At 38.1% G+C, this 144,179-nt stretch overlaps 1 protein-coding gene across 5 annotated transcripts; it reads right to left on the minus strand.

Moving 5' to 3' along the window:
* Positions 1-30,993: 30,993 nt before the first annotated feature.
* SPOPL (speckle type BTB/POZ protein like) lies at positions 30,994-93,497 on the minus strand. 5 transcript variants are annotated; one of them, XM_060016867.1, is made up of 13 exons: positions 93,346-93,497; positions 65,878-65,969; positions 52,468-52,604; positions 52,161-52,282; positions 51,625-51,776; positions 49,592-49,719; positions 47,809-47,904; positions 44,258-44,435; positions 44,122-44,177; positions 42,627-42,749; positions 39,219-39,361; positions 39,076-39,129; positions 30,994-35,326 (listed from the first exon to the last, which is right to left on the minus strand). In XM_060016867.1, the coding sequence occupies exons 3-13, from the start codon at positions 52,543-52,545 to the stop codon at positions 35,182-35,184; spliced, it is 1,275 nt and encodes a 424-aa protein (XP_059872850.1). In that variant the 5' UTR covers positions 52,546-52,604; positions 65,878-65,969; positions 93,346-93,497; the 3' UTR covers positions 30,994-35,181. The 5 variants fall into 5 exon arrangements, with proteins under 5 accessions (XP_059872850.1, XP_059872851.1, XP_059872849.1 ...); XM_060016868.1 differs by lacking the exon at positions 65,878-65,969 and having other exon boundaries at positions 52,468-52,599; XM_060016866.1 differs by lacking the exon at positions 65,878-65,969.
* Positions 93,498-144,179: the final 50,682 nt, after the last annotated feature.

Genomic DNA, 144,179 nt, shown 5'->3' on the forward strand with positions numbered 1-144,179 from the left:
TCTTGTTCATTTCAAAGCAAATTATAGGAGGTGATTCAACTGTGCACCAGGAGAAAGAGTCCAGTGTTTCACCAGCAGGGCCACAAAATTAGACGTCTGCTTCCTGACAGGATGACAGATCAGAAGAATTGAACATTGATGAATCTTAATGCTGTCATCTACCACAATGTTCTTCAATTATTTCTTTGTGAAAGAGTGACTAATGATAATTCCTACTAGAGGATCATTTGCATATTCAAGCTCAAGTGTTACACGGAAGAGAAGAGAATGTCGATTTGTTGAGAGGACAAACTCCTTCCCTCCAGAGTAAAACGATTCTTTTCTACATTAGGCTTGCTACTGAAACCCAGGGAGACAGAAAATATAATTCAGGAGCTGAGTCCAAATCTATTTTCTCATTTCCAAGAACAAGAAAAAACAGTATCTTTTTCTCCCATTTTAGACTAGATTTTTTTTTTGTTTTTAATGTGCTCCCTAGTTGCCATTGTTCATAGGGGAAACATGATCTGGATACACTTGGCCTAATCAACTCTTAATTCGAGGGCCTAAGGGGATGATTACACCTAGTGTTACCCACACAAGTAGCTGCTGACACCAGGGTCCTTTTGAAAGTGCTGCTCTTGACATCAATGCCAGGTAGGTGGCCCTGGAGACTTCAGACTCCAGGGCCCAGAGAAGCTGAGCCGTTGCATCTGGTAGAACCAATCACGGCAGCGCCAAAAGCCTGTTCTGTCCTCCAGATGAACAAGCATCAAGATATCTGTCCTTCCTAGACCGTGAGCAGATGCTGGCCAAGGTTGCCACCTTCCAAAAGGAGACAGTTGGAAGGAATGAACCCGGGCTATGCCAGTCTGATTTGTCAGACTGTTTGATCCCAGGAACAGATCAGGAGAACTTGCTGCTGCTGCGAGACTGCACATGGTTCTTCCTAATTACAGGAGGAAACGACGAGCCAATGCGAGGTAGAAGCAGCAGCAGCATCCTCTAGCGGGCTGCATTCTACTTTCAGCTCTCCCTTGGCCCGCATGAAGCCAGTCCTCTTCTAGACAGTCAACAAAGTCCACTTGGAAGCAGTGAGTGGAATGTGCAGGATGGGTAGGAAGTGTCCACGTGGATATAGAGGAGAGCGTGTTTCTGGTAGAAAGAGTCTCATGAGTCAGGCCCACGGGCTTGAAACACCACGATGCTCGTATCAGTTTCCTAGGGCGGTCATGACAAAGTACTGCGAGCTGGGTGGCTTAAAACAACAGAAATCTGTTGTCTTACATTTTGGGGGGCTAGAAGTCTGAAATCAAGATGTTCTCAGGACCGTGCTCCCTCTGAAGCTTGTAGGGAAGAATCCTTTCTGGCCTCTTCCAGCTTCTGGTGCTTGCTGGTATCCCCTGGCTTCTGTCCGCATCACTCCAATCTATGCCTCCACCGTCATGTGGCGCTCCTCACGTGTCACTCATGGCCTTCTAATAAGGACACCAGTCACCAGATTAGGGCCCACTCTAACTCAATAGACCTCATCTTCCCTTGAGTACATCCACAATGACCTTATTTCCAAGTAAAGTCACATTCACTCATTCCAGACCTCAACATTTCTTTTTTGGAAGACACAATTCAACCACAACACTGGCACATGAAGAACAAATAGGAAGCATCTAAGTGAACACAGAGGAGAAGATATTTCTTTCTTTTTAAAAAATATTTATTTATTTACTTGGTTGCCCAGGGTCTTAGTTGCGGCTGGTGGGCTCCTTAGTTGTGGCATGTGAACTCTTAGTTGCAGCATGCATGTGGGATCTAGTTCCCTGACCAGGGATTGAACCCAGGGCCCCTGCACTGGGAGTGTGGAATCTTACCCACTGCACCACCAGGGAAGTCCCAAGAAGATATTTCTGATAGAAAGACTATCATAAGTCAGGCCCAGAGGGACTTGTAACACCATGATGCTTGTACAGAAAAACAAGCAGTGCAGTAGTCTGGGTTCCCCTCCTTCCCTCTTCACTCTCATCAGCCCCTTTCTTCCCCTGTGCTAAGACCTATAACACTCATGATTACTCACCCAATGCATATATAGGGGTCAGTAATATAATCACAATAGACCAGCCCACCCTTAACATTTGCTGGGCTCAGGATAAGATGGCAAAGTGACCCACATGGCATGTGTCTAATTATTTAAAGTCATACTTCATGCTACAAATTGTCAAATAAGTTATATTCTCCTCTTTTGACAAACACACCTTCATTACTACAAACTTTACAAAGAAATTGGAAAGCTACGGTTTTGATTTAATTGAAAATCGGCAACATATCAAAGGTGATGTGCCTGGGTGTTCTGTAGAAGGGTTGGTGATATTAGGATGAGCAATAAAATAAAAACATATATAATTCATAAATTATCATATTTATTCCATAGAATTTCTTTTTATTGCCTTAATTTCAGAAAATGTACTAATTATGTTGTTGTTATCAAGCTTTTCACATAGTTTGTATTTTATTGACAGTATTGACAAATTAGACTAAATTCCTTGAGTGGTTATTGTTCTTAGGTAGTTTGTATGAATTTTAATCTCGAGAAACTTTGCTGAGGCATGAGCAACTGGAATAGTCAACAAAATGCTTAAAGCACTGCCTACATTCAGATATGAAACATTTTCTGTGTGGTAGGAATACTTAAGATTTACCCTCTTAGCAAATTTCAAGTGTTCAAGACAGTATTATTAACTATAATCAACATTTTATACATTAGATCCCCAGAACTTATTCATCTTTTAGTGAAAAGTTTGTACCCTTTAACCAACATCTCCTAATTTCCCCCACCCCAAGCCCCTGTCAACAACCATTCTATTGTCTGCTTCTATGAGTTCGAGTTTTTTAGACTCTCAAGGGTGTGGAGAAAAGAGAACCCTTGTCACTGTTGGTAGGAATGTAAATTGGTGCAGCCACTATGGAAAACAGTATGGAGGTTCCTCAAAATATTAAAAATAGAACTAACCTATGATACAGCAATCCCACTTCTGGATATATATCCAAAGGAAATGAAATCAGATCTTGAAGAGATATCTGTACTATCTTCACTGAAGCATTATTCACAATAGGCAAGATATGGAATCAACCCAACCCATTCATCAACGGATGAATGGATAAAGAAAATGTGATACACACACACACACACACACACACACACACACAATGGGATATTATTTAACCACCACAAAGAAGGAAATCCTGCCATTTGGGACAACATAGATAAAACTGGGGGACATTATGCTAAGTGAAATTAGCCAGACACAGAAAGACAGATACTGCATCATCTCACTTGTCTGTGTTTTATTTATCTTCAAACTACTTTCATATATCTCATTTCCTCCATGAAGTCATAGAGTTTTAAACATTAAAATAATCTTATAAAGTTTTATTGGATTTGGCTGTTTATGTAGCTAGAGCTTCCTCTCGGCTGGACTATAACCTCAAGAGTAGGGACGTTAAGCATTTTACTCATCACAGTCTGCCTTTAGTATTAGATATTTTTGAGGCAAATAGATAAAATAAAAGAGCCCAGTTCAAGTTTTTCTTTGTTAGGCTAGGAGCTCTGGGGACTAGGAGTCCTGCAGCAAAACTACTGACTAAAATAAAGTGCCAGTAATACCCATTAATCCAGAAATTCCACTTTCCATTTTCTACACGGAAAATACACGAAGAGGCAATATGTACGTGACATCCATTGTTTATAACATAGAAAAGTTCAAGAAATCAAATGTATATTTTACCATTCCTTTACTGACAAGCTGCAGTAGAGCCATATCATAGAATTCATCAAGGCAATTTAAAAAGGATGAAGCAGATATATGTACATTCACAATGAAAGATGTTCAATACATGCATTACATAAAATAAAAAGCAAATTGAAATACAACTGATTTTGATTTCAAAGTTGATGTTTGGCTTATTTTACAATTAAATTTTTTGTCTAGGGTATCTGTACTTCCTGTTCCTCTACCCCTTCCTGAACAGTTCAATTCTGAAGTCATTAAGTGGAAGGGAACAAGGTAGGTGCCCACACCAGAGAAAGGGGGAGCTGTAGTGGCCCAGAGTGGGATGTCAGGGTTCAAACCGGGTGAGGAGAATGCCCATGTGAACTTGGGGGGCGGAGACAGGAGGTCGAGTACACTCAAGAAAACCGATCACATAACTAAGTATATTAAAGATAATGGGAGATAGGTTTATCATTAGCTGGAAAAGGGTCTACAACTATGAAAGGGAGAACACTAAAATGAATCCTGTCGTTTACTACTGGATTTAGAAGTATCAATGTGACCTTGTGGTTTTCAAAATACACAGATGGACATATAATAAACATAGGAAAAAGGACGTAAATATATATGCATATGATATATGTACACATATACATGTACATGAACATGTACATGTACATATATTCCCTTGCTCTAGCCCTTAAAAGGATCTGAGAACAGGGATACTCCAGTAGCAATAAGCATGCCAAGTGCTCATATCCTGGCTTCTACATACCATTCTCCACTGAAAGCAACTGGGGTTACTTGGAAAAAACCTGATTCTAGGGCTGAGGCAGAAGTATATGTCTGAAACATCTTGCTATTTCAGGAAGCAAGGAAGTGCTTAAAGAATGTCGAGACATGACGAACACAGAACTCAGCTTGATGAAGCCCTCATTGGCCAAATCAGGGACAATTTGACCATTAAAAGAAATAATGATAGTAAAGGACTGTAACCCATTGAATAAATAGAAAATGATGTTCATACAGATATAAATAAATACATAACCAAATAAGTAAAAAAGTTTCATAAAGCTTGGAATACTTACTTACATGGTTTCAAAGTAACTCCTCACAAAAGGTTTATTAATTTCAAAAAGCTTAAAAAGTTACATTCTAGTGGAAAAGCCCGGCTGACAGAAACTTAATAATCAAGGTGAATATAATGGGACAAATGGGAGTCATGTGCCACCAGATATGCTACAATGAGAAGAACACAGATTTACTTCTGTGATATTCCTCCGAGTGTATTCCTGCAAGTAACCAGAATTTAATCATGAGGAAAAAAAAAAAAAATCCAAACCAACTCAAATTGAGGGACATTATACAAAATAACTGGCCAAGAATCTTCAAAACTGCAAAGGTCATGGAACTCAAGGAAAGACTGAGGGAGACTCAAGAGCCATTATTACAATTAAATGCAACATGCAAAGCTGAACGGGATCCTTTTGTCATAAAGAACATGACTGCAACAACTGGCAAAATGAGAATGCAGTACCAGTTTAGACAGGTTTAATGTACTGATGTTGATTACCTGATTTCAATGGTTCTATTTGGATAACATCCCTGATGTAGGAAATTCACACAAAAGTATTGAGAGTTACGGATTATCAGGTCAGTAACTTCCTCAAAATGATTCAGGAGAATAAATTCTTTGTTCTGTACTCGCAACTTCTAATTTTGCAATTGTTTCAAAAATATTTTCTTGAAGACAACTATACAAAATAATAGTACATAAAGTCTATTCCAAATATGAAAATAGAAAAAACTATGTATAACTTTACATACAGACCTATGGAAATATACAGAAAGAGCTTTAGATGAACAATGGTTATATTTGGGAAAGATGGTTGGTGGGGCAAGTTAGGAAGGATTCTTGTTTGTGATTCAAAATGTTTCTGTATTGTTTAAATTTTTATTCAGTGATAATAGATTCATATGTTGCTTGTATAAAATGAGGAGAAGATAAAACTATCATTATTTGCAGATGATATATATTTGCAAAACATATTTTTATATATTTTGTATATTTTTGTATATAAAATATTTTGTATATAAAATATATTTTATATATATATATTTTGTATATATATATTTATATATTTTATATATATATATTTTGTATATATATATTTTATATATATATATTTTGTATATAATATATTTTGTATATAAAATATATTTTATATATTTTATAAATATATAAAAAATTATATATTTGCAAAATAAAATTGACTTGAAAACTACTTCATGCACGCAGTAAGAAAATTCAATAAGGTAGCAGAGTAGAAAATTAATGTACACAAATCACTGGATTTCATATATACCAGAATCAAGTTACAAAATGTAGTAGAAGAAAAAAAATCCCATTTTAATTGCAACTAAAAAAGATATAATTTCCAGGGGGAAAAAATAACAAGATGTCAGTTCTCAACTACATTAATATAGAAATGTAATATAATCTCAAAAGTGCCAACAGGATACTTTTAAAAAAACTTTAAAAGGTGATTCTAAAGTTTATATGGAAAAATAAACAAGAAAATAATGTGTGAAGACAAGATGAGTTTTTCAATAGGTGATGCTGGAAAAACTAGATAATCGCCTAAAAAAAAAAGTTGGTTTAAATCTTACATTTTATGATAAATTCCATATGAATCAAATAATTCAATGTTAAAAAAAACATATAAAGTTACTAGAGGAAAACTTCAGGAAAATCCTTTGCAAACTTGCAGTGTCCTTTCTACCTGATTCAAAATCTAGAATCTATTAAAGAAAAGATGGATAAATGGGTACATTCATCTCCATAAAAATAAAAACTTCTACTCAGTGAAACACAAAAATATAAGCAATTGGGAGATTGGGATTGACATATATACACTAATATGCATAAAATGGATAACTAATAAGAACCTGCTATTTAAAAAAATCAATAAAATAAAATTCAAAAATTCAAAAAAATACAGGCAAAGTCAAAATATAAGTGATCAACTGGGAAAAGTATTTATTTACAATTTATATTGGAAGTATAGTGCTAATTTTCCTAATATATAAAGAGCGTCTATACAAATGATGAGATTAAGATCGACAACATCAAAGGGAAAAAGAGATAAATAGGCTAAATGGGCTCTCTATAGGAAAAAATGTTCCTTAAATGAAAAACATTCTCAGATTTATTCATGTATACGTAGAAATACAAAATAAGACCATACTAAAATATGACTTTCCTCATGGCAAAAATTCCAACCATTTAACAATGTATCATGCTGGTGAAGCTGTAGGCAAATAGCACTTTCACTCATTGGCAGGAGCACAAATTGCCCCTGTGGAGGTAACCTGGCAGTGAACTATCAGACGTGCAAATACATTTACCATTTGACTCAGGAACTTCATTTCTGAGAATGTGTCTTAACCATATATCTGCACACATAGGACACATGGCAGTGTTATCCATTGTAACATTGTTTATAATAGCAAAAGCTTTGCCTGGTCATATCACTAGTGATCTTAAAAATATCATCAACCTGAAAAATCCATCAATCGGGGCTGATAAGAGAAGTCATGTTACATTCTTACAGTAAGATACTTACATACTTGTTTTAAAAAAGGAGGGGCGAGGGGGATTTGAAGCTACTGACACTTAAAATATATTTTTTTTAAAAAGCAAGGCCTATAGTGAATATGGTATACTTTTTTTTTGCAAGAATAGAAAAAAAATACATATTTTTATTTGCTTATATTGATATAAAGATATTCTTGAAGGAGACACAAAAATCATTAAAAGGAGCATTCAGTTTGGATGGAGGTAGAAGTGAGAGCAATTTTTCCTTCTATTACTAATCTTAACCCCGCAAGGTATGGGTTTATCTCGTAAGAAATTGGTAATATTTAACTATTTTGACCTACAAAAATGGCAATTTCTAATAGTTACTGTTGCCATGTTAAAGATTTTGAATATATGTGAGAGTACAGAAGAACATGGGAGGTGCTAATATTATTGGAAAGTTGTAATCTTATCAATTGCATGAGGTCAAAATTCAGAAAGATGTCATCTGAGGAATGATTATGTTGTCTTCTATGGGATAATGTTAATTCACCAGCTTTTTCTTTGTGCCTTGACCAACTGCAATCTCAAAAATGTTTTGACATTTAATGGTTGTCATGTTTTCTCTTGCTTTTTTTCTTCTTAATTTTTGTGTATGATTTTGAAAAGTGAGGTTTTTTTTGTAAAAGGTATAGTATAAAAATAATTGTAGCTGGTAAAACTGGTGATCCTTCCTGTCTAGGGAAAATGGAAGACCTAAATAGTGGTGGGATATACCCTAATAAATTAAGCCTTGAGTTCACATAGTCACCTAAGAGGTACTGGAGATCACTGAGTATACTGTAATCAAAGAGTCAATAAACACAACATTTTTGCTGTCATTTGGAGCCCTGAAGATGTTACAGTGGTTGCAGGAAAAACAGGAAGATGTATCAGATAAGCTATTAAGGAGAAACCTGGGTGAGGAATTCCCTGGTGGTCCAGTGGTTAGGACTTGGCACTGCCGAGGGCCCTGGTTCAATCCCTGGTCAGGGAACTAAGATCCCACAAGACGCATAGCATGGCCAGAAAAAAAAAAGTACGGAATGTGAATTAAACCCAAATAAAAATGCAGGTTGGACCTCAGGTTCGGGGGCTGGAGAGACATATGATCTAATCCAGGTTTTTCAAGGTTTTCTGTACCATGAGTATTTTCTCAAAATGACCTCTTATGCAGGATGGGGGTGCTAGCTCTCCTAGAAGCAGAGAGATAAATCTTTTCACAATTCTGAGAAATATTTCCCTCTCTAAGCTGACCATCACTCACTGTGTATTGGAGTATTGTTCTGATTTCACCATTGGTTACAATTCAGTATAAGATCCAAGTGGTCTCTAGGCAGAAGCTGTCTTCTGCCTGATGTCGTCCGTAGTCACCTGGACAAGGTGACTAAGTCCCTTCACGTCCCAGCAGAGAGGATGAGAGCCAGTGAGTAATTTCTCACTCTCCCAGTCTTCCCTGAATGACAATGAAATCAAGGGGAAGGGGCCAGGGAGAGGAAAGGATGGAGGAATGGAGAGAAAAGGAGTAGGAGAGAGTCAGCTAAAAAAATATAGGTCTGAAGACTCTAAGCAGAAGGTCGCTTCACTTGAGACAATTTGGGGAAGAAATTCTCAGCTTCCTTTTCACAAAACAAACTCAAAACCCTAAGAGGTACAAACATTGACCAAGAAGATAGGAAATCACTAAACTTAAATGTAGATGCGAGAGATACATTTTATTACACCAAGAGCTACAAAAGGAATAAATATAGCTATCACTTAAAGGTCTTTCCACAAACCTGAAAATCAAGAAATATTTTGGAGGGCCTCCCTGGTGGCACAGTGGTTGAGAGTCCGTCTGCCGATGCAGGGGACATGGGTTCGTGCCCCGGTCCGGGAGGATCCCACGTGCCGCGGAGCGGCTGGGCCTGTGAGCCATGGCCGCTGAGCCTGTGCGTCCGGAGCCTGTGCTCTGCAACAGGAGAGGCCACAACAGTGAGAGGCCTGCGTACCGCAAAAAAAAAAAAAAAGAAAAAGAAAAAAGAAGAAACATTTTGGAGAGGAAGGGAAGGGATGAAATGCTGCCCAACTGGAAAACACAAATAAGCAGATGTCTGATCCAGGAGGAAGGAATATGACCACTGGAGGAACGCTGAATTTACGGATTAACAAAACACTCAGCTTCATCTGTTTGCTCTGCTGGCTTTTCGTTCCTATGGCTTCTAGCTCAGGAAGTTGGTTCATCATGCTTTCTGAGAGTTAAGAAACCAAAGCGTAGGTCTTATTTTAAAAATCCATTGGTTCAGCCTCGATAAAGATAAAAGTCAAGTTTAAAATAAGCAGATCTTGGGACTTCCCTGGTGGTCCAGTGGTTAAGAATCGGTCTTGGGCTTCCCTGGTGGCGCAGTGGTTGAGAGTCCGCCTGCAGATGCTAGGGGACATGGGTTCGTGCCCTGGTCCGGGAAGATCCCACATGCCGCAGAGCGGCTGGGCCCGTGAGCCATGGCTGCTGAGCCTACGCGTCCGGAGCCTGTTGCTCCGCAGCGGGAGAGGCCACAACAGTGAGAGGCCCGCGTACCACCAAAAAAAAAAAAAAAAAAAAAAAGAATCGGTCTTGCAATGCAGCAGACACTGGTTAGATCCCTGGTCAGGGAACTAAGATCCCACATGCCGTGGGGCAACTAAGCCCGTGTGCCACAGCTACTGAGCCCCTGCACCACAACTAGAGAGTCCTAAGTGCCGCAACTCCAGAGCCCATGTGCTCTGGAGCCCTCGCACCACAACTACTGAGCCCCTGTGCTCTGCAGCCCGTGAGCCACAACTAGAGAGAAGCCTGCACCACAACTAGAGAGGAGCCCGCACCACAACTAGAGAGGAGCCCGTGCACCACAGCGAACAGCCCACGTGCCACAAGAAAGATCCCGCATGCCACAACTAAGACCCGAGGCAGCCAAAATAAATAAATAAAATAAAATAAGCAGATATTCCCTAAATTGATCTGATCCTCTCCATCTCCTTTTTCTATACTATCTATGGTATTGGAAGTCATTTTTCTCCTAGGGAAATGCCAAGGGATTTGCTCCTAGGATATCAGAGATTATAACTGCAAAACTGTGAACAAAGGAGAAGATTACAGAAAACTACACAAGGTAGGATGACAACTGTCCCTTAAGTGAGAACTGATCCTACTATAAATCAGTCTATTGGGCTGTCTTGCTCTTTACAATTCTACGAGAAAAAAAGATCACAGTGGAAACCGTTTGCTTCCTACTTTCAATTTTCAATGTGTAATTAACGACAAGGTCTATAGAAGTTTACAGAGACATTTGAAGGTTAGTAACACAGAGTGAGTTGAACAAATTCTTAATAGCGGTTTGCATTTGAATTACATTGTGAATATCCTCCATATCAATATTTCATTGGTAATCACTGCAACAAAGAGCGCCTGGTTTTAACTCAGAAACAATGCAAGCCCAATTTGGGGTCTAAAACATAAAGAGCATTTCCTAGGTTTGCACTCCATTGAAAAAAAAAAGGAAGAGAGAAATTAGGATAAATTCTTTACTTACAGTACTAACAAAGAGAACATCACAACTTTTCTTTTGGTATCTCAAGGTCCTGTGTCCTGGATGCCCCATGTTGCTGGGAGGAAAACAAGAAAGTTTGAGAGGTCTCATGCTAATTCGAAAGACAAAGTCGTTAAGCACAAGGGTACCCGAAGGTTTTGGCCAACATCTGCTCTAGGATGCAGCTGATCCATTATGGAGAATTAAGAGTCCGTAGCAAGGTACTAAAAGAAAAGTCAATTTCTGAGAATAGTCCAGTCTGTGGAATCACTCATTTGAGTTGAGTGATTAACTGGAAACTCTCAGTGGTGTCAAGAGTGAACTAATGTCCTTTTCTAGAAAAACTATTCTATCCTGTACTATCTAACTCGTCCAGGGTGGTGTCAGGTTTTGTGAGGCTGAAGTTTATACCACTTTTGGGGGTGCTCTTTAAGAAAAAAAACCTAAATTATTGCAAAATTTGTTAGAAAAGTGAATATTTATTTTGAATAAGAAAAGAAATCACAATAAATTACACACTTTTAAAAGCTGATAAATACAGAATCACAAAATCAATATAACAATGTTTCTATTAATTAATGGTCTGACATACACTATACTTCTCTTTTTCCCTAAAATTTGCATAACCTTTGAACACTTCTTCATATTGACAATTTTGTAATATATTATCTCTAAAGAAGTAACAGAAACATAAATCAGCCTGAAACATGGCGGATGAAATCTGTGTTATAATACTGATAGTTTTTTAAAAAAGGTTCAGTTTCACAACTTGCTGTTGGTAATGAGATGCTGTATGTTGGGATGCATAAAACATGACTTGACACTCAGTTGTACTGCGTCTATAATACTGCTACCGGTTTTGTGCCCTACACACATAGAAATTTTGATAAATTTTACACAAATTCCATCAAGAAATAAAAAATGTGCTTTGATAATTATAGATGGTGCATTATAAGGTACTATATTCTCACAGGACACAACTTCCATCTTTCCTAGGTATTAATGAGAACTGAATTCACCTCTTGCAAATTCGTACATCTGAGGGTTGGAAGACTTTTCCACAGACCACATGGCTCTATACATTTCAAATACTGTTTCTCCTTTATTACCCATATACATAATGCCAGGTGCAGTAGGACACGTTTATATCATGATATAACATCTGGTCCTGAACCTTTTTTTACATTGTTTCAGGAAGTTGGCATGGTAGGCAGAAGGATTATTCCTGGAAGTCATTCCTTCACCAGAACAGCTAGCAATAATTAACTGTACGTGGATGCTGTGATCCACCTCCATAGATCCCACAAAACTCAAACTAAATGTGTTCCCAAACTCAATCTTTCCCTGGTCGTAGCCTCAAAATGCCTAGGGCCACTCCAATACAATACCACACCACCCAGTACAAGAGGAAGAGTGTCAGAGAGAAAGTTGAAGTGAAAAGAGGCAACAGCCTTAGCCAATTGCAGTCCAAACATCTTATTTTGCAAATTTTATGAAAACACAAGAATATGCAATCACATTACCAGAATCTGTCCCAGAGCCTTGGAAGGAGCCCATGTGAGGGGCTCTGAAGCAGAAGCTTTATTCATTTCGTGGGAAACTCACATTCATACACTGGCCACGTAAGCACAGTTTGGAAATGTTGGGTCTTCCCCTACGTTCATGCTCATGGCCATCAATCCCAGTTAAGACCTCGGCATCTTTGTTCTGCAATTGCTCTCATGCTCTTCTTTCGGTCTCCAACCCCCATCTTTCACTTTTCCTAACTTTCCAGATTACTCTCATCTTTCTCCATTTTGTTTTCCCACTTCCCACATCAGAATCTTAAACTAATTGCCAATTGCCTCATTGAAACGTGAAAACTCTTGATCCTCTAAAAAGTAAGTTTCCTCAAATTTAGAAGAGTTAGTGTTCAGTTTAGCTACTGATTGATCCTGCAGTGGTGATGAGAGCTTCTTTCTCCTGTAGCCAAGTATGTGCTTGTATGTATGTCAGTGTGACAGTTGCATTCACATCCACTCTTGTCATTCAATCCTCACAACATTCCTATAAGGTACCAAAGCCGTTAACATTTTTAAAAATGGAGCATTAAGCTCAGCGTTTAAGTCATTTGCCCAAGAACATACAGCTGGTAAGCCGTGGAGGATTCCATTGCAGTGATACTGACTCCCAGCGGCTTAGTTAAATCTGTGTGTACTGAGGGCAGGAAACCACAGCTGGTTGGTGGACCCAAGTTCTAACCATTCAGCTTAGATTGAGTGTCCCTTCAATGTCTATGCAGCTTTCTCCAGTCCCTATTATCAGGTTTACTAAATCTTTTCTCTAGGTCCAGAGCACATCTATCTGGCTCTTTAAGACAGGAAGTTACACACAGGAGACTTTGGGCTATACCCCCATTCGATTTTCAGCTTCCCTAGCCTCTTGACAATATACTTTCCAAAGCATAGTAGTTAAGAAATTACAGGGATGACATGGACATTTATAATTTTTCTTCAGATGCTAACAGCCCTCAAATATTCATAAATAAAGCTTATTTTGCATATTCAAAGAACAGAAAAAGAACATGTCTTCAAAGGACTACAAATGTCTTTCAGGGGAGTAAACCTGAGAACAAGCGGATGAAAAATTATGAAAGGAAATACATATAAAATAAACTAAGAAGTAAAGTATCAGGCTATAAGGATGAACATGACAACAAAAATACACCCCCAAAATTAATGGAAAATTTTAAAATGACTAACAAAATCCCCTCGTCTTCATCACTGCTAGGCCTCAGGGAAAAGCAGCTGAGACTTCAAAGAAGCTTTTTTTTTTTTTTTTTTTGCATTACGCGGGCCTCTCACTCTTGCAGCCTCTCCCGTTGTGGAGCACAGGCTCCGGACGCGCAGGCTCAGCGGCCATGGCTTACGGGCCCAGCCGCTCCACGGCATGTGGGATCTTCCCGGACCGGGGCACGAACCCATGTCCCCTGCATCGGCAGGCGGACTCTCAACCACTGCACCACCAGGGAAGCCCCCAGCTGACACTTCATACTTCCATTTTACTCTCCTGCCAAGTTTTTATAGCAAATAGAACCAGGATGCCCTTCAGTTAGCCAAACACATAGATTTACCATCATCTGCTTTAATCCTATTTCCTCCCCTCTTGTTAACAGACCAGAACAATTGTCTTTTCTTCTATTTAAAGCCACTTATGTTAATGAACATCATCCCAATGTGTGTATTCAGAAATCCTACATAGTCCATTAGCCTGTTTCTTACATACTCATATCTTCCCTCTCACTGGGATATTCCCATTAGCTTAAGGATTGTTTTTGTTATCAGAGTAGTACAGGCACATAATACAAAAAGACAAACAGTAAAACTAAACCTGTTATGAGAGAGAGCAGCCCCTACTTTACTGCCACTCCTGCTTTTCCCAGAGGCAAACTCAGCCAACTCTCAACTCTTTCCTCTTTCCAAACTCCAAACTTGCTGTTATGGCTATTTACTGTTTCTTTCTTTTTCTTTTTTTTTTGGCCACGTCACAGCAAGTGGGATCTTAGTTCCCCAACCAGGGATCGAACCCATGCCCCCTGCAGTGGAAGCACAGAGCTCTGACCACTGGACTGCCAGGAAATTCCTCTATTATTTCTTATTTATTTAATTTTTTATTTTTACTTTGACATTATCTATCGATTTCCCACTAAGATAGATTAAGAGCATAGAATCCCAGTTTGTGGTTACGGCAATACTCAGTGTTTACATTATTGTGCTAGTATAAAAACACTGTTCCGGGCTTCCCTGGTGGCGCAGTGGTTGAGAGTCCGCCTGCCGATGCAGGGGACACGGGTTCGTGCCCCGGTCCGGGAAGATCCCACATGCCGCGGAGCGGCTAGGCCCGTGAGCCATGGCCTCTGAGCCTGCGCGTCCGGGGCCTGTGCTCCGCAACGGGAGAGGCCACAACAGTGAGAGGCCCGAGTACCGCAAAAAAAAAAAACAAACAAACAAAAAAAAACACTGTTCCCAGTTGAGCCCAATAGTATGACCTGACTGCATTTCCTCTCTGTAGGACTATTTTAGTTCCCTGGAGTTAACAAATGTTTTTGTCTGTATATGTGCTTAGTTTTCTAGTTATCAATCATTAACTTAATTCACAAACTCTCTCCAGAATTCTCTAAATAAGTGCAAAAACAACAGATGAAAATTCAGATCTACATGAATAAGTAAAGAACACTGAAATACTAAATATGTGGGTAAATAGAAAATATTTTCTTTCTTTTAATTTCTTTATGAGATATTGGCTGTTTAGAGCGATAACTATAACATGATAACTGTATGTAGAAGTAAAGCACATGACAAGAGTGGTACAAGAGATGGAGGAGGCAATAAATGAAATTAAATAGTTGTACTTTTTTATAACTTACATGAAATGATGCAACATTAAGTATAAGTAGACTGTGATAAGTTAAGGATATACATTATAAGTCTAACACTACTAAAAATGCAAAAACGTATAGCTTAAAAAGTAAACAGAGGAAATGAAATAGGATTAAAGACATTAAAAAACACACAAGAAGAGCAGGAAAGGAGCAACAGAGGAACAACAACAACAACAAAAAGGAAGAAAAATACAGAAAAGAAATACGAAGATAGTAGATGTAAATTCCAACATATCAGTAATTACATAATGTAATTTATGTAATTTTTTTAAATTGACAAACACCAATTAAAAGGCAGAACTTATTAGACTAAATTAAAAATAAGACAAAACTATATATTGTCTATAAAAGACTCACTTTAGATATAAAAACACAAATAGGATGAAAGTGATGGGGGGAAATATATGTACCATGTTAATATAAGCTTTAAAAAACTGGTGTAGCTATATTAAGATTACTAAAGTAGAGTTCAAGACAAAGTATTATCAGAGATAAAGAGGACTTTTATTATGATAAAAAGATTATCATTAGAAAAACATAAAAATCCTAAGTGTGTGTGTATCTAATAAAAAGAAACTTCAAATACAGTAAGTAAACATCAACAGGACTGAAAGGAGAAATAAACAAATATACAATTATAGTTGGCGAGATTGAGATGAACACCCCTCTCTCAGGATCTTTACCTATTGATAAAAAAGAATGCAAAAAACTAGTAAAGGTATAGAACATTTGAATAGCATTTTCAACCAGTTTGATCTAACAGACATTTATATAGACTGCTACACAACTGAAGAATACATATTCTTTCCCATGCAGGTGAAACATTTACCAAGACAGATTACATGCTGAGTGATAACACAAGTATCAATAAATATCAAAGGCCAGAGCGTATCATCTGGCCACAACAGAACTGAATTAAATTTAAAAAATAAGATATCTAGAAAAATTCCTAACTATTTGGAAATCAAGATAAAACACTTCTAAATAACTCATTGGTCAAAGAAAAATATCACAGGGAAATTAGAAAATGGTCAAATGGAACAATAAAGAAACATAACAAAAAGCAATTTTTGGGCTTCCCTGGTGGCGCAGTGGTTGGGAGTCCGCCTGCCGATGCAGAGGACACGGGTTTGTGCCCCGGTCCAGGAGGATCCCACATGCCGTGGAGTGGCTGGGCCCGAGAGCCATGGCCGATGAGTCTGCACGTCCGGAGCCTGTGCTCCGCAACGGGAGAGGCCACAACAGTGAGAGGTCCGCGTACCGCAAAAAAAAAAAAAAAAAAAAAAAAAAGCAATTTTTAAGATCACTTTCAAGATTTTTTTAGAGGAAACGTTATGGCTTTAAATGCTTATGATAGGAAAGAAGAAAGGTGTAAAATCCATGATCTAAGATTCGATCTTAAAAAACTAGAAAAAGGGAGGGTCAAAATAGGGGCATGGGATTAAGAGACACAAACTACTATGTATAAAATAAATAGGCAACAAGGATATATTTTACAGCACAGGCAAATATAGCCATTGTTTTGTAATAACTTTAAATGGAGTATAATCTATAAAGACATTGAATCACAATGTTGTACACCTGAAACTAATATAATATTGTAAATCAACTATAATAAAAAATATATAAAATAAAAAAATAAAAAACTAGAAAAAGACGAGGAAATGTAACTTAGAGCAACTAAAAAGAAGGAGGGGCTTCCCTGGTGCTGCAGTGGTGGAGAGTCCGCCTGCCGATGCAGGGGACGCGGGTTCGTGCCCCCGTCTGGGAAGATCCCACATGCCGCAGAGTGGCTGGGCCCGTGAGCCATGGCCGCTGAGCCTGCACGTCCGGAGCCTGTGCTCCACAATGTGAGAGGCCACAACAGCAAGAGGCCCACGTACCGCAAAAAAAAATAAATAAATAAAATAAAAAGAAGGAAATAATTAGACAAGTTGGAAATCAATAAAATAGAAATAACCAACAATAAAAAAAGAAAATTCAAAAGATTAAAAAAAATCTGACCTTTAAAAAAGATTAATTAAAGCTGATAAACTCCTATGAAGCCCAATTAAGAAAATAAAGGAAAAAAAATACCAATATTAGGAATGAAAAATAGGTATCACTACAGATCCACAAACATCAAAAGGATAAAAAAGGGAAATAGTATGAGCAACTTAATTCATGCCAATTAAGTTTGACAACATATATAAGATGGTCATAAGTGGAAAAACATGACTTACCAAAATGTACATGAGAAGTACAAAATCTGAACAGCTTTACATTATTAAATAAATTGCAAAAAAAAGAAAATCCGTATAGAGAAAATTTCTGGTCTAGATAACTTCACTGGTGAATTATTTCGAACATTTAAGAAGGCAATAATGCCGTATTATACAATCTCTTTCAGAAAATAGAGGACAAAGAAACATTACCCAACCCATTTTAGAATAATTTATCAAGAATAATTGTAATACCAAAACATAATACAGCTACTACAAGAAAAAACGAAAGCACACACACACACACACACACACACACACACACACACACACAGACCAAAATCCTTCACAAACATATACACAAAAATTCCTTAAACATATATTAGCAAATTTAATCAGTAATATAGAAAAAGAGTAACTCACAGCCAATTTGGGCTTATTCCAGAAATTCAAGATTGTTTTAAAATTTTTTAATTACTCAATGTAATTCACCACATTAAAACAATAAAAGAGAAAAATATGTAACCATCTCCATAGATTAAAAAAAGTGTATTTGACTAAATTTAACACCTATTCATGAGAAAACTTGCAAAGCTGGGTTAGAAGGAAGCTTTCTCAGTCTGTTAAAGGCATCTGTGATAAACTGCAGGTAACACCATACTTAATGGAAAAGTAGTAAACTTTTCATGCTTACTTCAGCAACCTGGGAATGATGTTCATTCTCATCACTTCTATTCAACATTGCACTGGAGGTACTAGATAATGAAATAAGCCCCCTCCTCAAAACAAAACAAAACAGAAAGTATAAAGAATAAGAAGGAAGAAGTAAAACTTTCTTTTGTTCCAGAGGATAAAAATTTATGTAGAAAATCAGAAGGAATATATAAAAAACAAAACAATAATATACAAAAACCCCTAGTAGAGTTAATAAGTAAATGTAGAAGGCCATACAAGAAAATATAAAAATTGCATATTTATACCTTAGAAACAAATAATGGAAAATAAATTTTTAAAAATACTAGGATTTCTACTTCCAGTTAGTATTAAATGGTTGCAAGAGGTTATCACTTTCACCCTAACAACAAAAATAAACCGGACAAGGCTTAATTTTTCTAAACCCATCAGAGAACTGAGGATGCAAAAAACAAAGAAACAAAACAAAACAAAACAAAAAAAACAAAAACCTTAAGAGAACTCCAGAAAGTGACTAGTTCTTTATAAGGTGGAAGAAATCCATGGCTATTCTCATCTCTGGTGAAACAGCAGGGTAAAGCAGAACCTACCACAGATGTAAGGTGAAACTAACCAAAAAAAAATTTAAACCACTTAATGGCTGTCTGTGGACTGGCATGACAAATTATAATTCTGAAATTCTGAAAAGCCACAGTCACAGAGGAAGTCAGGCACTAACCTGCCAAATCTTTCCTATGGGACTCTACAGAGTGCTTTACAGAGGACTAGGCACAGTACACCACAATTGAGCGCAGAGTAGGGCAGGAAAGACACTCCTATGCCAGAGGAGCCTCTCCCAAATATAAGGCAACCACCCACTAAATTGGATGGGCAAAGGGAATGAGGGAAATCAATTCAAGGTACTCAGGACTTTTACCAGGGAAATATTGAGGGCCAAGCTAAAATGTAGAGAGCCTTTCTCCCCTTTCCCCACACTAGGTATTGCAGGCTCTCATCTTCCAAGGTATGGGGGTGAAGTTGGAGATACCTCTCCAAGGCAGAAAGAGATCTCCCAGGGAACTGAAAGCCTGGAACAAGACTGAAGAGCAAATGACACTTCTCAGCTGGCAGCTTGGCTATAAAACACAAAATACATCTGGAATATTGCCAGTGCTCAGAAGGAAAAATCTTCATTTTGTTTCAAAGTATATGAAGCCAGTGGTAAAATGCATTAATACAAAGTTGTGACAAAACCCAGAACAGAATCACTACAGATATTGACTCAGCCTCACTTTAGTGGTGTGACAAAAAATAGCATGCACTTTTTGGGAAGTACATATTATTTACTTTAGTTTTTATTGCTTTTTTTTCACATGTGGCATAAAATCAAACATTACCAGCAAAATTAAGAAGAAAATGTGATTCATCGTCAAGAAAAGAAATAGTCAATAAAAGCAGATCCAGCTATAGCCCAGAAGTTGGAATTAACAGAGAGGGACTTGAAACTATACTAAAAATGCTAAAGGAAATGGAAAGCTAAACAATATACATGAAAAGAATAAGAAACTTCAGAAGAGACACTAAAACATTGAATCAAATGGAAAGTCTCTAAGTGAAAATTACATCATTAGGTGAGATTAGTACCAGAGTAGATTCCACTTAAGAATCTGTGCACTTGAAAATGGGTCAACAGATAGTACACAAACTCAAAAACAAGTAGGATACAGAATGAAAAAACAAGAAAACCAAAACAGAGCATCTGAAATATGTGAGGCAATATTAAATGATCTAACATACACAATTGGAGTCACAGAAAGAGGAGAGAGAGAATGGGAAAGGAGAAATATCTAAAGAAATAATGACTGAGAATTTTTCAAAATTGATGAACAACACCAACCTATATATCAAGAAGCTCAAGAAACCCAAAGAGAAGCAATTCAGAGAAAAACATACCTAGACACTTTACAGCAAACTGCTGGAAACCGAAAACAAAGAATGAATTTTAAAAGCAACCGGAGGGAGAGGCTTCCGGGACGATGGCGAAAGAGTAAGATGCAGAGATCACCTTCCTCCCCACAGATACACCAGAAATACATCTACACGTGGAACAACTCCTACAGAACACCTACTGAATGCAGGCAGAAGACCTCAGACCTCCCAAAAGGCAAGAAATCCCCCACGTACCTGGGTAGGGCAAAAGAAAAAAGAATAAACAGAGACAAAAGGATAGGGACGGGACCTGCACCAGTGGGAGGGAGCAGTGAAGGAGGAAAGGTTACCACACACTAGGAAGCCCCTTCGCGGGCGGAGACTGAGGGTGGCGGCGGGGGAAAGCTTCCGAGCCGCGGAGGACAGCGCAGCAACAGGGGTGCGGAGAGCAAAGCAGTGAGATTCCCGCACAGAGTATCAGGGCCGACCGGCACTCACCGGCCTGAGAGGCTTCTCTGCTCACCCGCCGGGGCGGGCGGGGCTGGGAGCTGAGGCTTGGGCTTCGGTCGGAGCGCTGGGAGAGGACTGGGGTTGGCGGCGTGAACACAGCCTGCAGGGGATTAGTGCGTCACGGCTAGCCGGGAGGGAGTCCGGGGAAAAGTCTGGAGCTGCCGAAGAGGCAAGAGACTTTTTCTTCCCTCTTTTGTTTCCCGGTGCGCGAGTAGAGGGGATTAAGAGCGCTGCTTAAAGGAGCTCCAGAGAGGGGCGTGAGCCGTGGCTAAAAGCGTGGACCCCAGAGACAGGCATGAGATGCTAAGGCTGCTGCTGCCGCCACCAAGAAGCCTGTGTGCGAGCACAGGTCACTAGCCACACCTCCCCTTCTGGGGAGCCTGTGCAGCCCGCCACTGCCAGGGTCCCGGGATCCAGGGTCAACTCCTCCGGGAGAACTCACGGTGCGCCTCAGGCTGGTGCAACGTCACGCTGGCTTCTGCCGCCACAGGCTCGCCCCGCACTCCGTGCCCCTCCCTCCCCCCGGCCTGAGTGAGCCAGAGCCCCCGAATCAGCGGCTCCTTTAACCCTGTCCTGTCTGAGCGAAGAACAGACGCCATACAGCGACCTACACGCAGAGGCGGGGCCAAATCCAAAGCTGAGCGCCTGGGAGCTGTGAGAACAAAGAAGAGAAAGGGAAATCTCTCCCAGCAGCCTCAGACAGTGGATTAAAGATCCACAATCAACTTGCTGTACCTGCATCTGTGGAATACCTGAATAGACAACGAATCATCCCAAATTGAGGAGGTGGACTTTGAGAGCAAGATTTATGATTTTTTCCCCTTTTCCTGTTTTTGAGAGTGTGTATGTGTATGCTTCTGTGTGAGATTTTGTCTGTATAGCTTTGCTTCCACCATTTGTCCTATGGTTCTATCCGTCTGTTTTTTTTGTTGTTTTTTTTAAATTTCTTTTCTCTTAATAATTACTTTTTTTATTTTAATAACTGTATTGTATTTTATCTTACTTTATTTTATTTTACTTTATCTACTTTCTTTTTTTCCTTCCTTCCCTCCTTCCTTCCTTCCTCCCTCCCTCCCTCCTTTCTTTCTTTCTTTCTCTCTTTCTACTTCTACTAATTCTTTCTTTCTACTTTTTCTCCCTTTTATTCTGAGCTGTGTGGATGAAAGGCTCTTGGTGCAGCAGCCAGGAGTCAGTGCTGTGCCTCTGAGGAGGGAGAGCCAACTTCAGGACACTGGTCCACAAGAGACGTCCCAGCTCCACATAATATCAAATGGCGAAAATCTCCCAGAGATCTCCATCTCAACACCAGCACCCAGCTTCACTCAACGACCAGCAAGCTACAGTGCTGGACATCCTATGCCAAACAACTAGCAAGACAGGAACATAACCCCACCCATTAGCAGAGAGGCTGCCTAAAATCATAACAAGTCCACAGACACCTCAAAAAACTCCACCAGACGTGGACCTGCCCACCAGAAAGACAAGATCCAGCCTCATCCACCAGAACACAGGCACTAGTCCCCTCCACCAGGAAGCCTACACAACCCACTGAACCAACCTTAGCCACTGGGGACAGACACCAAAAACAATGGGAACTACGAACCTGCAGCCTGCAAAAAGGAGACCCCAAACACAGTAAGATAAGCAAAATGAGAAGACAGAAAAACACACAGCAGATGAAGGAGCAAGATAAAAACCCACCAGACCTAACAAATGAAGAGGAAATAGGCAGTCTACCTGAAAAAGAATTCAGAATAATGATAGTAAAGATGATCCAAAATCCTGGAAATAGAATAGACAAAATGCAAGAAACATTTAACAAGGACCTAGAAGAACTAAAGATGAAATAAACAACAATGAACAACACAATATGTGAAATTAAAAATACTCTAGATGGGATCAATAGCAAAATAACTGAGGCAGAAGAATGGATAAGTGACCTGGAAGATAAAGTACTGGAAATAACTACTGCAGAGCAGAATAAAGAAAAAAGAATGAAAAGAACTGAGGACAGTCTCAGAGACCTCTGGGACAACATCAAACGCACCAACATTCGAATTATAGGGGTTCCAGAAGAAGAAGAGAAAAAGAAAGGGACTGAGAAAATATTTGAAGAGATTATAGTTGAAAACTTCCCTAATATGGGAAAGGAAATAGTTAATCAAGTCCAGGAAGCACAGAGACTCCCATACAGGATAAATCCAAGGAGAAATACGGCAAGACACATATTAATCAAACTGTCAACAATTAAATCCAAAGAAAACATATTAAAAGCAGCAAGGGAAACACAACAAATAACACACAAGGGAATCCCCATAAGGTTAACAGCTGATCTTTCAGCAGAAACTCTGCAAGCCAGAAGGGAGTGGCAGGACATATTGAAAGTGTTGAAGGAGAAAAACCTGCAACCAAGATTACTCTACCCAGCAAGGATCTCATTCAGATTTGATGGAGAAATTAAAACCTTTACAGACAAGCAAAAGCTGAGAGAGTTCAGCACCACCAAACCAGGTTTACAACAACTGCTAAAGGAACTTCTCTAGGCAAGAAACACAAGAGAAGGAAAAGACCTACAATAACGAACCCAAAACAATTAAGAAAATGGGAATAGGAACATACATATCGATAATTACCTTAAATGTAAATGGACTAAATGCTCCCACCAAAAGACACAGATTGGCTGAATGGATACAAAAACAAGACCCATATATTTGCTGTTTACAAGAGACCCACTTCAGACCTAGACACACATACAGACTGAAAGTGAGGGGATGGTAAAAGATATTTAATGCAAATGGAAACCAAAAGAAAGCTGGAGTAGCAATTCTCATATCAGACAAAATAGACTTTAAAATAAAGACTATTGGGCTTCCCTGGTGGCGCAGTGGTTGAGAGTCCGCCTGACGATGCAGGGGACACGGGTTCGTGCCCTGGTCGGGGAAGATCCCACATGCCGCGGAGTGGCTGGGCCCGTGAACCATGGCTGCTGAGTCTGCGCATCTGGAGCCTGTGCTCCGCAATGGGAGAGGCCACAACAGTGAAAGGCCCGCGTACCACAAAAACACAACAACAACAAAATATACAAAAAATTAACAGATAAGGGAGAAGCAGACCAATTCACTGATAAATTTGAAGATTTTAATACTCATTGTTCAGTAATTACTAGAAAAAAGTAGACAAAAACTAGTGAACATATAGATGTGAACAGCACTATCAATCAGCTTGACCTTACTGTCATATATAGCATACAGTACTCAACAATTGCAGAAAATACATTCTTTTCAAGTGCATACAGAAGTTTCAAGATAGATCATATTCTGTGCCATGAAACAAGTATCAATAAATATCAACTTATTGAAAATATATGGGGTCTATTCTCTGACCACTATAGATTTAAATTAGAAATCAGTAAAAATATAATACCTAGAAAAATCCTCCCAAATATAGGAAGTAAGCCCATGGACCAAAGAATAAATCACAAGGGATATTAGAAAATATTTTGAACTGGTGATAATGAACATACAACATACAAAAAATTGTAAGATGTAATTAAGGCAGTGCTTAGAGAAAAATCAGTAGTTTACATGATTAGAAAAGAAGAAATATGTAAAAATTAACAATCTGAGCTTCCATCTTAAGAAACCAAGAAACGATGAAGAAGTAATAAAGTGGGGACATCGATGAAGTAGGAAATGGACTAACAACAGAGAAAATTAAGTCAAAAGTTTGTTTTTTATATTCATATAGCAAGACCGATCATTAATTTTTTTATGGATATTTAAACAACTTTTGTTTTAAACTAATTTTAAACTTACAGATTTATAGATTGTTTTTAAAGGCCTGCTCTTAAATGGTCCTTCTATGATGCTGAGCATGGTGAAGTGGTAATATAAATGTGTGGTAGAAACACGAGGACTGAGCTCCCTGTTTGCTTCTTGCTTATCTTGTAAAACAACTTGCCCACATATATTTATATAGGCTTTACATATTTTAATTTAGAAAATTGCCACCATTTACTGATATACAGTGTACACTCTTTTTTTGTATGCTTCAAAATACGATGCCAGTCAGCTTAGTTGGTGGAGGGACCATGCCATACTCACAGTATTTAAATTAAGCCCTAAAACTATACAATTTTAGAACACACTCTGAATATTTACCGCTAAATTTTCCATTAAAACAACTGTTTATAAGGACGGATCATTATTGATCCATGACTGTTCCTCTACTAATCTGTGAGAAGGTGCATGAGAGTAAGGGGTCTGTCTTTGAATTTGTTTTGTTTTGCTTTACCATCACTGCAACTTGTATAGAATAAGGGCTCAACTGTATAATTGAGGAAATACTCCTCCATTCAGCCTCAAACCTGAAAGGTCCGAGATGAATGCATCAGATCAAGACTCCAATGTGCTAGATTCTCCTAAGTTTGAGTGTTACCAGTTCTCATTAAAACAAACAAAAACCAAACAGCATTTAATTATCATTCATTTTATGGAAAAAAAAAACCCAATCCTCATTTCATGGAAAATGTTATGTTTTGAAAATAAGAATTTACATTATTCTAGCAATTGCATGCCACTTTATTTCCATATGATTATTTAATGATGGTCTGCCTAAGAGTTAAGTACAAACTAGCAAAACAGCTTACATGACCATAATTATCTTCCCCAAGCAGAAGCTGTATCAGTAACTTCTGTTCTCAGTGTTACCAAATTTACCATTCTGGATAGCTTAAAAAAAAAATCAATTTATTGACTTTCCCAGAATGTACATTTTTTAATGTTTAATCTTTTTTCTCATTAGTAATATAAACATATATTTGTTTTATGGAAATTTTGGAAAATGCAGTCCATTGGAACAAATGATTCCCAGTACATAATCCAAAGACAAATGCTCTTATTATATCCTTATATTTCCCTCAAGTGTATTTTTATTAAATATTGGTATATAATAGTATGGTTTATCTAAGCAAGATAAAAAAACCAACAGGTTTTTTTTTTAATTAACTTCACAATTCATTTCTTTCCCTTTCTCATATAATAGGATAGGTTCATTTTGCCCATTGTAGTGCTGTTACATTTCAACCTAAGGTCATTCCTAGGCCTTTTCCATTTTATTTGCTGCTACTGTAATTGGGATCTTATTTCTCATAAATGGTTTCTGCCAGGATATATTATCTTGCAGATTATCTCTACATTTTCCTAGCCAGTTTACTATGAATTTGGGTCTTCTAGGAAAACAACTGTATATAACTTTCAAATATAGGCTTCCTTTCCCATACTTATATTGCTTATTTATTTCATATATATTTCACTAAAATTTCTAGAATAATTTTAAATAAACATATTATCAAACTACCTGTGTTTTGGCTGACTCTAATGGGTCGTCATTATGATGTTTTTGGCTAATGGTGTGAGGGTGGTAGTCTCAATGAATTATCTCCCATACTAGGTTTGTAAGGATATCTTGTGAAAAAAATAAATGTGCAATTTTGCTGAATTCCACTAGATGATCATGGCTTTTACTTTACCTTTTGATGTGGTACAAAACTGTTACCGTAATACTGAACCATCCTCAGAGTCCTAGGCCAACCTTAGGTGACTTGGTTTTTCTTTTTATTACTAAATTCTAGCTATTAGGATTTTATTTAGGATTCTATCACTCATATTTATAATAGAGATGGGTCTGTAAGCCTTCCTTTTTGGGTATTCTCTTAGGAAAATGGGGAAAGGGATTAGGAACCAGCATTTACTAGGCTACTGCTACCTCTAGGACAATGTATTAGTGTCTTACATATATTTCATTTATTTTTTGGCAATTTTCTAAGGTTATCTGGTTTCATACTAGTTTGATTAAAAGTATTGCTTAAATTTATTTTTCAGTATTTTCTTCAATGCACATATCATGGGAATTATCAGTTCCTAGAAAGTTTGAAGAAAGTCAACCTAGTTCCAAGACTTTTCTGGAGGTAATTATTTTATAATTGTTTCCATTTTTCCCGTGATTGTGAATTTGGGTAATAGCTTAAAAGGCCTTTCCTGACTTAGTCCTATGTACTCACATATTCAGAGTTCTCTCACTTGGATTCATTCTTACCCTCATCAAAAAAAAAAAAAAAAAAAAAAAAAGACCTGCACGCACAGAGGTACTACACATCAACAAAAAGCACTACTTTTCAGCTCTACTGAATTTCAGTAAAATCACCAACTCCTCTGACCCCTGAGCCTCCATACTTATTCCCTTATATAAACACTCTCCTCTATGCCTGGCTAGCAGTAATTTACTCTTGAGATGTGCTACACAATACCCTCTATTCCCCTTTCACAGGCTTATATTTTGTTACTGATTTTATTAAATTCCATCAGAACAGGGCATGTCTATTACATACCCACAAAAGAGATCATTACTGAAAAGGTTTTTCTGATAGAACACATGTTTGTCATACTAGTTCTGCTACATCTCTGTAATATTATCTTTGCCTTCTCCCTTTTTGGTATCCTAGTTGATTCTTTCCCCTGACTTTGCCACACACACAGTATTTTGTGCTTTGGAGGATATATAGTCTATTTTAAACTCTACCAGTGGATAGTTAGAGTCTCTTATTTTTTAAAAAATGCTTAAATGTTTATAATTCAAAGTTTAAAATCAGTGAGAAAACATTTTAAATTCTCATTTTATGGAAGAGGAAGAATTTTTGCACTTTTGATTTCCAATGCCAGTTCCCCCCTTCGTCTTGTCTAATTTCCTTTTTACTTACAATAGATGAACACTTTCACATTTTACATTTTACAGTTGTGAACCAGCCAGGGTTCATCAGTGAGGGAAGGGAAGGAGGACCTTCTTCCGGGAGGACGACAGCTATCTCTGAGTGTGATCCTGAGGTGGGAGGAGGGGCAAGCAGGTGGGAGTGTGGAAGGTTGGGGAGAGGGGTTGCATTCAAGTTTACAACGTTACAATTAGTCAGTCTTCCCTCTAACAGTTTAATACTTATTGCCAGTCCTTTTAAGCCTCAGCTTCCTATGCTTGGATTACTTTTGATCAATGTTCCCTATGCTTTGGGTACTATGTTAATATACTACCTCTATATAATTTGTGTTAACTTTAGAAATGAATCGCTAAACAGCTAAGAGTTTTGGGGTCAAATTTTTTTTCACTTAAAAGTATTGCCAGAGAAACATGACTTTAATTTTTTTTTTTTATTGCTTGGATACTCACACTACTTATCTTTCCAATTTACAAGTCACCCAGTATGTCTAGGTTTGGACATCTGTTCATGAATTCCACCTGGAGCACTATGAATTTTCTTATTTCTAAAACTCTTAATTTTTTTTAAGAAAAATGATTAGTATCTTTAATCACTGATTCTATTCCAATTATCATTATTATTATTTTTTTGCACCAATTATGCAAACACCGAGTCTCCTTAACTCATCCTCTGTAAAGTCATGGCCTCCAATTGCAACTGGGCCATCATGTTTTTTCTTCACGTCTGCTATTCCAAAACTCCTCTGCTCTTCTCAAATCTCTGAAATCAGCAAACTATGGCACCAAAGTTAAATCCTGCCTACTGCCAGCTTTTGTGAACAGTTCTAATGGAAACAGCCACCTCGTGAGCTTACATATTGTCTATGGCTGCTTTCACATTACAATGGCATAGCCGAGTGGGTAAAACGGTTACTACCTAGTCCTTTACAAAGTAAGTTTGCTGACCCCTGATCTAAACCCATCATCCACCCCCTTTACTCTGAATAGATGACTTCACAAGGAATAAAAGACATAAAATGAGTATACCAACTTTCAGGCCAAAAAAAAGAAAAGTATTAAATCTGACTCGACATCCTTTGCATTTCCCCTTCACATGCGTTAGGGGCAGTCTGTCTGGCATCTCATTGCACTCCTCTTCTCTTCAGACTAGGACATCAGTAATCCCTTTTGTATTCTATTTTTCTGACTCCTTATTATGACATCCTAATATACTGACATTTCTCCCACCATAAAGGAAAACAAATCAAAGTAAGAAACTGAACCTAAACCCCATCTTACAGCTACGGTTTCTGCCTTGCCATCTTCGCTGGACACCCCACGGTCTCTACTCAGAGAATACATTTCCTTACTCTAATCCTACTGCTTTCCCCACTCCAAAGACTCCTTTCATTTGCTCCCTCACAAATGGAATTTATATTTTAGTTGCCTATTTGACTGCTCGGTAGCACCTGACACTGTTAACCATTCCTTTTCTTGAAGCATTCTCTTCTCCAACTGCTAGGATGGACAGTCTTCTGGTTCTGACTTTGTGATCATGCATCTTCTTTTGCAAGCTGCTCTCTCTCTCCTCGTCCCTGTCTCTGCCCTGTGCTGCCTTCTCACCTCAGCCCGCATACACTGGTTACCATCTGTAGAATACTAAGGATTCCTGACTTTATAACTGAGATCCCCCTCATGTTTATGATTCACATATCCAACCAGAATGCCCTATAAGAACCTTAAGATCAACAGGCTCCAAATCAAAATAACCTTTTTTTTTTTTTTTTTCTCCACAAACTGCTGCTACTCTTGTGATTACTGTATCAGTGAATGTATCAGTACCATCCTCCACCCAGTTGCTCAAATATCAAACCTGGGAGTCACTCTTGACTCCGCCATCTTCCTTCTACCATATGAATTTCCAAGTCCTCTCAGAATTTCCTCTCCAATCTCTCCATCCCAGGTCTCCTAGCCTAGCACAAAGCACTAGTATTGCTCACCTCTTAAGAGGGTCTCCTTACCCTCTCTCCTCTAGCCCCCTCCAACCCACCTGAAGATTGACAGATTGTTGATGACATACTCAACACTCATAGTTATAAGTTCGACTCTTCTAATAAGATCTTTAAACAATCGTGATCTTTGCTAACTGGTTTACAACATGAGATTTCTCTTCCCTTTATACAATGGGATATAGCCACACCTGTTTTTACTCCCATAAATGTTCCATATGAACCTTGCCAACACACAATCGGTTGGATGATACCACCACTAAACTGCCTAACTCCCACTCAATTTGAGATGAGCATCACTTCCTCAGGAAGGTTTATCAAGTTTAATGCATCTAACTTCACTACTCTTTTTCAACTGCATGCCACTTTCACTTTTCCTCATTTTTGCCCAATTTTCATAATGACCTGCACATTTGGGGGGCATTTATAAAGTATACATTCTAAAAACCTTCTGCTGTGGCAGTTATATCAGAGTCCTCAGGACACTGGTTGCCTTTGTGTGTGTGCGTGCTGCAAATGTTATTCCTAAACCTCACAATTTTTCTTTCTTTGCACTTATCCTGGTTTGAATTTGGACGAAAGGCCTGGTTTGAATTTGGACAAAAGGGTAAGATTAGATACCATAGGAACTGTTTGGCTCTGATGTCACAGACTGAAGCAGGACTACACTTGAATCCTTTACAAAGGAATTAAGGGTGGAGGGCAAGAGATGAGGGAGAGGTGGAAAGGAAGCACTCCTAACGGGAATGACAAACTTTTTTGCCACTAATCATTGCAGACATCTGCATGCAAACCTCCCTGGTACAAAAAATAAGAAGGTAGCAATCATGTAAACATCTCTATCAATGTCTTCTATTTAAAAACAGTGATCAAAAAGCAAATGCCAGTCTTGGCCTTCTCTTAGAAACAAATGATTCTGAGGTGACAGAACAGAGGAAACACAACATTCCAATTTTCTAAAACAAAGTATGAAGGGTGCTGGCTGCTGCAGAGTAAGGGAAAAGGTTATATACAGTTCATTTAGAGTTTAGAATATGACCACTTGTCCTATCTTACTATAGTTGTATAGGTAATATTTTTTAAGTGTTTCAACCCTTCTTTTATTCTTTTAAGGGTAATTCAGTGTGTGTGGACATGTGTATGTGTGTGTTGAGAATATGGAAGGTTTTTCACTGTGCATTTCTGTGACTTTGGCCGTAATTTTTAAGCACTAATTATGTTGCTGTTACTAAGCTGGTGTAGGAATACACTGCCCCAAATTTGCTCTTTTTGAGAGCAGCAAATAATTAGCTGAAATTAAGAAGGGGTAGGAGGACCAGGGAAAGGTGACCTAAATTACATAGCATTAGCATAAGTCACGCAATATTGATGGTATGCATATGTTAAAGTACATATATATGTAACATCTCAGAGTCAAGGAATAAGTTTTTAGTAGGTTCCAAAAAAACACTAGTTTTCTTATGTAGAAAAGACAATTACTAAGCATAATTCTAAAAGTTACCATATCAAATACATGGCTCTTTTTGTAAAGCATCACAGTAATCGGATAAAGAACTATTCATAGTTTTCAAATAAACACAAAATAAACCAATTAATTCTGAATAAGTAGTATCAACTTTATTTTAACTCAATGTGCTGAAATGCAAAAAATATTTTCAGCAACAAGATACAAAAAGTATGTATCTCATCATTGACATCAGCTGATTAAAAATGAGGCTGAAAAGTTCAAAATGTCTTTATACATTTGAATCTTGAACATCAATTTGCCCCAGAACTGATTTTTAAATAATTTCAGCAGAATTTTATTTTCAAAAACGGGACTCACTTAAGTCATATCTTCATTCTAAAAAACTGAATGCAAAAATTAACTGGGTTACAGTATACAAGGATAAACCCTTAACAACAGAAAAAGATTTAAATATAAGAATTCTTTTTCAAACGTGAAGTCCACATACTGCAAACAGAAGACACAGTGTGGTGATTTCATTCCTAGTGAAGAAGTCTCGCATGGTAGGCACTCAATATTCGTTCAACTGGACCTAAAATTTACATCATTCCATTTAACACTTAAATAAACTAGAGCTCATAATCTGTATAAAAGAGGTTTGCAAAATACTCTTATGTGTGTTGAAAGTGCTGTCTTTATAATCTGAAAAACACTAAAACCCAACCACCCACGTTGTTTTGCAAGAAGACATTGAATATTTTCATTTTATCCATCAAAGAGCATGAACATCCAACTCAGAACAATTCACCTCTTCAAGGAGACTTGGCTTTGAGAAAAGCTTGAGTTGGATTTTAACAAAACAACTTACTGAAGTCCCTAGTGTTCTATTTTAGTAACACTGGGTAGCATCTATGATCCACAATTTTATAAACAATTCTGCTTAGGTTTTAAATTTATGCACAAAACAAATGGGTAAATAAATTAATAACTATACTTTTGGCATTTAAGCTCTAACTTAGGTCTCGTTTAAAAATAAACCAATAATGTTCATGACAACTTTTTAAGAGATCTTTGTTAATATTTTAAAACTTAATTTTAAAATTGATGTCCTTAAAAGGCACTGTTTTCACATTTCATCATGCAGTAAATTGGTCACATTTTTGAGAATTATAATTTCCTCTCAATTGTCCCCTCAAAGCACATTTAAATGGAATACACTTCAACTAACCTAAACTTTCAACATTTAACTGAGTTCTATTTTCAGAAATTCACTCTTTTGAACATACCACACACAAGTCCAAGCAAATACAAGTACATGTACACACACACGCGTGCACGCACGCACACACACATGCCCAAATGACCACGGAATACATGCAAGAATCTCCAATTACTATTTCAAGACAATGACACATGAGTATTCAAGGAGGTAACAATGGCAGGCCATAATGTTATGGCACCTTCATATTTGTGCTCCAAATACCGATACACATTAATATTAAAAAATGAAAAAGGCACAAATACAGTGTTTCTGTATCTCAATCTAAAGAACAGTTCTCCAATAGTTACTTTTATAATATGGAACATTTAAGACCAGTTACTACTTTTCTAAGAAAAAGCTCTGTTTAGGTGACAAAAGGGAAACAGGAGCAGGCTTTAGTTCAAAAGTCAACACTGCTCAGGACAAAATCTGTGCCTACCGAAAACAATGTCTGTAGTTTAAAAATGAAAAAAAAAAAAAAGCTATTACAGCACTCACGTCAGAATACATTAACAGTTTTGTATCATTGTCTCAAGAACCCACAATACCAAAAATATACATAATAAATAAAAAAAATAAATCAACTACCATATGATTCTGTTAGTATAATGGTAGGAATTATATTATCTGAAAAGTGGACATTTCTACAAATGTGGATATTCTTACAGCACAGTGTTGGACGTTTTTGGTACAAAATGTGCTACCAAACTAAAAAAAAAAAAACTTTATAATAAAACCCTTCAGATTTGCAACAAACACTAAAGTAAGTATGTAAGTAAGGGTAAGCTGAAATGTTCATTATAATAGGTGTTATTACTGAAGTCACTATGGTTAGAAATGTAGACCCAAGCAGTGAATTAATTCAGAATGCGCCTGTGTGCATCTGACATAAATGAATACACCAGTATTTTTTTAATATATGACAACAAAATTCTAGGGCCTGAGGGATGAACTTTTGTTTTCTTCTAAGACCCTGGCAAAATCTCAAATTCTTAAAGTGTATATGTATGTGTGTGTGGTTTCTTTTTTAAATTGCACATTTTAAATTTAAAGGGCTCAATCTTATGGTGAAGTTAAGGAAGTGAATTTCTGCTCCCTATAATACTCTTACATAGGATGGAATCCATTCATATGTAAGAATCTTTCTTCTATCCGAAGGGAGTCTTCCAATTTCAAATTTAGGTTAACACAACAAAGACTCAAGCTACACAGCAAGAAATGAAGATATCTGAAAATATGATCTTTTTGAACTCCAGTTTGATGTGGATAACAAATGATTATTTGACAGTGTTTGTTCAATGTAAATATGAATCACTCTTGGTATATTAGGATTGCTTCAGTAAATACCTAACTGACAGATAACAAAAATAAAATCTATTTTAAAACTTCACGCTTCATCTTTTTCTTTTTGTCCTAAATTCAAAAACTAAATAAACGAATTATACAAATTTTAATCTGGAGAATAAAGTTATATATGTAAATATATAGGTATATGCATTTTTTTTTCCAGTGAAAAAAATTTTTCCCTTGTGGTCAAATGTAAATCTTGCCTAAGAAGCATACTGCCACTGTCACAGGAAATCAGATGCAGTGACTTGACACCGATTGCTCCTGCTTCACCAGGACAATGCACCAGAACAGACTTCTGTTGTAAACAGAGCTATCGAAAACTGAAGATGTGTATGTGTTTAAAGCTAAAATTCATTTATAATAAAGAACTGGCCCGTGAAAAGCAGTTTATGAATAGTTTATCCTGTTCACATTATGCAGAATTTCACTATCATCCACAATGTTGGTACAGTAACTGAGACAGAAAGGAGAAAGCTAGGGAGGAAAAAAGGTTTCAGAGTGTAGCCTGACATATTTCTAAGGGTTCTCTCCTTTAGTCTGCAAATAATAGCAGTTCATTGCTTTTAGAAGGAGAGTAGGCTGTCCAGGATTCATTTACTGTCAGGTGCCTTCTCCAAAGCGTGATAAACAGGCGTGAATTCAATAATGAATATCTGGAAGTCAAACCAATTTAACTATAATCGAGAATATCTTCCTTATCTATTATCACAAACATCCCAGTTGGCTCCATCTGTCTTAAAAATTCTTTCAAAAGTTAAGACAATTAATTATACCTTATCAATTCTCTCAAAAGCAAAAAAAAAAAAAAAAGTACCATTCAGTATAAAAAAGTTACACATTAAAAGTGCATATATATCTTCTTAATTGGCCCACTCATTAAATTTACATTTGGTCATCCTTACTTTTAACATGTACAGAATTCTTCATATAAATGTAGGTCACTATAAATTAAAAAAAAATTAATTCAGCACAAAACATGCTTTCTTCTTATTGAAATCTTAACCTCAATCAGTTCTCAATCACTGTAAACTTGGATAAACTCACAAAGAAACACAAGCAAAGGTTTGTTATGCTTCTCTTAGTTTGTTGGACAGATAACATAAAAACACTACAAATTTCATTAAAAATTTGGGCCAACTCATTGCATATTTGCCCCCTGAAATGAAAAATAAATTAGAATTGAAGCAGTGTATTGCCATAACTTACCTTGAAGGTAAGCAGGTTCTCCTGTATTTATAGAACTTAGACTGGAGACGTTACCAGTAATCTCCAATAGAAGTGCTTTTTTAAGGAAAGCCTAGTTTTAAACTTTGAGATAGCATAGGACAAACCCTATAATATTCATTTGCCTTTCTCAAACTAATGGAAGATCCTTTTGAAACTTATTATCTTCAGTTATCAATATTACTGCATTATGGAGCTAGTGCAATCCTGCATAGCCTTGGTCACAATGACAAGGCACAATAAAAAAATTAAAGTATATATATGAACAAGAGAAGTCACTGAAGATAATTTAAGGCCTTGAAGTGAATTAGAGTATAATCAGTCTAATTTAAAGCTGAAGAATAAACCATAAATTATCCACCTGAAATTCAAGCAATATGCTTTCTCAGCTTCTGTTCTGTGGACAAGACAACAGAAACAACTCTTGCTTATGGTTTGTGTATTAGAATCCTTCTGGACCTGGAGGAGTAAAAGTCAGTTCCATTTTTCTACAGTTCATGGAAGATTTCAAGACTGTTTTAGCCGTTTTCGTGGAATACCAAACTGTGGACACTGTGCAGATGCTAGTGCTCGGAAGGCTTCTGCTACCAAATGTGGGTGAGACTGAATCATGGACTTCCACCCAGATGTTTCCATTATGTCTGCTGCTTGGCTGAAAAATAAAATTAAGAGATGTTTACTAAAGAATACTTTTCAAAATGCACTGTTGCACTGTCAATTTTTTTTTTTTTAATTTACAGATTTCAAAATGTCTGGAACATTCTGTTTGCCTCTCTATGTATTCTAACCATTTGAATTCATTAAAATATCATCTTTACCTTACTGGTATTTTCTTTTGTAAATGAAACTATTCAATTTTTCTGGAAATTCTACTCTTGGAAGTGTGTGACACTTGTCTGCATAGTTCTACTCCCACTGTTACCATTTCTATACCCGCTCTTTCAAGAGCTATTTTCCCTGGCTCTTACATGCAGGTTTTCTTTAGAGTTCTAAGTTTTGCCCTCGACTCTTCTCCCTTAACATTCTTTACTTATCTTATCTTATCCACTATTCACAATTTTAACTATCATATTCAGTGATGATAAATAATGATTTGCTAAGTCCTAGGCCTCCCCACAAAGGTTGTTCCCAACCACTTGTTCTCTTTACTTGGATGTGCCTGGAGACCCATAAATTTGGGACTGTCGGAAGGGAACTCAACACGTTTCTCCCAAGGCCCAAATTCTTCCTCTCTCATTTCCCATCAGCGAATGCTTCCACCATCACCCAGTGATTCAAGTCAGGAACCTGGAAGTCACCCTAGATGCCATCCTTTCCAATCAGTCATCAAAGCCCTATTTTAATTCCCAAAGGTATCCTGAATCCCTAGTTAAGGCCCACATCATCTCACATTTGAATTATTATGGGAGTCTCCTAATTTGTCTTCTACTCTCCTATCTTGCTCCTCTCAAACCAGCTTCCATGCTGCCTTAGTAACATAAACACTAACATGAACACATCCTCTTCTACTCTTCTCCATTGCCGGTACCCAAGTTCTTTAGAAAGAGAAAGTTTCCTAGTTCTTCCCCCTAGCCTTCTACCTCCCACTTCCATGCTCTGGCACTCTGTATAATAATACTGAACTGTTTACTGTACCTGATGTACAACATGCTCTGAGTAAACACAATTACCCAAGCAAAAAATCTAGTTATCCCTCCTTGTCTCCTGTCTTCTCTCCTTTGTAACTACCCTCCATCCAAATAATATCCAAGTATTATAGATTGTCCATTCAAAATATTATATCCTTTTATTTCCCTCTGGCCACACTGTCGCCAGTCAAGTCTAATTTTGCCCTCATCTTTTGCCTGAAACACTCCAATAACTTTCCAACTGGCCTACCTATATATAACCTTGCTCCTCAACTACCACCACCAACTCAACCTCCCCACAACCATGCATGTGGAGACATTGCTAAAAACACACACCTGATCACAGCCTACTCTAGGTTAAAACCATTTACTGTATGCCCATTCCTGTTCGAATAATGTCTAAAAGGCCTTCTGTGATCTGATCTTTGCTCTCTTCCTCCAGCTTCTCATGCCCCACCCTCCATACTGTTCTTTCTTATCACCAAAACTTTGCACACCTGAATGTCTTTTTCGGGATATACTTTCCCACCTCTTTGCTCTTCTTCATCAGGTCTTTATTTATACAACAATTCTTCAAAAGGGCTTTCTCTGACCCCTAGATTAGGTTCGGTCCCTTTGCTATATGCTCAGATGGGTATGCTCTACATTACCTATTATTACACTTAACTTCAACTACTTGTTTAATTCTTATACATCTCCTGCTAAAACATGAACTCCATGAAGGCAGGGAAAACATCTGTCATGTTCACCATTATATTCTTTGTACTAAGTAAGCACAGTGCCCTGGGAATTTGCTGGATAATAAACATAAATATCTATCAAACGATTGATCAACTACTGCTTCACGCGTCTATACTTTGATTCAAGCTATGCTGTCTGCAATGCTTATTTCCTTCCTAGTTTGCTAATTCCTATTCCTGTTTTAAGACAAGCCTCAGTCATCTTCAACCCTAAACCTCCAGCCTTAGTCAAGTGCCCTGCACATAACCTTCTTTAACACATTACTTACCATATTATAATAAAATGATATATTCATGGATGTGTTCCTGTCATTAGATCAATTTCTCAAGGACAGGATTTTTCCCCATAATTGTTTTTATATGCAGGACCCCAGCATGGTGCTTGAGACACAATAGATGCTACACAAATGTTTGCTTCACTAAATAGCAGCTAATAACAATTTAAAAAAAAATTTGCCTAACATCCAATTACCAGTGTGTCGTCATGTTTATAATTTCAACTCGTTTAGAATCACACAGATACTTCTTAATTTACCTGACATTTTCATTTATTTAATTCAACAAATAGCTATTGAAGGTCTCTATGTACAATACAGCTTCTACACGGGATATAAAATAAGCTTATATTTTTTGACATTGAAAAAGCTATACAAGGCAAAATATTTTCTTAACAGAATAAAACTAGAGCTTGAAAGTGGCAAAGTACAAAGAATCACAAAACAGTCATTTGATTTTTTTCTAGGATCACATGCCATGATAACGTATTATCACACACTGACCAATATATACAATAATCAATATCTTAAAAGTAGCCACTAATTTTTACTTTCATAAAACAGAATTCACAAACTGTTAAGAATTCAGTTAACCAACTTCAAATTCTATCAAAACAGACGAAAGCGAGGGGCCATAAATCAAATATTCATTTTCTTGTCTCTAATGCAATTTATCAAAAGTTGTATCAACTTTTGATAAATTGCAAAAATGTAGTTTAAGGGTTTACAGGCAAAAACTAACCAAAAGCATATGCAAATTCTTCAACCTCCTGACTCCTGATACTGAATAATTGCAAAGAGTAAAAATGTTACTCTAAAAATGAGTGAAGGGCTTCCCTGGTGGCACAGTGGTTAAGAATCCGCCTGCCAATGCAGGAGACACGGGTTCGAGCCCTTGTCCGGGAAGATCCCACATGCCGCGGAGCAACTAAGCCTGTGTGCCACAACTACTGAGCCTGCGCTCTAGAGACCACGAGCCACAACTACTGAAGCCTGCGCACCTAGAGCCCGTGCTCCTCAACAAGAGAGGCCACCGCAATGAGAAGCCCGCGCACCGCAACGAAGAGTAGCTCCCGCTCGCTGCAACTTGAGAAAGCCCGTGCACAGCAATAGCAACAAAGACCCAACTCAGCCATAAATAAATAAATAAAATGAGAGAAGAAGAAAAAAAAAGGGAATAATAAATTCTAATAGTTACATCATATTCCGAAGATCCAGGCTTAGAAAGATGTCACAACTACCCTGCTCATTATAATCTACCAGGGAAAGGAAAGATCAAATTGCTACTATTTCTGGAATGGTAGGCAGTTAGCCTAATATAACATGTGATGCAAGTTATCTGGCTACCTTAAGAAGCAGTGGGTTAGCATTCAAATGTCAAGAGTTTCTAGGCAAATATGGAGGGTACATTTCCTCATAGGATAAAATAAATATTTCCCACATTTTTAGAAATGCTTTCTGAAGGGGCAAGGGCAGGATCTCCAGCCACTGAAATACCTGGACTCAGCTATATACTACATGAACATACGTGCTTAAGACATTAGAGCGTCCATCCCAATTCACATTAGAAGCTGATCTACAACAGAACATAGCCTCAAGAATCCACTAAGTAGTCAAATTATTATTTTTTAAACTGGCAGTTTGCTTCATATAACTAATATCTGGATTCATACTTATTGGAGATGAACAAAAGGCTATGCAAACACTTAATTTCATGTATGCAGATCAACTTTAAGTCAGAAACTGATGTCATCTTACTTGCTGTTCCAGTTTTTCCCATCTTTACACCCAAGCTGTCGAAGTACACTGCACCTGCATTGAAGATTTAAACACACTTAAGAAAAAGGTCGGTGAAGAATTGTTGAAGGTGTCATGTCCACTGAAATACAAGCATAGCTTACCTATTAATAAAGTCTATGGCTTGTGCTTTCAACTGTTCCGCACTGTGCAAATCTGCAAGGACAAGGGTATCAGCAACATTTTCTACTGAGAGGTTACTACACAAAGCTTCTTCACACATGACCTTCAGCCGTTCCAGTGCATACTATCCAAAAGGAAAACATAACATTAAACATTTACTCAAACTAGCAAGTTTTTAAATACACGATATTTGTAACTTAGAAAATGAAGTTTAAGCCCATTACACATTGAACTGAGGGTACTTTAAAAGTCTTTAAATTACTTTAAATATAAAGAAAGTATGAATTAATGCATTCAAGAGAAAGACTAATTTTTCTTAAGAAATTTCTATTTGCATAAGTGCAAGATACAGGATATTTTTTAAATAAAGTTTTATTCTTTAAAAACCCCTTATTACTCAATACTCTTAATGAGTATATTTCTCTTTTCTACTATTTTAAACACCAGTCAGTACACTGCATGTTGTCACTACTTAATTCTGAAAAATAAATTATAAGGCTAAACAAATCATATTCATAACCATTAAAAACTTAGTGTATGTTATCAGAACATCCTTGGCAATTTATTGAGGTAAAATTGACATAAAATAAATAGCACATATTTAAAGTATATACTTTGATAAGTTTATACAGCCATATAACCATCATTAAATCAAGAGAGTGGACATATTCATTACTCCCCAAAGTTTCCTTCTATCTCTCTGTAACCCTTCTTCCTCACCCCACCCCAGGCAATACCTCTGATGTGTTTTCTACTGCTACAGTCTGCATTTTCTGAAGTCTTCTATAAATGGAATCATACAATTTGCATTTGTTTTTGTCTGGCTTCCACGCATTATAATTATTTTGAGATTCACGCATGCTGTTGTCTATGTATCAATAGTTCTATGCTTTTTATTGATCAATAGTATTCCACTGATCTACTGACAAACATTTGGGTGTTTCCAGTTTTTAGCCATTACAAATAAAGCTGCTATAAACATTCATATACAAGTCACTGTATGGGCATATGCTTTCTCTTCTGTTGAGCAGAAACCTATAAGTAAACTCGCTGAATAATATGGTATGTGTAAAACTTTAAAAAAATTGCCACACGGTCTTTCAAAGTGGTTGTATCATTTTACATTCCCATTAGCAGTATATGAGAGTCCTAATTTTTCCATATCCTTGACCATACTTCGTATGGTCTTTGTAATTTTAGTTATTATAATATAGTTACAGAAGTATCTCACAGTGGTTTTAATTTACACTACCCTAATGTGGTTGAGCATCTTTTGATATACTTGAATGACACTATTTTAGGAAGTGTCTGTTCAAATATTTTTATTTTTAGAAATAACTTTGTTTACTTATAATTGAGTTTTGAGAGGTCTTTATACAGTTTGAATACAAAAGTCCTTAATCATTTATATTCTGGACAAAAGTTGTTCATCATCAAAACAAAAAACAGGGGCTTCCTTGGTGGTGCAGTGGTTGAGAATCTGCCTGCCAATGCAGGGGACACGGGTTTGAGCCCTGGTCTGGGAAGGTCCCACATGCCGTGGAGCAACTAGGCCCGTGAGCCACACTACTGAGCCTGCGTGTCTGGAGCTTGTGCTCCGCAACAAGAGAGGCCGCAACAGTGAGAGGCCCGCGCACCGCGATGAAGAGTGGCCCCCACTCACTGCAACTAGAGAAAGCCCTTGCATAGAAACGAAGACCCAACACAGCCAAAAATAAATAAATAAATAAATATACAATTTGCTAAAAAATAAAACAAAACAAAAAACAGAAACAAACCCCAAAGTTGTTCATCAAATATATGCTTTGCAAATATGTTCTCCCAGTCTGCGGCTAGTCTTTATTTTCCTATGTCTTTTGAAGAAAAGAAGTTTTAAATTTCATTGAAGTCCAATTTATCATTTTTCCTTTTACGTATTATGTTTTTGGTGTCATAGCTAAGAAGTCTTTGCCTAATGTAAGATCACGAAGACTTTCTCCTATGTTTTCTTTTAGAAGTTTAAGATTTTTAGGTTTATAATCTATTTTGCGTTACTTTTTGTATATGATGTGAAGTTCGCATACAAAGTTTTTTCAAATGAGTTCAACCACAGTACATCTGTTTGGACACAGGCTATCCAACTCCTATAGCACCATTTATTGAAAAGACTATCCTTTCTCCACTAAACTATCTTTGCACTTTTATAAAAAATTAAGTAGTCATACATGTGAGTCTATTTCTGTACTCTATATTCTGCTTCAATGAGTTATTTGTCTCTCTTGTCACCAATACAATGCTGTCTTAAATACTGAACCTTTATGAGTCCTCCACTTTGATCTTCTTTTTCAAAGTTATCTGACTATTCTAGGTCCTTGCACTTGCATATAAAATTTTTAAATCAGCATGTCAATTTTTCCCCTGCAAAAAGCATGCTAGGATTTTGATAGTGACATGTTGGTTTTACTAATCAAAGGAGAATTGACATTTTAACAATGTTAAGATTTCTAGTCCATGAACAAGTTTTTTCTCTCCATTTATTGAGGTCTACCTTAATTTCTATTAGCAGTATAATTTTCAGCATACAGGTCTTGAACATATTTTGTCAGATTTATGTCTACGTAATTCAAATTTTTGACTCTATTATAATGGCATTTTTACATTTAAATCTTTATTGAGATAGTAATATACACTTGGCCCAGTTTCTCCCAATGGTACCATTTTTCAAAATGAGTATAATTATCACTATATATACATATACATACACACATACACACACACACTTACATACACACACAGACAGAAGTGCCATGGACATTAATACTTTTGGAGAAAGCTCCCAAAGTGCTTTAGTGCTTTGAGGATTGAGAACTACTGGCTTTGAGATTTCCTGAAATTTTTGTAGTTTCCCTACCTTCAGGAAATCACCATTATAAAAGAACATTATAAAATTAACATTGTTTTTTTCTCTATACTCTTATATTAGAAAAGAAATCTATGAATACAAGATTAAGTTAGAAAAAAATACCCAATATTTTTTTCCTTTTTTTAGACAAAGGTCATGCACTGTATCTTAACACTAAGAATATCTCAAAATTGCAATAGACTATATATGCTATTGTGTGTGTGTTCTCATAAAACAGGGTAATGATACACCCAAAACTACTGAGTCTACAGTTAATCTGCCATTTCTGTAAATTGGCTCAAGATACTTTTATGTCTTATTGATTTAAAAAAATTTCATTTCTATATTATCCCACTGTGTATTATTTCATAATACTCTCAAGAGCCATCCACAAACGGTATAAATTGGTTCAATATTTCAAGTTATTGGGGGTTCTCATTTGATGATAGTTTTCTAGATACATCAAGCTTGAGGACATTTTTCAGCTCTTTAAGACCGAATTACTTACTTTGTCTGCAGCTGCCAACAAGTTGTCAGCCATTTTGTCAAGATTTGGCGCTTTCCCTGTGTAAATGAATCTCATCATTTCTTTAAAAACCTCAGGGTCTACATCATTTATTTCCACTCGATTCTGGTATTGAAAACAACAACAAAAAAGTTATATTTCAAGAACACACACATACACAAATGAACCAAAGCAAAACTGACAGCAACTTAAAAGCCCCAAAGTGTATTTTAAAATTGAGGTAAGTAAATCTTCAGTAGGCTAAGTAAGTAGGCAAAGTGAGGCAGGCAGGTCTAAGAGAAGTACACCAAGTCAAGCACTACCATGGAGGAACATAAACCCCAACTTCTCAGTTAAAAAGAGTTCAAACAGAAACAAAAAAACCTGTAAGGCCAAACTAAATACATCTGAATTCAGTTTCTGACCTCTATCTTAGAAGAAGATGGTTATTAACTTTTTTTGTTGCTGAAAAGAATTAGGTGGTAATACAATGCCTAAGACTCAATAACCACTGGTTCTAGTCCCAGCTTTAAGCAAAGGTAAGGTCAGGTATTTGAGAACATACCAGAGCCCACTACCTCAGAAGTCTCCTACAAAAACGGCATGTAATATTATCTACGGGCACCTCACCTCTTTACTTGAGACATACTCAAGTCCAAAGAGGACCAGTTGCTTTTTTGCTCCTGTATCTTTGTATTTGGTCTCTCTCCTGAGATCAATGAAGCTAAATAGTTAACACTAAACAATACCAAACTTTTCTGACCCTTTGATGACAATAACATTTGACATCATTGATCAGAAGACTGATCATACTACCTGCCCAGACCAATAATCAAAGGAAAGAAAGAAGCTACTTCGTTGCAGCTTCTAGTTCTGCAGGGAGAATAAAGCTGAGACATATAAATAAACTCAGGAGTTGCCTAGTTGGAGCAATAAGGCTCACGTGTAATGCAACCCGCAAAAATCAACCTCTGGTCTTTAATCTGACTACATTTCAAGATGACAGGTGAAAGAGAAATATCTGAGAAAACCAAATAGGTTGTATCTTGATTACAATTCATGCATACTAATAATGACATAATTTATGTCCTTTATTAAATCTAATAAATATCCTCTTATTATAGTGGCAAAAAGAATGTAGGAATTGTCTTTGTTCTAGAAAACAAGTTCCAAAATCAACTCAAAGTCTAGAAAGAAGGAATATACATCTTAACTGGAGAACTCTCAAATAGTTATGGACCAGTACAGTCCTTTTGGACAGCTATCCTTTTGGATAACAACTACCCACTTATTTTGCTACCAGAAGGGTGCTGAAATAGCTGTTATGTGGAATATTCACCCACAGTAAGCTACATCTATTTTTCTATGATAGAACATATTTCCCCCCATCCTTCTATTTCTTTCTAAAATCATAATAAGAAAATGCACCTTTACTTTTAAAATATACATTCCACTATTCTACATTTGTACAAATATTAGCCCTTTAAACCATGTTTACCTTTTTGCTTTCTTCCATTTCATGTTCAAACATTGCATTAAAAACTGGGGATCGAGCTGTAACAAGATTAAGCATCATTATTTAATGTACAAATTTATGAAAGAAAGGTACTATATTACCCAAAAGTAGAAAGTACCTGCAAGTACAGATTTATGAGCTTTAAATTCTTGTCCTCTCACGAAAAAACTGCAATCTGTAAATCTTGTGTTTTCCCAGAGATTACCTAAATCATCTGCTAGTCGACATTCAGGCACCTTTAAAGTATTTGTATTAGTATGTCCTGATATATTTACTGAATCTTGGACCACACTCACCTAATAAAAAAGGGACAGCAAGAAAAAACACTTTTATAAATTAATATCAATAATAAGCTACTAAGTCTAAACTTAAACTTCTTATCATTAAAATCACGTAGAAAATTCAATGTACTCCTGATCAAAAATAGTAATACTTGGGAACTGAATTTAAGGACACAACTTAAAGGAGAGAAATAATGTAGAAAACAATTGAAACAAACTAGATCATTTTAAAGTGACATTTTATGTAAATAAATGGCTTAATGATTCCTTGGAATGCTCGGCTATTAATCACAAAAAGTATTTCTCAACAAGAAAAAGGTCATAATATGATTCCAAATTCAAACAAGGAGAAGGTATTTTTGTGAGGAGTAAGAAATTTCTTTAATTTTTATTTCCTCACACTACAGACCTATCAACATTTAAAGTTTATTATACATTCAATAAACACAGCATCACTCTTATGACTTTTTAGAGTATTTTAAAATGTTTTTTAAAACTACAGACTACAATATGCAATTTGGGAAGTATTTTAAGTGTTGTCCCTATATGTTTCAACTCTAAACAAATTGATTTAAATATCTAGTAATATTGATTTAAATTTTAAAGTATGAGAATTCTCACAAAACCAATGTAGTTATTAATGTTCAATGAAATTTTTTATTTAAAAAAATCAACAGTAAGAACAATATAAATATAATTTAATTCGATTTGCAGACCTTTTATTTACCTGTAAAATAATCAATAAATAAAACTTGGTATGACTGCAACATTGCTTTTATATGGAGTCCAATATATATGGATTAAATTATCTCTCAGATGACTACATACTGAATGAAGTCTTAAAACACTACTGACTAAGTTTGGCACACTAATTTTTTAGGAAAAGGAATATACTATTACTAGGAATTTCATATTACATTTAATAAATTGAAGAAAATACTACCTCAACTAGTAAATCAAATGTGTCAAGAGTAAATGAACCATCTTTCACAAAAAGTGCTATATTAGTTATCTACTATTTCAAGTTACTAAGTTTTATGGTTGTTTGTTATGCAGCGATAGATGACTTTTCATTTAAAAACATATTTCATAAGGCTTTTGTTAATTAAAAGTAAGTATAAGTAAGGACAAATACAGTAAACTATGTAGAAATTGTAAATTGGAAATGGATAAATTGGACCAAACTACTAACATGCTAAGAAAGTGTAATGGTCCAATATAAAATGTTTGAAGAATATTAAATCTCATTAGTCCTCACTCATCCAGATGTAATAACATCTATCTCATATGAATGAATAGACGGCTTCTAAAGAAAACTTCATTTTCTGAGGATATTTTTATTAACCATTTTGTTTGTCCGCTTTTATTAACCTTTTGGAATCGCACATTATAGAAATCATCTAATCCAATCACCTCATTTTTAAAAAAAAATTTGAAAAAGTGAGATCCAGAGAAGGTAACTAAAGTGTCCTAAATCCACTGCTAGTCAGTATCAGAGGAAGACTAGACCTACATCCCTTTTTATAGCATTCTTTGTACTAGACAGTATTTCTTTGGATTTTTAAAGAAATTAGTAGTACGTTAATGCAATTATGGTTCTGAAGGGATTTATCACAACAATCTTCTGAGATGTTCTTCTAAATATAGGAGCCAAGACATTGTGCACATAAATAAGTTCATGAATAAAGATTCTTCTATTAAGTTTTTAATTATTCAAATTGTTTCTAAAATTTTACAAACTACAAAACAGAAAAAAAAAAGCTTCACTAATCCTTACCTTATTGCTCTGTTACACCATACATTATAACTTAACGATACATAAATCAAAAATGTTGGTATTAATATTCAGGGTTTAGTTAGGATCACAAAGACAGTGTTTGCTTGTTCACATCAGCACTGCTCTTGAAATTTCTAGAGAGCAGAAACTGGATTAAACTGAACAGTTCAATTACTTGCATAAAGTATGCAGTGGAGTCATGAAAATGTGACCATATTATTTAAATTTAGGAAAAGATTTCTTAAATTCTACTTATTATCTAATTGTCTTAATTCAAAACAATATATTTAATGTAAAAATTTTACAAAAATCAGGTGATAGAAGGAAAAAAGGATCAAAAAATAAAGCCATTATTATCGGGCACAGATACTGATGATGATATATTTGTACTTTGTATATATAATCACAATTCAGAAGAATTTATATTATTGGCATACACATCTACATACTATTATCACAGCAACCACAAATTTTAAGTAAGACATAATTAAAATTTCATATTCTGAAGAGTATTCAAGGGACTACTTATAGAGCAGAAATTAATGATCTAATTAAAACTGATATGCAATGAATTCTGATGATTATTTTCTTTGATACCTATAATTAAGAAATTGGTAAAATTTTCATTTTTTCTAGTACATATTCAAATATAGGTAATGAACATTCTTACTGAATGGAAGCTAGAGTAAAAAATTCAGAAGAAAGGCTGAGATTCTTTCCTGAGGTTAAACTGTTGTTCTTTCAAAATAAAACAGCAAATGCACAATACTCAAAACTGACAACGTAAAACCTCAAACTCATTTGACAGCTCCTTTTCAAATTTGCTTTTGGATCAACTCTGAGAATATAATTTAGACTAAAGATGAACATGTGCAGGCTCTAATCAGCTGTGACTTCCCTGGAAATCTGGGACTACTGGTTCCTATTTTTAAAACTCTCAATTCTCTAAACTAATTCTGAAGGCTAGCTAGGAATATCCAAAGGTGCATAGTACTACAAATTCTGCCACTCTAATCAACTACCTAACCATCCCCTACACTGGCTCCAAAGTGATAAACTTTTAGTAGTCCAATTTCATATCATCTTCTAGAATACTGGGTCTTAGACTTTCTGGCTTTCATAGACAGGTATCCTTTTTTAGAATGCAGATGATAGAAATCAGGTTGTCAGTTTTCCATTTTGTCATTTTTAGAGAATAAAACCCAACTTCCATCCACTATCAAAAGTATTTTAAAACAGAAAGGTTAACTTAGCAACAGAAAAATAGGAGGGGAAAAAAAGTCCTTCTAAATGAATTAATTTAATTTTATGAACAATTCATTACATATATTCTACCTGTATATATAGTCTTCTGTATACCATAGAATAGCATGGGTCTTTGAACCATAAGATTATTTAAAATCTGCTGGATTCCAAAAGATAAAGCAATTTAACCAATTTTCTATTTTTCCTACTTATTCCTCAATTCCTGTTTTCTGCATCACTTTGGGAGAGAAGGGGCAGAACTGTTTACACTGCCAGAAATTTCTACCTCTGGCTATTTGACTCATAGTATGGAACTTGCAAGATTATTTACATCTTGCACCAAAGAGTAGCACCAGACTGCCTTACCTGTCTACAGCACCACTTGCAGGGGAGGGGAGGAGGCAGTTCTTTAGGTAGGCCAGTGCAATGCTTCCTCCTCTTCTGCAAGCAGTGCTGGAGATGCTGTAGAAGGAAGGGCATCAGTGAGAGGTACGGAATAAAGAGGGAAAGGGCACAAGGAATGTTTGTTCAAAGCACTTTTTGCCCACCTATGTTAAATACAGTGCCCAGGGTATAAAGGTCTACATCAGTAAAGGTATGTATTACAGCATCCAAAACTGAATTTGATCAATGTCAACTTAAAATACATGTCATGGTGGGTTCGATTTTTAGGAGGTCACTAGCTTGTATAATTTAGCATGTGAATAAAAAGTATACTTCGAAAACTTGTATCAGAAAAAGATCTTAATTTCAGCCTTCATTCTGAACTTTTTGGTTGTCTAGGTTCCAATAAAATATACTTAGGGAAATATACTTAGTAAACAATATTTCAATTCTAAAAAAAGAAATATTTTCTTAAAATGTTTATTCACAAAAAGACTTTTAGCTGCAGTAGTTTTTTTTCTTAACTGGATTACACAACCTTTAAGATCCTTTAAATTCTAAGATTATGTGATTAAAAAAAATTAACATGCTGAAATTTAAGATAACTGCTAAAATTATGAAAAGATTCTACGTTAAGAATGCTTAAATAAATAAATAAATAAAGAATGCTTAAATAACATAACCTACAATTATTTAAAATACTACTTAGAGCATCTTATCTATTGGCAACAAATGCTTTAGTATGTATTTTTATCAAATTATTTAATGATAAGCTCTGCTCAAGACACTTGCGGTATGTGCTTTATCAACCAAATAATTGTATTCATAACAAATTCATCATACAGTTCATTTAACTTGTCTAAGTGAAAATAAGATGCACTATATTTGCACTATGTAGTCTCTGGGGCCATATTTCAATTAGTTTGTAAATCTTGCCAAGAAATTTTACACATTTTCTATAAAAAGAGTAAAGCTACCTTAGTAGCAGTTAAGGAAGTTATTGTGCTTCCAAGACACTCATCTGTCTACAATAACCTACTGAAATATATTTAATGCTGAGGTTACCTGATCATCTCAACAATTCATATAGATAAAGCTACGTAATAACAATGACAGAACCAAGTTCAAGCCTCAAATTACGACAAATCATAAGTGTAAATTATTAGAAGGGGCAATGCTGGTAAGTTTCAAAAGATGACATTTCATGCATATAATTATATCTTATAAGTCTGTCAACAGACATAGGTATATCTTAAAAATTTTGAGATGCTTTTGCTTATAATGCTAACATCTATTTGAATAAATGAATCTAACTGCTTGAATGAACAAAAAGCTTCCCAGCCTTTTTTCAGGCACTTTCACTTCCGTTCAAGTATGGATTCAAACTGATACACTAGTAATAATGTTTAATATCATCAATCTGAATATGACAGAAAATACTGACCATCTATTTAGAATTATTCAGAATGAAGAAGATATTCAGAAATCTTGATATGAAGCTATATACATCCATAGTCTTCCTATGAGGAAGAAGTATTTAGTATGTGGTAGTATAACTGTATATACAATTTATAGCTTAAAGACATGACAGAATTTTTTCAGACTGGGCTACTACATTGATTTCTAAGAAAATCCAGTCAGCTTTTACATGGTTAAATATTTGCATATAAAATATTACCAATTACACCAGTTACTTAGTGTATATTTTTGCTTCATCACTAAATATAGCCAAACAGTGAGTTCCTTGAATAAAAAATGTACCCACCTCACAAAATAATGTAAGCTTGTCATCTGGTAAAAGACCATTAGCTTCATCAAGCAAAAAATCCCTTCGAATGAATTTTTTAAAACCCCAGTCTTTCCCTTGTACAAATCGATATGCTCTTTGGCTTTCTGGTGGAAAACAGAATAAAAGTTTAAATAAACAAGTATCCAAGAAACATTCTGTTAATGATAACACAGTTAAATGAATGTGAAAAATAGGACTGGGCCAATACATCCATCATAAAAATTACAGATATGTGTGTTCATAGGTAAAATGTCAAAAGAGTTACATTAGGTAGAACCAGATCATTTCACAGCCTACCAAAATTTCTGGCCATTATCAATGAGCTCACTTTCAGATTCCTAGATATCTAAGTAGAAGAAAAGCCAGATCAAATGTCAAGGAGAAGGAAGAGATCTTTCAAACAATCTAAGCCCTTTAACAATGAAGTAGGATTAAAATACATTGGCATAGGCATACTATTCATCATCTAATATCAGAACCAACTTAGAAACATACCTCTCATTTCTTGTTTCTCCCTTTAAAAATGGATGCTCTATATCACCAGGGCATCCTGTAAGCTTTCCTGGGATAAGCATCCCACTGATTTAAGTTGCATTAACTAGAGAAAAATCCATTAACTGGTAAAAAAGCTAAATAAAGTCCCCTATCATTTCTAGGTCTTCAGACATAGTCCCATTACCTCTAAAAACAATTTTCATAAAAGTCCAGAAGACGGTCTTAGTATGATTAGTAAAAGATTTAATAAATGTCTGAAGTAAATGTTTCAAATGCCTAACATACTGATTAACAGCTGTATACTATGAAATAAACAAGGTCCTTTACAGAAAGTATTCATTATCTGTTATACAAGCTGAAGGTAGAAAACCAGTAATAAATTTAACTGAGATACTCCATGTTAAGGACTGAATGTTTGTATCCTCTCAAAAGTTTCATGTTGAAACCCTATCCCCAAAGTGATGGTATTAAGAGGTCAGTGAGTGGGATTAGATGAGGTCATGAGCGTAGATACCCTCATGAATGTAAGGATTAGTGCTTCCTAGCCCTTTCCATCATGTGAAGACACAGTGAAACACTGGCAGTCTATAAGTAAAACAGTCGGACTAGAATCTGACTATGCTGGCACCCTGATCTTGGATTCAAAGTCTCCAGATTTGTGAGAAATAAACGTCTGTTGTTTATACGCCACCCAGTCTATGTTACTTTGTTATAGCAGCCTGAACTAAGACACTCGCCTGTCTTAAATGTTAGACAATGTGAAAACACATGTGAAACTATGTATTACCTTAGCAACAAAATATATTATTAAAGTGTGTATTTGGAGGGTTTTTTGTAGTGAGGTTAGTACTTGATTTTTGTTATTCACTTCCAGAAATCACTTCAAATTTAATGCAGCAGTTCATATTTTCCTACTATGCACACTGTACATTTCCTACAATGATCTTCTGTTATGAAGTGCCAGGCTACATGGTTTCAGCTGGCTATAATTCAGAAGCTTGAATTGAATTTAACAGGTCCTGAGACTAAGAAAAGCTGATTTCCTTTCAGTCAGTGTTCAGCCCACTGCTCAAAAAAATTCTAGTGACAAAATATCAGGACATTCAAACTCCTTTCACATTGTTCTTCAGATTTTATTATCTGGCAAAAATGGCAAGGAAGAAAAAGAAATGTTTCCTGAACACCTATTACATATGCCAGGCATTGAACCAGGCATCTTGCCCTGACAGTAGTTGTTTTTACAAGTGAAAAGTGAATGTCATTTTAGGGCATAAAAAATTTAAATTTTAATATGATTTAAAACTAATTTTACATGTCTTAGGAAGTCTAAGACTTAGTAAAACAACTGTAACTGTACACTGGTATTTAAAATTAACAGCCAAAATGAATGTTTTGGGTTAAGCAGATTTTAGGTTTTAGGGAAAAAAAATCCTAAGTTTTTCTAAGTAAAAGTGTGGAAGTCACAGTACATAGTTACACAGAGACTTCTTCAAGTCAGTTTGGAAATCACTTACCCATTGCTTTTGTTTCTTCCCTTTTAGCGTTCAGAAGGGAAAATTTGAATTTTGCTCGAACTTCACTTTTTGGACAGCTGACTAAAAGCAAATATAAGGACAAGTAGTCTTTACTTTCATCATCTAATCCCTTTGGATTTACCCTCAGGCACCTAAAATAAAACAATAGGCTCACAAGGAGGAAAATAATACTTTAAACATTCAAGAGAGAGGATACTGAAATCATTTGTTAAATCTTTTTTTTTTTAAGAGAACTGGTTTTAATTTAGAAGTGTCTTCAATTATCCACTAATATATATATATTTTTTTACAAAGTAAGTTTATCTTATTTCTTTTTTTTATGTTAAATCTTAATAATAGAACAGCACTCCTGTCAATATCCTCACAGTTCTTTACAATTCTCTATACTATTAGGAACTTATTATAAATCTAATATAAAATTAGACAAATATCCATTCAGAAACAGTAACAACAAAATTTTAAAGTAGCCGATGATCATATCAAAAACAAATACCCAAAACAAACAAACATCTTACCATTTCATTTTGTCACTGGGGCTCGATGAGAATGTTGAACTTTTTAACACTTCACCCATTTCCTCTCGACAAAAACTGAAGTTATTAATGGTCCACATGTAGGAAAATTTTACAACTTTAACCTAAAACATTCAGAAAAGCACTTTTACAATGATGACTTTTACACTCTTGACCCGTCACATGTTAAACATTCTTTGACCCACTCTTCTAACACTTCTGGTAACAATGCCAAAGTGCTTCACAATATTCTCAAAATACTACACAACTTGTAAGTGACATAAAGGAAGGCATTTTAAACAGCATGTACCTGTGTGTAACACCAGCTTTCTGCTATAGGACCAGTAGACATATCTCCAGAGAGAGGTGGGGTGGGTTCCCGAGACATTGCCACTTTATTGTAGTCTTCTAAGATTTATGCAATATCCCACACAGTTGAGTGCTTTACTACAAAGAAAAGAAGTTTAATTTACTAATCAAAAAGTTTAACTAACTGAATCAAGAGGAAAGAAGTATTTAAACAGTCATAAAACAATTACTTTCTCAAATTACATTATGAGGAAACATGAGGATTTCATTTAAATTGATGAAAATTAATTTTTTAGAAATAAAACCATAAAACTTTATGCCATATAATACTTGAAATCTGAATGAAGTTAATACTTACAGATTTTATTATACAAAGGCATGCTTTCTAAAACTGTCACAAATCAAAAAATAACATATAGCTTAATAGTAAGATCAAAAACATAAAATCAAAAAATAACGTGGAAACTTGTAACAATATTTGATTCACCTTCCTTCACCTTTCCGTTGACATATTTATGAAAATCAAAAGGGCTACGAAGTTAGAACAGCCCTGGAAACTACAAATATTACGTGTCTCTCAGACCCCCAAGTTCTGACCAACTAAAAACACAGAATGAGACACAACAGGCAATGCTGAAGAATTATATTCCACAGAAATCTACCTCTATCTCAGACACACAGGTTCTCAGATAAGACTTTGTCCCTATCAGAGTGTTCCCTACCAGATAATATGTACCGTCTCATAAAATTTCCTCCCAATTGGCTGTTCTTGAACTACATCTATTTGGACACATAATTAATCATCATAACCTGGCCAGGACATTAGTGACTAGATGGTGCTTTGCAACTTGGCAAAGTCTATAAAAGAAAAGAGGCAAAATCCAGAAGAGCTATGTAAGTATTGCACTTTGCAGGGGTATAGGCGGCGGTGTTGAGATTACATTCCAGTACAAGGAATCAAGTCTGGAGAACACTGTTTTCATTTAAGAATAATTAATGAGTGAAGAAAAGCACATGAGTCCTATAAAAAGAAACTACTAAGGGAAAAAAAAGGAAGGACTTCATTCAAAATGTAGAAGAAAATATCTGCTCTGTGTCTACAACCAATGAAACAATAGTATGAAATAAGAAAACAAAGACTGAAGAAAGCTACCTGAAAGATACATAAAAACAAAAAGAGGGCTTCCCTGGTGGCGCAGTGGTTGAGAGTCTGCCTGCTGATGCAGGGGACACGGGTTCGTGCCCCGGTCTGGGAGGATCCCACATGCCGCGGAGCGGCTGGGCCCATGAGCCATGGCCGCTGAGCCTGCGCGTCCAGAGCCTGTGCTCTGCAGCGGGAGAGGCCACAACAGTGAGAGGCCCACGTACCGCAAAAAAACCCCCAAAAAAAACCAAAAACAAAAATCAAAAAAGATATAAAATGTATAAAAAAATGCCAAACTACAAATGAAGACGCACATTCAAAATCTGTACTAGAAATAAACAATAAAAATAAGAAACCACCACCAAGGTTAAAAAAAAAATCACAAGTATCATGTTTGATTAAAGGAACAAAAATCAAGATGGCCCCATTTTTCTCCTCATTGTTAAATATATATAGAAAACAGGATTAATTACTACAGAGGTCTAAGGGGGAAAGGGCTGTAGCACAAAGATTCTGCACTATATCATGTTTCTACTCCTTTATGATTGGATTGTTTGAGTAATTCTCCCTTTCAATAATGGCATCTATACTAATATACTCACCCAAATGTATTTATGTAGGTTCCTCACATACAAGAGTTCCTGTCACATCATGTACTTGCAGCATGACACAACTAGGCAATCAGCAAAGTAGCCAGGCAAGAAAGTCAGGATGATAACATTGGGAACACTCTATGAGGAGCACTTAAAAGTCACAATCAGCATTAAAGGAGAGGTGAAGAAAAGTGGATGTCCCTTACTTAAGTAAGCTAGAGGAGGTAAATGGTTGAAGGAAGGAAGAGTGCCTCAAAGAAAAGTGAATACACAATTTAAGAGCATTGTACACTGTCACTTTAACAAGAATTATTCACTTCTACATAAAAATGAGGTACTGCTTGTAAGTACCTCCAGCTGTTATCTTCAGTTACTTTTATAAACCACAAATGGTTATTTACGTTTGAAAACAGAACAGCAAACAGGTAGTCACAACAGGGAGATCCAGAGCACCATCAAAGATGTTGGTTCCCCCTCCATATTTAACAGCTTTACTGAGGTATAATTTACATATCATGAAATTCACTCATTTTAAATGTACAGATCAATGATTTTTAGTGAATTTATACAGTTGTCCACTCATCAATACAGTATTAGAGTACTTCCAGCATCCCAAAAGGTCCTTCCCACCCCCAAATTTAGGGAACCACTCATGCTTTCCATAGTTTCACCTTATCTAGAAATTCCATGTAAACAGAATTGTACAACATGTAGTTTTATGTGTGGCTTCTGCTCTTTCCCCTGAATATGTATTACAGTTTCCTGTTTCTTTGCATATCTCATAATATTTGGCTGAAAGCTAGACTTGTTAGCCAATACACTGTAGCAACTCTGGATTCTCATTTGTTTTTCTATGGGTGGTTGTTTTCTTTTTAGTAACCTGCTAGGACTTAACTGCAGTATCCATCTCCACCATATTGTATAGCTGCTGATATCTGTTTGGCTTTTTATTCTTTTTTTTTTTTTTTTTTTTTTTGCTGTACGCCGGCCTCTCACTGTTGTGGCCTCTCCCGTTGTGGAGCACAGGCTCCGGGCGCGCAGGCTCAGCGGCCATGGCTCACGGGCCCAGCCGCTCCGCGGCATGTGGGATCCTCCCGGATCGGGGCACGAACCCGTGTTCCCCTGCATTAGCAGGCGGACTCTCAACCACTGCGCCACCAGGGAAGCCCCTGGCTTTTTATTCTTAACTTTTTTTGCCTGGTTAGCAAAGCTGCAGGCTGTCCCCTTTCTTTCAAACCAAGTTTGCTACTTTTACCTGACAAAGCCAAGTTCCTCCCACTCCCTCCTTGGCCCCAAATCAAGCCCCGAATCAAGTCCACCTGATCTGGCAGCAAAGCTGCTGGTCTTCCTGGCTAGCCCCAGACTAGTAAAATTACCACTGTTTTCTACTGGGTTGAAGGTGGAAATAGGAGCAGAAACACGAGTTGGATATTTCTCTTAAGCAAATTCACAATTAATAAATGTACCGAAAGGGCAACGATTATCAACTTACCCATTAGGAATATGTGAAAGAGCCTGTCCTAGTCAATACTTTTGCCACTGATTCTGAAGCAAGCTAATAAAATAAACCACAATAACCAACCTTGAAAACAACAAACCAAGAAAAGTATTTGCAATGCATATAGCACACAAAAGGATAATTTCCCTAATATATAAAGAATTCCTAAAAATCAGAAAGAAAAAGTAAAGAATACAAATAATTCATAGAAAAAGAACTTTACTCATAATTAGAGTAGTATAAATTGAAACTAAGTTAAGAAGCAGTTTTTTAACCCAGGACACTAGTGATAATCCAAAAACAGTGGTGAGAGTTTAAGGATAGGCATTCTCATACATTTCTTGTGGGAATGTATATAAATTGTAAAGTTGTTTTAATAACCTCCCTCATTTTTTTTTGCGGTACGCGGGCCTCTCACTGTTGTGGCCTCTCCCATTGCGGAGCACAGGCTCCGGACGCGCAGGCTCAGCGGCCATGGCTCACGGGCCCAGCTGCTCCGCGGCATGTGGGATCTTCCCGGACCAGGGCACGAACCCGCGTCCCCTGCATCGGCAGGCGGACTCTCAACCACTGCGCCACCAGGGAAGCCCCTTCCTCATTTTTTTAATGGTGAAATTTCTGGCAAAAGGGAAAGGAAATGATGCTAATAAATAAACTACTATTTTACAAGTATAAAAATGCTGATGCTTCTCATGGACATCAAATAACACTAATTATATGGTTTCTGTCAACTAAGAATGATTTCAAAAAGATTCAGAAAAAGTTAGTGAGATGAAGAAGCAATTTGCAGGAGAATAGCTAAAAAGGGGAGAGTGGAGTTTAACCTCCTTTATAATCTGTTATAAAAGAATCCATGGGGCTTCCGTGGTGGCGCCGTGGTTGAAAGTCTGCCTGCCGATGCAGGGGACGTGGGTTCGTGTCCCGGTCCGGGAAGATCCCACATGCCACGGAGCGGCTGGGCCCGTGAGCCATGGCCGCTGAGCCTGCATGTCTGGAGCCTGTGCTCTGCAACGGGAGAGGCCACAGCAGTGAGAGGCGCGCGTACTGGGAAAAAAAAAAAAAAAAAAAAGAATCCATACCATTTTTCACCTATAGTATTTATTTTCAAAGATTATTTTAAGCTGTCAATTCCTATATCCAGGAAAACTGCAGAGAAGCAGATATTACTTTACTGGCAAATCTTTTCTGTAGGACAATCTTACAATTAGTATCAAAAGAAATTTTTTTCTCAGATTCATCCTAGAAATTCATCTTGGGACAAATATCACAACTGTGGGAAAAGATAACTAAGTATAAGTGTAGTATGTTTTTGTGATATATTTATATACACAGAACTATGCAACCATTAAGAATGTACTTAATTTTCTTAATGACAGGTAAAGTATTCAACATATGTTTAAAGTAAAACATTAAACAGAGTATGCCTTAAAGGACCTCACTTTAAATAGCACATACAGGCATAGCTCAAGATACTGAGGGTTCGGTTCCAGACCACCACAGTAAAGCGACTATCACAAAGTGAGTCACATGAAATTTTTGGTTTCCCAATGCATATAAAAGTTATGTTGACACCATGCTGTAGTCTATTAAATGTTCAATAGCATTACGCCTAAAAAATGTACAGACCTTAATTAAAAGATACTTTATTGCTTAAAAATGTAACCATCACCTGAGCTTACAGAGAATCATAATCTTTTTGCAATAGTAACATCAAATATCACTGATCAGATCACCATAACAAATGAAAAGGTTGGAAATATTTTAAGAATTACCAAAATGTGACACAGAGACATGACATTAGTAAATGCTGTTGAAAAAATGGCACTAATAGACTTGTTTGATGCAGGGTTGCCATAAACCCTCAATTTGTAAAAAGTGCAGCATCTGTGAAGCGCAAAAAAGTAAAGCACAATAAAACGAAGTATGCTTGTAGAGTTATTACAAGTATGGGTGCATAAAGAAAAACAGACTGGCACATAGACACACTGAGTTGAACTTTGGCACTGATAATGCTGCTAAGATATATATCTAAGTATTAACAGAGGCTACCTCTGGGTGGTGAGATTTTTGCTTATTTTCATTTGTTTATATTTTCTAAGGATGTTATATTTTAATTAACAGAGATACAAGTCATTAGTTTTAAAAGAAGTAGAAAATCAGTTATTTGCATGCTTACATTAGCCCACAGAAAGTGTGTTTGTGTGTGTGTGTGTGTGACAGAGAGAGAGAGAGAGAGAGAGAGAGAGAGAGAGAGAGAGAGAGAGAGAGAGGAGACTTTTCAAGTAGTAGACATTGAGAGACATTAGGTCAAAGAAGATGGTAAGTCAAAGAAAACTTTAATCATAATCTTTAATACTTAACTTTCTATAAGAAGATGCTAATTTAATACTAATAAAATAAATAAAATGTAAGTTTAAAGAATCTAGAGTAAAAAACAAAAGTTCTTTAATGCCTCTACAAGAGTTTTTACCTTGCTCAAGTGTAACTCACAACATAATCCCCATATATATATATATATATATATGAACCAAGTAAAAGTTTACAAAGATTTTTGTCTTTTTTCCAACTACTTCAAATGATGTAGTTATGTAATGGGGGTATGAAGAATACTGGTGAGCAGACTGCATTTGTGCATACTTACAAGACATTATGTACCTTGTTTATTCCTCCACAACTCTATGAGATGGATGTTAATAACCCCACCTTAACCATGAGAAAATGACTAGACAAGTTAGAAAGCTTACTTTAGACTTTATTAACCAGAAAGTGGCTGAACACAAATTTGCCTGGCTCCAAAGTCTACACTCTTTCCATAGAATAATGCTGCTGCTCCTGATATAATAGAGCTGAAACAGCCCTTAACCTGTCTGGTCCAACTCTTACTTTACAGTTGAGGACCAAGATGAGAGAAATGGACTAGACTAGAAAAATAAACTGCCCACGTTTACATTGCTGGATAAATATCAGAAGAAGGACAAAGACAAAGATCTCCTAATGTCCATTTCAGTGTTATTGCCAGTATTCTATTTTCTTTTTCTTCTCTTCAAACGTTAAAAAAAAAAAAAAAAAAAGATAGTAGACCATCAGCTACATTCAAGACCTTCAGGACTTCCTATTCTTGTTCTTGCAGAAAGAGCCCAACTAATATAAAATCTAGAGAATAACTGTAGACAATCTACACAAATTAACAAATAAAGGTTTCATCCATATTCTAAATCTGTTTCTTTTAAAAATTTTAAGTGTGATGTTTTATAGCTTTATTTTAAAAAGCAAGACTTATTAGAATAAACACATATGTAATTTTCTACTTAAAAAAAAATGTTTGAGTGCCAGACTTAATGTTCTATTATAGCAGTCCCCAAGCTTTTTGGCACCAGAGACTGCTTTCATGGAAGACAATTTTCCCACGGACGGGGGTGGGGGGTGGTGACATGGCCCAGGCGTTAATGTGAGCAATGGGGAGCGGCAGATGAAGCTTTGCTCGCTTGCCTGCTGCTCACCTCCTGCTGTGTGGCCCAGTTCCTAACAGGCCATGGACCGGTACTGGTCCACGGCCCGGGGGTCGAGGACCCCTGTTCTATTAGGTATATGTAACAGACACACACTCAGCTACATAAATTCACCATAAAGAATGTCAAATATCCAGAATATATATAAAGAACCGTATGTCAAACAACCATCTTCCTACCACCAAACCTCTTCTTCCTATCAGAAGTTATCTGTATCTTAAAGTTCTAGCATAGCAAAGAATTTCTTCACATTCTTGTGTATCTGTGAATCCCTAAACTATATAGATAGAAATTTACAGATGTAGTAAAGTATATGCATATAGACCTCACTGAAAATGGCAAAGTGGGGTGTGCTTTGTGCAGGCTGGTAACCTTCCTGAAGGATCAGCTTAAGGGCTTGCCTTTGTCTCACCTGTCTTGGAGCTTCTGCAGGGTAGAAGCAGCATTCTGGGTGACAGCATTTGTCAAAACCATTTAAAAGCAAATGTATTACTGTACCTGTCTGGAACAGGGGTAAGTGTTGGGGCAATCATCAGCCAGATAGGAAAGCCTGAGGAGAAAGAAACTGAGAAAGATACTTGGGAGAAAAGGGCTTTTAAAAGCTCTCACACATACAGGGGAAGTTAGAAGGTCATGTGCATAACTGAGTCCAAACATATCCTTGGAAAAAATGTGAGACAACCCTAAGCTATCAACTCTGGCTGACCTTTAGGTGTCACACAAGCAGAAAGTGAAGACTAAGGCAGAGCTGTAAATGGTGAAGCTTTGAAGGAGTGCTCAAAAGAAAAAGCCAATTTCTACAAAACTAGAAAAGTATGTTTTTGGCTCCGTGTATTTATGGAAATCAAAAATAAGTTGAAAGTAAAAAGATGAAAAAAGATATTCCATGTGAAGAACCAAAAGAGAGCTGGGTAGCTATCGTAATAAGACAAATGGACTTTAGTCAAAAGTTATCACAGGGGACAAAGCAGTACAGTACATATTGATAAAAAGGTGACCATGACGAAGACATAACAACTATAAACATATATGCAAACAGAGCTCCAAACTATATCAAGAAAGAACTATTGAAATTGGAAACAGTCAATTGCTCAATAATAGTTGGAAATATCAATACGCAACTTTCAATAATACATAGAACACCCAGGAAGATGATCAATAAAGAAACTGAGGACTTGAACAACATCATAAAACAACTAAACCTAACAGACATTCACATGTCGACAACAGAATACAAATACACATTCTTTTCAAGTGCACATGGAATATTCTCCACTTAGACTGTATGCTATGCCACAAAACAAGTCTCTGACAAATTTTAAAATACTGAAAAAGTATCTTCTCTGATTGCGCTCCCTCTTACCCCCTGGGGCTCAGGTATCCATCTTACTGGGAAGAGCAGGATGTCAACACTTCCCATTCTATTGCTGAAGCTAAGTTCCCAAGTGAATGTGGCCAAGAGATGGCGGGGGTTGGGGGGCGGGGGGGGGGGAATGTAGGATCTACCTTGGGTGTGGTGCTGTTGTAGCACTGACTGCTACTGTTGCAGCCTGTAAGGTGGGAGTCCCATACTGGGAGGACCAAGCCAGGAAGACCCGAGGGTGCCATTCCCCTCCTCTACCCCCATTCCACCAAGTGCTTAGCTCCTAGAGCAGAGATATCACTGGGAGAGAAATACATCACTGTACTCACTCCAGACTCCAAAGACCTGACCTGGAGATACTGCCTGTGGGGCAACGAGGCCATAAAACTGAGAGCTTCAAATCTTTTCCTAGAGAAATAGTAATTCATTTGCAAGGGAATGAGCAAGGGTGCTCTGAAAAACAGGAGCGGTCCTGGTGAAAGGCAATTGAGAGGAGATTAGAGGAATCTTGGGACATAAAAGCTAAACTGTAGGCTGGTTTGTTTGCTAGGGAGCAATGGAAACAACTAGGAGGAGCCTTCCTGGGGTCAGAACATATCTCAAGCACTGATTTAGGAAACCTTTCCTCCAAAGGAACTCAAATTTGATTAGTACGTGAAGCAATTAATGCCTCAGGCCATTGCTAAAATTATAGTGCAATTAGCCTTAGATTAGTGGACCATAACAGTTCTAAGTTGTCAGGGAAAGGGACAGTCAAGAACTCTGCCAATATCATTGTCATTCCAGTGTTAACCACTGGAAAACGTAGGGCTATAACCCTAGAGAAGTAACATCAGAGGCTGTGTGTGTTCGCGCACGTGTGTGTGTGTGTGTGTGTGTGTGTGTGTGTGTGTGTGTGTGTACGTGTTGGGGGGTGTGGTGGGGGAGTGGGGTGGATGTAAGGAGAGGAAAACAAACTCCACTAAAATAATCCTGCAAGTCACTGAACAAATAAACAAGCAGGTAACAATAATATGCACTGGAAGGGAGAAACCAACTCCAAGAATTTATAACATTATATAAAATGTCCAGTTTCAAACATAAAATTATGCAGATTTTCTTTGCAAAAAACATGCAAAGAAACAAGAAAGCATGACCCATATAATGGGGAAAAAGTAGGTAATAGAAACTGTCTATGTAGGAGATGTTGTATACACATGTGAAGAACTAAAGGAAACCGTGATTAAATAAGTAAAGTATGTTGACAATGTCACAAAAAATAGAGCATATCAATGTAGAGGTAAAAATTATTATTAATTTTTTAAAGGAAACTCTGGACTTGAAAAGTACAATAATTGAAATGGAAGAATGACATAAGGGGCCATGTTCATATACAGCAGATATGAAGGTAGAAGAATTACTGAACCCGCTGAGAGATCAAGAGATTATGCAATCCACAGATGAAAGAATGAAGAAAAATAAACAGAGCCTAAGAGAAGTGTGGGACCCTATTAAGTACACTGACATACATATAATGGGAAAAAAAAAGACAAAATGGAGCAGAAAAAAAAAATATTCTAAGAAACGTTGAAAACTTCCCAAATTTATTGAAAAACAACAATATATACACATTTAGGGAGCTCAACTAACTCCATGTAGGATACACGCAAAGAGATCCATAGACACATCACAGTAAAAATGATGAAAGCCAAAGACAAGGAAAAAATAGTCACTAGGATGGTTATGCTACAATTAAAAAATGGAAAATTACCAGCATTGGTGAGAATGTGGAGGAATTAGAAACCTTGCATATTGCTGGTGGAAACAAAATGGTTCATTTCAGCTGCTGTGGTATATTTGGCAGTTCCTCAAAAAGTAATTCCATTCCTAATTATACATCCAAAATAACTGAAGACAGGTGTTCGAACAAAAACTTGTACATCGATGTTCACAGCAGCACTATTCACAATAGCCAAAAGTTTATTGGCTAATAATCCAAATCATCAACTGATGAACTGATAAACAAAATGTATAACCACGTGGGGCTTCCCTGGTGGCGCAGTGGTTGGGAGTCTGCCTGCCGATGCAGGGGACATGGGTTCATGCCCCGGTCTGGGAGGATCCCACATGCCGCGGAGCGGCTGGGCCCGTGGGCCATGGCCGCTGAGCCTGCGCTCCGCAGCGGGAGAGGCCACAACAGTGAGAGGCCCACGTAGCGCAAAAAAAAAAAATGTATATCCATGCAATGGAATATCACATAGCCAGACAAAGTAATGAAGTATGTGCTATAACATGGATGAACCTCAAAATATCATGCTAAATGAAAAAAGCCAAACACAAAAGGCCACATGAAATATCCAGAATATGATATGACATATGGACAGAAAGCAGATTAGTGGTTGCCAGGTGCTAGAGGGAGGGTGAGACATGGGGAGTGACTGCTCAGTGGGTATGGGGTTTCCTTCTGGAGTAATAAAAATGTTCTGGAACTAGATAGTGGTGCTGGTTACACAATACTGTGAATGTACTATAAACACCAATGAACTGTATACTTCAAAACTGTTAAGGGAATTCCCTGGTGGTCCAGTGGGTAAGAATCCGCATTCCCAAAGCAGGGGACCTGAGTTCAATCCCTAGTCGGGGAACTAGATCCCACGTGCATGCCACAACTAAGAAGTCTGCATGCTGCAACTAAGAGCCCACATGCTGCAATGAAGATCCTGTGTGCCACAAATAAGACCCAGCACAGCCATAAATAAATAAATAAATATTTTAGGACTTCCCTGGTGGCACAGTGGATAAGACTCCGCACTCCCAATGCAGGGGACCCGGGTTCGATCTCTGGTCAGGGAACTAGATCCCACATGCAGGCTACAACTAAGAGTTCACATGCTGCAACTAAAGAGCCTGTGTGCTGCAACTAAGGAGTTGGCAAGCCACACCTAAGGAGCCCACTTGCTGCAACTAAGGACCCCGCGAGCCACAGCTAAGACCTGGTGCAACCAAATAAATAAATATTAAAAAAAAAACAACTGTTAAAATGGTGAGTTTTATGTTATATGAATTTTACCTCATTTAAAAAATATATGCACATACATGTCCATATCTACATATATACACATATTTCTTTTGTCATTAAAAATAATGGAATTATAAAGTCTCTTCTGTAACTGTTGAGACTAAATTAGCTACTATTAGAGAATAAAGTACTAACGAGATTATTTTTAATAACTCCCAAGAGAGACATTTTCAATAGCTGTGTAGTATTCCTAGTGTGTTAGCTATCAAGCTTCCAGACTAATGGCATATATGAATTATCCAGCAAAGTTCAGGTTTTTTTTTTTTTAAAGCCATACTGTCTGAAGAATATTATCGAAATTCTATCCAGTTATAAAATGTGACTCGTGTATTTACGAGGTACCCCTTTTGTACCGTCATCTGTAATCAGCGCAAGTCTTCTAGGAGCTTTCTTAACCAAATGTGATGTTGGTCATAACATTTTTGTGTATTAATTCTTCAACTAACAAAATGTAAATCATGCTGCAACTGTGAAATACTACCATATTTATCCTAAAAGTTATAGAACTGCTTCATGAAGTTATAACTGAAAATACTGTCTGAGGTCAAGGCAATTTTATATATATCAACTATAATTACATAATGAAATAAGTTAGTATGTAACTTAATATATAATAATATATAACGTTCAACAGTTTTGTTAAGACTTATCAGGAAGAATAAAGATAAAATAATAACAATACATGTATCATAAGCTTCTTAAATCTCTTTAAATTAAGCATATGGGGACTTCCCTGGTTGCACAGTGGTAAAGAATCCACCTGTCAATGCAGGGGACATGGGTTCGAGCCCTGGTCCGGGAAGATCCCACATGCCGCGGAGCAACTAAGCCCATGAGCTACAACTACTAAGCCAGTGCATATACAAGTTATGTTTACACTATACTATAGTTTACTAAGTGTGCAGTAGTATTATGTCTAAAAAAATGTACATACATTAATTAAAAAATATTTTCTTGCTAAAAATGCTGACCATCATCTGACAACACAGAGTTGCCACAACCTTCAATTTGTAAAGACACATTATCTGTGAAGCACAATAAAGCAAAATGCAATAAACGTTGTGACTGTATAAGGGTAAAGAAAGGTTTAGGTTAAAAATAATGAGAATAAATATATAACTGACAAATCCTATCCAAAACAAAGCAGGTACAGCTACATTAGCTAAATTTAAAATTTAAAAGAAATTTTAAAGCAAGAAGTATTCAGAGACATAAAAAGGAAAAGAATAAAAGGAGAAAAAAGGTCAATCATAAAAACATAATACTAAATGTGTCTGTATGCAATAGGATGATTCCAAAAATCACACTGGGAGACTTTAATTCACTTCTCTCAGTAAGTGAAAGAACAATTGTAATGACATATATAGGTAAATATACATACACATATTCATATATATATATGAGGGGCCAGAGGGAGGGAGAGAGGCAGGAGTTGAGGGGAGAGATATGGCACCCAACAGCAAAAGAATGCAAATTATTTTCAATGGCACAGGAATCATTGGCCAAAACTGACCATATTACTGCAAGATAAAGAAAGCCTTACAAACAAATACTGGTCAATGAAATCAATCAAAGTATAAACCTTAATCACAGTGGGATTAAGTTAAAAATCAATAAGCAAAAAGATAACTAGAAAATACCTAATCTCCAAAAATTAAATAATAGCTTTCTAAATCTATGGGTGAAAAAAGAAATCACAATGAGAATTAGAAAACATTTTGAACTGAATATTAAAGATAAGAAATTTTCAAGCTTGTAAGATGTAGTTATATCAATGCTTAGGAAATTTATACCTTTCATGCATATATCAGATAAGGAAGGCTGAAAATCAATGACAAGCTTCTATCTAAGGAAGCTAGAAAAGAGTATGTCAAACCCAAAGAAAGGAGAGTAATAAAAGTATGAGCAGAAAGCAATGACTAGGAAAAAAAGTGTACGACAGACAACAGAAAAAAATGCTTTGTATTATTTTTGAAAAAAATAATAAAATCGATAGCTTTAGACTAATCAAGGGAAATGAGAGAGGACACAAATTTACAACACCTAAAATGATGCTCTGAAGGATAATGAGGCTATCATGAAAACGTTACACCAACTTAATTGATAATTGATAATTTAAGTAAAATGAGAAAATTACCTGAAAAAATCACTTTCCAAAACTGACATACAATATGAAAGAGAAAATTATAAAGTCCTATTTTTATTAAACGTTAATTATTAAAAACCCTCTCACAAGGAAAACTTACAGGAATGGCTTCACTGCACAAGCTCTTCCACAAAATGGAAAACAAACTTCACAGCTTGTCTGATGAAACCAGTGTAACTTTTATACCAAAACCTGTCAAGCACATTACAAGAAGGAAAAATATAGGAAAGTCTGTCTCGTGAACATACATATAAAAATCCTAAGCAAACTAATAGCAAGTCAAACCTAGGACTGCATGAAAAGTATATTTCATGACCAATGAAGTTTTATTTGAGTAATGCAAGGGTGATTAACATCAGAATCTATTAGTTTTTTCTATTAACCAAAAAAGGGGGAAAACAGATCACCCTGACAGATGCAGAAAAAGCATCTGATAAAATTTAATACCCATTTGGGATAAAAACTCTTTAAAAAACTGTGAATAAAAGAGAACTTCCAAAAAAAAAAGAACTTCTTTAATTTTACAAAAAGTGTCTTAAAACACATACCCACACCCCTACAGTAAGAGTTCCAGGTGAGATGAGACAAGAAAGACCACTATCAGCACTTTCACACAACACTGCACTTGAAGTCCCAGGCAGTACCTTAAAGCAGGAAAAGAATAAAGGCATAAGAATTGGAAAAGAAAAAAGAAAATCATCGTCATTCCCAGATAACGCACATGATTGTGTACAAAGTAACAGAATTAACAAGGAATTTTGTACAAGTTGCTGTATAACATATAAAAATCTATTGTATTTCTATATGTTAGCAACAATTAGAAAATAGAAAAATTTAAAGATACCATTTACAATATAATTAAAAAATCCACTTTTCCTAGAAGTAAATCTAATGAAAGATGCTCACAAACTCTATACTGAAAACTACAAAATGGTACTGAGAGAAAAGTAAAGTAAAAAGAAATATGCCACGGTTCATGAAATGTAAAATAAATCTTATAAAGAATTCTCCCCAGATTGACAAAAATTCAGTACAATCACTATCAAAATCCCAATTTTGCTTTTTGTGGAAATTGTCAGATGAATTCTAAAATTTATATGGATATGCAAAAGCATTCTTGAAGAACAACAAAGCTAAAGGACTATAAGTACGTCAAGTGTATGACATCAAGACTTAAGTATAAAAAATAAGTATAAAATTTCAAGACTTAAAATATAGCTACTGAAATTAAGACAGAGTGGTACTGGTGAAAAAATTGGAGAAACTGATCAATGGAAGAAAACAGAATCCGGAAACAGATGTACACATATTTAGCATATTTATGAAAAATAACGAAATGCAGTACAGAAATGATGGTCTTTATGGTCCTGGGTCAAATGGACGGTCATAGAGAAAAATAAAATCTTGACTCCTACCTCATGTCATATACAATGATCAATTCCAGATTTAGTTCAGATATAAATATGAAAGTAAAGCAATAAAACTTGGAGGGAGTGGGGAATGGGAGAATATCTTTACAACTCTGGGGTAGGCAAATATTTCTTAAGCAGGACACAGGGTAGAAAAAGATATTTGCAATACAGGGATCTGATACAGGGCTTATATCCAGAGTATACAGAGAATTCCTACAAATTATTATAAAAAGTGCAGGGAATTGAACAGAAAAATTGGCCAAAGACTTAAATACTTCATAGAAAGTGAAAAAAAAAAAAAAGATATCCAAAAGGTCAGTCAACATATGAAAAGGTGTTCAATTTCATTAGTCATCAGACAAATATATTAAGACAACAGTGTGATAACCACTACTCACACAACAGGATGGCTAAAATTAAAATTAAAAAAGATAATACATGTTGCCAGAGAGGGAGAAATGAATCTCTAAAATTACACTGATGGTAAAAGTATAAATTAGTCTAGCCACTTTGGAAAACTGTTTGCAATATCTATTAAAGCCAAACAATTGAATACCTTGAAACCCATCAATTCCACTCCTGGGTATACAGCCAGAAGCATACATTCATATGTTCTTCAAAATATGTGTACAAGATTGCTCATTGATGGGCTCTACATATAAATATAAAAACAAAGCAGTAAAGCTCTTGTGATTGTCAAAAACTGAAAACTACCCAATTATTCCTAAGTAATAGAATGGGTAAACTATGGTACATTCATATAGTGAAATATTATACAGCAATGAGAATGAAGTCAGAAGAGCAGAGGTATAAGTGACAAGGTTTTGAGGAATTATGGATATCAAGGTTTGTAGTTTAGAAAACAGACTTAAGTCAATGATAAAGGTGATTCATGTAAGAGACAATAAGAAGCTGCGTTTCTGGACAATTTAACAGTTTGGGGGTAGGAGAGGAAGTGGAATTATCATCACATTCAAGAAGACCATAAAAATATACATATTTATTATAACTTTACAGAAGTACACACACAGAAAAATGATACAATGAGATGAGTGTTATTTATTAGCTTCCTATGAGTCCAATCATGCAAAGAACCCTATTACTATTCCAGTAGGTGCTTACTAAGAGGGAACAAAAATCTCTAGCAGTTACTGCAAAGTATATTTGCTACTGATTCCAGCAAGTCACCAACAGACTTCATCCAAGGTTTTCAACTCATGGAATTGAGGAAGTTTTCTCTGCAAATGCATCTTCAGTACTACACAAAGAATCATTGTGAAAATTTATTTTATAATAATCAACTTCATAGCCAACTTGAGAGAAACTTATCTGTTCTATAAGGAAAGAGTTATCTAAAATGTGTAACTTTTTCCTGAATAGAAGCAATCTAACAATATCAAGAATAAATATTTTGTAAAGGCTTTCTATATGCCAGGCCTAAGTATTTGTCTAATTTGATTCCCAAAATAACTCTACGAGGAGAGTAATCACTGCTTCTGCCAATGTTATAGGGGAGTAAACTAGAGTGCAAAAAGGCTACATAATCTACCCAGGATTATAATGCTAAAATTTGGCAATGTCTGCCTGCCTGCCTGGATTCAGCCTAAGCTTATAATTCTTAAAGACAACCTTTCTAGCATGTTAGTAACAGAAAAAAACAACAAAAAACAAAACAAACAAACAAAGAGGTTTCATACTCTCTTCCAAACTCATGTGACAGATTATATGGCCTTCCATCAACTTTCTAATTTCTAGATGTCTGGATCAGATATTGTACCCAAGATGGAACTTTGAAAGCAGTAAACAGTTCAAGGCAGTCAAGTGAGCACATTTATCTGTCTTTTTTATTTCTCAACATACCAATGAGATGAAAACAAATTTTTGCAAAAGAATGTAGTCATAACTGGGCTGGAAAATACAAAAGGTTGATATTGGTGGATCAGAAATTTTGAGAAATTTAAGGCAGATAAATGGGAACAAATTAGCAGAGAAATCAATTAGATAGGAACAAATCAGCAGAGAAACTTAAAGGAGAAAATCACAACAGACAACTGGAAAAAGGTCCAAAACTGTAAAATAAAACAAAATAAAACAAAATAACCCTGGTAGAAATGGAGACAATTTAGGGGACAGAATGGTACACTTAAATAAAACAGGAATAAGCTGCTTTGAACAAGTGGTTAGAAAACAAGAATTCTTGTTAAGTAAAAATATAAATGGGGGACTTCCCTGGTGGTCCAGTGGTTAAGAATCCGCCTTCCAACGCAGGGGACGCTGGTTCAATCCCTGGTCAGGGAACTAAGATCCCACATGCTGGGGGGCAACTAAGCCGACGTGTCACAACTAGAGAGCCCAAGCATCGCAACTACTGAGCCCACACACTGTGGAGCCGCGTGCCACAACCAAAGAGAAGCCTGTACTCCACAACTAGAGAAAAGCCTGCACACTGCAACAAAGAGCCCGTGTGCCGCAACTAAGACCTGACGCAGCCCAAAATAATAAATATTAAAAAATATATATATATTTAAATGATAATTCCAATGGGTAAGATAAACAATAAAATGTTTATAATTAATGGAGAATAAAAGATAAAGACTACTTTTGAAGACACAAACTAAATACACAAAGAATATAGGAAATAAGAGAAGTTAGGGACATGGAGGTCAGACAGAAGAGATCCAGTATTCCAACAGGAGAGCCATTAAATGCTCCTGAAGGGGATTAAGACAGAAATAACAGAGATACATCAAGAGAAAAAACCAGAAGACTATTTCCACGATCTGAAGGAAGACACAAGTTCCCAGTCAGGCCTCACCAAGTACCAAGAATGCCTACTGAAAAAAGATCTATACCTAGACACATCCTGGCAAAAATTTCAAAGTTCCACCAAATAAGAGAAAATCTTAAAACTTCTCATGTTATCTACAAAGGAACCAGTCACACTGAAATCTAAATGCTGTTAAGATACAAGGAGAAATGCTTTTAAGGTTTTTAAGAAAAATTTTGAATTTAGAATTTCATACTCAAAATTCTTCAGGAATGCAAGCTGAAGAAAGGACATTTTCAGACAGCAAATACTTGAAAAGTCTGTCATTCTATATTGAAAATTACTCAATGAACCCAATGAACTCCAAACTTTTTTGCATAATGTACCTTTATGATTAAAAATCATCTGCTCTAAGCATGCATGTCTATTTATAAATTAATGTATTATTATAGTAATATATTTATATATATTATAAAGCATATCAAAATTAAAATTTAAAATAATCAGATAAAAATTAAATAATTTAATTTTTAATATATTCTGACACCCCCCAAAATTATCTTGTGTAACCCGTTTATGTGGATGCTTCGTTTTGAAGACCACAGCTCTAACCAAATGAAAACGAACCCTAAAGAAAGAAACCATGGGCTTGAAAAAACAACAGAATTGAACAGGTCTCAGTAGAGAAGGAAACTAAAAAAGAACTAGGAGAATTCACTATAATTTGACACTTAGAAAATTTTCCACTGGTAAAGTTTTTATGTACATAGGATTACATTTCATTTTCTGTGAGGCCACCCTACTTTGTTCTATAGTAAGTATTTATATAATCACATTATAAATATTTCCAGGTTTAAAATTTTTAGAATTGGTCTGCAAATAAAGCAAAAAAGAAATTAAAATGCAAACACATTGATGATGTAGCCTTAACAACGAATAATAATTGGGAGATTGACGGAGTGAGGAGAGAAACAAGACTATCATTCACAGAGGTAGGCAATACTGTCTAGAACTAAAAGCAGGCACAATTTACAGTGGGAAGTGGAACTGGGGGTGGGAAGGTGACCTCCTATTCTTTTGACTCTTATGTAATATGAATCGCAATATAATTACGAATTCTATTTTTAAGAAGCATTATAAGCAGGAGGGAAAGCAGTACATAACACAGTATGCCCATTTAGAAAACTGAAATTGGTTACTGATTGCCATAGTCAGCTCCCATTAAATACACCTACCACCTCCATCACCCTCCGTTCATTTACTGCCTTTTACTACTGAGTTTTACGTGCACAGAACAGCTGTGTTTTTACCTAAACTATGATCTTCTTGAAGGTTTTTCTGTTTTATTCATTTCTGCAATGCAAAGCCTAGCACAATGCTCAGTGTTTATTTTTTAAAAAGAGGGAAGGGACTAATTAAATGGTCTGAGGAAAATAATGGAGAAAAGCCATCTTGTAGTTCCAATCACTTAAAACCAGTTTATCTCAAGTTTACTAAAGTTCACTAAAATGCATATAACACGGAGAGAAAGGCTCCTCTTTGAAACAGAAACAGCTGTGACTCTCAGGAGAGTGATTCAACTCAGTGGCAGCACATCTAGACACAGGTTCTAGTAAAAATCTTAGGGGGCAGGAACAGGAGCTGATGAAGGATATAGCAACGGAAATATTCTGAACCCTCAAGAAAAAAAATGGCTGGGGGTGGGAAGACCATTCCTGCTTCCTGACTATATATACTCCTATAGAAGAGGAAAGCTAAAAGAGCTGCAGGGGAGTGGACGGGCACACAGGAGTCACGGCTTATGATGAAATCACCCAGGGCGTGCGCGTCAGTGCGCGCGCACACACACACACACGTTGCGCAAGTACTTCCATTTACCTTATAGTCTCTTACTGGGGCCCTTAATTTTTCCTACTTTGGTTATTGAGAGGCCTAAGTGAAATAGCAGTTTTACAGTTTGAACTCTCTGCCCAAAATAAAAGGTGACTTTTCTTTAAAACTTGGTAATTTGAAATTTTGGTAAATCAAAAGCAGGAGACTATGGGTAATTTGATATGGTCCAACCAAGTACTGCCAGCCTCTAAGTGATTACAAATGGTAGACTCACAGGTTTATATTTTTCTAGGGCAGTGATTCTCAAATTTAACTGTGCATTAGAATCACCTGGAAGCCTTGTGAAACCAGAATACTGAGCCCCAACCCTAGGATTAATGATTCAGGGGGTCTGGGTTAGGCCCCAGAATTTGCATTTCTAACAAGTCTCAGAGGGTGCTGATGCTGCTCTTCTAGGGATCTCACACTGAGAATCACATTTCTAGTGTGAGGATTAGACCAGAAAGCTATTATTACCAATAATACAAAAATCTCACCATCCCTGCTGCAGCTATCCATCTGTCCTCTACTTATGACTAAGTCTTCCATTTTACCTGAGTATTATCCTGAGAGGTAGATCTCTTGGGCTAGTTTTCAACTTCTTTGTTTCAGGGTCTTATTCCAGTGTTATGGAATCTGTTTTGAAATCTACAACACCCTCTAACACCGATAGTAAGGAGGTAGTTCTAATAACATATATATGGAAACTTTATTAGTAAAGGAAAATACAGACATTTTAAGACGAACTCTTTCTCTATTTGATAAATCCTAAAAGCCATTAATACATGGTGGTGAAGGTTTGTACAGAAGCAGGGATTTAAAGCCTCTGCTTACTGCTGCCTTGTCATTCAATGCCAAGGTTCTCCCTTAAAAAAAACCAAAAAACTAAAAGTCAACTCCCGTGTACACACACTGTAACCCCAAAAAATCACTCCATTTCTGTCGCTTTAATGTATTTTTTTTAAAAAAAGATTAAAACTAAAAGTTATTTAACATTTCTTGACATAGATGCAATGTCATTTTCCTTAACAAAGGTAAAAATGGAAAAAAGCCCTGGGGTCCATGTGTTGGGAGACCTGGATTCTAACCCTGGCCGTTTTTGGTTTCAGAACACATGCCCTTTTGCACATCACTGAGCTGTTGGCTAAACAAAGCATTCAGGGCGAGAATCACTAAATCCTATCCAGTTCTAACATAAGCTTATACAGTAAGACTCATACACTGTAGACTAAAATGTACTCAATATCACTACATGATTTCCTCACAGTGCAATGACCTTGGGGAAAAAAAAATCGACTACAGATCACTTCAGAACCTGACTGCGTTTCCTGTAGCATTACATATTAAGGACAGTCTGGCTCTTTGGCAACCATTTAAAAAAAAAATTGTCATTTAAAAACAACTAGGGGCTTCCCTGGTGACGCAGTGGTTGAGAGTCCGCCTGCCGATGGAGGGGACATGGGTTTGTGCCCGGGTCCGGGAAGATCCCACATGCCGCGGAGCAGCTGGGCCCGTGAGCCATGGCCGCTGAGCCTGCACGTCCGGAGCCTGTGCTCCGCAACGGGAGAGGACACAACAGTGAGAGGCCCGCATACCGCAAAAAAAAAAACAAAAAACAAAACTAGATTTATATGTCATGCTAGTTGCTACAAGTTCAATTGTTTTCATATTACTTGTGTAATAACATATACAAGGCACAATAAGAAAATTATAAGCCTATCTGCATCTATATTAATAGTCATATCCCCTTAAAATGTATGAAGCAAATATTTCACTTTTTAAAAGGAGGCTATTTCCAGAGGAGGGTGAAGGAAAAAATATAAGTAAAAGGAGGCTATTTCCAGAAATCTTATAAAGACAGTATTGGGAGTTAAAAAAAATCAGCCTTATTTAAATACTCAGCATGGCAGTTTATGACTATGGTCATTAAACTTCATGAGGTAAGATTTTAAATTATAGTGATATATAAACTGTGGTGAACCAAAACAGGGCAAGACTAGCAGTCAGGAGACTACTCACTATGGCCAAGCTGCAAGACCCCACCCCACTCCCCATTCCTTTGGGGTTTTTTTACTCATTCATTTCTTCCTTTATAGTCTCTCTCTCTCTTATTCACTGACCTGTTTGAGTATCTTGGGAGGTTCTACGCTGGGCTAAGCCCTGTGGAGACAAGGAAGGATGGCATTATTTGAACTGATCTCAGGGGTCCCTTCAGGTAGAATCTTTATTCAAGATCTAATTTATAAATTATAACAACACACTCTTTATCAAACACAAGAGGAGTAAGTTATCTCAATCAACAAACAATAGATAACTTAACCTTATTCCTTCTTTAAGCACCAACAGTGTTTTAATCTGTTGATCTTGATTGCCACTTCTTCTGTAAAATGTTTACTAACCAACCGTTTGTTTACTCCCATACCATTTTCTTCAGTAAAATGAATTATTCCTTAGCTACCCAAGCACTTTCATAACCAACGCCTCTTATATAGAATTAATCAAATTTATTGTGATTATTAGTACAATAATCTGTAAGATCTTACTTCACACTTTAGAATTTTACTCCTATACATATTATCTCATTTGATCCTCTAAACAACCCTGTGAAGTAGTTACTTCTATTTTACAGAAAGGGAAACTGAAACAGAAGCAATATGATCTAAGGTCATAGAGTTTAAAAAAAAAAAAGACAAAAAAATTCAGAAATTGAATCCAGGATTTTTTTTTTTTTTCCCACTTTTTGGCCATGCCCCACAGCGCGTGGCATCTTAAGTGCATGGACCAGGGATTGAACCTGCGCCCCCTACATTGGAAGCACGGAGTCTTAACCATGGGACCACCAGGGAAGTCCCTGAATCCAGGATTTTTAACTGAAAATACTATCGTTTTTTTCAATCCATCAAATATGCTGAACTCCTTGAGATTATATTTTCACCTTTACGTAACCACTGCCTAGTGTATACGATGGCAGATACTAAGCAAAGACATATTGACTAGATTTGAAGTCAACTACTAGAAAGGTATTACATATTTACTAGACAGTACATAATTTATTGCCTCCTGAAAAACAAAGTACCAGATATAATTTAGTATTACAGAATTATCCATGGAACACCATCAGGGTTGAGAATTTGGTTTCTGAATTTAGAGTTAGGTGCAGATCCTGAAGCTGTGTAAGCTCTCTGGGCCTCAATTTCGTTTGTAAAATGGGAATAATAAATGGTAATTATCTCAAATCACTGGTGTACTGAATGGGAATGTATAGAAGACACCTAGTATAGTGTCTGGTACACAGAAAGCACTCAATAAATTAGTTTAATGTGTATGAGTATTAATATGAAACTAAAAAGTAGAACTAGTTTACAAAACAGTAATAATCTCATGAACTATGAAGAAGAACAGAGTTAAATTTGCCTAAGTATGTTGTTGAGGTTTTGTTTTTACTTTTTCAACCTTTATCACTTGGCTCTCCATGAGCTATTTACATGAGCTATGAACACTGCTCTCACGCTGCTGCTCTCATACTGCTTATCTCTAACAACTTCCGTCTCCCTTTTAATGCAAGTAATGTGGAGGTATAGTTGTAAAAAGATAGACTGATATCCAAAGTGTCTCTCAGGAATTGTGTAACCTTCTAGAGAACTTCCTGGAGTAATGGAATTGATCTGTCTCTTGACTGGGCTGTTGTTACACAGGTGAACGTATCTGTCAAAACTCACTGAAATGTACACGTAAGAAAAGATGTGTATATGAAACAATGCAAGTTTAAAAAAAAAGTTTTTTTAGGTTTTATAACCCTTGAACAAGTTACTTTCCCTTTTTGGCCCTTAGATTTCTCAACTTCAGAAAGGGAATAATTTCTCATACAGAAAGAATATAGTGAGTGTTACAGGAGATAAGGTCTATAAAGTACTTAGTTTCTGCACAGTTAGTTGCCAGTTCTGGATCCACTTAACATTAACCCTAGGCATTTTTCAGATTTATTTGAGTCCTAAAACATTCCTCCAAAATAAAACCTACATTCTCTCCCTCTCCCTTCTCCTACTCTTCCCCTCATCTCTTTTATTTTAGAAAAATATGAGTAAACATTTGATTAAAGCTTTTGCCTCCTTAGTTTTTTTTTTTTAACAAGTCATAATACAGTCTTTTGCCTTCATATTTCTCTTCCTTCTCATTTAATTATAGTCAAACAAGTGAGAATTCCCTGGGGGTCTAGTGATTAAGACTCCGCGCTTTCACTGCCAAGGGCCTGGGTTCGGATCCCTGGTCAGGGAACTAAGATCCCGCAAACCACCCGGTGCTGCCAAAAACAAAACAAAACAAAGTAACAATTCCTGTTACTAGTTTTCAATTTAAAAGTGTCTAAGCAATGTTCTTTGTTCTAGAATTCCAGGACACTGGAACAACTTCACATTCATCTAGCATTTACTGAGCAAACATTTATTAAGAACCTAAATCGGTCAGGCACTGGAGAAACAAAGATAAGGTCAGAGAGGCAAATACCTAACTAAAGCAGATCAAATAGAACTGCTAAAATCATATCCTTTTCTTACACCTGTGAAGGATCTATTGGGTTGGCCAAAAAATTCCTTTGGTTTTTAAGTAAAAATAAAAGACACATTTTTCATTTTCACTAAGAACTTTACTGAACTTAACGTATTCACCATTTTGTTCCACTACTTTCTGCCATTTTTCAGGCAACTTCATAATTCCATATTCGCAAAACTTTTTATCTTTTTGAGCAAAGAACTGTTCCAGGTGCCTTTTGCAGTCTTCCAGGGAATTGAGATTTTTTCCATTAAGAGAATTTTGTAAAGACCGAAATAAATGGAAATCCGAAGGTGCAATGTCTGGTGAATACGGTGGATGATCAGAACTTCCCAGTGAAGTTGAACCAGTTTTTGCCTGGTCATCAAAGAAACATGCGGTCTTGTGTTACCCTGATGGAAGATTATGTGTTTTCTGTTGACTAATTCCGGACACTTTTCGTTGAGTGATGCTTTCAGTTGGTCTAATTGGGATTCAGTGGAACTTACTACCTAGGATAGCTTGACCAACTACGAAAATAAACTTAAATATATTATGTTAATAACAGAACTTGTTGGAATTAATCATTTAGTTTTCTGGAAGGAGCTCATAATAGAGGACTCCCTTCCAATCCCCCCATATACACAACATCATCTTCTTTGGATAAAGACCGGCCTTTGGTGTGGTTGGTGGTGGTTCATTTCACTTGCCCCACCACCGTTCCACATTATTGTACAGTATCCACTTTTCATTGCCTGTCACAATTTGTTTTAAAAACGGAACATTTTTGTTACGTTTAAATAAAGAACTGAATCCGGAAATATGGCCAAGAAGGTTTTTTTTCACTTATGTGGAACCCAAACATTAAAGCAATTCACATATCCAAGTTGGTGCCAATAATTTTCAATGCTTGATTTGGACATTTTGAGTATGTCAGCTACCTCCCATGGTATAATGTTGATTGTTCTCAATTAATGTCTCAATTTGATCGTTATCAACTTCAACTGGTCTACCCAACCACGGAGCATCGTCTGCAAGAAATCTCCAGCATGGAACTTCGCAAACCACTTCTGACACGTTTGATCAGTCATGGCACCTTTTCCATACACTGCACAAATCTTTTTTTTCCGTTTCAGTTGTGTTTTTACCTTTCTTGAAATAATAAAGCATACTATGCTGAAAATGTTGTTTTTCTTCCACCTTCAATATTAAAATGGCTACACAAAAATTCACCAATTTGATAAGTTTTTTTTAATGCACGCTGATATGACAGCTGTCACAATACAATCTACAAAATTTGTTTCGAATGAAGTTAAAGACACCTAAGCATCACTAGAGTCATCTTATGGAAAAAACCAAATGAACTTTTTGGCGAACCCCATAGTAAAAGGAGTTGGAGGTAGTTAAAGAGTTCTGCTGACTCACCACTGTTGCTTCCAGGCTACTTTTGCAACCTAACAAAACTGTATGGCAACTGCATGAGTCCATTCTTACAAAATTCTCTTACATTCTTCTCTCTTGCAATCACCTACTCACCTCTCTGAGTTAGACTCCTTTATGGAGGACTTCAACCACTGTCTCCATTGTCTTCTTTACTATTCCTGCCACCACCCTGGATGACTGCACTCCAGTGGACTTCTTCCCTACCAGCATCAAAGTTCTTTTACCTTCCTGAATGATCTCACCCACTTAAAATTTTAGCAATCTTTTTCAGAGATTCTGACTTGGAACTTACTACGTAGGATAGCTTGATCAACCATGGAAATAAACTTGAATATATCATTTTAATAACAGAACTTATTCCTATTCTGTCATCAATTTAATCCCCCAACAGCTCTTATTACCAACACTTCACTGAGTCCATACCACTCTTCTTAAGTCATTACCCCCTTATGGCTTCCCTTCCTTCCTTATCAAACTCAAAACCCACAGTGGATCACTTCAAAAACTCTCTAGTAAGCACGCTTAACATTTCACTCCTTTGTTCTTTTATCACAACAATTCTGTAAACCCTCCATTCTGTATCAGTCTAACCACCCACTGTACGCTGTTATTTGGGTTGCTGAGCAATGGTGTAGAAAATCTTTAAAAAGAGCAGAACAGCTTCTGAAGTGTAGACTTTCATTAAATATGTACTTCTGTTTTTAACTAATTGATTTCAAGAGGATTTGTTGCAAAATAAAAGTCTTACCAAATGATGAAATAATTAAACTAGAAATTCAGCTCCTTAGTTGTACTAGACTCATTTTCAGTGCTCAACATACACAGTGGTGAATGGCTACCATAATGGAAAGTGGGAATCATAGAACATTTCTATCATTACACAAAGCTTTACTAAACAGTGCTGCTCACTCATTCTATGGCAGAACTGCTCAACCACTATTTCAGCTTACATAACCTACAATTTCTCACTGACACCACTTATTGCTATCCTTGTGACTTCATGAATCTTGCAAGCTGCATGAACGTGGAACAGGCTGGTACCCAAAGCAGTCAATGAAGGCGGAGGCATCAAATCTCTTACCGTCACCTGAGACCAAGAGGAGTTAGTTACCCCCTAATCATTTATGTCCCAGCCCACTTCTAATCATGGAGATCCTCACCTTGATACTGTCACTGGTTACACTGTATCTGAGATGGGTTAGGGAAAGAGAGGTGTACTTAAGATTCCTTTCAGATTTTACTACCTGTTAAAGGCAGAACTCATTATTACACATGTCTCTCACCTATCACTAGACTAGACCATGGCAGCAGCTGGAAATAAAAATTCTACCAAACCCACTAAGGCTTATTTTAATGCAACTATTAATAATAGTATTTCAGTAAAAATTAAACAATCATTACAAATGTTAAATTGGACAAGATGCTGGGACAAAAGACATAAACTAGTACTATCCTAGACAAAAGCAGGAAAAACCACCATCCTTGAAAAAGATAAGAGGAACTACCACTTTGGGGAACTCTAAATCATAAAATCTAGGGGAAAGAAATGGGCAAAACAGCATGCCTTAGGATACAGGGTTGTAGGGATCTATATGTCTCTATCATTACACCCTGCATGTCTACAACCATTAAAATGGCTTACTCCTCCTTAAGGAATCACACTTTCTTAAAGAAAAACATTTCATATAGTTACTTAGTTTACAGGGGAAGAAAAGAGGAAAAAAAAGGAAAGAAAGAGAGAAGTTGAAAGAGAAAGAAATGAAGCAAAATGATCCATGAAAAGCATTGTGTTAGGACACCCTGGATTTTAATCCAGTCTTTTCTGAAATAATGTAACAAATGGTCAAGCTAGACTAAATCAAAGGAGGCTATTGCCATCCACCTACCAGCCCTGCCTCTCAAGGAAATGCTTTGCAAAAAAATAAACTGAGTTGTTCTTATACCTCAAGAGAACACTTAAAGTACATGAATGCCATCTCAGTTCTTCCGATGATGAGCTAATAATTCCAAGATTCTTATGACTAGCAATAATCAGTAACTACTTATGAATATGTAGAGCACAAGTATTTATCAAACAGCTGTGCTACCCACGAACAGTACTTTGCAGCAGTAAGAAATAAAGTCAGATATTAAAATATTAGCTCTAAAAAGGCATAAGACAACGTTAAAAAGGGAAAACTATGAGCTTATCTGCAGTCATGAGTCTGTATGTGTGACTTAACAGAAGAAATCAACAACTAATTATGATTCACAAAAGGTACAGGAATGGTGCATCCCTACATATGATTCTAACATGATCTACTTGACTGGGGAATGAGAAGAGACTAACCACAATCCTAACCCTGAAAAAGATACACAGGCAAAAGTATTTTTCACATCCTTGGTATTCACTACACAATTGGATAATTTTAAAAAAAAATTAGTAGCAACACTGCCTTCTGTGACACAAGAAAAACTCCATAAATAACAAGAAATTAAGTCTAAAACAATACGTAGCATGCTGTGAGCATTTGGTAAAATTTGCTCAACTTTCAAGTTCTGAAAACTGAGTCAACTCTGCTGGGTAGACAGCACTTCCCTTATTTAAGGGGTAGCAAAACCTCACAAAATAATGAATGAACATAACCTACAATCTGGGTAGATAATCAAATAAGAGCAAGAGCATTCCAGTATTGCATAATTAGAGCTTTGGGGAAATGTTGCAGACTCACTCAATAGAAGGGCCTACAAAACTTTTCACCAGCTTGCAAAATCTTAAAACCTGTCCCGTGTTTAGCAATAGTTAGGCAGAAATGCACCATTTGTAAGAAAGTCAGTAAACTATACAGTGAAGTTGTAATTTTCATGACAGTCTCATTTTCCTTAAATTATACTTACATTTGTTTTATATTCTGCATCTTATCAACTGACAAGGCAACCAGAATCATTTGATGGGTTTTATGAAAATATACACGTCTCTATTCCACTTTCCCTTGGTGTGCACATGGGAGGGGTACGTGGGTATGAGTGAAGAAAGGAATCGTGTATATTTTGAAAAACTAGCCATACCACTTTACACCCACCAGAATAGCTAAATAAATGAAACAATATCAAGCAAACGTTGCAGAGTATGTGGGACAAATAAAACTCTCATTCACTACTGAAAAGACACTTTGGAAAACACTGGGTAATGTATACTAAAACTGAACAAAAGCACACACGGTCCAAAAAGTTCTACTACAGCAAGATGTGCAGATGTGCAGCAAAAGATATGTATTGATAAAAGAATATTCTATAAGGGGCACTATTCATTGTGACTCAAAACTGGAAACAACCTATATGTTCATCAACAATAAAATGGATAAATTACGGTACATATACATAGTCACACAATGGGATGGAATACAATAGAATGAGAATGAAGAAGCTACCACTACACACTACATGGATGGATCACATAAAAACTGATGTAAGAAGCCATAAACAAGGGTGTTGATGCTGTACGATGTTACATGCTTGTCTCTGAATGTATGTTATACTCCATAAAAGTTTATGTAAAATAAAAAAGCAAATAAATATTCAATAAATGAGCAACCTTGATGCCTAAATGTTTATAATACAATCCTATTCCCAGTGTCATGTTCCCTCCACCCTAAAATTGGGACAGAACACTTTTAAAAATCTTCCCTCATGCTAATCTAATACATTTTTATATTAAAACAAAGGCGGCTATATTAGGGTAACAGAATGCAAGAGTCATATCCTTTTTAGGAGAGAAAACACTAATCTGAAAAGAATTTTAACACCAAAGCTCTCCCTCTCCACATTATCTTCACCACCCTTCCATCTACCAAGAGTTCACTCTTCTCTGCCATTTATTTAGTGGAAATATTTTTAAAGTAATGAACACCCTAGAAAGGTAGTTATGAGGAGTGAAACAAAAAGAGCAGATATATGAAGTCTTCAGCACTGTGCCTAAGCACTCAATGACTAAACAGTATTAAAAAATCCCAAATAGTGACTCTAACAGGTCAAGGGCTATTTCCAATTCATCACTGTAAACACAGAACCCAGCATTTAACAGTTGGTCAATTAATGGAGTAAATAAATGATATGAGCTCAAAACAAAAAGAATAAAATAAAAACAAGGCAAAAGTGGGAAAAAGGGAAATATCAAGAAGTTCAAAGGAAGGCCTTATTTTTATATCAGGGTAAATGACAAGATTTTAAATCTCAAATGAAGCAACAGAATCAGGTACATATTAAAACCATTAAAATAAATAAAAACTGCCTCAGTATTACTTTTCCTCCATATACTTCAAAATGAAGAAGTCAGATGTCTTAACTAAAATTTAAACATGGTTCTTTAATACTGAAATCCTTTAAAAATATTTCTTAATGAATTTCCTATGAGTTTGACAGGAATCATAAGTATATAACAGGTTATTTTTAAGTCATCTATCATAGCACATCAATATTCTGACTAAATATGTCATAACAGAAATGAAAGGAAAGCGAATTTCAGTTGAACCTTTACACAGTGGTATTATTTTTATGAATTTAGATATCGAAATCATCAAGACTGCAATCTTACATTAGACTTAAAAGACAAATTAATAAGATACTTTAATCTCCATCGTGTGCACAAAACACCAATGAACCATTAGATAAGGTTCTAATGGTTCCCTTTTTCCCTTCCTTTTAAGAACACTGTCTACTTATTTATCTTAGATCAGAAATAGCATCACTGTTTTAATTAACCGACATTTACACAAAGCAACTTATGTGGAAAGCACTATTCTAAATGTAAATATAACTCATTTGGTTCTTGTAACAACTCTTACAAGGGAAGTAGTTATCCTTTCCATTTTACAGATGAGAACACTGAGGCAGAGATGCTAAGTAACTTACCTAAAGTCACAAAGCTACTAAAAAGCAGACTGGATGCACTCTAGTAACCTCTGTGCTATACTGCCCAGAGATCTCTGAAGTTAAGCAAAACTAAATTTATCCTGACTTCACCTGACGCTGGGAGGTTAGCTATTTTGAAGACCTTGTGTGATAACCATAAAATGAAGCAGCACTAATGGCACGGTTAATAAATTCTAGGATACCCATATTTTTTTCATATTTTAACATATCTAAAATTGATGGCATTTTACAATTTTAACTGACAGTGCTGTCTCTCTGTGGCGTACATAAAGCAGTGGTGCATCTGGTAATTGCAGGCAAGTACGATTCAAAAACTTATGGTATGACCCGAAATGGGTTAGTGATAAGAAGTAAATGAGATAAAATATCTAAAGTACTTGACAACTCTGGTACAAATGCTTTAAAAAAGGGCATTTTTCCCCTTTAAACCAAAATGATCTATGAGGATATTCCATTTACACTGTAGTAAGTTGTCAGTTTCTCAGGCCCATGTTCAACTAAACCTGGTTATATTCTACTAGGGAAAAATAACTGGTTTCATTATACAATTTGATGAACAAATAAAGGACTTTGGCTGGGGAGAAGGCAGGCAGACAAAACAACAGTGAAAATGAGACACCTGAGAAAATAAAAATTATCAACAGTAAAGCATAACTCAAGATACCTCCCAAGTACCACTTGATTCAAGCCAGTTCTCAAATGCCACTGATAAAATGCTGACATGAAAAAGTATCTTCACTTTTTAAAAAATACACTTTGAATGCAAATAACTAAATATGCTTGGTGTGTGCCCATGCCCTACTTGAGCTTTTCTAACAAAACTGGACATATTGAACTTAACCACAATGTTAAATAACTGGTTAACAAAGGTTTAAACTGATACTAAGAGTGACCACCAAAAAATTTTAATTAAATAAAATTCAATTCATTTAAATATTCCTGTGTCAATACTTGCCTTGGTAATTTCAGGATGACTTAATTAATATTCAATATTTTGGGGGGGGGGTTGCCTTTGTCTTATTGGATGAAAACTACCTTTCAGGGTAATTTCCCACTAAAACACCAAAAATTGCATCCAAATTACAACAACAAAAAACCACCCTGAGCACGCTTTACCTTAAAAATCACTTAATTTTGATGGGGCAAAAGGGAGGGGATTAAAATGCATTTTCACAAGGAAAAACTGAAATTTGCTTAGAAAACATACCCAAACAGGAAACACAGTATCTTCTTTTAACATATCTCAAATAAGATTTTAAAAGCCTCATACTACATTTCAGTTACACTACAACCTTTGAGACTTTGCATTACCTAATATCAGAGTGAAACCTCTTTCTTTTGTATTTGTTACTCCTAAGTATTTTTATTACTATATTACTTTCCCTTCAAGTGTATAAACAACATACCCCAACCAAAGTCTGAGGTAATGCAATTTTATATTTGTAGGTCAAATTTCTTAAAAACTGCTATTTTTTATGTATGTAAAGTGCTGTTTCACAGAGTTATATAATTCAGAATTTAATGCTAATAATTATTCTGTCCTTTAGAACATGTAGGCAAGTCTGAAGAATATCAGAAGAATTCTACTTATGCATATAAACAAAAGGCCTGGGAAAGTATACCTATAAGAACCATAATATATGAAAAATATATAGTTGTCGTACAAGAATTTATTAAGATTTTTAAAAAAACCAGGGAGAAGACAAGAGTAAAAGCCAGTAGGAACTAATAAAAATAAAATTTTTAAGTTACAACTTTCTTAATATAAAATATAAGGAAGACTGCCTTAGCAGATCAGAATAACACAACGATGTTTCTACAAAAACTCAAGAAGGTATTTCAGAAGCAAAAATTTTGATTGACCCTATCTTCCTGTTATTTTAAAACATGTCTTATAGAACCTTTATTTACTGTGTTTTTAAAATCCATTTTAACATCATTTACCCTTCTAATACACTATTTTCTTGTCAATTAAGGTTTTGCCAACTACAGTATTCTTCATAAAGTAATTCCTGAAGATGAACTGTGTTCTACTATGATGTAAGACTTAAGTCTAGGGACATTTAGACAACTACCTAAAATAGCATTTAAGGTATCAGGGGAGTGTTATTATACCACTGAGCCCAAAACACCATCATTGACCATATAACTGATGTTTAGCAGTAAATTCTTAGCAATCCTTACCAAGGCTTTAATTTTAATTTGCTAAATCTGAGAAAAAGTTGTATGTATAAAATTTCTCCCATTCAGAAAAAAAAAATCATTAAAACATAACCAAAATATTTACATTCTACTATTACTTAATTATTCCATAAGTATAGATATAATAAATTATAAAGCTAACCAACAAAAACAAAACACCACCTTTGACAATAACAAACAAAATCTTTAAATCTTTTTTGTTTTTTTTTTTTACATCTTTATTGGAGTATAATTGCTTTACAATGGTGTGTTAGTTTCTGCTTTATAACAAAGTGAATCAGTTATACATATACATATGTTCCCATATCTCTTCCCTCTTGCATCTTCCTCCCTCCCACCCTCTGTATCCCACCCCTCTAGATGATCGCAAAGCACTGAGCTGATCTCCCTGTGCTATGCGGCTGCTTCCCACTAGTTATCTATTTTATGTTTGGTAGTGTATATATGTCCATGCCACTCTCTCGCTTTGTCACAGCTTACCCTTCCCCCTCCGCATATACTCAAGCCCATTCTCTAGTAGGTCTGTGTCTTTATTCCTGTCTTACCCCTAGGTTCTTCATGACATTTTTTTTTCTTAAATTCCATATATGTGTTAGCATACAGTATTTGTCTTTCTCTTTCTGACTTACTTCACTCTGTATGACAGACTCTAGGTCCATCCACCTCATTACAAATAGCTCAATTTCGTTTCTTTTTATGGCTGAGTAATATTCAATTGTATATATGTGCCACATCTTCTTTATCCATTCATCCGATGATGGACACTTAGGTTGTTTGCATCTCCGGGCTATTGTAAATAGAGCTGCAATGAACATTTTGGTACATGACTCTTTTTGAATTATGGTTTTCTCAGGGTATATGCCCAGTAGTGGGATTGCTGGGTCATATGGTAGTTCTATTTGTAGTTTTTTAAGGAAACTCCATACTGATCTCCATAGTGGCTGTACCAACTCACATTCCCACCAGCAGTGCAAGAGTGTTCCCTTTTCTCCACACCCTCTCCAGCATTTATTGTTCCTAGATTTTTTGATGATGGCCATTCTGACTGGTGTGAGATGATATCTCATTGTAGTTTTGATTTGCATTTCTCTAATGATTAATGATGTTGAGCATTCTTTCATGTGTTTGTTGGCAATCTGTATATCTCCTTTGGAGAAATGTCTATTTAGGTCTTCTGCCCATTATTGGATTGGGTTGTTTGTTTTTTTGTTATTGAGCTGCATGAGCTGCTTATAAATTTTGGAGATTAATCCTTTGTCAGTTCCTTCATTTGCAAATATTTTCTCCCATTCTGAGGGTTGTCTTTTGGTCTTGTTTATGGTTTGCTTTGCTGTGCAAAAGCTTTGAAGTTTCATTAGGTCCCATTTGTTTATTTTTGTTTTTATTTCCATTTCTCTAGGAGGTGGGTCAAAAAGAGTTTTGCTGTGATTTATGTCATAGAGGGTTCTGCCTATGTTTTCCTCTAAGAGTTTGATAGTTTCTGGCCTTACATTTAGGTCTCTAATCCATTTTGATCTTATTTTTGTGTACGGTGTTAGGGAGTGATCTAATCTCATACTTATACATGTACCTGTCCAGTTTTCCTAGCACCATTTATTGAAGAGGCTGTCCTTTCTCCACTGTACATTCCTGCCTCCTTTATCAAAGATAAGGTGACCATATGTGCATGGGTTTATCTCTGGGCTTTCTATCCTGTTCCATTGATCTATATTTCTGTTTTTGTGCCAGTACCATACTGTCTTGATTAGTGTAGCTTTGTAGTACAGTCTGAAGTCAGGGAGCCTGATTCCTCCAGCTCCATTTTTCGTTCTCAAGATTGCTTTGGCTATTCGGGGTCTTTTGTGTTTCCATACAAATTGTGAAATTTTTTGTTCTAGTTCAGTGAAAAATGCCAGTGGTAGTTTGATAGAGATTGCATTGAATCTGTAGATTGCTTTGGGTAGTAGAGTCATTTTCACAATGTTGATTCTTCCAATCCAAGAACATGGTATATCTCTGCATCTATTTGTATCATCTTTAATTTCTTTCATCAGTGTCTTATAATTTTCTGCATACAGGTCTATTGTCTCCTTAGGTAGGTTTATTCCTAGATATTTTATTCTTTTTGTTGCAGTGGTAAATGGGAGTGTTTTCTTGATTTCACTTTCAGATTTTTTATCATTAGTGTATAGGAATGCCAGACATTTCTGTGCATTAATTTTGTATCCTGCTACTTTACCAAATTCATTGATTAGCTCTAGTAGTTTTCTGGTAGCATCTTTAGGATTCTCTATGTATAGTATCATGTCATCTGCAAACAGTGACAGCTTTACTTCTTCTTTTCTGATTTGGATCCCTTTTATTTCCTTTTTTTCTCTGATTGCTGTGGCTAAAACTTCCAAAACTATGCTGATTAAGAGTGGTGAGAGTGGGAAACCTTGTCTTGTTCCTGATCTTAGTGGAAATGCTTTCACTTTTTCACCACTGAGAACGATGTTGGCCGTGGGTTTGTCATATATGGCCTTTATTATGTTGAGAAAAGTTCCCTCTATGCCTACTTTCTGCAGGGTTTTTATCATAAATGGGTGTTGAATTTTGTCAATAGCTTTCTCTGCATCTATTGAGATGATCATATGGTTTTTCTCTTTCAATTTGTTAATATGGTGTATCACGTTGATTGATTTGTATATATTGAAGAATCTTTGCATTCCTGGAATAAACCCCACTTGATCATGGTGTATGATCCGTTTATGTGCTGTTGTATTCTGTTTGCTAGTATGTTGTTGAGGATTTTTGCATCTATGTTCATCAGTGATATTGGCTTGTAGTTTTATTTCTTTGTGACATCCTTGTCTGCTTTTGGTATCAGGGTGATGGTGGCCTCGTAGAATGAGTTTGGGAGTGTTCCTCCCTCTGCTATATTTTGGAAGAGTTTGAGAAGGACAGGTGTTAGCTCTTCTCTAAAGGTTTGATAGAATTCGCCTGTGAAGGCCATCTGGTCCTGGGCTTTTGTTTGTTGGAAGATTTTTAATCACAGTTTCAATTTCAGTGCTTGTGATTGGTCTGTTCATATTTTCTATTTCTTCCTGATTCAGTCTTGGCAAGTTGTGCATTTCTAAGAATTTGTCCATTTCTTCCAGGTTGTCCATTTTATTGGCATTAAGTTGCTTGTAGTAATCTCTCATGATCTTTTGTATTTCTGCAGTGTCAGTTGTTACTTCTCCTTTTTCATTTCTAATTCTATTGGAAAATCTTTAAATCTTGAAGACACTCTGAAGATAACTCCATGTTTGGTGACTAAATGGGTAGTGATGACATTAAGCAAAACAGCAAACTTGCATGCTTTCAAATTAAACTCCTCTACCATTGCATTGCCCTTTCCATCTCTCCACTTGTCCTTCAGAAACACTCTGCCCAACACTCTACTTTCCTGAGAAAGCCTTCCTTAAGGTTCCTTTCCTGTGCTTACAAGGCAACCTGAATAAACTGCTATGACAGCACTAATCACACTGAACAATATTTAATTGTCCATTGCCCCTAGACTCTGAGGTCTAATTGCATTCCTAAAAGTCTAATAGTTACTGCCTAATATACAGTACTTAAAAAACATATTCTATTTGAGTAGGTTCTGAATGAACAAGTTGTAGAGTCTGAGATGCTTATAGAACACCCAGATGGTGATAAATAGAAACATGGGTCTGAGCTCAGGAAGGAAGACATGGTTCATGTTACGATACAATTCTACCCTAAATTTAGAATTGTGGCTTTGGCAGATTAAAACAAAAATCATCTAATAGTTTATGGATGGACTGACGACTGAGACATAAAATTTTCTCCCTGTCACTAAATGCAATGTGTACTCTTTAGTTCCGAACTTAATTGATTTCTCAGCTTCAATCAACATAGCAGATTAGCCACACCCTCCTTTTTTGGTCTATTGCCTTGACTTCAGTGACGCTAAGGAAATTTTCCTCCAACCTCTGGCTATATCTTCTCAGTCTCCTTTGCTCCATTTCTTTTCCTCAACGTTAAATGTTGAAGAATCATAGGGGACCACGTCCCTTTATCTTCTCTCTCTATACTCTCTCCTTAGGCAATCTCATCCCCCACCTTCCATACTGAAACATCCATTATCAGCTATGTACTGATTATTCCCAACTGAATTATGATCAATACTCCCCCGTTTCCATAAACTAACAAAAAACTGCTCCTCCCCCAATATTCCCCCAGGTTAAGCACAAGAACCACTAACCCTGGAAATCGGCCTTCTCCTCTCCGTAGACCCTCAAATCAAATCCATCACCAAATCCTAAACTTTACTTCCCAAATATTTGTCAAATCCAGCTGCTTTATCTCTATCACCACCAGTCTGGACCGAGATTCTATCATCTCTTGCCTAAATGACTATAATAGGTGAATTCAATTCTGCTCAAAGTGTGAGCTGTGGACCAATACTGACCCATGAACTACTGTTATTGGCGTGAGACAAGGTAAATACAGAAACTGAGAGGCAGCATTTAGAAATTTTTATAGCAATTTGACAGACACTGCCACAACATCCATTTTACTGTGTATTACTAAAGTACCAGCACAAACTAGAAAGTAAAACAAAACAAAACATGTCCTTCACCACAGATAAGTTTGAGGAGCCCTGGCCTAACTCGTCTCCCTGCTTTTACACTTGCCTCTCCAATCTGTCCTCCACAGAGCAGCCAAGTGATGTTTTTAAAGCAAAAATTTAAGTAACTTACTCAGCTGTTTAACATTGTCCAGTGGCTTCCCACTGCTCTTGGGATTAAGTACAAAGAGCTTAGCAATAATTGACCACTGTGATCTGCTCCTGTCTCATTTCATATCACCCAGCCTTATGTGCTAAGGTCCAGTCTCCACAGGACTTTTCAGTCCTAGAAAGCTGAAATCGCCAGCATTGCTTGGGTAACTCCAGTTCATCCTTCAGACTTCGGCCTGAAAGTCATTTCTTCAGACAAACGTTCTCTGATACATTAGTGAGCTTTTGTTGTTTACAATAATTTTCTTTTGTGGAAGTTATCGTAACTGTAATTATTATTTTTGTAATAATTTGCTTAGTTTCTCTATTCCCCAACAGAGTTTTGCCATCATGAATACAGGTACACTCTTTCCATAACGTGTGTCACCACAGCTTAGCAAGTGCCTGGCACAGATCAGATGTTCAATAAACTTTTGCTAAGTGAATAAACCTAAGTCAGGAAACAAAATGGTGACCAGGACCACCGAAATGCAAATGCCTGCGATATCTAGTCATATATAAGACTTGGGATACATCTGTATACCAGGTGCTTTACAAAGTTAAATCTTCTTTACTCCCCTAAACAACCTAAAAGACAGGGGAATCTCATTGTTGAGATTTAAAAAAAAAAACGATTTTTCAGAAAGGTGAAGAATCTTGTCTAAAGTAACCAACAAAAAATTGGAAGGTTGGAAGGTCTGAGAGGCAACGAAGGGTAGCAGTCTCTACAACCATATTGTCTGGCTCCATTGCTTACTTAGCTGTGTGATTTTGTGGAAGTAATCTGATTCTCAGGTTCCTCATTTGTGAAATGGAGATATAATAAAGCCTTCTTCAATGGATTGTTGAGAGGTTAAACAAGGTAATATATATAAATCATTTGAAAGAGTGGCTGGCATAGTGCTTTATAAGTATTAGCGGTTGTAAGTGTTTTTAACATTATCAGTGCTCTTATAAGATAATTTTATCTTCTTACTTGCTTATTGTCTGCCAGTGCCACACTGATATAAATTACAAAAAAAGCACAGTCTGTGCTATTATTCTCTGGTGGAGCTTTTCTCAAAGACTTAAACCCTACAGAAACTGAGTTAAGTAACTATTTCCTCAGTTCTCTCTCTCAAGAATGGGACATACGACCATTTTAGGTGCACAGGAGAGTAGTTATTACATACCTTGGATACTTTAGAACATTAGGGCTTAATATTTACTGGAACCCCAGTTGGGAAGGGCTGCTCTTGTGTATGCCCAATGCCTGGCATGAAGTAGGTGCTCATTAAATATTTTTGGAAAGAATGAATATTTACAAAACCAAAGGAATAGTGCTCAGCACAGAGCAGATACTAATTATCAATTCTATTCCACCCCTTCAAAGTTTCTACAAACTTTAAAAGTATGATTCTATGGGAGTCATTTTTATTGAACTGGGGCAGTCTGCATTATTCAAAGCCAAATGCAGAATACAGACAGTAGGAAAGCCAAGGAATAGAAACCAATGTTGGCAAGAACTATGAAAATAGTAAGAGGTGAAAGATAAGTAGAACTCGAATATGCAGGGGAAAGAGCAAAGGTTATTCTAGGCCAGGGAATAGCATAAGCAAAGGCAGTGTTACCCAAAGTTTAATGAACATTCCATTGGTGACACACAAAAAATATTTTAAGCTATACACAGGCAAACAACTTTACTTTAATAGTTCCATATGCACACATTTTTATGTGTAATTGGGACAGCAAATTGTGATTTCAAACTTTTACTACTTACAACAACATTGAGTTAACAGTACCTATTCAGATATTTTTTTTGTGAGGTGTTTAAAAAATGTATCAAAAGAATAATAACGCACAGGAGGTAAGCAAATATGACAGAAATTGTCAGGGTTTTAAAGAGTAAACTTTTGGACACATCAAGGCATGGTCATGTGAATAAAACATAACATGTTAGTAAGAGAAAAGCCACCAGTCTTTGGAATGAAGCCAAAGCTCTTTCCTGAGTAGCAATTCAACATAAAGGACAGGTAGGTGTGAAGTATCCAACCAGGTTTGAGTATTTAATTGTAGTACTAAAATTCTCATTGGCAAAAATCCTCATTTTTCCCTATGGTAAATCTGCTACATAATTCAACTTCAGTTATTCCCAAAACAAAGATAAAAATTTCCAAACAGGTACCTGAAAATGGGACTGCATGTAGCCTGGTAACTCACCTGAAAATAGGGAGCTAAAACTGTACTTTTCACACCAGAAGGAACTAATTTATAGAGTAACAAAATATGAATCATAGCTACCTCAAAAGAGGTGTTAAATAAAAAAGAGCAAAAAGACAGTTTTCCATTCCCCCTTCCTCTCTCAAAATTATCCTACCAATAGCCAAACCAAGTCAAGCTAAGAGATGATGATAAAGAACATTTATTGAACTCTTACCAGGCACTGTTGTATTTTACCTGCATTAAGTTATGCAATTATCACCACCATCTTATGAAGTACATCACTAACCCTATTCTACAGCTGTAAGAATACTGAGATTAAATAACTTGCCCAAGGCCAGACCTGGTAGACAGAAAGGCAGGGATTTAGATCCTGGCAGTTCAGCTACAGAGTCTGAGCTCTTAACCACTAGGCACCATTTCTCTCAAGAATAATAGAAGGATAATTTGAAATATTCCACCTTTCCCATTATGGCAGGAGAAATGTAATTTTCCAAGGTATGAACCTTTTATTACTTAAGTTTCCAGTCTAAGAAACAGGAGGTTCAGCTATATGGAAAAACTGGGAAGATGAGTACTACAATAAAACAACCTAGGCCCAGGAGTATTCAAATACAGACAAATCATCAGAAGCCTCAAAAGTATGGCTGAATGGCACTATTCACAGAGAAAGATGCCAAAAGTTGGGCTAAGCAGAAGGTGAATCCTATTTCTACTGGATCTACTGCTTTGAGAGAGGAAATCCCACCCATCTCCTCCCATTTCTGTGATTCAGTACACAAATGCATCAATGCAAGAAGAACTGTAAGGGGAAAGGGCAGCAGAAGGGAGCAGAAAGGGGTAAGTCAGGACTTGGACCCTGAACTGCAGAGTGAGCTTGATGTACCTGGGGAGAGAGAACGGATGAGAGGGCAATGTGTGCCTGGAGGTAGGCAGGTTGAGGGCATGACCACTGGGGTGAAGGCACCGAGTGGCCTGGCTGGAGAGCTGAGAATTCACCCTAAAATGGGCTAGTGGGGACTGTTTCAGGCGTATACGTTTGGGATAAGGAGGGATGGACGTGAACGCGGGGGTGGCCTGCAGTTTCTCGCTTTGGGCAGTACTGCCAAGGGACAAGGTATCAAGGTGCGGGCGAGGAGGTCTACAGGTACAAAGGGGGGAGAATGGAAAAGAAAAAAGGCGCAAGGCTTGTGGAGGAAAGTCGGGGGGATCCTGGTAGACGGAAGCTGGGAGATCAATGGGGGAGGGGTAATTCCCAGGGGAAGTAGAGACGCGCGAGGTTAGGGAGGTCCGGGGGGCGGAGGTGGGGCTGAAGGGCGGGGGCGGAAGGCACGCCTCAGGAGCGGGGGTCCCAGACCGAGAGGGATGGGGGCGCCGAAATGGGAGAGGAGGAGGTCGCTGGGTTTCAGTGCAGGTGAGTCCCAGGAAAGAGGGGGCAGCCAGCGACCAAGGCTGCGGTCGGGACCCCGGAGGGGGAGGGGCACCTACCCGGACGTGCGGGGCTGCGGCGGGCAGCCCCGGCGGCGGCTCCTCTCCGGCTGAGGCGGCTGAGGTGATGGCGGCGAGTCCCTGTGGCGGCCGCCTCCGCCGAACCGCATCCCTCCTCCCCGGCCCGCCCTCCTTCCCTATCTCTCGCTCCTAAACTTCTTCCCCGGGATAAACAAACCCGCCGCCAGGGGCGGCCGTCTCCGGCGCTCCCGCCCCCGCGCAGGCTCCCGCCCCCCCGCCCCGGGCCCGTCTGGGCTCCGGCTTCCGAGTTGCGACTCCAGCCCCCAGCCCGCGACGGCGCGTGCGCGCGGCAGCGTCTGCTCGCAAGGCCCTTCCTCCCTCCCTTCCTCCCTCCGGCGCCGGGCACTTCCGGGCCGGGCCGGATCGGATCAGACTAGGGGTTGAATGTAGCCGCCGCTGTTTGCGCGGGGCCCTGGGCTACTAGCCCGGCGGGCTCCGCATCCCGGGCCGAGTCTCGCCTGGTGAGGACGCCTCCTCCCCCCCGCCCCTCGCCTCCTCGGCCCAGCGTCAAACTTTCCTTAACTAAAAACCCCACTGAATAGCTCCTCGTAGCTGGTCTGATTGACCACGTCGGGTGAGAGGCGACTGCCGTTTCTGTGCACGGTTTCTTTAGAGCTGTACCAGGCTAGAAAGCCAAGGTACAACTTGTACCAAGCTCTTGTTGCGAGCCAAGAGCCGTATGAACTGCCCAAACAAAACAGCAGTATACAGTCTCCAAAGAGGGATAAAGATAAAGACAGCAGTGTGGTAGACAAGATGAAGTGCCACGGTGGAGCGGTTTTCGGTTGGAGATGAACCTGAAATCTCAGGCTTAGGAGGCGAGGGGTCTGCCGAGGGGCTGCTGAGGATGCTTGTGAAGCACGGAAGAGCAGGCTCCCGAGACTGGACGTTGGTGGTAAATAGGGCTATGTCTAAGCAGATGTCTTAAAAGATGAGGGGACTGCCTCACGGAGTTCAGAGAAAGGTGACCACGATACTACATTGGCAATCTTATTCACGTGGTTTAACACAGAAAAACGTGCGTGGAATACAAGCAGCTCCCCCTAGATTTTCAGGAAGGAGATAGGATCCGCATAATCGAAGTTGCCTTAGGCCAAGAATTAAAAAAAACAGAAGTGGAAGTGAGCATTGATGTGTTGGGGCCTGTGGGGAGAGGAAATTATTAGTGCAGAATTTCTCGTTCTCCAAACATGAACAAAAACCAGTTAATATTAGTTGCTGTACTCATTGTGGGTCTGTGTTAACTTTATGATATGTGACAGAAAGGGTGAAAATTACATGTAATTTTTGCCCAGGCCTTTTAGCTCTGTCAACCCCTTAGCACTCATGCCCTTTCTTTTGCTAATCAACCATTATTAGGCACTAATGAATGTAATAGGCTCAAGGAATCAAACTGCAATAAATCCTTCAAGTAGATTTCCAATTGGGAGTTAAGAAATGAGTGGTACTTGGGGACTCTTGATACTTGACTGAGTTCTAGTTGGGGAGTGGTTCAATAAACTTCCACCACAAGGATGTCAGACTGCTCGTCAAGGTATTATCAGAGTCTTTCCCCTAGGCTTGATCTCTTTGCAGTATTAGGATATATCATTCTTTCCTTGAAGTATTTGGTGACTTTATCCACTGATAATAGTAAATAGTAAGAGGAAATATGGCTTGTAAATAATGCTAACAAAAATGTGATCGTTTGGCAAAGTAAAAGATGGCTCTATGGTCAATAAACCTGGATTAAAGCTTGGTGCTATATTATCAATCCCCTAAAGAACTCCCTTTCTTGATCTGATTTCCTACTAGCTGGATACCTGTTGGAAAACTAGATTATTAAAATAGGTTTTAGTTGGGAATTCCCTGGCAGTCCAGTGATTAGGACACTGCAGGGGACGCGTGTTTGATCCCTGGTCGGGGAACTAAGATCCCGTGTGCCATGTGGCCAAAAAAAAAAAGAAAAAGAAAAAGAAAAAATAGATTTTAGTTTATTGCAGCCATAAGTGACTTTTATAGATAGAGAAATAAGTAACAGCTCTATCACTGATGTAGAGCATAGTGTGCTTCCACTCATATTTGCATTGCTAAGGCATTAGCCATTATGACCATCCAACTCCTTAGATGCCAAGAAACTTTATGATACTCATTTTGGTGCTGATTTTCAGTTTTCTGTAGGAAACCATTCAGATTTCTCAATGAATGTGGCTGACTTGGAAGTTCTACTTATTGTAGATAATAGGTCAGCAGCTAGTAAAGATCAGAAGAGCCATTTATTCTCTGACCTTAATGCATGCAGATGAGGACCAGATTTTGAATCTTCTTGACTCAGCCCTATGAGGCTCTGTCTGAGGAGCTATCCAAGCACTCCACTTTGATATTTTAGTGACTGCAGCATCTTATTCCTCTTTTCTAAATTAAACATCACAGCTCCTTCCATTTCATGGCACAATGGACTTGCCACTGCCTTGCATGCCACTACCCTGTTTTGTATTATCATTTTCCAATTCTGTCAAAACCTAAAACATACAGTGGCAAACAATGAACAAATCCATTATTATCTTCAGTTTAGAGAGCAAAAAAAGGTAATAATGTGCTTGTTAGCAAACACTGTATTCTTCATGAATCCTAAGTGGTGTGCTCTCTGAGCTTCCCTGAACATTTTGCTCATACCCCTACCTTTGTTAATGTGGTCCACCAAGCTCTTCTCTCAGTGAGCTGGCTTCCCCATGTTTTTCTAACCATTATCCCTTCCTGTCTTAAATTTTCTTCAAGGGAACCAAACTCAGGTCTTACTTCCCACAAGCTAACACTTGTAATCAGACACTTAACATTTAGTTTTTGGAATTTAGGTGGAAAGAAAAGAACAACTCATTTGTTAATTTTTCATTATAAATATTAGGCCTTTTATTTGGAGGAAAACACTAAAACCCTTGTTGAATAACCTGTAAATTACATGTAATTTCATTTTCTGTTCCCTTGTCTCCATTTCTTCTATCTCTGGCTTTTCATCTTGCATATGAATTCCTACTTTTGTAGTACTTTTGCATTATATTATTATTCACTTTTTAAGGATCTAAAAACTTCAGAACACTAGCATTATACCTACAACTCTTGTGTAGTGATGCCTGTAGCAAAAAAAAAAAAGGGCCAGTAAACTTCATGTACTTATCACTCAAAAACCATTCTCAGAAAACTGAGAACAGGACCTGCCCAGAACTCTGAGAACAGGATCTTATGTCTTTTAAGTCTTTTAAGTCTTAACCCTTATTTTCATGTCCTCAGCCACATTATGTCAAATATTTCAAGTTGCTCCCTTGTTTCAAACACATTCATATATTTAATGCTTTGGTCCTTTGCATAATCTGTCGGGTCTGCTGTAGGAGGGAGGACTTTTGTTGTTCTTCTATTACCACGTGAAGAGTAAGGGTTGAGTTGCAGCAGTTCACTAGTTGGCATACTGTTACATTTTCTAGACATTTAATTAAATACTAAATTTAACCAAGTTTGAAACACTTTGAGGCCCTTAAACCATCAGCAATCCTAGATTCTGGATCAGTAATGCCCAGTTAATGAGAAATAGTGATACCTCTACCTACACAATATATCGTCTTGGAAAAAGCTTGGTCACCCAACTTGCAAGTCCTCTATTTACAGTGTAATAGGAGAAAAACATCCAAAATGTTCTCTTCTACAAGATTACCCAAAGCCCCTACAGCATCGCTCCAGATGTGCCCTGAGAACTCTCATCCAAGGTCACTTACAGTTACTGGAAATATTTTTACTGTGCCAGGATCCAGGTGGTCGCTGCTGCCATGATCTAGCAGTCCCTGATGACCTCTCCCTTCTTCAGCTTGGCCAGCTAAGTTCTCTCTCCTCTGCTGGTGCACTGGCCTTGCCCTTTCTCTGCTTCTCAGGTAACCCAAGAAGTTGCGGTTGATTCTGGACCCTGGAGACAGTCCCAAGGAAAGGCTGGAACTCTCCACTGTGCTCTCCAGCCAGGGTCAGCAGCCTCTGCAGCAGCCCCAAATGGCTCTAGAGGTGTAGCAGCTCTGTTTCCTCCTCTTTTACCTCTGCTCAGTCATCACAATGCCTCCAGGTCAGGGTCTTCAGTCCCCTCCCAGAGAGACACACCCTAATGCCTATCAGGGCAATTTCTGGCTAGAGGAGTTTGTTTAAACATCTGTCCCTGCAACGCCCACGCATCCCTGCCTCTCTGGCCTTCTTCTCCCCGAAAATTGGGGTCACTTCACTCCACTTCCTTCTGACCCTGACTCAAGAAATGGCAGCTGCATGGCGTTTTCTCTGGAAATATTAAGGGGCCCTGCCTCCAGCAGAATCTCGGAAGGGCTTCTGTTTCCCTCAGACTAGGCACTCCTCCTCCAAGGGGAAGCATGTAGAATTGGGCCCTGCTCCCAGACCAGCAATCTAGAAGCCCTATAGGGCCCACTGGGTGAGCTGCAGCGGTGTTCCTGGGACTGTCCTGCGGCCAATCAGACGCTAGGTGAACCCGGGAGCCTTGGAACCTCCGTGCCTCAGTGTTCCCTGACTTGCTGCTTTTCCCCTGCTCTGCAGCCTCAGAAGGACTGAGTTCTCCCACTCTCTTCCCTCCCCTTCTGCCATCTCCCTGCTTTAGAAACTAAGCCCTGCTGTCTAGCTGTTGCCAAATCTGCATCCATACCCCTACACAACACTGAATGGCCACCTGCCTCCAGATGGTTCTCTCTGCTATTCAGAGCCCTTCGCTGCCAGCCTGGCTGCCAAATTGGAAATCCTGGTATGGCCATTTCCAAAATTAGAAACCAGACCATGCCATCTCCGGGGACACTGCGCCTTCACCTCCCAGCAGCCTGTCAAGCCCAACCTCTGCAATGGTGCCAAACATCCTCCCCCCAAGCCTTCCTCCCCCTCTCCCCACCCCCGCATTTCTAGCCTAGGTGGTTTGGTTTTTTTGCCTTCCCCTCCCTGCCTGTCTAACCTTCCCGAAGTTTTAGCACCCTTGACCTTCTCTGCCTGAACTATGCCAGGCTGGAGACGGGCCAACTCAAGGGCTATATAACCCCTGGATTATATAGGCCTCTTAGAGGCCTCATCCCACATTCTGTCAAACACGGAAAAAAATGCAGCCGTGTCTCACATGAAATATACAATGTTTTGTTATGCAAAATGAAAGAGATTCATCTAATTTTCCTTTTGAAATATTTAATAATTTCATTTTGCAGTTTTCTTTGTATTTTAGAGCCCCAAACCGTTTCTTTTCCAGCTCTCAAACCATTTGATAAAACCTGGAAAAGCTTATGGGCCCTGGGCACTTGCCTATAGTGAGAACCTGAGCCTTAAAAGGATTAAAAAAATGGCTCTGGGAGGGAGGGAGGTAAGCCCTTCCACACCTGGCTCCTTCTCAAGGCTTCTCTCCCCAACCTCATCATCACTGAAATCTTTCTCTTCTCCAGTTTTTAATAACTGGGCTTCTCTGTTTGATCCCTGCCTTGGTCACTCACCTTTTACCCATGCTGCTCACATGTGACATTCCCCTTATTCCCAATGCCGGCTGGCCAGTCTGGATTTCACAGCATCACCAGCCCCTAGATTCCCTTTCACAGCGCTCCTTTCACCACTGAGGGCCCTGGGTATTGTCTTGAAGCCCCTTCGCCCTCTGAGACTGCAGCTTTCAAATATGGCGTTTGTTCGCTTGACCCTGTAGATATGACGATGTTCTCAGACTGGACCTCTGTAAATCTACAGCTCGATCCAGCTCTCTGGAGCTCCACCCGCCACCCCCTGCTGTATGAGACAGTTACCGCCCACACGTACTGCATTTTGGATGCTTCAGTCTTACCCTGTCTGCTAGGACTGACCAGCAAAGCCCACTTGTGTCTGAAGCAGAATAGCTATCAGAAACCACACGTTACATTTTTCTCCTTACGTGCCTGCTCACATTTCTCTCTGTTGTGAGTGTCTCCTTCCCTGAAGGAAGCACTATGTACGCCTCTGTTACATATGGCATCACTGCTACACTTCTCTGGAAGTTTTCCTGGTTACTCATTCTTGCAGATTGAGCTTATATATAAGAAACCAAGGGACTTCCCTAGTGGCGCAGTGGATAGGACTCTGTGCTCCCAGTGCAGGGGGCACGGGTTCGATCCCTGGTCAGGGAACTAGATCCCACATGCATGCCCCAACTAAGGAGCCCGTGTGCCACAACTAAGGAGCCTGCCTGCCGCGGCTAAGACCCGGTGCAACCAAATAAATAAATAAATATTTAAAAAAAGAAGAAAAAAAAAGAAACCAAAATGTCCCCAGCAATGACCCCAGATTACATCTCTTCTAAGTATTAACTGTTAATAAGCTGAAATAGCCATTAGTAGTTTGGCTTTTACTTTCTAGGATTTCTGGATTTTATACTAGTGATTCTATAATTTCAATATACTTCTTAAAATTGAAGTATGCATATTCAGTGCATAGAGTGAACCAGTTAAGAGAGAGAGCCTGCAGCAATATACTATTGCCTCTTCAGCTGTCTTTTCTTAATATTTTTTTCCCCAGAAAGAAAATTAGGCTAGCCTTTTAAAAATTGTGTTCTGCTATAGTCTACAATTTTGAGAGGAAAAGTGATGAATGTTTTTATTTTCATGTCAAGAGCTCAGCAAGAATTTGCTTCTATTTTGAATATGGAGCCTACTGTGTGCAAAACAGGTGTGACAAAAGCCCAGCTTCCTTTCTGAACACCCGTTAGAGCTGTTTTCTTTCTTTTGTTCTGTTTTTTATTTTTCTCAGTTGTAATCACTTAACCATAAAAAGTCTGGATATTTATACAGACTGTTGTGCTTCATTTGTCACGTTCCTTTTCTGAGTTTGATTTTTATTTTACTTGTTTATTTGTTTGGTCCAGGATAGATTCAAGATACGTTTTCCTTGACTTGAAGGAAAACATGATTTAGCTCCTGGAATATTCACCTGATGCCTTACGTTAATTAGTCGTGGTGTCCTTATTTTGGCACAAAGCCTGCAGGACATGCTATGGTTCTGAACCCGTTTGCCATCCCAGCCATCCCTTGCCCTTTCCCTTCTCTGCTCCACATCTCAGCCAGCTCCTGCAGGCTGTTTCCCAGCCTCCTGTGTCAGCGGGCTTCCTGCCGGCTTCGGCCCATAGGAGGCACTGTCGGGATCCTGGAGGGAGGGAGGAACGGAGAAACCAGTGTATTCCCCCTCTTTTTATGCCTTAGGCACCCTCCCCGGCAGCAACTGTGTTTTCTCCCAGGCTCCAGCTCCTGCTGCACAAGCCTACCACCAAAGCAGCCCTGACAATACTGCCTCCTCCCTCCGGCCTGTTTAAAAGTGTAATGGCTTCCTGTGGTTGTTAATCCCTGAATTCTTCTCAGTTTTTCCGTCAGCTGTACAATGGATGTATCAAATCCTCTGTTGGAAGTAATGAGTGTGGTTTCTTTTTTTCTGGTTGGACTCAGCACATTTGTCCATTTTATGTTTTCATAAGGGTCTTATCCTATTTATAGGGGAAGGAATGATTTTCACAGAGAAGTAGTCATTTTCTTTTCTTTTCTGCAATGCTGTGTGCCTTGTGAGATCTTTGTTCCCTGGCCAGGGATCAAACCCTGAAGTGGAAGCACAGAGTCTTACCTCCAGGGAAGTCCCAAGAAGTCGCCTTTTTAAACTTAGGGATCTATCTGTTCTCCTCCATGTGGCTTGGCTAATGTCATCGTTCTTTTAGCTCCTTACCTTCCATACTTGCTTCCCACCTCTGATAATACCCAACCCAGGCCCAGTCCTTCTCCCATTCTCCATCCTTAAAGCATATGACATATGTCTTCTGTCTTCTGTGCACATAGATACACAACAATTTGCTTTAAAATTTTTTTTTTTTTTGCGGTACGCAGGCCTCTCACTGTTGTGGCCTCTTACGTTGCAGAGCACAGGCTCCGGATGCTCAGGCTCAGCGGCCATGGCTCACGGGCCCAGCCGCTCCGCGGCATGTGGGATCTTCCCGGACCGGGACACGAAGCTGTGTCCCCCACATCGGCAGGCGGACTCTCAACCACTGCGCCACCAGGGAAGACCGGCTTTTAAATTTTTAAAATCCTGTTTTATATAGTGTTCTTAACAAGAGTGTCACAGCTATAGAATGCAAAAAGGGCACTAGATTATCCACCCAGAATTTGAGTCTTTGTGATCTTGCTTGAATCCCTCAGCCTCTTCCTGCACAACAGTGCCCTTGGTAGTAAAACAGGGGAAAAGATGACTTCTTCATCAGAGCTATGAAGAGCAAATGAGATTAATGAAAGGATTTTGTAAATGATAAAATGTAAGAAGTTATTATTTAAAAACAGTGAATAAGACTATCTTTTCTTGAAACAGGTGTAATTTTATTTTATTTTTTAATATTTATTTATTTGGCTGTGTTGGGTCTTTGAGGCACGAGGGATCTTCGTTGCCGTGTGCGAGATCTTCACTGTGGCATGTGGGACCTTTAGTTGATCCATGCAGAATCTTTAGTTGCATCATGTGGACTCTTAGTTGCGGCATGTGGGATCTAGTCCCCTGGCCAGGGATCAAACACATGCCCCTTGCATTGGGAGCGCGGAGTCTTAGCCACTGGACCACGAAGGAAGTCCATGAAACAAACGTAATTTTAAAAGTTAGCACAAAGGTGGTTCTCAATTCGAATTTATAGTGAAGTTTAATAGCATCACACAGCCTTCATCTAACATGGGATTTCTTAGTCATGGTTCTATTGACGTTTGGGACTGGATAATTCTTTGTTGTAGGAGCCTGCTCTGTACATTGTAAAATGTTTAGTGGAATCCCTGCCTCTAGCTGCTAGATGCCAGTAACACCTTCCTCCTCATTTTTGATAATCAAAACATTTCTAAACATCGCCAAACTTCCCTAGGAGGAAGGGTGGAGCAAAAAAGCAAACAAACAAACAAAAGCCCAGGTTGAGAACCCCTGATCTAACCAAACCTACTTGGGAAACGTGTCACCTCTTTTTAATTTAAGCTGTTAAAAAAAAAAAGAGTTTGACTTTCAAAGAAGATATCGGAAAAGGACTTTTAAAAATACAGTTCAGGGACTTCCTTGGAGGCGCAGTGGTTAGGAATCCACCTGCCAGTGCAGGGGACATGGGTTCGAGCCCTGGGAAGATGCCCCATGCCGAGGAGCAACTAAGTCCGTGCACCACAACTACTGACCCTGCCCTCTAGAGCCCGTGTGCCACAACTACTGAAGCCCACACGCCTGGAGCCCGTGCTCTGCAACAAGAGAAGCCACCGCAATGAGAAGCCCGCTCCCCGCAACTAGAGAAAAACCCATGCACAGCAACGAAGACCCAACACGGCCAAAAATAAATAAATAAAATAAAAATTAAAATGCAGTTCGGTCATGAAACATACCCTTAGAGATGCATAAACCCTGCAGTGAAAGTCAGTGATCACTATCATAGCAGTCATGTGTCTTACTAAAGTATTTATGTTGGAGAGACTCATCTTCCTGCTGAATATGTGATTGGACTGCCTAATTAAGTGGGTTTCTTCATACAATTAATACCTTTTGTTATTTTTACTAGGTATTAAAAAAACACACTAATACTTTATATCTGACTATCATATGTTGATATCTTTTGATGTCCTTTAAGGCAAGGGAACTCGAATATTAGTAGGACCGTATATTTCAGTCATAATATGACTCATATGCTGGATCTATACTTATACAGGCTACCTTGAGTAGCAGCAGGAGTTAGAATTTTATGAGAATCACTGCTAGGTCATAATCAGTAGAACTTTTCATATTCTTGATTCCTAATGAGATACTGTTTTTGTCATTGGATTTCTAGGACACTGGAAACCCAACTGTAGCTATTTAAAATCAAGAAATTATTGGGAGTTTCCTGGTGGTCCAGCGGTTAGGACCTGGTACTTCCAGTGCTGTGGCCCCGAGTTCAATCCCTGGTTGGGGAACTAAGATCCCATGAGCCTCCCACAAGCTGTACAGTGTGGCCAAAAAAAAAAAAAAAATCCAGAAATTATTATTTTAAAAATATTGATGCCAGGTCTCTAAAACTGTCTCTTCTAGCTTATATTGTCAACAGATTTCTAAAACCAGTTTCCCGTCTCGACTGTGTCAGTTAGCTTTCTTACTAGCTTAAGAAAATATTGACCAAAGCAGATAGTAAAACAGGAGAAACGGGTTGTAGCAATAGGGCTACTTTTGCTGGGAAGACAGAAAAGCTGTATTATCCTTAACACGAATATACCGCTAAGCTTTGTGGACACACAAAGTTTCCAAGATTGGTAAAAAAGGATACTGCATCAGGAGAATTAAATTCATTTCCTCATCTATGATATTTTTTGCATTCTCCTGGTTAATCTTCTTTGGGGGACTATGGACCCTCTTTTTTTTTTTTTTTTTTTTTTTGCGGTACACGGGCCTCACTATTGTGGCCTCTCCTGTTGCGGAGCACAGGCTCCAGACGCGCAGGCTCATATGGACCCTCTTTGAAGGACTTATCAGCATCAACAATAATATCAGTAAAATGGTTAATACTGTAATAGGGGTGGAGCGGGCACGCAGCTGTTAGCACGCGGCCGTCAGCGCCAGACTGTTATCGCGAGACACGGAGCTCCGTGGTTAGTGGTCCCGCTCAGGCGACAGTGAGCCTCGCGGTGGTGCTCGCGGCAGCGAGTGCAGTGAGGGGCGGATTGTGGCTTTCTCCCTGGAGGCCCTCCAGGTCCTGTGGCCTCGGGCTGGCGGGTGAGCCGGGGGGCCTGGGGACAAGCTGAGAGCTGTGTTCCGCAGAACTCCAGAGCCCTCACCATGGCGGCCCACTGGCGGCGCCCAGGCCTTGAGGCAGCAGTGAGCCTCTCCCCAGTCCCCACTTCCTCCACCTAATGGCGGCGGCAGTCTCTGTGGGTCGCGGTCCATGGAGACCTCAGCAACTGGAGTATATGGACACTGCCGTTAAGGTAACAGTTTCAACCAGCCTTCAGTCTCTCCAAGTTTTAAAAATTGGTCCCCCTTAGATCTGTTGTCTACCGCTAGGTGGTGGCCAGAGGTCAGGGTTAAGTTGCAAGGACACGGCGCAGCATTACTTCAGGTCTACCTGTGTGATTGGGGCTGTTCTCAGAGAAGGGCAGCTGTTGTGAGCTGGGAATTCACCTGATTGGTGTTTGCTACAACATGTATTTGATCCTATATAAATGATTCTCTCCAGTTTAAATGAAAAGCCTAAGGGCTGGTTGGGTCCTGGGCGCCTTGCTTGCTCAGCCATGACGGCTGAGCAGGGTCTGCAGACCTGGCCCTCAGGGCGCCGCCAGCTGAGATCTAACTTCAGCCGGGCCTGGGCGAAAGTTGAGCCTTGGGACCTTGCCCTTTCTTGTCAGAACAAAGAATAACATTTGTTTTGGTGGAGGTTTACAGGAACATTGTGACCTGACTGTGACCTAACCTCAAGAACAAAGGATCTGACACCAAGAAGTTTGTGGCAACTAACTACGTCCCTCCCTCACCTTTCCTATAAGAGAGCTTTGCTAAAAGCTTTTGGGGAGTCTGAGGTTTTTAAGGCATGAGCCACCTGTCTCCTTGTATGACCCTGCAATAAACCTTTCTCTGCTCCATACTACTACGTTTTGGTATTGTTTGGCCTCACTGTGCCTCGGGCACACAGACTTGCGTTTGCTTTCAGTATTATATATTGCTCTTAAAGGTTTTTTTCATAAAGTACTTTTAAAAAAACAACCTTATGATTGAGGTAGGTGGTAGGAGTTTAGGCTGTAGACAGTGCCATTAAGTTGGTTCGGAAAGTTAGAGTCCTCTTATTTGCTATCCTACTATTGAATTTAGATGACTTTGGACCAGGCCTACCTCTACATTCACTGCCATTTCCCCAGTTTATCACATATGACTTCTGGCCTGCAACTTCGCATCTATCAGACCCCTGTGGACATGTTTGGATCTGCAAACTCTGCCGGAACAAAGCTTTGGCTAGCATCCCACACTATAAATCAGTATTCCCCAGCGGAAGTCTCTTGTTTCTGGAGAAGGAATCCATTTGAAGTATCAGTGTTTGCCTCATATGTTTTTTGAGATCTGAGAAACGAAAAACTGTAAATATGTATAGAAATCTGAGCCAAATTTCCCATTCTCATCATAAACGGGGAATGAAAGATGTTAATGATGGGCCATTTCAGATTCCTCCCTGCTATCTTTGATTAAGAAAAGGTATATGACCAAGAATTAAATTACAGGGATCAGATTTACCTTCCCACTTGTACCAACCAAAACAAAACAAAAAGAAAACAAAACAAAAACAATACATGAAACAGTGGTTTTCAAGATACTGGCTATTAGGCAGTGAATGACAGTTATTCTTGAAAGAAAGGAAACATGAGAGATGAGACCAGCTATTGCCCAGGTGTATTCACTTAAGAGAGTTTTCAGGCCATGACATATGGAACAGGAACCGAGGTGAAGCCCAGTTAGGACCATGAATTGAAGAGACAGAGGTGAGAGTCCAGGGAAATCAAGACAGAGTTGATAGGATGAGTGACAAAGAGGACAGAGCTGCACAGAGAGAACATCGGCAGTCTGCAGAGGGACCCCTGTCCAATATTCAGCAGAGTCCTGATCAACATGTACCAATGAGGAAACTACATGAAGCCCAGGAAAGAATCATCTGGAAGCAATAGAGAGAACCCATGCCATTGCCAGTTCTCACCAGCCAGGCTGGAAAAACTCATAATTCATAAGGTACTGGGTAGATTATTCAAGAAGGTCCTGCTTCATTAGTGGGGAATAATTAGCCTTAGACTGAGAACTGCTCCCAAGCTGTCAAACCATAAAAGCAAAAACTGAAGGGATCAAACTATTTCCAAGTAACTTACCATCATTCCTGAGCGAAGCACAAGAAAAATGTATGAGAATTCAAAAGTATCCAGCACCCAACAAAATAAAATCCACAAAGTATGCATGCAACCAAAGACTACCAGGCATGCAAAGAGATAGGAAAATGCAACCATAATGAAGAGAATAACCAATAAGTCAAAGTTGACCCAAATTGACACAGTTGATGTCATTAGCAGCAAAGAACATTAAAACAATTAGTGTAACTATACTATACATACTCAGAAAGTTAAGCAGAGATTTTACAAGCAGATCCCAATCATATATCTAGAGATGAAAAGTACAGTGTCCAAGATGAGAAATACACTGGATGGGATTAACAGCAGATTATATATAGCAGGAGATAAAGATTAGTGAATTCGAAGGCATAGCAATGGAAACCATCCAAAATGAAACACAGAGAGAAAAAAAGAATCCAAAAAAATTAAAGAGCATCAGTGAGTTGTGGGGCAACTTTAAGCAGCCTAAGGTGTGAGCAGTTAGAGCCTCCACAGGAGAAAAGAAGGTAGGGAAAAAAAAAATGTTTGGGAAAATATGTCCCCAAATTTTCCAAATGATAAAAACTATAAGCCCATAAATCCAAGAGGCTCAATGAAACTCCATCACAAGAAACATGAAGAAAATTACACCTAGGTCTATTATCACAAAATTGTCAAAAAAATGGCGATAAGGAAGAAGAACTAAAAGTATCCAGGATAAAAGACATGTTACATACAGAGCAATAAAAGTAAGAGTGACATGAGATTTTTTTTTATTGGAAACAATCCAAGTGAAAACACAGTGGAGCAACATCTTTAAAGTAATGAAAGGAAAAAACTTGTCAGCCTAGAATTGTATGTCGCACTAAAACATCTTTCAAAAACAATGGTGAAGTAAAGATATTTTCAGACATACAAAACCTGAAAGAATTCATTAGCAGCAGATCCTATAAGACAAGTTACAAGCCATTCCTCAGGCAGAAGGAAATTAAGAATGAAATTAATAAAAGAATTGTGTGCATAGCAGTATCAAAATAATAGTCACATAACATATACAAAAATTAGCTCAAAATAGATCAAAGACAAAATGTAAGAGCTATAACTATAAAACAGTTGAAAGAAAACATGATTGTAAATCTTCATGACCACGGATTAGGCAACAATTTTTTAGATATGACACCAAAAGCACAAACAGCCAAAGAAAATCTAGATACATTTGACTTCAAAATTAAAAACTCATGGACTTCCCTGGTAGCACAGTGGTTGAGAGTCCGCCTGCCGATGCAGGGGACATGGGTTCGTGCCCTGGTCCGGGAAGATCCCACATGCCGCGGAGCGGCTGGGCCCCTGAGCCATGGCCGCTGAGCCTGCGCATCCGGAGCCTGTGCTCTGCGACGGAAGAGGCCACAACAGTGAGAGGCCCGCGTACCACAAAAAATAAATAAATAAATAAAATTAAAAACTCATGTATTAAAGGACACTATCAAGAAAATGAAAAGACAACCAAAATAATGGGAGAAAATATTTGCAAATTATATATCATATAAGCAACTTGTATACAGAATATATAAAGAAGTTTTACAACTCAAAAATAAGATGAATAATTCAATTTAAAGTTTATGGTTAATTATATCACAATAAATATGTTTCAAGAATGATTATAATCAGAAGGGAGCCAACTTACCTTCCCACTCTCAAATCAGTTATATAAACTCTCCTCCATTTAACTCCTCTCATTCTCTCCTTAATCCATCCCACAACTCCACTGACACAATCTTCTCAAGGTCATCAATTACCTGCATTTGTCTAATTCATTGTCAACCTGTGTCCTAATTGTATTCACTCTTAGCAACATCAAAAATAGTTTACCACTGCATCCTTTTCAAAATATCATTTTACTTTGTATTGTTCCATGAAATCACACCTAGTTTTCTTTTATCAAATTTATATAACCAGCTGCATATGCATAATCTTCACTTAGATGTCTAATAGGTCCCTAAAACCCAAAATGTACATGACAATTCTTATCTATTCATTGTAACCCCATCCCATATGCACATATCAGACCCATTCTACTACTCTTCCCTTGTCTTTCTTATGAGAGTTAACACACAATCATTTTACCCAAATGCTCAGGCCCAAAACTAAGGAGTCATTTGCCATGTTTGATTGCTCTCTTTCCCTAATCTTACCACATCTAACCCATTGGCAGGTCTTAATAGTTCTAACCCCCAAATATATGCTGAATCTGCCCCACTCTGCAGTTGTGGGCCATTGTAAGGACTTTCACCTTTACTCCAAATGAAATGCAGGAGTTTTAGCAAAGTACTCACGTGATCTAACAAGTCTTTAAAGGTCACACTGATTTTTGTTTTGAAATTGGCCTGGGGAAGGTGGCAAAACTGAACATAGGAAACTCAGAAAACTATTACAATTTTTAAAAAGTGATAGTTTGGACTAGTGCGTTGGTAATGGAGGTGTAAGTGGTGGTTGAATTCTATTCTACTAAAGTAGAGGTAGATCATGAGAGAAAAAGAAGAATCAAATGATACCAGCAGTATGGTCTGAGCAACTGGAAGGATGGGTATGCCATTCCCCAAGTTGGAGAAGACCATGGAAGGAGCATGTTTGGGTAGGAAGAGATAAGACATTTGACTTGAACATTTCCATTTAAAACCATTTATCAGGTATCTAGATAGAGATATCAAGTAGAGTTGGATATATGAGTTTGGAATTCAGAGGAGAGGGCTGGAGAAGTAAATCCTGGAGTTGTTCATGTGTATATGGAATTTAAAGCCATGAAACTGGATGAAATCTCTAATGTAGGCAGCATGGATAGAGAAGAGACCATGAACTGAACCTTGGGGCCCTTCCATCGTTAGAAGTCAGGAGAATAAGGCAGAACCAGCAAGGAAGGCTATGATGAAGCAGCCAGTAAAGTAGGACAAAACCCAGGTGAGTGTATTAATATTTTAAGATGGGCAGAATTACAGTGTACTTGAATGCTGAAAGTAGTAACCCAATGGAAAGGGAAAAATTGGTGATGCAGATGGAGAGATGTGATTTCCTGGAGTCATGTCCTTGAGTAGGCAAGAAAGTATGCAGGTCGGATACTAGAGAACGTGTTGGTCCAGATAGGGGAAGGGACAGGTCATCTGTAGTAACAGAAAGGAAGGCTGTATGTGGCATAGATGCAGAGAAGTAGATAGATGTCGTAGTGGGAACTTCTGGAGGTTCTCTTTTGAAGGACAGATACAGTCACTGCAAAAGAGAAGAGAGAAGGTCAAGGAACTGAGAGGCCATGGTAAATATTACAGTCACCAAGAATTATTGTAGGAGTAGCGTTGGATAAAATGACAATTAGCTAGGGGCTAAAATCTTCAAGGAGTAAGCAGGAGTCTTCAGGTGGTACCCCTGTGACGAGGGATAACAGTACATATTATGGTGGGAAGGAATGGGATTCAAAGCTGGAATTGGACGGGAAGAGTAAGAGAAAATGATCTGGAAGCAGTAGAAAACAGTAAGGAGGATGCCTAGCCCACCACCAGGCCCAGTGGTAAGAGGAACATGAGGGAAGACATTGGTACTGCTTGTGAGGGCTGTGGAGAAGCTTTGTTCCCAGGGAAGAGACAGGGACATGTGGAAACGTAGAAATTCATGGATTAAGTTTTTCATTAAGTAGCTGGAGTGCTATCAAAGTTTAGTGTCCAGGGAAGATGGATACTAAAAGTCCTCAAAGGTAGGGGCAGGCCTGTACAACATAGACTTACTCTGCCCAAATGCCAGGAGCACCCGCATTGGGAATCTAACCAGAGAAGAGGTTGAGAATTCTCTTATTTGGGTTCCTCCAGAAAGCAACATTGGTTATAAGTAGTTTGTTTAGAGGCGCTAGGAAGACTAGTAAAGGAAGGGAAAGTGATCCAGGGAAAAGGAGGCAACCAGTGGTGTACGGTTAAGCCAGGTACCTCAGTGGGTAACTGGAGCTTAACCTCACAGGAAGTTAAAAATGGGGAAATCCGAGAAAGGAGCAAAACACATCCCTTCCGATTACTCAGTCTCAAGAGTGAGAGAGAGGAGGTAAATACACACCAGCATCTGAGAGTCATTGACTGAGGTCGCAAATCTGAGGGATATGGGCAAAGCACTGACAACATCTGTTACACGGATGTAGAATAAAGGTTCATCTGAGGATAAATTACAATAAGCAGAATTGTAGGGTCAAAGGACAAGTATGTTTGTAATTTTAATACACATCTCCAAATTGTCTATTACACAGAGTATGCTAATTTACATTCGTACCAGAAATGTATGAGAGTGTCTATTTCTTCATACCGTCCCTAAATCTGTGTTCTTTTTTTTACCATCTTTATTAGAGTATAATTGCTTTACAATGGTGTGTTAGTTTCCGCTTTATAACAAAGTGAATCAGTTATACATATACATATGTTCCCATATCTCTTCCCTCTTGAGTATCCCTCCCTCCCACCCTCCCTATCCCACCACTCTAGGTGGTCACAAACCACCTAGCTGATCTCCCTGTCCTATGCGGCTACTTCCCACTAGCTATCTGTTTTATGTTTCGTAGTATATATATGTCCATGCCACTCTCTCACTTTGTCACAGCTTACCCTTCCCCCTCCCCATATCCTCAAGTCCATGCTCTAGTAGGTCTGTGTCTTTATTCCCGTCTTACCCCTAGGTAGGTTCTTCATGACATTTTTTTTTCTTAGATTCCATATATATGTGTTAGCATACGGTATTTGTTTTTCTCTTTCTGACGTACTTCACTCTGTATGACAGACTCTAGGTCCATCCACCTCACTACACATAACTCAATTTCATTTCTTTTTATGGCTGAGTAATATTCCATTGTATATATGTGCCACATCTTCTTTATCCATTCATCTATTGATGGACACTTAGGTTGCTTCCATGTCCTTGCTATTGTAAATAGAGTTGCAATGAACATTGTGGTACATGACTCTTTTTGAATTATGGTTTTCTCAGGGTATATGACCAGTAGTGGGATTGCTGGGTCGTATGGTACTTCTATTTGTAGTTTTTTAAGGAACCTCCGTACTGTTCTCCATAGTGGCTGTATGAATTTACATTCCCACCAACATTGCAAGAGTGTTCCCTTTTCTCCACACCCTCTCCAGCATTTATTGTTTCTAGATTTTTTGATGATGGCCATTCTGACCTGTGTGAGATGATATCTCATTGTAGTTTTTTTTTTTTTTTTTTTGCGGTACGCGGGCCTCTCATTGTTGTGGCCTCTCCCATTGCAGAGCACAGGCTCCAGACGCGCAGGCTCAGTGGCCATGGCTCATGGGCCTAGCCACTCCGCGGCATGTGGGATCTTCCCAGACTGGGGCATGAACCCATGTCCCCTGCATCAGCAGGCGGACTCTCAACCACTGAGCCACCAGGGAAACCCTCATTGTAGTTTTTATTTGCATTTCTCTAATGATTAATGATGTTGAGCATTCTTTCATGTGTTTGTTGGCAATCTGTATATCTTCTTCGGAGAAATATCTATTTAGGTCTTCTGCCCATTTTTGGATTGGGTTGATTGTTTTCTTGTTATTGAGCTGCATGAGCTGCTTGTAAACTTTGGAGATTAATCCTTTGTCAGTTGCTTCATTTGCAAATATTTTCTCCCATTCTGAGGGTTGTCTTTTGGTCTTGTTTATGGTTTCCTTTGCTGTGCAAAAGCTTTGAAGTTTCATTAGGTCCCATTTGTTTATTTTTGTTTTTATTTCCATTTCTCTAGGAGATGGGTCAAAAAGAATCTTGCTGTGATTTATGTCATAGAGTATTCTGCCTATGTTTTCCTATCAGAGTTTGATAGTGTCTGGCCTTACATTTAGGTCTGTAATCCATGTTGAGTTTATTTTTGTGTATGGTATTAGGGAGTGTTCTAATTTCATACTTTTATATGTAGCTGTCCACTTTTCCCAGCACCACTTATTGAAGAGGCTGTCTTTTCTCCACTGTATATTCTTGCCTCCTTTATCAAAGATAAGGTGACCATATGTGTGTGGGTTTATCTCTGGGCTTTCTATCCTGTTCCATTGATCTATATTTCTGTTTTTGTGCCAGTACCATACTATCTTGATTACTGTAGCTTTGTACTATAGTCTGAAGTCAGGGAGCCTGATTCCTCCAGCTCCATTTTTCGTTCTCAAGATTGCTTTGGCCACTCGGGGTCTTTTGTGTTTCCGTACAAATTGTGAAATTTTTTGTTCTAGTTTTGTGAAAAATGCCAGTGGTAGTTTGACAGGGATTGCATTGAATCTGTAGATTGCTTTGGGTAGTAGAGTCATTTTCACAATATTGATTCTTCCAATCCAAGAACATGGTATATCTCTCCATCTATTTGTATCATCTTTAATTTCTTTCATCAGTGTCTTATAATTTTCTACATACAGGTCTTTTGTCTCCTTAGGTAGGTTTATTCCTAGATATTTTTATTCTTTTTGTTGCAATGGTAAATGGGACTGTTTTCTTAATTTCACTTTCAGATTTTTCATCACTAGTGTATCGGAGTGCCAGAGATTTCTGTGCATTAATTTTGTATCCTGCTACTTTACCAAATTCATTTATTAGCTCTAGTAGTTTTCTGGTAGCATCTTTAGGATTCTCTACGTATAGTATCATGTCATCTGCAAACAGTGACAGCTTTACTTCTTCTTTTCTGATTTGGATTCCTTTTATTTCTTTTTCTTCTCTGATTGCTGTGGCTAAAACTTACAGAACTATGTTGAACGACAGTGGTGAGAGTGGGCAACTTTGTCTTGTTCCTGATATTAGTGGGAATGGTTTCAGTTTTTCACCATTGAGGACAATGTTGGCTGTGGGTTTGTCATATACGGCCTTTATTATGTTGAGAAAAGTTCCCTCTATGCCTACTTTCTGCAGAGTTTTTATCATAAATGGGCGTTGAATTTTGTCAATAGCTTTCTCTGCATCTATTGAGATGATCATATGGTTTTTCTCCTTCAATTTGTTAATATGGTGTATCACGTTGATTGATTTGCATATATTAAAGAATCTTTGCATTCCCGGAATAAACCCCACTTGGTCATTGTGTATGATTCTTTTAATGTGCTGTTGGATTCTGTTTGCTAGTATTTTGTTGAGGATTTTTGCATCTATGTTCATCAGTGATATTGGCCTGTAGTTGTCTTTCTTTGTGACATCTTTGTCTAGTTTTGGTATCAGGGTGATGGTGGCCTCGTAGAATGAGTTTGGGAGTGTTCCTCCCTCTGCTGTATTTTGGAAGAGTTTGAGAATGATAGGTGTTAGCTCTTCTCTAAATGTTTGATAGAATTCGCCTGTGAAGCCATCTGGTCCTGGGCTTTTTGTTTTTGGAAGATTTTTAATCACAGTTTCAATTTCAGTGTTTGTGATTGGTCTGTTCATATTTTCTATTTCTTCCTGGTTCAGTCTCGGCAGGTTGTGCATTTCTAAGAATTTGTCCATTTCTTCCAGGTTGTCCATTTTATTGGCATAGAGTTGCTTGTAGTAATCTCTCATGATCCTTTATATTTCTGCAGTGTCATTTGTTACTTCTCCTTTTTCATTTCTAATTCTATTGATTTCAGTCTTCTCCCTTTTTTTCTTGATGAGTCCAGCTAATGGTTTATCAATCTTGTTTATCTTCTCAGAGAACCAGCTTTTAGTTTTACTGATCTTTGCTGTCGTTTCCTTCATTTCTTTTTCATTTGTTTCTGTTCTGATCTATATGATTTCTTTCCTTTTGCTAACTTTGGGGTTTTTTTGTTCTTCTTTCTCTAATTGCTTTAGGTGCAAGTTTAGGTTGTTTATTTGAGATGTTTCCTGTTTCTTAAGGTAGGACTGTATTGCTCTAAACTTCCCTCTTAGAACTGCTTTTGCTGCATCCCATAGGTTTTGGGTTGTTGTGTCTCCATTGTCATTTCTTTCTAGGTATTTTTTAATTTCCACTTTGATTTCTTAAATGATCACTTCATCATTAAGTAGTGTATTGTTTAGCCTCCATGTGTTTGTATTTTTTACAGACCTTTTCCTGTAATTGATATCTAGTCTCATAGCATTGTGGTTGGAAAAGATACTTGATATGATTTCAATTTTCTTAAATGTACCAAGGCTAGATTTGTGACCCAAGATATGATGCATCCTGGAGGATGTTCCATGAGCACTTGAGAAAAATGTGTATTCTGTTGTTTTTGGATGGAATGTCCGATAAATATCAATTAAGTCCATCTTGTTTAATGTATCATTTAAAGCTTGTGTTTCCTTATTTATTTTCATTTTGGATGATCTGTCCATTGGTGAAAGTGGGGTGTTAAAGTCCCCTACTATGAATGTGTTACTGTTGATTTCCCCTTTTATGGCTGTTAGTATTTGCCTTATGTAGTGAGGTGCTCCTATTATGGGTCCATAAACACTTATAATTGTTATATCTTCTTGGATTGATCCTTTGATCATTATGTAGTTTCCTTCTTTGTCTCTTCTAATAGTCTTTATTTTAAAGTCTATTTTGTCTGATATGAGAATTGCTACTCCAGCTTTCTACTGATTTCCATTTGCATGGAATATCTTTTTCCATCCCCCTCACTTTCAGTCTGTATATGTCCCTAGGTCTGAAGTGGGTCTCTCGTAGACAGCAGAAAAACGGGTCTTGTTTTTTTATCCATTCAGCCAGTCTGTGTCTTTTGGTGGGGGCATTTAATCCATTTACATTTAAGGTAATTATCGATATGTATGTTCCTACTCCCATATTCTTAATTGTTTTGGGTTTGTTATTGTAGGTCTTTTCCTTCTCTTGTGTTTCTTGTCTAGAGAAGTTCCTTTAGCATTTGTTGTAAAGCTGGTTTGGTGGTGCTGAACTCTCTCATCTTTTGCTTTTCTGTAAAGGTTTTAATTTCTCCATCAAATCTGAATGAGATCCTTGCTGGGTAGAGTAATCTTGGTTGTAGGTTTTTCTCCTTCATCACTTTAAATATGTCCTGCTAGTCCCTTCTGGCTTGCAGAGTTTCTGCTGAAAGATCAGCTGTTAAGCTTATGGGGATTCCCTTGTGTGTTATTTTTTGTTTTTTTCCTTGCTGCTCTTAATATGTTTTCTTTGGATTTAATTGTTGACAGTTTGATTAATATGTGTCTTGGTGTGTTTCTCCTTGGATTTATCCTGTTTGGGACTTTCTGTGCTTCCTGGACTTGATTAACTATTTCCTTTCCCATATTAGGGAAGTTTTCAACTATAATATCTTCAAATATTTTCTCAGTCCCTTTCTTTTTCTCTTCTTCTTCTGGAACCCCTATAATTCGAATGTTGGTGCATTTAATGTTGTTCCAGAGGTCTCTGAGACTGTCCTCAGTTCTTTTCATTCTTTTTTCTTTATTCTGCTCTGCAGTAGTTATTTCCACTATTTTATCTTCCAGGTCACTTATCCGTTCTTCTGCCTCAGTTATTCTGCTATTGATCCCATCTAGAGGATTTTTAATTTCATTTATTGTGTTGTTCATCGTTGCTTGTTTCATCTTAGTTCTTCTAGGTCCTTGTTAAATGTTTCTTGCATTTTGTCTATTCTATTTCCAAGATTTTGGATCATCTTTACTATCATTATTCTGAATTCTTTTTCAGGTAGACTGCCTATTTCCTCTTCATTTGTTAGGTCTGGTGGGTTTTTATCTTGCTCCTCCACCTGCTGTGTGTTTTTCTGTCTTCTCATTTTGCTTATCTTACTGTGTTTGGGGTCTCCTTTTTGTAGGCTGCAGGTTTGTAGTTCCCGTTGTTTTTGGTGTCTGTCCCCAGTGGCTATGTTTTGTTCAGTGGGTTGTGTAGCTTTCCTAGTGGAGGGGACTAGTGCCTGTGTTCTGGTGGATGAGGCTGGATCTTGTCTTTCTGGTGGGCAGTTCCACGTCTGTTGGTGTGTTTTGGGGTGTCTGTGGCCCTATTATGATTTTAGGCAGCCTCTCTGCTAATGCATGAGGCTGTGTTCCTGTCCTGTTAGTTGATTGGCATAAGATGTCCAGCACTGTAGCTTGCTGGTCGTTGAGTGAAGCTGGGTGCTGGTGTTGAGATGGAGATCTCTGGGAGATTTTCGCCGTTTGATATTACATGGAGCTGGGAGGTCTCTTGTGGACCAGTGTCCTGAGGTTGGCTCTCCCACCTCAGTGGCACAGCCCTGACTCCTGACTCCTGGCTGGCGCACCAAGAGACTGTCCTCCCCACGGCTCAGAATAAAAGGGAGAAAAAATAGGAAGGAAGAAAGAAAGAAAGAGGATAAAATAAAGTAAGATAAGATAAAACACTTATTAAAATAAAAAATAATTAAGAAAAAAATTTTTAAAAGTAAGAAAAAAACACAAAAAAGCGGACGGACAGAACCCAGGACAAATGGTGAAAGCAAAGCTATACAGACAAAATCTCACACAAAAGCGTACACATACACACTCATAAAAAGCGGAAAGGGGGAAAAATCATAAATCTTTCTCTCAAAGTCCACCTCCTCAATTTGGGATGATTCGTTGTCTGCTCATGTATTCCACAGATGCAGGGTACATGAAGTTGATTGTGGAGATTTAATCCGCTGCTTCTGAGGCTGCTGGGAGAGATTTCCCTTTCTCTTCTTTGTTCTCACATTTCCCAGGGGCTCAGCTTTGGATTGGGCCCCGCCTCTGCATGTAGGTCGCCTGAGGGAGTCTGTTTTTCCGCTCAGACAGGACGGGGTTAACGGAGCAGCTGCTTTGGGGACTCTGGCTCACTCAGGCCGGGGGGAGGGAGGGGTATGGATGCGGGGCGAGTCTGCGACAGCAGAGGCCGGCGTGACGTTGAACCAGCCTGAGGCGCGCCGTACATTCTCCTGGGGAAGTTGTCCCTGTATCCCGGGACCCTGGCCATGGTGGGCTGCACAGGCTCCCGGGAGGTGGGTGTGGATAGTGACCTGTGCTCGCACACAGGCTTCTTGGTGGCGGTAGCAGCAGCCTTAGCATCTCATGCCCGTCTCTGGGATCCGCACTGATAGCCGCGGCTCGCGCCCGTCTCTGGAGCCCCTTTAAGCAGCGCGCTGAATCCCCTCTCCTCAGCATCAGGAAACAAAGAGGCAAGAAAACGTCTCTTGCCTCTTTGGCAGCTCCAGACTTTTCCCGGACTCCCTCCCGGCTAGCCGTGGCGCACTAACCCCTTCAGGCTGTGTTCACTCCGCCAACCCTAGTCCTCTCCCTGGGATCTAAGCTCCAAAGCCGGAGCCTCAGCTCCCAGCCCCACCCGCCCCGGCAGGTGAGCAGACAAGCCGCTCAGGCTGGTGAGTGCTGGTCGGGACTGGTCCTCTGTGCAGGAGTCTCTCCGTTTTGCCCTCCGCACCCCTGTTGCTGCGCTCTCCTCCGTGGCACCGAAGCTCCCCCCCTCCGCCACCCGCAGTCTCAGCCCGTGAAGGGGCTTCTAGTGTGTGGACACCTTTCCTCCTTCACAGCTCCCTCCCACTGGTGCAGGTCCCGTCCCTATTCTTTTGTCTCTGTTTTTGCTTTTTCTTTTGCCCTACCCGGGTACGTGGGGAGTTTCTTGCCTTTGGGAGGTCTGAGGTCTTAATGCCAGCATTCAGTGGGTGTTCTATAGGAGCAGTTCCACGTGTAGATGTATTTCTGATGTATCTGTGGGGAGGAAGGTGATCTCCATGTCCTACTCTTCCGCCATCTTCTGTCTCTCCTGTGTTCTTTTAAACTCTGCTTTTTTCTAGTCTTCTAGTTAAACAAATATTTCAGTGTAATTTTAATTTTCATTTATCTTATTAGGAGTGAGGTTGAGCAACTTAACATATATTTAGAAGCCTTTTTTAATTTCCTTTTTTTAACATGCAAACTGCGTGTTAATATTCTTTGTTCATTTTTCTTTCAGGTTATCTGTCTTCTTATTGATCTGTAGAAAAACAACATTTTGTGATATGAAGTGCAAATATTTCTCCAGTTCATTGTGTGTCTTTGGAATTTCCTATGGAATTCTGTTTCTCTCCTTCTCCACTGCTGGTCCAAACCTCCATCACCTCCCACCTGGACTAGAGACTCGGCCTCCTACCAAGTCTCTGCTTCCACTTCTCTCTCCTGGATCCAATTCTCTGTGCAAGACAGAGTGGCCTTTGTCAAATAGGAACGAGATCATACTACATCCTAAAAATACCCCAAGGGCTACTTCTTAGCACACTTAAATCAAAACTCCACTCCAGGGCCAGTATGACTCTGCATGAGTCACACCTTACCTACTTCTCTCAACTAATCTTCTACAGCTCTCTGTCCAGAGAATGACCTTCTTTCACTTTCAGACTCTGGAACAAACGGAGCTTGTTCATACCTTACGGCTATTGTGTTTTGTGCTTAATACTCCTTCTGGCAGGAATGATCTTCCCCCAGACTTCACATGGTTCACTGTCTACCTCACTTGGCCTTCAGCATGCTTATCACCCCTGAGAGGAGCCTACCCTCCATATCAGAGTCAAAATGGCACATGCACCCGTGCCCACACCCCCAGTTCTCAGGTCCGTCCCTGCCTCTGTGCATTATCTTTGTTTTAGGACTTAGCATAATGCTAAGAATTTAATAGACTTTTAATATTTTACCCAAAAGTATGCCTCAGAATAAAAGGATACTGTCTTACATTCGGAGTCTTGTAAGTCTTTCATATTTTAGGGCATTTTCTAAATTTATTTTAAACAAATACTGTTTGGGGAAAACAATTAAACTGATATGGCCAAAATCAATGCTAGTTTTAAATGCTTATATAAGTCACTTGACTGAACTGTTTTAAAGGGGGAGAAAAAAAGGAGGCACAATAATGTAAACTGCTTTAGTTTTTCTGGCAGGGGTGGGAGGTGATGACGGTATGTGTGACCTTACAAAGATAACCACGTAAGCACGCCTTTCAAGCAATATAGCAAGTATAAATATTGTGACGATAGATAAAAAAAAAAAACCTATGCTAGCATTATATTTATAGAAGATACTATAGCTTAGAATAAAAATTACAGTTGATAGCATCATACAGCACTTAAAGAATGCCCTCACTCAAATAATTTTGATAAAAGTAAAAATGATATCACCATTAGAAGATGGTAAAAGCAGCCTCAATCTCTTGAGTCTTCTAATGAAGGATATTTGCCTGAAGAGCTACCTTGACTCACAACAGACATATAGTAAACAAGAAAACAAATTTTTTATTTTATTAAGCTGCTAAGATTTGGGGTGGTGTTGTTTTTTAACCAAAGCACACTCTAGCCTATACTAACAAATCAACTGTTTACTCTACAATATAACCTTGAATTAATCTAATCATCTAAAGTTAGATTCATATGGGTTATATGTTTTTATTCTCCCCTACATTCTTTCAGGGACATAACAATGTATAAAGTGATATATAAACAAGTAAATCTAGACATCCTGCCTAGAAATACTCTCACCCATAAATAAAAAATACATAAGAATATTGCTTTTAAAAATAATAATTTCATCAATCATATAGAATTTACACGAGATTGTTAAAAAATATAGCCACAATGCTTGAAAAAGAAATTTGTGGATCTTGGTTTTTTTCTTTTTTGCTGTGTTGGGTCTTCGCTGCTGCACGTGGGCTTTTTCCAGTTGCCGCGAGTGAGGGCTACTCTTCGTTGTGGTGCAAGGGCTTCTTATTGCTGTGGCTTCTCTTGTTGTGGAGCACGGGCTCTAGGCACATGGGCTTCAGTAGTTGCAGCACGTGGGCTCAGTAGTTGTGGCGCTTGGGCTTACTTGCTCTGTGGTATATGGGAGCCTCCCAGACCAGGGATTGAACCCATGTCCCCTGCATTGGCAGGCAGATTCTTAACCACTGTGCCACCAGGGAAGTCCCTGTGGATCTTGTTTTTAAAATGTCTGTATTTTTGTGGTAAATATAAAAACCGAAAAATTTTATCTAAAGCAGAAATAAGAATACACGTGGTCACATGCACTTGCGGTTAGGAGTGTTAATTTACCAGATAGAAGTCTTCGTTCTCACTGTTAATGTCAAGAATCAAATGTCCAGTTTCATAGAATATGTTGAAACCATGTCATAGAAATACCTGTTTTAATTACTTTAATAACATTTTATAACAAGATGTATTTTTAATAGTAAACTGTATTTTCCATATCCCTGTTTTTCATTGGACATGAGGATTTCCCAAAGACTGACTTGAGACACCACCCAAGCTTCTTGAGACTATCTGCGGAAATACCACTTCCCTCTTTTTCGTGCATGTTGCATGGTAATCTGCTTCCTTGGAAAACCAGGGTTTTGAGTGAGCTATGCTTGGTGGAGAGTGAGGGCATTCTCTGGAGCAAGGGAGGAAGAGTGTAAAGCTCATCATTCCCATTTGGAAATGTCTAATCCTAGGTTTCCTGTAACCTTATTTTTATTCATTTATTTTTTTGCGGTACGCGGGCCTCTCACTGTTGTGGCCTCTCCCGTTGTGGAGCACAGGCTCCGGCCGCGCAGGCTCAGCGGCCATGGCTCACGGGCCCAGCCGCTCCGCGGCATGTGGGATCTTCCCGGACCGGGGCACGTACCTGCATCCCTTGCATCGGCAGGCGGACTCTCAACCACTGCGCCACCAGGGAAGCCCCCCGTATCCTTTTTTATTAACCCCTTCTAGATCCATCTACTAAAGGACACATGAGATCACAGCAAATTTCTTACCATATTTTACCAGCATGTGCTACCACATCTTTCTGTATAGCGATTTTTTGGTTTCTTTCTCTGATTGCAATTCTTGACTCTAGAATCATATCTCAGACAGGAATACATTCACTATGATATGTAGGAATTCTATAATTATATGCATTCATATGGGAATCAAAATAATTAACAATAATGCCTCCTATTATTTACCACTTTATTAAAAAGAAATATATTTTATTGCCCACAATATTCTACAAAACCATTTCTTTTAATTATGACATTTTTATTGTGAAGACACTCTTGAGTCATTGTAATTTAGCTCGGAAATTTCACAGGACTCAGTTACTAAGTTAATGTCTATGGCCTGGTTTATAATAATATAGCTTAAATCAGCCAGTGGTCTAGGAGAGAAACAGCATGGTGTAGTGGTAGATCAAGGCCCTCCACAAGAGGCAGTTGTCCTGGATTCTCATGCTCTCTGAGTTGCAGTGAAACCCCAGCATAACATTGAACTTCACTCCATAAAATGAGGACAAGGACATAATTAAATCTTGGTGGTCAGAACATAGGGGGTGAGGCAAGGTGATCTCTTCAGGCCTCTTCTGAACCTAAAACGATCGGCTAACTTAGAATTAGCACCATATTAAGAATTGAAACTTGTAGAAATTATGTAACTCTTTTGGGTGGAATTCCATTTATCCCGAAATACTGTCTGCCTATCTAAAACCCCTAGCTATGTAGAAAACGATTATGTGTCCTTTTTAAAATTTTTTGACATCTTTATTGGAGTATAATTGCTTTACAGTGTTGTGTTAGATTCTGCTGTATAACAAAGAGAATCAGCTATATGTATACATATATCCCCATATCCCCTCCCTCTTGTATCTCCCTCCCTCCCTCCCTATAACACCTCTCTAGGTGGTCACAAAGTACCAAGCTGATCTCCCTCTGCTATGCAGCTGCTTCCCACTAGCTATCTATTTTACATTTGCTAGTGTATATATGTCAATGCTACTCTCTCACTTCGTCCCAGCTTACCCTTCCCCCTCCCCGTGTCCTCAAGTGCATTCTCTACATCTATGTCCTTATTCCTGCCTGCCCCTAGGTTCTTCAGAAACTTTTTTTTTAAGTACCACATATATGTGTTAGCATACGGTATTTGTTTTTCTCTTTCTGACTTACTTCACTCTGTATGACAGTCTCTAGGTCCATTCACCTCACTACAAATAACTCGGTTTCATTTCTTTTTATGGCTGAGTAATATTCCATTGTATATATGTGCCACGTCTTCTTTATCCATTCATCTGTCGATGGACACTTAGATTGCTTCCATGTCCTGGCTATTGTAAATAGTGCTGCAATGAACATTGTAGTACATGACTCTTTGAATTATGGTTTTCTCAGGGTATATGCCCAGTAGTGGGATTGCTGGGTCTTATGGTAGTTATATTTTTAGTTTTTTAAGGAACCTCCATACTCTTCTCCATAGTGGCTGAATCAGTTTGCATTCCCACCAACACTGCAAGAGGGTTCCCTTTTCTCCACACCCTCTCCAGCATTTATTGTTCGTAGATATTTTGATAATGGCCATTCTGACTGGTGTGAGGTGATACCTGACTGTAGTTTTGATTTGCATTTCTCTAACGATTAGTGATGTTGAGCATCCTTTCATGTGTTTGTTGGCAATCTGTATATCTTCTTTGGAGAAATGTCTATTTAGGTCTTCTGCCCATTTTTGGATTGGGTTGTTTGTTTTTTTGATATTAGAGCTGCATGAGCTGCTTGTAAATTTTGGAGATTAATCCTTTGTCAGTTGCTTCATTTGCAAATATTTTCTCCCATTCTGAGGGTTGTCTTGTTTATGGTTTGCTTTGTTGTGCAAAAGCTTTTAAGTTTCATTAGGTCCCATTTGTTTATTTTTGTTTTTATTTCCATTTCTCTAAGAGGTGGGGCAAAAAGGATCTTGCTGTGATTTATGTCATAGAGTGTTCTGCCTATGTTTTCCTCTAAGAGTTTGATAGTGTCTGGACTTACATTTAGGTCTTTAATCCATTTTGAGTTTATTTTTGTATATGGTGTTAGGGAGTGTTCTAATTTCATTCTTTTACATGTAGCTGTCCAGTTTTCCTACACCACTTATTGAAGAGGCTGTCTTTTCTCCGCTGTATATTCTAGCCTCCTTTATCAAAGATAAGGTGACCATAGGTGTGTGGGTTTATCTCTGGGCTTTCTATCCTGTTCCATTGATCTATATTTCTGTTTTTGTGCCAGTACCATACTATCTTGATTACTGTAGCTTTGTAGTATAGTCTGAAGTCCGGGAGCCTGATTCCTCCAGCTCCGTTTTTCTTTCTCAAGATTGCTTTGGCTATTCAGGGTCTTCTGTGTTTCCATACAAACTGTGACATTTTTTGTTCTAGTTCCGTGAAAAATGCCATTGGATGTTTCATAGGGATTGCATTGAATCTGTAGATTGCTTTGGGTAGTATAGTCATTTGCACAATGTTGGTTCTTCCAATCCAAGAACATGGTATATCCATCTCTTTGTTTCGTCTTTAATTTCTTTTATCAGTGTCTCATGGTTTTCTGCATACAGGCAGGTCTTTTGTCTAGTTAGTTAGGTTTATTCCTAGGTATTTTATTCTTTTTGTTGCAGTGGTAAATGGGAGTGTTTCCTTAATTTCTCCTTCAGATTTTTCATCATTAGTATATAGGAAGGCAAGAGATTTCTGTGCATTAATTTTGTATCCTGCTACTTTACCAAATCATTGATGAGCTCCAGTAGTTTTCTGGTAATATCTTTGGGTTTCTCTATGTATAGTGTCATGTCATCTGCAAACAGTAACAATTTAACTTCTTCTTTTCCAATTTGGATTCCTTTTATTCTTCTTCGTCTCTGATTGCTGTGGATAAAACTTCCAAAACTATGTTGAACGATGGTGGTGAGAGTGGGCCACCTTGTCTTGTTCCTGATCTTAGTGGAAATGGTTTCAGATTTGCACCACTAAGAACAATGTTGGCTGTGGGTTTGTCATATATGGCCTTTATTATGTTGAAGTAAGTTCCCTCTATGCCTACTTTTTGGAGAGTTTTTATCATAAATTGGTGTTGAATTTTGTCGAAAACTTTTTCTGCATCTATTGAGATGATCATATGGTTTTTATCCTTCAGTTTGTTAATATGGTGTATCACATTGATTGATTTGCATGTATTGTAGAATCCTTGTATTCCTAGGATAAACCCCACTTGATCATGGTGTATGATCCTTTTTATGTGTGGTTGGATGCTGTTTGCTAGTATTTTGTTGAGGATTTTTGCATCTGTGTTCATCAGTGATATTAGTCTGTAGTTTTCTTTTTCTGTGACATCTTCCTCTGGTTTTGGTATCAGGGTGATGATGGCCTCGTAGAATGAGTTTGGGCGTGTTCCTCCCTCTGCTATATTTTGGAAGAATTTGAGAAGGATAGGTGTTAGCTCTTCTCTAAATGTTTGACAGAATTCGCCTGCGAAGCCATCTGGTCCTGGGCTTTTGTTTGTTGGAAGATTTTTAATCACAGTTTCAATTTCAGTGCTTGTGATTGGTCTGTTTATATTTTTTATTTCTTCCTGGTTCAGTGTCAGAATGTTGTGCTTTTCTAAGAATTTGTCCATTTCTTCCATGTTGTTCATTTTGTTAGCATATAGTTGCTTGTAGTAATCTTTCAGGATCCTTTGTATTTCTTCAGGTTCAGTTGTTACTTGTGCTTATTCATTTCTAATTCTGTGGATTTGTGTCTTCTCCCCTTTTTTCTTGATGAGGCTGTCTAGTGGTTTATCAATTTTGTTTATCTTCTCAAAAAAACAGCTTTTAGTTTTATTGATCTTTGCTATTGTTTCCTTCATTTCTTTTTCATTTATTTCTGTTCTGATCTTTATGATTTCTTTCCTTGTGCTAACTTTGGGGTTGTTTTGTTCTTCTTTCTCTAATTGCTTTAGGTGTAGTTACGTTGTTTATTAGAGATTTTTCTTGTGTCTTGAGGTACAATTGTATTGCTGTAAACTTCCCTCTTAGAACTGCTTTTGCTACATCCCATAGATTTTGGGCTATCGTGCTTTCTTTGTCATTCGTTTCTAAGTATGTTTTAATTCCTATTTGATTTCTTCAGTGATCTCTTGGTTATTTAGTAGCGTAGTGTTTAGCCTCCAGGTGTTTGCATTTTTTAGTTTTTTCCCTGTAACTGATATCTAGTCTCATAGCATTGTGGTCAGAAAAGATACTTGATATGATTTCAATTTTCTTAAATTTACCAAGGCTTGATTTGTGACCCACGATAAGATCTATCCTGGAGATGTTCCATGAGTACTTGAGAAGAAAGTGTATCCTGTTGCTTTTGGATGGAATGTCCTGTAAATATCAATTAAGCGCATCCTGTTTAATGTATCATTTAAAGTTTGTATTTGCCTATTTATTTTCATTTTCGACAATCTGTCCATTGGTAAAAGTGGGGTGTTAAAGTCCCCTACTAATATTGTGTTACTGTCAGTTTCCCCTTTTATGGCTGTTAGCATTTGCCTTATGTATTCAGATGCTCCTATGTTGGTGCATAAATATTTACAATTGTTATATCTTCTTCTTGGATTGATCCCTTAATCATTATGTAATGTCCATCTTTGTGTCTTGTAATAGTCTTTCTTTTAAAGTCTATTTTGTGTGATATGAGAATTGCTACTCCAGCTTTCTTTTGATTTCCATTTGCATGGAATATCTTTTTCCATCCCCTCACTTTCAGTCTGTATGTGTCCCGAGGTCTGAAATGGATCTCTTGTAGACAGCATATATTCGGTTCTTGTTTTTTTATCCATTCAGCCAGTCTATGTCTTTTGCTTGGAGCATTTAATCCATTTACATTTAAGGTAATAATTGATATGTATGTTCCTATTACCATTTTCTTAATTGTTTTGGGTTTGTTATTGTAGGTCTTTTCCTTCTCTTGTGTTTCCTGCCTAGAGAAGTTCCTGTAGCATTTGTTGTAAAGCTGGTTTGGTGGTGCTGAATTCTCTTAACTTTTGCTTGTCTGTAAAGATTTTAATTTCTCTGTCGAATCTGAATGTCGTCCTCACTGGGTAGAGTAATCTTGGTTGTAGGGTTTTCCCTTTCATCGTGCCATTCCCTTCTGTCAGAGTTTCTGCTGAAAGAGCAGCTGTTAATAACCTTATGGGGATTCCCTTGTATGATATTTGTTGCTTTTCCCTTGCTGCTTTTAATATTTTTTCTTTGTATTTATGTATTTATTTATTTATTTTTGCGGTATGCGGGCCTCTCACTGTTGTGGCCTCTCCCGTTGCGGAGAACAGGCTCCGGACGCGCAGGCTCAGCGGCCATGCCTCACTGGCCCAGCTGCTCCGTGGCATGTGGGATCTTCCTGGACCAGGGCACAAACCTGTGTCCCCTGCATCGGCAGGCGGACTCTCAACCACTGAGCCACCAGGGAGGCTCTGTATTTAATTTTTGATAGTTTGATTAATATGTGTCTTGCCGTGTGTCTCCTGGGATTTATCCTGTGTGGGCCTCTCTGTGATTCTTGGACTTGACTATTTCCTTTCCTATGTTAGGGAAGTTTTCAACTATAATATCTTCAAATATTTTCTAAGTCCCTTTCTTTTTCTCCTCTTCTTCTGGAACCCCTATAATTCGAATGTTGGTGTTGTTAATGTTGTCCCAGAAATCTCTGAGACTGTCCTCAATTGTTTTCATTCTTTTTACTTTATTCTCCTCTGTGATAGTTATTTCCACTAATTTATCTTCCAGGTCACCTAGCTGGTCTTCTGCCTCAGTTGTTCTGCTGTTGATTCCTTCTAGAGAATTTTTAATTTCATTGACTATGTTGTTCATCATTATTTGTTTCCTCTTTAGTTCTTCTAGGTCCTTGTTTAACGTTTCTTATATTTTCTCCATTCTATTTCCAAGATGTTGGATCATCTTTACTCTCATTACTTTGAATTCTTTTTCAGGTAGGCTGCCTATTTCCTTTTAATTTGTTTGGTCTGGTGGGTTTTTTCCTTGCTCCTTCATCTGCTGCATATTTCTCTGTCTTCCCATTTTGCTTAAATTACTGTGTTTGGGGTCTCCTTTTCCCAGGCTGCCGGTTTGTAGTTCCCGTAGTTTTTGGTGTCTGCCCCAGTGGGTAAGGTTGGTTCAGTGGGTTGTGGTGGAGGGAACTGGTGCCTGTGTTCTGGTGGGTGTGGCTGTATCTTGTGTTTTTGGTGGCCAGCACTACGTCCAGTGGTGTGTTTTGGGGTGTCTGTGAACTTAGTATGATTTTAGGTAGCCTCTCTGCTTATGGGTGGGGTTGTGTTCCTGTCTTGCTAGTTGTTTGGCATTGTACGTCCAACACTGGGTCTTGCTGACTGTTGGGTGGAGCTGGTTTTACTGTTGAGACCGAGGTCTCTGGGACAGCTCTCACTGATTGATATTATGTGGGGCCGGGAGGTCACTGGTGGTCCAATGTCCTGAACTTGGCTCTCCCACCTCTGAGGCTCAGGCTTGACACCAGGCCGGAGCACCAAGACCCTGTCAGCCATACGGCTCAGAAAAAAAGGCAGAAAAATAGAAAGAAAAAAAAATTTAATAAAATAAAATAACTAGATCAGAACCAAGATGGCAGATTAGAAGGACATGTGCTCACTCCCTCTTGCGAGAACACCAGAATCACAACTAGCTGCTGGACAGTCATCAACAGGAAGACACTGGAACTCACCAAAAAAGATACCCCACATCCAAAGACAAAGGAGAAGCCACAATAAGACGGTAGGAGGAGTGCAATCAGAGTAAAATCAAATCCCATAACTGCTGCGTTGGTGACTCACAGACTGGAGAACACTTATGACACAGAAGTCCACCCACTGGAGTGAAGGTTCTGAGCCCTACGTCAGGCTTCCAACCTGGGGGTCCGGCAATGGGAGGAGGAATTCCTAGAGAATCAGACTTTGAAGGCTAGTGGGATTTGATTGCAGGACTTCGACAGAACTGGGAAAAACAGAGACTCCACTCTTGGAGAGCACACACAAAGTAGTGTGTGCATCGGGACCCAGGTGAAGGAGCTGTGAACCCAGGGCAGACTGAACCAGACCTACCTGCTAGTGTTGGAGGGTCTCCTGCAGAGGTGGGGGTGGCTGCAGCTCACTGTGGGGACAAGGACACTGGAAGCAGAAGTTCTGGGAAGTACTCCTTGGCGTGAGCTCTCCCAGAGTCTGCCATTAGTCCCACCAAAGAGCCCAGGTAGGCTCCAGTGTTGGGTTGCCTCAGTCCAAACAACCAACAGTGAGGGAGGGTACTCAGCCCCACCCACCAGCAGTCAAAGGTATTAAAGTTTTGCTGAGCTCTGCCCACCACAGCAACAGTCAGCTCTACCCAGCACCAGTGCCTCGCATCAGGAAACTTGCACAAGCCTCTTAGATAGCCTCATCCACCAGAGGGCAGGCAGCAGAAGCAAGAAGAACTACAACCCTGCTGCCTGTGGAACAAAAACCACATTCACAGAAAGAGACACAAGATGAAAAGGCAGAGGGCTATGTACCAGATGAAGGAACAAGATAAAACCCCAGAAAAAAAACTAAATGAAGTGGAGGTAGGCAATCTTACAGAAAAAGAATTAGAATAATGATAGTGAAGATGATCCAGGACCTCTGAAAAAGAATGGAGGCAAAGATAGAGAAGATGCAAGAAATGTTTAAAAAAGACTTAGAAGAATCAAAGAACAAACAGACAGAGATGAACAATACAATAACTGAAATGAAAACTACACTTGAAAGAATCAATAGCAGAATAACTGAGGCAGAAGAATGGAGAGGTGACCTGGAAGACAGAATGGTGGAATTCACTGCTGCAGAGCCAAATAAAGACAAAAGAATGAAAAGAAATGAAGACAGCTTAACAGACCGCTGTGACAACATTAAATGCAACAACATTCGCATTATAGGGGTCCCAGAAGGAGAAGAGAGAGAGAAAGGACCAGAGAAAATATTTGAAGAGATTATATCGAAAACTTCCCTAACATGGGAAAGGAAATAGCCACCCAAGTCCAGGAAGCACAGAGTCCCATACAGGAAAAACCCAAGGAGAAACACGCTGAGACACATAGTAATGAAACTGGCAAAAATTAAAGACAAAGAAAAAATATTGAAAGCAGCAAGGAAAAAATGACAGGTAACATACAAGGGAACTCCCATAAGGTTAACAGCTGACTTCTCAGCAGAAACTCTACAAGCCAGAAGGGAGTGGCATGAAATACTTAAAGTGATGAAAGGGAAGAACTAAAACTAAGATTACTCTACCCAGCAAGGATCTCATTCAGATTCGATGGAGAAATCAAAAGCTTTAGAAACAAGCAAAAGCTAAGAGAATTCAGCACCACAAAACCAGCTGTACAACAAATGCTAAAGGAACTTCTGTAAGTGGGAAACACGAGAGAAGAAAAGGACCTACAAAAACAAACCCAAAACAATTAAGAAAATGGTCATAGGAACATACATATCAATAATTACCTTAAACGTGAATGGATTAAATGCTCCAGCCAAAAGAACCGGGCTTGCTGAATAGATAGAAAAACAAGACCCATATATATGCTTTCAACAAGAGACACACTTCAGACCTAGGGACACATACAGACTGAAAGTAAGGGGATGGAAAAAGATATTCCGTGCAAATGGAAACCAAAAGAAAGCTGGAGTAGCAATACTTATACCAGATAAAATAGACTTTACAATAAAGAATGTTACAAGAGACAAGGAAGGACACTACATAATGATCAAAGGATCAATCCAAGAAGAAGATATAACAATTATAAATGTATATGCACCCAACATAGGAGCACCTCAATACATAAGGCAAATGCTAACAGCTATAAAACAGGAAATCGACAGAAACGCAATAATAGTGGGGGACTTTAACACCTCAGTTACACCAATGGACAGATCATCCAAAATGAAAATAAATAAGGAAACACAAGCTTTAAATGACACAATAGACCAGATATTTTTACTGATATTTAGGATATTCCATCCAAAAACAGCAGATTACAATTTCTTCTCAAGTGTGCACGCAACATTCTCTAGGATAGATCACATCCTGGGTCACAAATCAAGCCTCAGTAAATTTTAGAAAATTGAAATCATATAAAGCATGTTTTCTGACCACACACTATGAGATTAAAAATGAATTATAGGGGAAAAAACATTAAAAACACAAACACATGGAGGCTAAACACTACATTACTAAATAACCAACAGATCACTGAAGAAATCAAAGAGGAAATAAAAATTACCTAGAGACAAATGACAATGAAAACATGATGGTCCAAAACCTATGGGATGCAGCAAAAGCAGTTCTAAGAGGGAAGTTTATAGCTATACAAGCCTACCTCAAGAAACAAAAAAAATCTCAAATAAACAATCTAACCTTACACATAAAGGGACTAGAGAAAGAAGAACAAAGAAAACCCAATGTTAGCAGAAGGAAAGATATCATCAATATCAGAGCTGAAATAAATGAAATAAAAACAAAGAAAACAATAGCAAAGATAAATAAAACTAAAAGCTGGTTCTTTGAGAAGGTAAACAAAATTAGTAAACCATTAGCAGACTCATCAAGAAAAAGAGGGAGAGGACTCAAATGAATAAAATTAGAAATGGAAAAGAAGTTACAACAGACACCGCAGAAATACAAAGCATCCTAAGAGACTACAACAAGCAACTCTATGCCAATAAAATGGAGAACCTGGAAGAAATGGGCAAATTCTTAGAAAGGTTTAATCTTCAAAGATTGAACCAGGAAGAAACAGAATATATGAACAGACTAATCACAAGTAATGAAATTGAAACTGTGATTAAAAATCTTCCAACAAGTAAAAGTCAAGGACCAGATGGCTTCACAGGTGAATTCTATCAAACATTTAGAGAAGGGCTAACACCCATCCTGCTGAAACTCTTCCAAAAAATTGCAGAGGAAGGAACACTCCCAAACTCATTCTATGTGGCCACCACCACCCTGATACCAAAACCAGACAAAGATACTACAAAAAAAGAAAATTACAGACCAATATCACTGATGAATATAGATGCAAAGATCCTCAACAAAATACTAGCAAACAGAATCTAACAACACACTAAAAGGATCAGACACCATGATCAAGTGGGATTTAACCTAGCGATGCGAGGATTCTTCAATATATGCAAATCAATCAATATGATACACCATATTAACAAATTGAAAAATAAAAACCATATGATCATCTCAATAGATGCAGAAAAAGCTTTTGACAAAATTCAACACCCGTTTATGATAAAAACTCTCCAGAAAGTGGGCATAGAGGGAACCTATGCCTATGAACCTATGCCTATGAACCTATGCCTATGAACCTATGAACCTAAAGGCCATGTACGCCAAACCCACAGCAAACATCATTCTCAATGGTGAAAAACTGACAGCATTTTCTCTAAGATCAGGAATACGACAAGGATGTCCACCATCACCGCTATTATTCAACATAGTTTTGGAAGTCGTACCCACAGCAATCGGAGAAGAAAAAGAAATAAAAGGAATACAAATTGGAAAAGAAGAAGTAAAACTGTCACTGTTTGAAGATGACATGATACTATACATAGAGAACTGTAAAGATGCCACCAGAAAACTACTGGAGCTCATCAATGAATTTGGTAAAGTTGCAGGATACAAAATTAATGCACAGAAATCTCTGGCATTCCTATACACTAATGATGAAAAATCTGAAAGAGAAATTAAGGAAACAGTCCCATTTACCATTGCAACAAAGGGAATAAAATACCTAGGAATAAACCTACCTAGGGAGACATAAGACCTGTATGCAGAAAACTATAAGACACTGATGAATGAAATTAAAGATGATACCAGCAAATGGAGAAGTATACCATGTTCTTGGATTGGAAGAATCAATATTGTGCCAATCACTATACTACCCAAAGCAATCTACAGATTCAATGCAATCACTGTCAAATTACCAATGGCATTTTTTATGGAACTAGAACAAAAAATCTTAAAAGTTTTATGAAGATACAAAAGACCCCAAATAGCCAAAGCAGTCTTGAGGGATAAAAATGGAGCTGGAGGAATCAGACTCCCTGACTTCAGACTATACTACAAAGCTACAGTAATCAAGACGATATTGTACTGGCACTAAAACAGAAACATAGATCAATGGAACAAGGTAGAAAGTCCAGAGATAAATGCACACACCTATGGTCAACTAATCTATGACAAAGGAGGCAAGAATATACAATGGAGAAAAGGCAGCCTCTTCAATAAGTGGTGCTGGGAAAACTGGACAGCAACATATAAAGGAATGAAATTAGCACACTCCCTAACACCATACACAAAAATAAACTCAAGATGGATTAGAGACCTAAATGTAAGACTGGACACTATAAAATTCTTAGAGGAAAACATGGAAGAACACTCTTTGACATAAGTCACAGCAAGATCTTTTTTGATCCACCTCCTAGAGTAATGGAAATAAAAACAAAAATAAATGAGGGCTTCCCTGGTGGTGTAGTGGTTGAGAGTCTGCCTGCTGATGCAGGGGACACGGGTTCGTGCCCCGGTCCAGGAAAATCCCACATGCCACGGAGCGGCTAGGCCCGTGAGCCATGGCCGCTGAGCCTGCGCGTCCGGATCCTGTGCTCCGCAACGGGAGAGGCCACAACAGTGAGAGGCCCACGTACCGCAAAAAAAAAAAAAAGCAAATGAGACCTAATGAAACTTCAAAGCTTTTGCGCGGCAAAGGAAACCACAAACAAGAGGAAAAGACAACCCTCAGAATGGGAGAAAATATTTGCAAACGAATCAATGGACAAAGGATTAATCTCCAAAATATGGAAACAGCTCATGCAACTCAATATTAAAAAAACAAACAACCCAATCAAAAAATAAGCAGAAGGCCTAAATAGATATTTCTCCAGAGAACACATACAAATGGCCAAAAAGCATGTGAAAAGCTGCTCAACATCACTAATTATTAGAGAAATGCAAATCAAAACTACAGTGACGTATCACCTGACACCAGTTAGAATGGGCATCATTAGAAAATGTACATACAACCAATGCTAGAGAGGGTGTGAAGAAAAGGGAACCCTCTTGCACTGTTCGTGGGAATGTAAATTGATACAGCCACTATGGAGAACAGTATGGAGGTTCCTTAAAAAATAAAAAATAGAATTACCGTATGATCCAGCAATCCCACTACTCGGCTTATACCCAGAGAAACCCATAATTCAAAGAGACACATGCACCCCAATGTTCATTACAGCACTCTTTAGAATAGCCCGGTTATGGAAGCAACCTAAATGCCCATCGACCGAGGAATGGATAAAGAAGATGTGGTACATATATACAATGGGATATTACTCAGCCATAAAAAGGAATGATATTGGGTCAATTGTTGAGATGTGGATCGATCTAGAGACTGTCATACAGAGTGAAGTAAGTTCGAAAGAGAAAAAGAAATATCATATATTAACACATATATGTGGAACCTAGAATATTACTCAGCCATAAAAAGGAATGATATTGGGTCAATTGTTGAGACGTGGATGGATCTAGATACTGTAATACAGACTGAAGTAAGTTAGAAAGAGAAAAAGAAATATCGTATATTAACTCATATATGTGGAACCTAGAAAAATGGTGCAGATGAACTGGTTTGCAGGGTAGAAATTGAGACACAGATGTAGAGAACAAACATATGGACACCAAGGGGGGAAAGCCGCAGTGGGGTGGTGGTGGTGGTGGTGTGATGAATTGGGCGATTGGGATTGACATGTATACAGTGATGTGTATAAAATTGATGACTAATAAGAATCTGCTGTATAAAAAAACAAATAAAATAAAATTTAAAAAAACATAAAACCCAAAAAAGATGAAATAAGTAAAATTAAAATTTTTGTAATTATTAAAGTAAAAACAAATAATAAAATAAAAAAAGAAGAGAGCAACCAAACCAATAAACAAATCCAGCAATGATAACAAGTACTAAAAACTATACTAAGATAAACATAAATTTCAGAAACTAGTCAGTCGCAGACAGCAAACCCACAGTCCACAGTTGCTCCCAAAATCCTCTGCCTCAATTTTGGGTTGATTCTTTTTCTATTCAGGTATTCCTCAGATGCAGGGTACCTCAAGTTGATTGTGGGATTTAATCCACTGCTCCTAAGGCTGCGTGGAGAAATTTCCCTTTTCTTTGTTCACACAGCTCCTGGGGTTCAGCTTTGGTTATGGCCACACCTCTGTGTGTAGGTTGCTCTCAGGCTTCCATTCCTTTTGGGAAGTCTGAGGTCTTCTGCCAGCGTTCAGTAGGTGTTCTGTAGGAGTTGTCCCACATGTAGATGTATTTTTGATGTATTTGTGGGAAGGAAGGTGATCCCCACCTCTTACTCCTCCACCATCTTAAAGGTTCCCCTATCTGTCCTTTTAAAAAGAAAAAATAAAGAAGTACCCAAACTACCAAAAGATTTTTAAATTTTGTTGTTAAATACTATGACTCTGGGAAAGAAAGGAAAAAAACAAATGCCAATGAATGAATGAATGAATGTTCTGTGAATCAAGACAGCTCTCATAAGAAGTGACATCATATGCTTCCCTTGCAAGTATAACAGAAGGACAGACAAGGAATTACTCGAAGTTTTCCAGGTCCAGTTGGCTTTACCTGTGGATTAAAAGGACTGGATTGCAGAAGAAAGCTCTTTTGATACTCTAAGGCATACTTTTATCCACTTTTTTTTTAATTTGCCTTAATGTAATTTATTTATTTATTTAATATATTTATTTATTTATGGCTGAGTTAGGTCTTTGTTGCTGCACATGGGCTTTCTCTAGTTGCGGCGAGCAGGGGCTACTCTTCATTGTGGTGCACGGGCTTCTCACTGTGGTGGCTTCTCTTGTTGCGGAGCACAGGCTCTAGTCATGTGGGCTTCAGTAGTTGTGGCTCGCGGGCTCTAGAACACAGGCTCAGTAGTTGTGGCACACGGGCCTTGTTGCTCTGTGGCATGTGGGATCCTCCCGGACCAGGGCTCGAACCCATGTCCCCTACACCGGCAGACGGATTCTCAAGCACTGCGCCACCAGGGAAGCCCCTCATCCACTTTCTTAAGTCTTCTCTTACCAAAGAGAAGTAAAATGACAGCACATTTGGATTTGAAAAAGTGTTCATTGCTAGAACACTCAGCCACCAACACTCTGGGATCAGTTGGGATGGAACAGGGGCCAAAAAACCCCCAAACCTTCAGCCAGATCATTAAAACATACCTGTTTGAAATCTCTTTGCTTTGTGTCTTTTCTTGATGACTTCTCCAGACATCCACTTTTATTTCCCTACAAGTTATTTCAAAAGATAATGAAAGGTGGGTAAAAGGATTTTTCAGGCTCTATGGGAAAAAGAAAGTATAGGTTATTTTTGTCTTTGCTTTGATCATTCTTTCCATGACTCTCTAGTTGGCTTCATAAACTGTTACTGAGATCAAAACAATAATTCCTATTATCACTCTGAACGGGTGTCTGTCTGAGTAAATGTGCAGAAGTTTCTTTTCATTGGCCTGCTCAGAGCAGAGTTCTTAGAAATATACAGCATAGAACTATAACTCTATTCATTAAAAACTGATTCGTCACTGACAAGGTTTCCTTGGACTCTCAGCAGATATAACAGCTTTGAAATGAGACTCAAGTGTCATTTCATCTTATGTAGCTACAGATATGTACCTGTTATCCTTAATAATCTCATTTTTTCTACTTTTGTTGTCTCCAGTTCTGCCCAGCTGGAGACAATATTGTCCTTCTCATGCTGGACCAGTCTGACCCCAGTTCCCTAGCAGATCATGACCAGGTCAGGAAGTTAAAGCAGTTTTGTTAGCACCACCTGTAGATAGAACCTAGAACTATTCTTCCTGGTTTATAATTGACTGCAGGAAGCTCTTGAATTGGAGCCCATTTTGTTGCAGGATTTTTTCCCCCTTTTCCTCACCATATTAATTCGGATTGTGAATTTGCTCTGCTTTCCTTGCTGGACTGGATATACTCCCTGAGCTGGAGCTCACTTGGTTATGACTCCAACTCCCTATTTGGCTTGCACCAAGCCTCTTTCCTGTGGACTCTAGCTCCTGGCAAGAGCCTTGCTGTGAAGAGAGTTATAATCAACATCAGATGGATTCCTGATGCTGTTCTCTGCCCAACTGAGAGGGGCCCTTAGTTACTCAGTCTTGAGGCTGCCATGTCCTTTGGTTTATGGACTTTTGATTTCCTGGCTACTCCAGAAGCTAGGTGCTCAAGACTCATTGGTATCCTCATGCCCAGTTTTTAACAGTCTCACCTTCTCTGCCTTTCCTGGTTATACATGTTGCTAAGGTACTAGCATGCGTCATGTCTCAGTCTGCCTAATTTTTTTTTGATTGAAGTATAGTTGATTTACAGTGTTGTGTAGGTTCTGGTATACAGCAAAATAATTCAGTTATACATACATATATATATATATATGTATATATATACATACATTCTTTTTCATTATGGTTTATTACAGGATATCGAATATAGTTTCCTGTGCTATGCAAGAGGACCTTGTTGTTTATCCATTCTATATATAATAGTTTGCATCTGCTCTTCCCAAACTCTCAATCCAACCTTCCCCCAACCCCCTCCCCCTTGGCAACCACAAGTCTGTCCTCTATGTCTGTGAGTCTGTTTCTGTTTCGTAGATAAGTTCATTCCTGTCATACTTCAGATTCCACATGTAGGTGATATCTTATGGTATTTGTCTGTCTCTTTCTAACTTATTTCACTTAGTATGATAATCTCTAGATCCATCCATGTTGCTGCAAATGGCATTATTTCTTTCTTTTTTATGGCTGAGTAATATTCCATTGAATATATATACTACATCTCCTTTATCCATTCATCTGTTGATGGACATTTAGGTTATTTCCATGTCTTGGCTATGGTAAATAGTGCTGCTATGAACATAGGGGTGCATGTATCTTTTCAAATTATGGTTTGTCCAGATATGTGCCCAGGAGTGGGATTGCTGGATCATATGGCAACTCTATTTTTAGTTTTTTGAGGAACCTCCATAGTGTTTTCCATAGTGGCTGCACCAATTTACATTCTCACCAAAAGTGTAGGAGGGTTCCCCTTTCTCCACACCCTCTCCAGCATTTATTATCTGCAGATTTTTAATGCTGGCCATTCTGACCAGGGTGAGGTGGTACCTCATTAGTGTTTTGATTTGCATTTCTCTAATAATTAGCAATATTGAGCATCTTTTCATATGCCTATTGGCCATCTGTATGTCTTCTTTGGAGAAATGTCTATTTATGTCTTCTGCCCTTTTTTTGACTGGGTTTTTTATTTTCTTGATAGTGAGCTGTATGAGCTGTTTGTATATTTTGGAAATTAAGCCCTTGTTGTTAACATTATTTACAAATATTTTCTCCCAGTCTGTATGTTGTCTTTTTGTTTTGTTTATGGTTTCCTTTGCTGTGCAAAACCTTATAAGTTTGATTAGGCCCCATTTGTTTATTTTTGCTTTTATTTCTATTGCCTTGGTAGACTGACCTAAGAAAACATTGATACAATTTATGTCAGAGTATGTTTTGCCTATGTTTTCTTCTAGGAGTTTTATGGTTTCATGTCTTATATTTAAGACTTTAAGCAATCTTGAGTTTATTTTTGTGTATGGTGTGAGGGTGTGTTCTAACTTCATTGATTTACATACGCCAGTCCAACTTTCCCAATACCACTTGCTGAAGTCAGTCTGCCTAATTTATTATACTATGGTATTTATCCCTATATGTACATATGAATGCATTTGTTTTCATTATTTTAAGCTAAACTCACTAAAGATTAAGGCATTGTATCTCCAACTTTCCCTAGAATTCTTAGATGCTGATGTAGAAGAAAGAACTTTTAAAGCCCTTTGATGCCCTTGAAGCCACTACTCAATTGACCCTAGAGCATTGTACTTACTATTTGTAACCTGTCCATCCACTTCAGATCTATGACATACCTGAATGACACTTCACTTATCTACCTGAGCCTAATAGAAATCAATGCTCATAATCCCATTACTTGTTAGTTATTGGACTCTCCAGAACTTCAGAAGGCATTCCTTCACCTAACAATCCAATTTATGCCTAAATTTGCTTTAAATTTAGCTTTTGACACAGTTTAGCATAAAACATGATGCTGATATCTAAATAATGTGATTTTATTTTATAGTCTCTGGCAGCTGAAAGATATCAAAGCTGTTACTCTGACACTGGAGTTTTATTCCCCACACCACGACCTTAGTAGTACTGAGTTTCTTCCCGTCTACTAAAAACATTTTTCTATCAACACAACTTTTTAGTTCTCCTTTTCCTCCTAGAAATCTTTTCCTTCCTGGCATCTTTCCCAGATCATTTCTGCAACCCTATTCAGAAAACTTCATTTTATTTTATTTATTTTTAAAAATATTTATTTATTTATTTGGCTGCTCCGGGTCTTAGTTGCAGCATGAGGGATCTTTTAGTTGAGGCATGTGGGATCTAGTTCCCTGACCAGGGATCGAACCTGGGCCCCCTGCATTGGGAGTACAGAGTCTTAACCACTGGATCGCCCGGGAAGTCCCCAGAAAATTTCATTTTAAGCATTCATTGCTGAGACATTTTTCTTCAGAACACAAAATTGATAATAATCTCAGTCAAAACATAATTATGGGGCTTCCTTGTTGGCACAGTGGTTGAGAGTCCGCCTGCTGATGCAGGGGACACAGGTTCGTGCCCCAGTCCTGGAAAATCCCACATGCCACGGAGCGGCTGGGCCCATGAGCCATGGCCGCTGAGCCTGCGTGTCCAGAGCCTGTGCTCCGCAACGGGAGAGGCCACAACAGTGAGAGGCTCACGTACGGCAAAAGAAAACCAAAAAACGTAATTATGGCATATCTGCACTGGAAGAGTTTCACTGGTGTCCTTGCTTCCTATGTTCAGTGAATTGCAAACTTCTGTGGTTCCACCAATAAATGGGCAGGCAAGGCAACATGTACATTTTTGTCTTAGTCACTAAGAACTCCTGTCAATATTGTTTTAAAATACATCTGGCTTTTGTCTTCTCAGCTACTAACCTGTTAATCTGATATGTATTACTAATTTTCAATTTATGAGTATAGTAGTCCCCTCTTATCTGAGAGGGATACATTCCAAGACCCTCAGTGGATGCCTGAAACTTTGGATAGTTCTGAACCCTATATACAGTTGATCCTTGAACAACAGGGGTTAGGGCTGCTGACTCTCAAGCAGTAAAAAATCCAAGTATTAGAGTCTACCCTCCATATCCACAGTTTCTCCGTATCTGAAGTTTCTCCATATTTTTACTTCCTCTGTATCCATGGTTTCTCTATATCAGAGGTTCTGAACCTGTGGATTGAAACAACCTCAGATTGTGTAGTACTACTGTATGATCTACTACTGAAAAAAAATTCATATATAAGTGGACCATGCAGTTCAAACTCCTGTTAAGGGGTCAGCTATATGCTATGTTTTTTCCTATACATACATACCTAAGATAAAACTCAACTTATAAATTAAGCACAATGAGATTAACAACAATAACTAATAATAAAATAAAACAATTGTAACAATATACAGTAGTAAAAGGTTTGTGAATTTAGTATCTCTCTTTAATGCCTTTTGCGTCTTAACTAAGCACATGTCACACACTGGCTGTAACTTTTGGAGTTTGCAAAACAAACAGAAATTTCTTTTTCCTTCTTCACAATTTCATGGATAGAAGATTCGTTCTTACCATAGATCTTAGCAACCTCAGCATACATTGTTTTCCCCTTTCCTTATTGAGAACTTTCACCTTTTCCCTTAAAGGAAGCACTCTTTTGGTATATACAAATCACCACCCTTGTGCTTTGGGGCCATCGTTAAGTAAAATAAGGGTGACTGGAACACAAGCACTGTGATACTGTAACAGTCATTGTGATAACTGAAATGGCTACTAAGTGACTAATGGGCAGGATGCTCTGGACAGTGGGATGATTCGAGTCCTGGAAGGGAAGTTGTGAGATTTCATCACACTACTCAGAAAGCTGTGTGATTTAAAACTTTGTTTATTTCTGGAATTTTTCCATTTAATATTTTCAGGCCACAGTTGACCATGGGTTACTGAAACCAGGGAAGTGAAACTCTAGATAAGAGACAGCTAGTGTATCCCTTTCTATTTTCCTTAGGGATGTTAGACATCCTATCCAACATGGTCCACAGCTGTTTCCCTGGGAATGTTTAGTCACCATCATCCTGGGATTCCCTTTATCTCTCTTTTAAATTGAATTCCCTGTTTGCTTGATCCTTGTCTTCCTCTTTCTTTATTGATTCTTTCTTTTTGATGACGTACGTTCTCTGTTAGTTGCCTGAGAAAGGTTGTGCAGGAGGATGTCAGTCAGGGTTCAACCAGAAAAAACAGAACCAATAGGAAAGATACAGTAAGGGATTTATTTCGAGGAACTGGCTTAAGTGATTGTGGGAGCTGGTTTGGCAAGTCTAAAATCCATAGGTCAGGCTGTGAGGAAAGGCAGGCCTGAAGTCTCAGACACAGGCTGTAACTGCAGTCCATAGGAGAAATTCTTTTCTTCTTCCAGAAAACCTCAGATCTGCAATTAAAGCATTTCAACTGATTGAATCAGGCCCATCCAGTATATCTAGACTAATCTCTTTTACTTATGGTTGGCTGATTATAGACATCTATTTTCCCTATTCTTTCTTGAGATCCTAAAAGTTGCTTAAAGGCTATAAGAGGACTTCCCTGGTGGCACAGTGGTTAAGAATCCACCTGCCAATGCAGGGGACCACAGGTTCGAGCCCTGGTCCAGGAAGATACCACATACTGTGGAGCAACTAAGCCTGTGCGCCACAACTACTGAGCCTGTGCTCTGGATCCTGCCAGCCACAACTACTGAGCCCATGTGCTGCAACTACTGAAGCCCGTGCCCCTAGAGCCCGTGCTCCGCAGCAAGAGTAGCCACTGCAATGAGAAGCCCTTGCACCGCAACGAAGAGTAGGCCCCGCTCACCGCAACTAGAGAAAGCCCGCGTGCAGCAATGAAGACCCAATGCAGCCAAAAATAAAAATAAATAAGTAAATAAATTTTTTTAAAAAAGGCTATAAGAAAAGCTTGCTAAACCATCCTTATTCAATGAGGGTTTACCTCAGGTCACTTAGATATGGTATCTCTTCTTAGAGAATGTTATGAATTTTTATTTTTGGTTCCTCTTTTCCCAGACTCAGTTTGAAATACTGTGCTTCCATAAACACGTCCCACCCTTTCTAGAGATAATAAATGGATATAATTGATTGTTACTGCTTTTCTTATTTATGTTTTATTTCTTTCCTGGATTTGGATCTCCTCAGTAAGAAGAAAAGATCTCTTGAATATGGAACTTTTCCAGAAGACTATTTTCATCTATTGTGTTTTAATTCTCATTACTTTCAGTCTCATATTTTGACCTTTTTCTGATCTTGCCTAAGCTTCTGAGGGTTTCTCTTTATAGCTATCCCGTTAATATAAGCCATATATAAATTTGAACTTCTAGTATGAAAATTCTAAGAATATGGACATTCTGTTCTTTAATCATTAGAAAGAAAATTTTAAAGTTTAGCATCCAGTTTCCTACTACTATGACAAATTCCACCCTAAACAGCATGGGAAATATGCATTCTAGCTTCATTTACATTAGCAATGAATTTTAATTTATAACCAGTTGGCTTTAGAAGTACTACCATTCCCTTTCCACATCCTTATCTATAGCTTCAGCCTCCAACCAAGTCCCTGAGACATATGGTTTTGTATTTCTTGGAAGGTTTACAGGAATTCGTTACTACATTCAAAATCCCTTGAGTCCAGCTGCAATGTGGGGTAATTACTCCTATGTGGAGAAGAGTCAAACTGCATGAGAACGTGCTTCTCCAATAATTTCTAATCCAAATATTCAAAGCAACAACACACATCCTTGCTTAGATTTTAGAATTGTAGGGTGGAAGTTCAGTTGAGTGGTGGGCATAATGATACTTTGGACAGTAAGCATTGGGAGTATATGGGCTTTATTAAGCAGTGAACCCTTGGTAAGGATTTAAAAATATTTCTACACCAGAAAAGGGCTTCTCAGCATCACTGCTACTTCCCAATAGTAGTTTTGTCAACAGGCAATTAGATCAATCAAAATGAAATATTCACAGTCAGTCAGTGGGTGAGGCAATATTGCTTATTGTCAAACTATTTTTATGCTATGAAATCCATTTTACAAACAACCTTATTCGGAATTCCAATATATAAAACAGTTAAGGAAAGAACAGCTCAAGGTGAGGAATATGAGATGCACAGAGAGAAGTGAGTTTAGCTTTCTCTTCATATCACAGTGACCAGCAAAGCACATCTGTAAAAACCCAGAGCTCTGCAGATCGTGCTAGGAGAACCTTAAATCTATATTATTTCCAAGAATATTTTGGTTATTTGCTGAATAATATATTGCTTATTTTTGCTGTGTAGGATGTAGCCAGTAAGCACCAGTCTGTGAGCCAACTTTTTGAAGGACTCATTGTACATAGCCTTAAAATAAACATCCAGGGGAAGAAATTGCCATGGAAAATAAAATATTTGAGCCTGGAGAGAATCTGAGATAAAAACATAAGAAGGAAAAACACTTGGAGCACAAATGAGTATAATCATAAGCAAATATTTTAAAACATGCTAAATAGAGCACACCTGATCTTGTTTGATCCAGGAAACTAAATAGAACTAATCTTGGTAAGTAAGTAGATAGAAAATGCTTAGGTTCCTAAGAACTATCTACATACCAAATAGTTCTGGAGTAAAGATGTAGTTGCGCTTACCAGGAATCTACTAAACATAATGTTCTGCTCACCAGCACTTTGGCACAGTTGTTTTGCTTGCTGAGAGCCCAGGTATAACTGAGACACACCAGGATCCTAAAGTGCTTTATGAGTCACTGAGATAAGATTACACTACATCCAGCAGAGGTATAATTATATGATAATGATATAGTATAATGTATTATAATAATAAATATATAATGTAATTATGTATTATTGCTGGATATCTGTTGGAAAACTTATATGGCATGTCAGAAGCTAACTTTCCAGCAACCAGCCTATCTGTAAGGCCTGGATATTGCGTTAGTTGACTATATCGTGTAAGAGGAGTTCCTATGTACAAGTGCTGAAAACAGCTAAAGTCATTGAGGGGACCAGAAACAAAGATATGAAACAGGAATGTTTTGAGGACCTTAAAGGTTGAAAGGTTTGTCAGAGAAAAGTAGAAGCGGGCATTAATTACAAGATGAATAAGTTCTGGGGATCTAATGTACAGCATGGTGACTGCAGTTAACAATACTGTATTGTATACTTAACATTTGCTAAAAGAATGTGTCTTAAATGTTCTCACCACATACACACACAGAATGGTAACTATATGATGTGAAGGATGTATCTAACTGATTGTGGTAATCTTCTCACAATATATATGTAGATCAAATCATCACATTGCACACCTTGAATTTACACAAAGTTATTTGTCAATTATATCTCAATAAAGCTGAAAAAAGTAAAAATTAAATTAAAAAAGGAAGAATCTTCTCTTGCTCATATAGGCTTAAATTCACTTTGTTTTTCAACTGGTATATTTATAAGGCATTTGTCTTCCAGAAGTAGATTTGTGTTTCAGTGACAATGGCAATAATGCTTCCTTTGTAGAACCTATCTGTGTGGCCTTGGCCAAATCAGACTGGGTAAAGCACAGAGCACCCATCTGCTTCTTCTGATTGCTGCCTCAGTTCGGTGGCTGTGCCACATGGGTGGCATTCAGAAATAAGAGTTGTATGTCCGTAGAGTAATGAGCCGGTCCTGGTGATTTTAAAGGCTGAAGGTTTTGATTCTGCAACCAAATGAATACTATCATAGATGCTTAGCCTGTCCTGACTAGGTTTCCTTCCTTCCATTAATTAACATATGTAGTTTTTTATAGGCACTTACTTAGGCACTGTATAGCTGTTATAGGGCATATAAAGTTTAATCCAATACGGCTCTCCCCTCTAAGGATCTTGTTATGGTTATTCTTATATCTTCCCTTCTGCCCATCTCTAAAAATTTCTCACTTTTCTTCTTGGAACACTGCACTAGGATTAGATTTGCTTCCAGGGACTGTCCATGGCTTCGAAAAATGAATC

The sequence above is a fragment of the Delphinus delphis genome, chromosome 7 (genome assembly GCF_949987515.2).
Source record: "Delphinus delphis chromosome 7, mDelDel1.2, whole genome shotgun sequence".
Classification (NCBI taxonomy): Eukaryota; Metazoa; Chordata; class Mammalia; order Artiodactyla; family Delphinidae; genus Delphinus; species Delphinus delphis.

Excerpts from the sequence above, each read along its gene's own strand:
- SPOPL (XM_060016868.1), bottom strand. The coding sequence starts at position 52,545 with ATGTCTCGGGAACCCACCCCACCTCTCTCTGGAGATATGTCTACTGGT. Across the intron at positions 49,720-51,624 it reads GGAAGAAACAAAAGCAATGG|AAAGCCAAAGAGCATATCGA; the intron begins GTAAGTGATTTC and ends GTTTTCCACCAG. Across the intron at positions 42,750-44,121 it reads AAATGGAAGAAAGCAAAAAG|AATCGAGTGGAAATAAATGA; the intron begins GTAAACATGGTT and ends TTTCAATACCAG.